The sequence below is a fragment of the Rhipicephalus sanguineus genome, chromosome 1, assembly GCF_013339695.2.
Source record: "Rhipicephalus sanguineus isolate Rsan-2018 chromosome 1, BIME_Rsan_1.4, whole genome shotgun sequence".
In the NCBI taxonomy this organism is placed as follows: Eukaryota; Metazoa; Arthropoda; class Arachnida; order Ixodida; family Ixodidae; genus Rhipicephalus; species Rhipicephalus sanguineus.
Window position 1 is genome coordinate 209,919,036 of NC_051176.1, and position 144,179 is coordinate 210,063,214.

General features: G+C 45.7%; 2 protein-coding genes across 3 annotated transcripts in view; both read left to right on the forward strand.

Moving 5' to 3' along the window:
• Positions 1-14,274: 14,274 nt before the first annotated feature.
• Positions 14,275-116,064, forward strand: LOC119406503 (solute carrier family 23 member 1). Its single transcript, XM_037673250.2, has 13 exons — positions 14,275-14,375; positions 22,043-22,253; positions 25,019-25,120; positions 31,696-31,797; positions 32,538-32,695; positions 49,091-49,277; positions 62,022-62,203; positions 64,190-64,310; positions 99,437-99,578; positions 102,095-102,348; positions 104,417-104,690; positions 106,526-106,621; positions 115,038-116,064. Exons 2-13 carry the CDS (start codon positions 22,077-22,079, stop codon positions 115,283-115,285), a joined length of 2,043 nt encoding a protein of 680 aa, XP_037529178.1. The 5' UTR covers positions 14,275-14,375; positions 22,043-22,076; the 3' UTR covers positions 115,286-116,064.
• Positions 116,065-134,936: 18,872 nt separating this feature from the next.
• Positions 134,937-144,179, forward strand: part of LOC119406516 (cobalamin binding intrinsic factor) — a 111,059-nt gene continuing 101,816 nt past the window's right edge. The window contains exon 1 of one of the 2 annotated variants that reach the window (XM_037673258.2): positions 134,937-135,150. In XM_037673258.2, the coding sequence (XP_037529186.1) occupies positions 135,045-135,150 (106 nt within the window). In that variant the 5' untranslated portion in view covers positions 134,937-135,044. The remainder of the gene's footprint in view (positions 135,151-144,179) is intronic. The other variant, XM_049419006.1, reaches the window with a different exon arrangement.

The window sequence follows — 144,179 nt, forward strand, 5'->3', positions numbered from 1 at the left end:
GAAACGACTTCGGGGGACCATTTCTATCAGCCCATGATGAACTGCAACCATGCCGAAACTGCGTCATCATTACCTTGCGGCGCCCTGACCTAGAAAGCACCCGTTGGTAACACCATCACTCCCCCGCATGTACGCAAGTATTATTCTGTTATTGTCGGGAATATAGCTCACAGCCACCACGCATGCTCATCAGGCTGGGAGGGGTGGGGCACTTGTTCATTTAAGTGCTACCAGTTTATGTTATCAATTACGTCCTTTCGCGGTGGCTGATTGTTCCGCATTCATCCTTTCATCGTTTTAACACCGTTTCTATCCCATAAAACCTTAATGAAATTCATCCGAGATTAACGCCTTATCTACACAAACAACTGGTGGCGTTTTCTATTTCATAGTAGGTGAGAACAGTCCTCTCGCTCACCGCATCAGACACTGGGCTAAACATCGATTGTCTGCCGCACACCTCGCGGCATGGTGTACGCGTATTGCGACAGAAAGCCTCGTTGCAGGCGGTTGGGTCGAGGATATGTTCAGCTCTGGCATCGTTCAGTCTTCAAAGAGTTCACCGTGAGGAGGAGGAGGAGGAGGAATAAACTTTTATTGAGACCAGCAATTTGTTTGGCTGGGCCTAGGCCTCCCACGTGGGGACGTCGAGGTCTTTCCTCTCCGCCGCCTCGCGGGCCAGCTGGGTCGCCCAAAGTAGTGGAGGTGCGGGGCACCGTGAAAAAAAAAATAAAATAATGAGGCGCGCAAACACGTACACAAGGTAAGAGGACAGGACAACACAAACGCCGACGTGGGTAAACACAGACACACGAGAAAAAAACAACACAACAAAAGCGCCAGCGAGCAAACACGTTTACAAGAGAAGCAAAGAGGGAACCAAACAACACAAACGCCGGCGTTTGTGTGTCTGGTTTCCTTCACTTGTGCACGTGTTTACACGCCTATCTTCCATCTAGAATTCCTACCAACTACAGATCAACTTGGTGTAATTTAGAGCTTCGAACAGCTGCTCGCAGCAGGTCTAGTGATACAGAAAGAATGTTCCCATGCCCGTATTATTGTGCTCATATTATACATGCGTTAAAGCACCTAGACAGAATGCTTACAATATTAGTAATGTGCGTTGTTCGGCGAGTTATACAGGGTGTTTCAGCTAACTTGCGCAAATATTAAAAAAAAATAAACATAGGCGCTATGCGTCTCGAATTGGCAGAGTATATTGTTCACAATGACATGGAGCCCCTCAAGATATTTTCACAATCGGCCAAGCTCGATAATTCCCAAAGATAACTTAATGAACTTTTTAAATAGTAACACTAGCAAAATGATGGCAATGCAAAAGCTGCAGCGCTAGTTGAGAAACATGAGATTTTCTCATCGTTGCTAAGATAACTGCCCTGTTTCATTTTTTTTTTCCGAGCCTTTCTTTAAATTGCGCGAAATTTTGGAATATACTACGTGACTGCCACCTAAACCGCGGCGCATTTAGTGCCCTCAACTAAAAGTTAAATGAATTATCACAGGCTGCTCCACGCACAGAGGCCCATTGAACATGCTATCGGTGACTGCGATGGACGTTAAGTGACAAAAGGGACGTACCATTAAAAAAAAAAAAAATATTATTCAACGAAAAAGCGTCAGCCATGGGCAAATGCCATACGGGACGGAGGCAGCATTTGGCACCCCGTAGGCACTTATCTCTTCGGACCAATGAAGAAACATGATGGAGGGGGCGAGTGGGACAATGTGATGAAGGGCGGAGATAAAAGATTCTTGATTGGTCCGAAAAGAAAAAAATAATGTTTGCACTTCGTCAAATGCTGCCTCCGGTACTGTTCCGCATTCGCACATGGCGGCAGCTTTTTTGTCGAAGTCTCTTTTTTCTTGAAGCTGTACGCTCCTCCCACTCCCTCTCCCGCATGAGCGTCTACTTCGGCAGGCGTTTGGTGCGCGAGTTATACAGGGTGTTTCAGCTAACTTGCGCAAATATTAAAAAAAAAAAAACATAGGCGCTATGCGTCTCGAATTGGCAGAGTATATTGTTCACAATGACATGGAGCCCCTCAAGATATTTTCACAATCGGCCAAGCTCGATAATTCCCAAAGATAACTTAATGAACTTTTAAATAGTAACACTAGCAAAATGATGGCAATGCAAAAGCTGCAGCGCTAGTTGAGAAACATGAGATTTTCTCATCGTTGCTAAGATAACTGCCCTGTTTCATTTTTTTTTTTCCGAGCCTTTCTTTAAATTGCGCGAAATTTTGGAATATACTACGTGACTGCCACCTAAACCGCGGCGCATTTAGTGCCCTCAACTAAAAGTTAAATGAATTATCACAGGCTGCTCCACGCACAGAGGCCCATTGAACATGCTATCGGTGACTGCGATGGACGTTAAGTGACAAAAGGGACGTACCATTAAAAAAAAAAAATATTATTCAACGAAAAAGCGTCAGCCATGGGCAAATGCCATACGGGACGGAGGCAGCATTTGGCACCCCGTAGGCACTTATCTCTTCGGACCAATGAAGAAACATGATGGAGGGGGCGAGTGGGACAATGTGATGAAGGGCGGAGATAAAAGATTCTTGATTGGTCCGAAAAGAAAAAAATAATGTTTGCACTTCGTCAAATGCTGCCTCCGGTACTGTTCCGCATTCGCACATGGCGGCAGCTTTTTTGTCGAAGTCTCTTTTTTCTTGAAGCTGTACGCTCCTCCCACTCCCTCTCCCGCATGAGCGTCTACTTCGGCAGGCGTTTGGTGTGTAGCGACCCCACGGACACGAGCTGACGAAGAGGGGGTTTCGACCCCCTCCTACGCCTCGCCGTGCGTGGCTTAGCCTTGTCCGCAGGAAAGAGGATCCTAGGGGTAGAGCCGAGGCCGGGTGATTGAACCTTTAAGGCCCCCCAGCAGAGGCAACACACCCCTTTGGTTTAAACTGGATAAGGCGCGCACACAGACACGGACACTAGAAGAAAAAAAAAGGCGAACAGCACTGGCGCCTACTCGCAACTGCAGTTTATTGGAAAGACAGGCATATACATATATATCATTTCTGTCACATGACCTGGCCAGCGAAACAGCAAAAAGGAAAGAAGAAAAAATATCATCATCATCATCATCAGCCTGTCTACGCCCACTGCAGGGCAAAGGCCTCTCCCATGTTCCGCCAATCAACCCGGTCCTGTGCTTTCTGTTGCCACGTTATACCTACAAACTTCTTAATCTCATCTACCCGCCTAATTTTCTGTCTGAAAAAATATACATGGGGCTAGAAAACACATGCCTCAGATCAGACCCTCAGAGTGCTGGTGAGATATTAAAATTCGTTGTCTGCTAATGTGAGGGAGGGCGCGCTAACGCATTTTCCCCCACATCTTCTGGGAAAAGCCGCTATCAGCTCTCTGGTGGTCTGATCTTGCTTTTAAAAAAAATAGCAGCATCACAAAAAATGGGGGTGCAACCGCTCGAGCTGTGACGAGTCATGTGACAGAAATGATATATATGTATATGTATTTCTTTCCAGTAAAGTGTAGTTGCGAGTAGGCACCAGTGGTGTTCGCGTTTTTTCCTTCTGGCTTCCCTATCTGTGTGCACGCCTTATCCTGTTTAAACATGAATTCAATACCAACTAGCCCAATTTGCCGAGCTACTCCAATACACCCCTTTGGCCCCGGGTTCACGTAGACGGCATCCTCGTATTGACCCGTCCGGGGAAAACCCCAAGTCGCCTTCTCATGTCCTCCTCTTCTAACTTCTCCTTTCTCTCTTACTTTAAGCCTTTCTTGTATTCTCCTCTTTTCCCTTTACTTCCAAATTTCAAAGACATGCCGCACAGCATAGCACTTTGCAGACTCAGAAGAGGACATGCACACACACGCACATCTTATATCCGGTGATGATCCACCCACATGCGATAAATGTGGTGAGTCACTTAGTGTTTACATATCTTGCTGCATTCTAGCGAGGTTGAAGCTCTCCACAAAAAAAAAAAAAAACATGGTTGATCCCCTCGTCATAGGAATCGGTATAACACGAAAGTGAACCGTGTCTTCTCAGGAGTATAGTTGACTGTTTGTTGTACATTGATGAATGAGAGCTTACACAATGTCTATTGGTGTTTGGCAGCTATAGCGCCGTTTGAAGTGGATTCACCCACGTTAACGCTTAGTGGCACATCTTCATCCCGGCGCCTAACGCCAAAGATCATTATTTAACCTTTGTGGTAGCTGAAGTAGTTAACATACACCTGGACATGGCATATGCTGAATCCCGCGCAAATATGGCGTCAATAAGCACATAACACTGGCAGTCGATATGCACTCATTCAAAGCGTCGTCATTTGAGGAGAGAAACGCCAAGGTGTGCGCTCACCAGTAATATATAGGGCAACCCACGCCGGTGCTCATGCGTATACCACACAGCACTTCAGGAACGCGAGAGCCAGAGTTCGTAGCTTAAAGGGCCCCTGAACCACGCAGATGTCGAAATTTAGCTGTGGTGTGAAGTTGTGCACAAGTCTACAACGAACACGTATATAGCCGTGAGCATTTTTCGAAACGGTGCCGTAACAGCGGAGTTACACGCGTTTGATGATCGAAACGCTGCCATCGCTCGTTTCACTCTTTCCTTCACTACCCTCCGCTCGTCTGCTGGTCTCCTCTCCCAAAGCCGCTTTGCCCTCCTCGCCGAGTACCCGTCCCAATCTCACGTGACATACCGTCATCGCTAACGCGCTGTTCGAAACAGCGGGCACTTCCGGTCGCCGCGACTCCCTGAACTCCGTGCTTCTCGGCTGACCTTTGTTGTGGCCGTGCCGGCCCGTGCCCGTACGAATTGTGCCGGTATGGACCCTGTGTTGCGCGCCCGCCTTCGAAGGATCGCCAACATGATGGACCCGTAAGGTGGCACGTGTCGCGTCTTTTCGTTTTTCCAGTCGGCGCCTTCGCAGCCAAGCACTGATACGAGAAAGCCATCGCAAAACACTGTCGGATTCAGTCCGCGCAGCTCATCAGACCACGAGGCGAGACTGTGCTGGTACGCTAGCTATTTGGCAGTTTCGTTGAGGGCCGCAGTTGCCGATTCGCAAGCGCGCACACGCAGGAACATGACGAACACGACGAAGAACAGTAAAGAGCGCGGGCAGCTGCTTGCAGACTAGCCGGAAGTCGTAGGCTCTTGTTCGACCAATCGCAGCATCGCCTGCATACCGCATCACAGATTCAACACGCTGACGTCACATACGTCACTAGGCAGACCGGAAGGGCCCGGAGAGAAGGACCAATTGCTTCTTGGAATTTGTGGCACGCCCGCGGCTTGTAGCGCTGTCACGTGTGGCATCGTTGATCGTGACGTCATTCTGCACACGATGCGCGTGTTTACTTGAAATGTTTGAAAAAATATCGGAGGTGGTTTAGGGGCCCTTTAAGCCATGAACGCGGAAAGGCGTTCCGCTTCCCGCTGGCGTGTCTCTCTCTGCACCGAAAGCTGAAACCAAAGCGTCCCTGTCGGCGCTCGTTAGTTTCATGATGCAGTACTTCATTCACTTCAATGATCCCGGACGGCGACATCGTCCCCCGCCAACCGAGGTCACTGTGAAATGGAGAAGGTGCGACAGATACAAGACGCGTTTGTGAAGACTCATTCATGTTCGTCGGTAGCGCAGAGGGCAGAGCGCCCCGCTCCTATCGTCGCGGACCGAGAGGTCATGTGTTCGACTCCCAGGTCATCGATATCAAAGAAACTTGCTCTTCTGGTTTTAAAGACGATAGTCTTTCTTGGGGAACTTAAACGCCTAAATTTTGGTCTGTCTTTCTGTTTGTCGGCACGTCCCTCGATTGAGCCACCCGGCCAAAGTTGAACCACTTGCCCAAGGGCCAGCCACCTTGAACGGATGACTAGGTTCATACTTGTGTACATTGTTGATCAAAAAAGCAAACATTACGCATATCTGAGGTGCAACATCACTAGGTAAGTATTAGGTGCTGTGTTCCTTTAATAGAAAATACATAGATACGTAATTCTAGAGACCCTAGTTTCTTAAGCTGCGCTGAAAATGCGACTGCGCTGAAACTTGTCTTCCTCCGTGCCCTCTGCACGAGCTCATTGTTGTGTTTCGGTTTCGGTTCCGTATTGCACTGTATGAATGCCATGGGGTGCCGCTCTGGCATTCCTGTTTTACTCAGGCGACGTGTAAATAAAAGAGTGTGTGGAGAGCACTCGTTGAGTGCGGACGTTCCTTCTGCTTCGGCGCTTCCCGCCAAACCGCGTGTTCGGGCTGGCTGGCGTCCCCGCCGGTCTTCGCCTGCTGCCGCGCCGGGACTAGCAGCCCGCAACACAGCACTCATGTTTCCCGACGTATTGCCAGATGCCGTCCATATCTCACGCAGCGCCTCTTCTATCGTCTTTAGACGACATTTGCAGCGACGCACGCAGATACGCGGCCAATTTTTTCTTTGTTATCTCTTCGCGTGCATTTTACTGACATCCCATCCGTGACAAATGATATCAGTGAAGTGTTCGTGGACCCCGGCATCAAACACTTTCGTGTTAAAAGCACTTTCCGTTCCAGATCTGGCAGCATATGCCAGTTCATCCTGTTATGTTCATTGGCAAAGATCATCTTTTTAAATACCAATCAGTACCGTGTGTTTAAACGACATACGGGCTCTTAACAAAGGTGGCTGCTGCGGTAGTTGCATTAAAAGAAAGCACTTTCCTCCAGGCCACTGGAGTCAAGGGTCTCGATGAGTCATTGTGCTATTTTCATAATCTCGCATTTTACTATCGCAGTCACTTGTAAAGTCAACACCCATATACCAATCCGCATGTCACTGTATAATTTTACGCAGACACACACACACACACACACATATATATATATATATATATATATATATATATATATATATATATATATATATATATATATATATATATATATATATATATTATTCTTCGATCTTGTGTTTTTAGGCAACTCTACGTCCCAATGACATACCTGTGTTTCAAGAAATGTGTCCAAAATCCTCAAAAATAGGTAAAACGCGATATTTCCTCGCGGCTTTCACAACTGCTTTTTCTATAGCGGCAGGCATGTTAAGATGGTTAAAGACATCATTTGGGAGAATAATTAAGAAAGTTAAATTAATTAACATTTTAATTAGCGGCGTTAGGCGGTTATGTCAAATGGGGGAATTGAAGTTCTTCATGCGAAGAACCCATCGCAGCTTTGAGATATAGAAAAAGCGGCCTCTAGTATTATTATGGCGTAATGAAATTCGATTAATTTCAACGGCGAAACCGAAACCGAAGCACCGATGAGCGCTACAAGCATACAACTAGAAAGACGTCACTGTTCAAGACCACGATTACAGAGGTGTAGGACGCTCACTTATTCTGGACGTCTCAGAAGAATATGGCAGTAGCACGCTCTTCCGCATTTCGGTTTCAGTTTCGCCGCTGAATTTCGGCGAATTTCATTACTTCGCAAGTATTACTAGAGGCCGCTTTTTCGAAATCTCAAAGCTGCAACGAGTTTCTTCGCATGAAGGACTTTAATTCTCCACTAATTCGAAACTCCACTAATTCGAAAGTTACTTATTGTAACTTTCTTAGTTACTGCCCCAGATGATGTCTTTAACCATATAAATATGCCAGCAGCTGCAGAAAAAGCTACTGTGAAGGCATCGAACAAATATCGCATTTCTCTGATTTTTGAAGATTTTGGACACATTTCTTGAAGCCCCTTGTATTACAATCGTAAATCATTGGTTACAGTTAGCAGCACATCATCAGTCATGGCGTTCTTTGGCCAAACCTCAGTCTTGCGCCACGAAAACCAACATATTATTAGTAAACTGTACGCTCCTACGATCACTTCACGTCCATCGCAGTCACCGATAGCCTGTCCAAACGAATCCTGTGCGAGGAGCAGCCTTTGATAATACGTTCAACTTACATTTGAGGGCACCAAGAGTACCGCGCGTTGGGCGACAGTCACGGGGTGCCGTTAGTTTAAACTTCGTGCACGTTAAAAAAAGGCAAGAAAAGAATGGAGCAGTGCGGTCATTTTAACATTTAAAAATCCGAGTTTCTGATGAAGCCGTGTACTTAGGTTTAGGTGCACGTTAAAGAACCCCAGGTGGTCGAAATTTCCGGAGCCCTCCACTACGGCGTCTCTCATAATCATATTGTGGTTTTGGGACGTTAAACCCCAGATATTATTATTATGAGTTTCTGATGAAGCGCTACAACTTTGGTATTGAGGATTTTTTGCTAAAGTTACTATTTGAAAAGTTTATTAAGTAATCTTTGTTAATTATTGGGCTTGCCGGATTGTTAAAGATATCCAGACGCACTCCATATGGCTCAGAACAATACTCTGTCAATTCGAGGCGCGTAGCGCCTACGTTTGTTTCTTAATACTTGGCGTAAGTTAGCTGAAAGACCCTGTATATGTGTGTGGCAAACGAACACCTATTTAAAGCGGAACGAGGGAAAGTACTGCCTACGATATGTCACAACCTGACAAACAGAGGACTTAAGCTAAACCCTGGGGGACACCACACGAAATTGGAGCCTTGGTACATTTTTCGGATATGAAACTGTCAAATTGTCAGCAGCTAAAACGGAAGCTGTATATCCATGCAATTCTATTTCGTTATCTATAATTTTTCTGACTTTCAACAGAAGTTTACAACCAAGTGGTGTGACAAAAACGTTCGAAAAAAACTACGGTAATCGATCTGACTCGATTGCCTAAATATATAGTTATAAATACATTGCATGTTAGAATTCTCTGAGTTAAGTTAAGGCACTATATCATCATTGAAAGCCACGTCGAATACATAGGTTATGTGCTTCTAGAATTTGAATTGGTATGCAGTTGTATACCAATTTTACGTAGTTATATACCCGAGTATATGCTTGTCACCAAATTTATAGGGAAGCAGAACTTTTGCTGGCTTCGAAGAGGCTGCAATGCGAACTAACGTAGATTTTTTAGTAAACGGTCGATAGATGTAGTCAGCGCAAAGCGAATTTGTACTGTGACGTGAACAATGAAAATTGAAGATGAAGTTTGGTGGTCGGGCGCAGAATGAAAGAAGCCAGTACAAGGCAAGATCTCAGGGGTAGGATGAGCCAAGGGGTCAGATGGCGCGCGTACTAAAGAACATTGAGGCAGATGAGCAAAGACCTGCGACGAGACGAACATGCGCAGGACGGGACCAGGCTGAGTGGCCCTGAAGACGCAGCCCTAGTGTGGGCTGGCCGTGGCCCCGGTGTCGTCGACGTGGTACTTCCAGCTTGAGTGTCCTTCGAGATCCACCCACTGGTGTTGTTGGCCAGATCTTCGCAGCTAGAGTCAACCGGGTGCACATAACAGCCTGCGGGCCTCTCATAGAGATGTGGTTGCGAGGCTGTGACGACTGCGTTGACCATAGACCACATGTGAGCCGCCAACTAAAGGCGACTCGGGATTCGCACCGCCAACGGCTCGGTTCGCTCCCTTCCCCCTTCATGACTTTTCAAACAGACCGTCTCTTGCCACCCGTTTCCGCACCGCTGTCTACATTCGTTCATACTTAGTTCCTTAACTTTAGCTCATGAACCACATGAGACAGGCTCAGGCACGCAAAGACAATGCTGCTAGTGAGCCACAGGACTTGTTCATGCTTCATGCGCACTGCTGCAAATCGTGTCAGGCTCATCTTGCCGTGCTTTTGCTGCATTTCCCTCTTTTGCCGCTTCTTTATTGTGTCATTACCCCAGATTAAAAAAAAACTTCGCGTGTGATGCGCAACTTGACCTCGTCCTCATTTCACATGTTTTCACTTAAGCAAGTGTGACTCAGTTCTAGCCATTAAAGCAAATTCTAATGGGGAACTGCCCGAAGACAGCAAATAGAAAAAAAAGCCCTACTCGGTGACATTGACACAATTTCGAAGCAGATAAATGAAAGCAAGAACGAGTCCTGCTGCTTACTAACATGTATTGTCTTTGTGCACAAAACGGGAACGAATGTCTCACAGTTTGTCGACAGCGGTGTGAAAACGAGTTCGAGATCAACAGACCGCCTCCAGGCTGCCGTGTACCTCTGCTTGGTCCTTGCAGGGAAGATTCGTCCAACGGGCACAGCAGCTGATCGGGATGGGCGCCCGGGCTGCAGGCACGGCGCCGGCCACGCCAAAGCCGCGGCCTAATCATATCTATAGTGCTACGTCTTCCGGGGCCCTTGACCTGGTCACGACCTCCATTTCACAGTTGTGTTGAATATCTCATGAATCACTTGCCGATTATGGAAGATTGGCCAAGAACAGGTAAGGAAATTAGTGAAATACGTAATCTGCTAGAAATAAATTTTTCAGCCGATCAAGAGAAATCTGATGTAGCAGAAATCTTTTAAAAAAATCAGTAAACTGATCACACTGACATAATTTTTTAAAAATTTTTTCTTAAGTAAAGCGATGGTACCGTAATAACCCGAAAATTGATTGCTAGATGGAGGGCGCCGGACTAGCTCAAAGCAGACAAACGTTGAGCGTCAAATAATGAACAGTGCTTCGAATTTTCGAGCCCACCAGGGCTTTTTATACCAAGCTATAGATGGAGGAGTCAGTAACCACTTCGATTTGTTATTAGCATTTAGCAAAATTCCTTAGTAACTGTATGTTCGTCTTCTGAACGTAGCAACACTTGCGAGAGCTGACACAGGGAGTATCGAGGGAGTCGGATCACTAAGAACTGCTCTCGCCAAGCAGACTACTATTTTGTTTATAACTACTGCAGTTTAGACAGGCATACAGAGGAATGAGGGTTAAGTGGGGGGAAACTGTGGAATGGAATATACATGAAATGAGTGAACCAGCATTTTCTATCAGAGCTGAGCGCAAAGGTAAAGAAATAAGTATCGAGATTGATCTATTCCATTTTTGCACAACCAGAAGACCCCTCCAAATTCCAGCTAAAGTTCAGGTAACAAATCAAGCAGCCTTACCGAAAATAACAGCGTAAAAGCGTTACGGAAAACTCACAGGGTCCCTTATACATTCGCCTAAGACGACTCGAAGGCGAAAGCCATCTTCTCAGTCGATGTATTGATCCTCCCACGCCCCACTCCAAAAGCTTTCTACACCTAACATGGTTTTGCACTGCCCCCAAGATCGGAGACATTGCAAGCTTTATGCACCCCACCTGGTTTTGCACTACCTCCGTGATCGCACTGCACTGCATCGTCACAGAATTTGGCGACCTGTGACATCATGATGACGTCACCACGTGATGATTATTTGCATCACTCTTGTTGACGGCTACGCCAGGCTACGCCGCGGGGCGACAGTCGATGTCAACAGTCAATTTTCACGTTTCATGAGGCATCCAAGGCTTTCCCTTTGAAAAAAATCCCACAGACCTCACGCACTGTGGGAATAGATGTTATGCGACGCCGTGAGCGAGCAGCTGCATTCTCCGCATTGTTTGGCTTTGGGACAGGTCATATCATTCACGTCATGTCATTCGTTAGGGCATCTTTGTCATGCATGAAGGAAGGAAAGAAACAGAAGAGAGGGGAAATGCAGGGATGTCAACCAGTTTATTATAACCACTAGGCTGATTTACACTGGGGAGAGTCATGGCGGGGGGGGGGGGGTCTGAATGTTAGAGGTCTAAACAGAGAGAAAATGAGGGGGAACACACCCACAACGTCACAGTTCGTCAGTCTTGTGCGGTATACGACATCACTACATACATGTATATTCTGGTATATACCATGCTAATGAAATGAATGCGATGGCGTCACAACGTTTGAATCATGTCACTTGTGTTATTCATGTTATGATACAGATGGCATGCATGTCATCAAAATTCATGCCACTGTCTTTCGTTCATGTTCGTCATTAAGACACGTCATGTGATGCACATTTTAGTATGCAGCAAAGTAATGAAGCGACCAGCATGGCATCACGATGGCGCCTTCCCATGTATGCCGTGACGTACCTGACATGCATGCCATGCTGTTAATGTCAGGGCCTATAATTCATGCTGGTCATGCACTAACGTCACGCCAAGCCAATTTTGTCATATACCAAGTTAATGACAGGACCGCGAGAGCACCTTGTCATGCGTGTCATGATGTACATTACATGCACATGATATTCATGTCATGACCTGTCATTTATGCTCGCCATACTTTGTCATGTATGTAATGGCATTACATACATGGCATGACATTCGTGTCATAACCTGTCATATGTGTTCGCCATACATTATGCCATGTCTCTAATAACATGACATGCATGACCTGATATTCATGTCATTACCTGTCATTTTCTTTCTTCGTATGCTCATTTCAGGCCAGCACGAAGAGGTAGGCGGCTAGATAGATGGATACTCTCAGAGTGCTTTTGGTTCGCGAAGAAATGCTTCGCATTTAATACCAATACCTTGTTTTTTCGGTTTGCGAGGCCTTTGTTGCGATGATAGCGCTAATTTGCAGCTCCTATAGATTATTTTATAATATATTAAACAAAATAAAAGCTCAAGGGAAAATGGAGGCTTTATGTGACGAGAACTTGTCCAACAAGGGATGTCGCTGGACCTAACGTTTCGACAAGGAAGCAGCAGCTGTCGGAGTTTCTGCCACTTTGACAACGTTGCCGTCTTATGTTCGTCAGGGCAGCAGTTTCCGCCCTATTCAAAACTTGTCGAAACGTCGCTTCAAGCGACACTCCTTTGTACGATGACTTTGCATTTTTTGTAATAGACTGTCTAATATTGTCTAAGAAAAATGCTAAGCCCTGTTCTGATATTCACAATCGAAGATAATTTTATGGTTCCCTCTTGCTGCTAATGAGAGGGACTTCACATTTAATACATATAATGAATCGACAATTACATGCACGCAGGCCACGTAGGCTGCTATTCTCGGGCTGCATGCTGGCTGAGAAATACGAATAATTTCAAGCATTAGATTAATTCGATACTCCTTCAATAAATGACGAATGTTTGACCAGTTTGTAATCGAAATTTACACACGATGGAGGGAAATCATTTTTACATATATATGATACTGCTCGGAGAGAATTTTGGCAACTCAAGGCGCAGGCGTGGAGTCGGTCTGTCTAGAAGTACAAGAGGACGCAATTTTTCATACCGGTGTAGCTGAACACAAACATATCAAAATTTTAAAAGTGGGAATACATAGTCGTTTTTTTTTTTGTAAGTTATCGCACGAGAGCCATTCCGCATCCCCCAGTAAATATTGCACTCCATTTAAGTTATAAGTTCAATGTGTGCACGTGGCAATGAAAGAGATTGTCGTAAACTAGGCCTAGATACTTATAGAAATCCCCTTAGGTATATTCTGAAGGTCGTAGGTAAGCGTTATATTAGCTGTATCATTCAAAGAGACAAGTGAATAGCCTCTAACTCTACTACCAGCCGGCGGATATATGCGTGTACAGACAAAACGACACAAGAAAATTTTCACAGAGAGAGGACATTACGAGGCAAAAAAAAGAAAAAGTTCCCGATCCACTAGCCATTCAACGGAGTGAACCGCTTCAAACAAACCCGCGCTGGTCATTAATGACGGTGATATTACCATTGATATGTTTCGCTTTTATTAAATTTCTTTTTTACGAAAGACCTTTCTAAGAGTTAGGATGGTTTGTCATTGGCTATTACAACATAAACGAAAAGCCTGAGTGAATTCGCCACGCCTGGATTTTCTCACACCGTGAACGCGACCGCTTGAACTAGATACTCGAGTTCCCATTCTCCTTCCAATGAATTATGCCCGTAAATGAGCGATGCACTTGCAACAAATTTTAATGAATTATAGACTAGCCCATTCTAACACCCTTGTAGCTTACAAAGCCTAGAGAGAGGGAAAGTCGAGTTGCAGTGGAAAAGACCCCAGCCGGTGGAAATGGCGCTAACAGTTATCGGGCAACGTGGCTACCAGGGGGCGAAGGCGTGGACGCAGCGTTGCGCAGCTTATCTCAGCACCTTTTCGAGCGTCGCCAGACAGTGATCATAACCGTAAACGTTAAGAGCACCAATTCTGCGTCAACGTTTTTGTAGAGGCATGCTGCTGCCGGTCGAAAGCATTCTCCGCTATCTTCTGCTCCGGGTTTCGTTTGCAGCTCTTGCGATGGTGCGGCACTAATCGGCAGCCACCAATTAGCGGCGCAGGTAGTCGCTGAATTACCCCCCATCCTCCCCCCGCCCCCACCCGTGGATTGACCGCAGTTGAGAGTGATGGCAAATGTCCCACTCCTTCACATTCACGACCTCCAAGCCAACATTTGCACATCAAGAGCTCAGAAACTTCCTCGTCTTGCTCGGCCAGGTTCTAACACCGGAGGTAAGCCTGCCCAATTGAGACGCATATATGCATTCTCTCGACTCAAGCGAAAACAATAGTGAATGTTGTTGCGCATACATCTACCGTGCAGCATTGGTTTCACGCGCTTTCGTGATGTAGCAGAGAAATGTGGTCATGGGGCCATACAATTGCGCCATCCGAAGTCGACACTATCGCCGAACAGATCTTTCACAACATTTTGTGAGAGATCTCTTCCGACACAGCTGGGAAAACTCGTCGATTTCTGCCAAGCATTGATGCCCTTACGACAAACAAGGTTCCGCGTTTCGCCTAAGCATCTTTCCGCGTTTTCACTTAAGCAAGCACAGTCTTTCGTTCCAGTGTGATGTTCATGTCAACCCTCGTATAGGGGATCGCAGGTATGTCACCAGCCTCCCTTTGCATCAACCTTAGTTTCAAAGCTTCTTGCAGGTTAAATGCAATGGACATGAAAACGCATGTTCTTTCTGAGTCCACAGTGTTATGCCGGCTTCAGCAGCCACTGCTCTTTGGTTCTCGTGCGTACAATGTGCGGTCTCGCGAGAGGCATCTTCGAATAAAGCCAATAATCAGTATCAGTGACCCTTTGTCCATGCCATGCGTATTTGTCCTGTCATTCATTTGACTGCCGTTCTGTATTTGAGACAAAAAGCTTACAAAGTTTTTGTAAGTCTATTCTGTTGACCAGACCAAATACGTATCCAATCTGCTTGAAGGCACGAGCTACTCTAGAAAGGTGTAAAATGTACTACACACAAATGTGGTAGATATTCATAGCTCCTGATAGCGTGCGCGACACCTCCTGCATAGCTAAATGTAAGACTACTTCGAGCTTAAGATATCATTCAGCGTACAGCAACTTCAATCTCCTCCTGATCGATGCTGCCAAGGGGTTTCTAAGAAGAGAAACATGATGGCTCCTGGGTGCAGAGCAAAACTGCAGTATTTCGCTTTTGAAGGTTGGACTATTCATTCGTGCAACTACAGAATTTTCGAGGACTTCTAGCGCGAGCCAGTCTTCATATCCCATAACTTTTGACGTTTCTACAGTTCCGCATTTACGGCATCAAACGCGTGCATTTGTTCATCGAAGCTAGGAACGCCATAGTGCTTCTCTCAGCACTTCACAACGATTTCGCAAAGGGCTTTAAAGTAAATTGCTGAACTACATTGTCGTTTCTCTATCGAATATCGTTTTGTACTTCGGGTCTGCAATGGCATGGCAAAACTTTCAGCGAAAGTTTTCCCGCACCATTCAGCGTTTCTAGTTTAACTGAAAGACGCCGCTTTCATTTACGTAAATGATGCAATTTTTTTTTCTGTTCCCCACTTGCATATAGTATGCTCTTTAAGGTTAAGCAACGTAGAAATATGACAACGTATGATGTCCTAGTTATGCTGATGTATTTCACTGATTCGCCTGGATATATTGTACCTGATGTGTTACGATTGCTCCGCTCTGTGAATCAATTCCGGGTTGTCAGCAATAAGAAGATATTGCCTGCCAGGTAAGAGAAGCAGAAATAGTAGAGAAGGAAAGGCAGGGAGGTTAACCAGTTTAGCAAAACCGGCTTGCTACCTTACACATGGGAACAGGGTGGGGGAGATTTAAAGATTGAGAGGAAAGACGGACTGTGGCTGACTCTGTGTGCGCTGTGTCACGTGCTATCTTTCTCTCTCTCTTTCCTGCCAGGTAACTTCTGCGATATCTTAAGGACGTCATGTTGTGTACTCGCAAAAGTGCGAACGAAATAACCTGCGACATCCTTCTCCCCTTGCTATGATATTCGATTGGGGTGTCCTCCTGATAAGGGACCGCGCCTGCTCCATATTAAATGCCTCGCTATGGGACACCAGGGACGATTTGGACGCAGACAAGCTCGGCAGCCGACATCGGTGCCTGTACAGTGCAGAAAAGCCCAGCGTAGCCATGATCACATTTAATACTGCGCCAATTGCACGCGCTCTTGAGCCACTGTATAAGCCATTTCGTGCTCTTCCACAGTTTATCTTATTGCACTAAGATGACCCACCCGTTCCTACATGGAGCACCCGAAAGAAGCCTTGATCAGCCGAGGTCGAAAAACTTTATTGACGTTTGTTTTTCTTTATGAACAGAAAAATATCTTCCTTTATCACAAAACGCACCCAAAGATGACTTCCTTCTCGCAAACGAAAAAAAAAAAGAGAGAAGAGAACTCGCTTTTCTAATTGAAGTCTAGGGCTGCTTTATGTCTCAAGTACTCTGTATAAGTGCCCCTCGGGACGTTACTTTGCGCACTCTACGAGGTCCTTCGCTATACTCTGCGAGCTGGTGTGGATACTTTAGAGCTGCACTGGGCAGCCTTCTTTTCTTATTTAATGGCTTCGCCTAGACCTTACCTCATCTTACCCAAGGCAGTTATGCTATCGCAAAATGATAGCTAATAATGCGGTTTACATTCATTTTCAGTGGATTTTTAAACCATCTTTAGTTTAACCGCATTATTCTATAGTGAAGATAGCGGCAATAATATGCCAATAACGTAAATCTTCTCGCATTACAAATGCCATAAAATACAAAACCCAGCTTAATCCAGCCGTATATACAACAGTCTTGCGTTATCTCTGAGGTTCATCCTAGCTAAAAATTTCGATTGTAGGCTGCCAGAACCGACCACGCTCTCACGGATGCATGGGGAACGAACGCAAGCCGTGCTTACACTCAGCCGATCATAGAAAAAATACGCAATGAGGCGCAGCTTTCCGCCACGGTTCTTGAAGTCATTCCTGCGAACATTCCTCGGGCACATAATCTTTGCGAGTTACGCTCTTCGATTCCGAATACTCATTCCCTGTTTAGCACTGATCGTGACAGCCAAGGTTCAGCGTTGTTTTGCAGGTACATGTTTTAGCCACTTTGCACTCTCAATGGCTGACTTGAGCTCGGATATCGACCAATCAATTAACGCCAATTTTCAGTCCCTCAAGTCGTTGTCGTGATCACTGTAGCGAAGTTCTGGTCCTGGAAGGGCGCTGCTACCAAATGTCGGACCAAGACGAATTTTGAGCCAACTAGGAAGCGTTCTGAGAAATTCGTATGGCTTTCCTCTACAGCTTCGTGCTAAAAACGCTTGGATCACGTTCTCTGACTTTTGCTGCAGTGGTGCATCATATATAGATAATACGTAGCATATCTTATAAACCATGGGCGCAAATATATTCGAAGTTCTTTTCTGTTGTTAGAGCGGAGCTGTTATACGCTAGCCTAGTTTCTAGGAGATCGCTGCGCGGGCGTAGATAGATAGATAGATAGATAGATAGATAGATAGATAGATAGATAGATAGATAGATAGATAGATAGATAGATAGATAGATAGATAGATAGATAGATAGATAGATAGATAGATAGATAGATAGATAGATAGATAGATAGATAGATAGATAGATAGATAGATAGATAGATAGATAGATAGATAGATAGATAGATAGATAGATAGATAGATAGATAGATAGATAGATAGATAGATAGATAGATAGATAGATAGATAGATAGTGTGCCAAGTACCCTTTGCAACGGGTGGACTCAATGAAGTGTCCTAGCCATATTCGTAGACTGAAAACCCCAAGCGCCACCTAGGGAGCAGTGATGTATTTTCAAGCATCAAAATGGAACCTTCTGCGGCCTCTTTGGTGGGGCGAAAGAAACTAGTGCATTGGAAAAAAACGCCGGTGGAATAAATCAATGAATGAATAAAACAAAATGAATTTTATTGGTTAGGCTGTATTTGAACCCGCGCCTCCACGTTCCCAGAGCGAGTGACCTCACCACTGGGCCAAACACCCATCCTTACAGGCAATGAATATTTTTGAACGTGATTACGTCGTAGTACGTGCGGCGCAAAACAAATGTAAAAAGAGAGCCCTTTTCGGGAAGGCTTTGTTGACTTTCGTGGTGGTAGAATATAAGCCCCCAGCAGGACAACTTGCAAAATCGACATGGGTCATTGTGTACATCAAGAAAACTTATCCTTCGCGAAAATGACATGCCAAACAAGCTTTTTTTCTGTGCGCCTTTTAAAGGGCTGCTCAAAATGGTAACGAATGGATAAGGCCGCCATCTATAATGAAACTCTACGCATGCACATCCCTTAGACCAACTACCAAAGGAGATGTCTTGCCCATCAGCCCCGCTGGTCACCTAGCTTCGCAGAGTAGAGTGACACTGAGGGCCCTTTTTTTTTGTCAGCGCTGTAGAAAAGTGAAGTATTCGAAAATTAAGTGTCACGAACTTTATTTTCCTTATACACGACATTCGCGCAGGAGGGCGAGCAGAAATTGATTTTCGGTCAATATGTTTTTGTTGTTTTCTTTAAGAAAGTGGATCGGCGACCGAAATTACCTGGAGACCTCAAGTACATTAAATAGCTTTTGATCAAGAATACCATGTTTCTCCTAATTACATCAACGGGCAGTAATGGTACTCTGCGTGTGTGTGCAGACTATATTTATGGTTCTTAACACGTACCTTGCCAGCCTTTCGTGATTCAATGACGTTCGCCCGAGAACACGTTCGCCGGATGCCCCTCAAAGCAATTGTGACGTTCATCGGTTTTATCACAGCAAATAAGGTGATAAATTGGTGTATGTGTTTCGTAAAAGAATGTGTTTTTCGCCATGAACATTTGTCTTAGAGATCAGGTTTGAGATACTGCCGCGCGAGAAGCACGCGGGCGGAACAAAAACGACGCACGAACCTTGTCGTTTTTGTTCCGTCCGTGTGTTTCTTGCGCTACAGCGACTCAGAATTATGCACCAACACGCCCAACTCAGTTTTCATTATGAGAAACTTACGGTGGGACGAGATCCGCTGTTATACTTGTGCTCTCACACATTTCAGTGTTAATATTCCAGGAGTGGCCATGTCGTGTTGGGAGTACGGCAATTAACAATAGTGTGAAATATGCAGGGGTCATTTACAAAGTGTTTCAGTAGTGGCTGCCAGTGACCTTCAAAAATAGTTAATGACAAACACAATAGTGCTTTTTGCAGACGACCCAAAAGGCAGAAAAATTAAAACTCTGCGTCGAATTATTTGTAATAATAATTAACTAAGCTTCGCTAATGAACCTGCAGTTATTGACGTTAGCCTGCCAGCTTTGATCGAATATTTGAAGCTTCATAACGGAAAGAAAGTGATTATATAAAGCACAATGCCATGAGTATATAAGGGCCAATTTTCATCAACAAACCAAAAACCGACAGCATTAGCGATTAAACTTGAAGCTTTTTGCTCGCAACGACTTTTTGTTATTGACTGGCCTTCGAAAGTCATACATCTAACAGGAGTGGTTTGCATCGGCTCTAAGGAAAAGGTTACGCGTAAGAGCATTTTCGTTATTACGGGTCAAGGATCGCGCGTTACCATGCTTTAATGTTACGTGACAATGGAAATCCGCGCCATAAACTAAAAGCAAGAGAACCTTACGCATTTTTTTTCTTCTGCTTTACCCTAACAAGCGCAAGCCAAGCGCCGGCCTGCAGCCACGATCGGCTTGCCTAGTAAACTTGAGGCTCTGGCAGCGCACGCCACATTTCCCACTCGTCACCACGTGATGGAAACTGAAGGTGTGGTTCCGCGCGGTCTGTAGAGATTAGAAGGGTGGCGGCTTGAGCTAGTTGGTATGTCATGATGACTGCTATAGTGCGAACTCAGGACAAGGACAAAGAGGCCCACGGAGACGCTCCAGCAATAATCTATAGAGATGTCTTTTTCCGGTGTTATGTCGTTCAGTGTTTCTCGTTCGCTTCGGCAGTGGTCAAAGAGAAGCTTCGGCCACATTCTCAATTCTATCAACCAGCCTTGAATGGTTCCTGCAAAATCTCAACCCATGAGCTCGATTTCATGCTGACATATTCAGTCGGAATTTTTCCTTTCAGCAAACTTTCAATGAAACTATTCTGATAGCTGATTAACTGTAAGCTCACTATATGCTACAAAGTTTCCATTGAAATTCGTGACCTAGCGTCGGTATATAAGAAAGGCGGATCTTAATCTGTCCGTTGAATGTCGCGATGAGAAGTTTTCTTTCGCCTGCTCTAGTTGTGGACCTTATGGTACAACAAGCATTTATGCTTTAATTTCATTAGTTAGAGACAATTTTTGTCAAAACAACCGGCGCGTGTGGCACAGAAATCTTAAAACCCATACCGAACAGAAATGGCAGACCACGAGAGGAGGACACCATGACCTTGAACCTATCTATAGGATAGCTCATACGTGGTCTTGAGAATCTCCTAGGCACATTCCTATGATTTGGGGACACCTGTACGTGGCGCCATCTCTCGGTGGCAGCAACGTCATCCTGCCATTACTGAATGGGAAATAGGCGAAAAAAAGTATCTGAGAAAAAATAAAGCTAGTTACCAAAAACGACTCCCGCTTATATGCAGCAGAAACCCATTGGGAACATTTTGCTAAAATTGCAGTATCGCACTACAAAGCGTGTGGCTTCCCAGGACAATTGAACACCGCCCATTAGAAACACATGAGGCCCCGTTGTAAAATATATCAACGCGATAGCGTTAAGAGCTCGTTTCGCAGAAATTGCGGTATCGTTGTCGTTGGTTGTGAGCGAAAAGTCAGTGTTGGCCGTGACCGTAAAATCAAGCAATATGCAAATAAAACAAAGAATAAAAATCTATGGTTAGAGTGAAAATCGAACCCAGGCATTCCGCGTGGCAAGCAGGTGTTCTTCCACAGATCTACGCCATTGCTTGAAGCAGCTTCGAAATAAACACTATATGAATGTCTTGTAGTAAGAGGAGGCTCCTTAACGCATGTAATATTGCGTGGCAGAAGCGTAGAATCGCGCCAGGCGTCAAAACATCTGAATTGCACAACGATTGGGTGTTGTAAAGGCCCACCAATTACAAAACGCTCGGACATATTTTTGATCATCATCAGCAGCAAAAACATCAAGAAAGTGAGCAGCTGCGTAGGCTCGCGTGTTACCTTACGGACGCGTAGTGGACCCTTCACTGATTCGCAAAAGGAAGAGTTATGGCGTAGTGGGCACTGCGCAACTGTACTTGCCGTAGGCAAGTACCTTGAAACGGCCAATGTTACGCGCACATTCATTAGTTTCCTTGCGGCACGGTTGAGTCATGCACCGAGAACCGAAGCCAGGCTAGCAGTTGAGAAGGCGATGCGCACGGGGTCCGATTACGCTGTCGCGTTCCACTCTTGAAGGCGAAGCTCAAGCGTCCACCAAGTTTTTAACCACTCTTAGAAGCCATGCGGTTTGTCGTGCGACACTGTAATTTTACCAGATTGTTCCAATGGGTACCTGCTGCATATAACCGGGAGTCGTGCTGCCTATTTCCCATTCAGTTACTGCAAGCCACCGCTGTCACTGGCGAGAGATGGCGCTACGGGCACATTTCCACAAATCCTGGTCATGGCCCAATAGAAGATTTCTTACATTTGTCATTGCCCATGTTCATCTCCTTTTCTAAAATACGGCATCTTCGTGAGCACGAATGATGAAAAAAACACCTTTTCTTACCGACGTTAAAAAGAAAAATAAATGAAGGAAAAAAGAGAGCGAAATACTCAGGCGAAGAAAACATACACTTTAATTAAAGTCCCCGCCTTTTCATTTGTTCGCGTTGTATTCTTTCTTAAGGTTCTTTGCAGGGCGCCGCTGTCAGCACGTCAGAATGGATCCAGAAAGAGGATCCATTGCCCACGCCAAGGAGGATCCATCGCACAACCACGATGGACCCCCTCGGGAAGAGAGCCACGCACACCACAACGGCCAGCCGAACAGGGTCCCTGAGGAGGTTCTGAATGAAGGCACCGAGCCGTCTGAGAAGGAGCCCCTGTTCGCCCACAAGGTGAGGGTAAAGCCGGATCGAAGGATACAAGCGGTACTTCAGTGCATCATAACGCCTCGGAGAAGGGCCATCTCGAGGCATCACGCACCGTTCGACCTCTTCCATCAGCAATCCGCTTCCATTCCGCTCCTCACACAATTTGTGCCTGTCTGCGCGCTCCTTAGCGTCATCCGCACGTAAGGAGCGTCAAGTGCCCGTTCTTGGACGAAGCGTTCTTGAAAACGTCCTCGAGCGATATGCGCGCCGAACATTGCTTCAGCTATCTTACAACGAACCGTTACAAATCATCACTCCCAAATTATTTCCGTTCATAAACGCGGATAAATGACGTGCGTTAGGATTAAACAAACATTAGTCAACTTATGAAGAACAACGCAGTTTCCTGGATTTAAAGAGCATTCCTCTTCCAGTTTCTGTAACGCTATACGTTTTCTACAGTAATATTAACGCCATAGCGTTAAAGAGCTCGTTTCGCAGAAATTTCGGTGTCGGCGTCTTTGGCTGTCTGCGAAAAATCAGCGTTGTCTGTGAGCGAAAATTCGAGATAGATGCAAATAAAGAAATAATAGAAGATCATCGGTTCGAGTGATACTGCGGATTCGAACCTGCGAACCCTTGCTCTGTGGCGCGATGCGTTCAGCCGCTCAGCCACCACGCATACATACTAACGGCGAGCTATTTATACACACCATTTAGTGTTGGTGGCGCGCATATCTCGGAGGTTCTTCAGCTGCTTGACTATCACCCGCGAAATGGCACACATGGCCCACGGGCGTGCTCTCAAACGGCATTGCCCCGCCGAGTGGCTGTGTTTCGTCGCGCCGCATGCATGGCTATTGGAGTCGGAGAGCGTCCACATTTTAGCTTTCCTAGCGGCACGGTTTAGGTCTTCACCGGGAAGCGAAGCGAGGCTAGCGATTGGGAACGTGATGCGAACACGGTCCGATTACGCTATCGCGTTCTACTCTTGAAAGCGAAGCTCAAGCGTCCTCCAAGTTTTTTAGTCATCACTGCGAGTATTGATCGCGTGCGGTTTCTCGGTGCTTTCGGAATATATTATGTGAATTTATATTCGCAGTCGAACAATACACACAACTGCAGTTACGCTATAATTCGTTTAATCAAAATTAAGAGCATTTCAGGAGAGAAACCTGAGGGGGCTTAATGATATAATGAGACTGATGCGAAGTCTACGTTGGTGGGAGGACGGAACCCACCAAAGTGGCCAAGTGGTTATGGTGCTCGACTGCTGACCCGCAGGTCGCGGGATCGAATCCCGGTCGCGGCGGCCGCATTTTCGATGGAGGCAAAAATGCTAGAGGCCCGTGTACTTAGATTGAGGTGCAGGTTAAATGACTCCAGGTCGTCGAAATTTCTGGAGCCCTCCACTGCGGCGCCTCTCATAATCATATCGTGATTTTAGCACGTAAAACCCGCACAATTATATTATAACTATTAGAAGGAAGACGCGATGATTTCCTGCGGCGAGAAGAGCAACTGAGGTTGGTCTATGAAGGTGGAAAAACGTGGATAGAAACACGACATTCAGGAACAGTTTGAGATTAAATGGTTAAGTAAAAGTTGATCGATAAAGTCTACTGCACACAGAACAGTGATGTCAACGTGGCACGTGTAAGTAGAAGCATTAGTAAAAAAAATACAGTAATAATCAGCATGTCCTGCGTGGTGTTATGTAAAGTGTCACATCTCATACAGTAGAAAGACAAGCAGTTATCAATGCCTGATCATTGTAAGATTGCAAAAAACAGACCACGGCATTTGAATCGGACGAAAACACACATATCCGCTATATCATGCCGCATAGAAGTCTTCCTGTTTTCGAGCATTGTGACATTTGTCACATCATAAACATTCTCATAATAGTGACATGCGTAGGTGCGTCTAGTAGTACTAGTAGTAGTGTTGAGTAGGTGTAATGCCAGTTGCATTTCCAAATGGCCAGTTCCATTACAGTGTGTGTGCATGTGTGTTTCTTAATATGAAGTTAAGGCTGTAGGTGGCTAGGGCAAGCGGATGTTTCGTAGCTTGACAAAAACTTCAATATTTTCACTCACAATTGTGCAGTAACTGGCACTCACGTTGGTCATTTGTCCGTTGGCAATGTGGAGGCAAGTCCTGCGTCTGTTGCTTCAACTTATACGAAAAACGGAATAATAAAATACAAAGGGGGGGGGGGGTATGTTAATTTATTTGTGCCCTGAAAAGACAAGTTCAAGCGAAGCGAAGCAGACCTGCTGGCCTAGACTGCCAGGCTAGTCCAATCAAAGCAGAACAGCGAATCTTCCGCCTTCCTTAATTATATGTTTCATTATCAAAACAGAGCTTCAAGACGCCAAAACTGCACTTCCTCGCCACACGCGAGGGAATTTCACTACAAACGTTGCAACTTTTGTCCAACCAGGTTTTGGCAACACGCAGTAAGAATTAAGCACCGCTACATATAGTGGGCTTTTATTCTTATGCCCATTTATACATCACTAATAATAACGAGTAAACGAGTATTCTTAATAATTTTGTAATGCATGTCCACATCCGGCATGTTAAATGATGCAAATAACTCGTCACATTATTATGTTAGCCTCTACAACTATCGCTGTTATGAGCTATCCAGCAGCACTGATTCGCTCGCTGCTTGTGTACATATGCATGTAGTGTACATCGAGTTAATTCCGCAACAATTTCGCCATGTTTATACTACCGTAGGAAACAGCCATAATTCCTCGCTTCATATTTGTGTCTCACAGGAATTAGTGACTGGCGAAGATGTGTTCGACTTCAGCAAAGCGGCGATGGAAGCCCAGAGTCCTGGGAACGAGGATACTCACCTGACCTTCGAAAAAGAACCGGTAGGCCTGGCGTGAAATTATTTGCCATGCACTTGTGCCCGTATTCACGTACGTCCCTGCACTTATTGACACTCTGCGGAAACTAAATGGAAACCCCGCCTCTCGAATGGGGATACGTTTTTCCCCCTGCACTTCAGCAACACGACAGGGTTTTTCAGCGAGAACGTTAACTGCAACGACGAGCAGCCTGCTCAGCCTATCACCTTTTGTGGATATCACTATCGTTTGACGCTGAATAGCTAACGCGCCAGAAATTCTCATCACGTGAGAAATTCTCATCAGAGGTAATGAGCCTGTTTTCTTTGCTTCGAAGTTCAGTAGTCGTCATGGTAAACATGTTGAGGCCAACTGGTTCCAGCCGAATATAGCCACTCAGACAAAGAACTGGCCTTGCGGTACCGGCATCACAAATAGCAGTGGCGGTGAGATCGGCGCCGTAGACGCTCCTTTTCTGAGCGAATTTTGATTTCGGTGAGCCTGAGTAGGCGAAATACATATTTGCGTCGCACTCACAAAAGCTCATTTATTGAACATTTCATTGCTTGCCGAAGCAACGTTGGTGACGGGCTTCGAGAGAAGAGAGAGAAGAAATAGTAGAGAAGGAAAGGCAGGGAGGTTAACCAGTATAGGACAACCGGTTTGCTACCCTACACATGGGGACAGGGTGGGGGAGATTTAAAGATGGAGAGAGAGAGAAAGATAGAAAGATAGCACGACACAGCACACATAGAATCAGTCGGTCACTCTTGCGTGGTAGCATAGCACACATAGAAACAGTCGGTCACTCTTGCGTGGTAGTTGGTCACTTCTGCGTGGTACGCGACATTTCTGTCACAGGCGCTTGGCCAAGTTCGTCGCTCTCAAAAACCTCAGCAGTGCCTTCGTCGCCTTCAGTTGTGATGTCTTCTGTTGACAACATGCAAGTATTGTTTGAACAGACATTGGTCTACTATCAAGGCGCGCTAGAACGGACGCCAATGACTGTCTCTGAGCATTATATACCGGACAGTCGCACAGGACGTGGTGTAGCGTCTCCTCGCAACGACAGGCATCGCAGAGAGCGTTGTCGGCCATTCCAATTCGAAAGGAATAGGATTTCGTAAATGCCACCCCTAGCCACAAGCGATAAAGCAGTGTGGCCTCTCTTCGGCGGAGTCCAGTTGGCATACAGATATGCATCAAAGAGGACAGGTGGCGTTGACGATTAGTCCGGTTGGTTTGGCTGCTTGGTGGGCACCATAGAGCGAGCGTGATCTCCTGTGCAAGGTTTCGAAGACTGCTGGCAGCGTCAGACCTTGAAAGTGGGATGGTATCTTCCTGTGTGCTTTCATGAGCTGTCCGAGCGGCATTATCGGCCTGTTCGTTCCCTGTGACGCCGCAGTGACTTGGCAGCCATTGAAACGTCACGTGGTGCCCTTTCTCATATGAAGTGTGGAGAAGACCTTGAATTTCAAATACGAGCTGTTCATATGGCCCGCGACGCAGAGCAGATAGCACAGATTGTAGGGCTGCCTTTGAGTCGCTGAAGATAGACCAATGTTGAGGTGGTTCCCGATTAACCAAACAAAGTGCAGCGCGCAGAGCAGCTAGTTCCGCAGCTGTCGACGTCGTGGAGTGGTCGGTCCTAAAGCTGATGGTAATAGCTCTTGCTGGGACAACCACCGCACCGGACGAACACTGGATGTTTGTGGAACCATCTGTATATATATGTTTACTGTCCGCATACTTCTCGTACAAAAGAAGCAGAGACAGTTGTTTCAACACAGGTGACGACAGCTCAGATTTTTTCCGGATCCCTGGTACACTGAGTTGAACTGTGTGTCGAATAAAACACCAAGGGGGCATCGGTGGTTTAGATGCAGTGGTGAAGCCCGAGGGAAGTTTGTCGTTGTACTTGACGATAGTTTTAGAAAATGATGCGTGGCGCCTCTCTGAAGGCAGTGTTGCAAGGTGATGACAGGGAGCATGTGCAAAATGTCTGATGTGCGTTCTCAGGACTTCCACCGTAATGTGAGTTTGCATTGGATGGTCACGAGCAATCGCAATAGTTGCCTCTATTGACGTACATCTGGGCAAACCAAGGCACGCTCTGAGTGCTTGAGCTTGTACTGCCTGCAGAACACGAATATTGGTCTTACAAGTATTACTCAGCACGGGCAGGCTATATCTAAGAAAACCGAGAAAGAGCACTCTGTAGAGTTCCAGCATTGCGTCTACTGACATCCCCCACGTCTTTCCTGCCAAGAACTTGAATAACTGGGAAATTGCTGTCAGGCGCTGCTTCAGGCAGGCTACGTGCGGGCTCCAACATAGGTCCCTGTCGATGATTACGCCAAGAAACCTGTGAGTTCTGGCATAAGGAATGGGCCGCCCGTTGATTGAGATGACATAAGGTTTCATTAGTTCCCGAGTGAATGCCACCAGTGCGCATTTTTCTGGTGATATGCTGAGACCTTGTTTACACAAGTAGCTAGCTGTCAAAGTTGCTGCTCTTTGAAGCCGCGCACGTATCTGAGGACGTGTGACTGCCGAAGTCCAGACACAGATGTCGTCTGCGTATATTGAAACCTTGATGGTACTTCGCGTATTACTCCTTTTGAGGCAGTGCCCACTAGAACTTTGGCACAGCTACAAAAAACAAAATAAAACCACACACCATATTGTCATCTCCTTCATCCCAAGGTTCGATTTCATCGGGAGTGGGCACTGTAACCTGCGAAGCAGTAGGTACCTACCAAATGCCCTTGCAAAACCTAAAGGCCTCGTCACGAAGTGCAGTCGTGTTACGATGAGACCAGTGCAGCAGACGCGTAGTCGCCCCTCGCCGTGGGTGCTGTCAGAGTTGACACTCGCGAAACCGCTTCGTTTCCTCCGTTTCAGGGACTCAGTGACGGAGATAAATCGCAGTCAACACGAGCTCTTGCCAAAAAATATCCCGGCATCAGTTTCGTGCTCCTCGAACGCCTGGCGTAGATCCTTGAATCGATCTATCTTCGGGAACACCCGGGCGACGACGCCACGCTCCAGTGGGCCAATCAGATCATGAGCGAGTCGGGTTCGATCATTTTCGCGTGCTTGCCCTGGCTCGCGATAGATTTTTGCGCCTTTCCTTTTGACAGTACCTGCAATATGTACAGAAAGCCATGCGACGACAAAGGACGTCGCGGAGTAAAGTCAAATACTTCGAGATCAACGTCCAGTGCCGTCGCACAGTACACACACAAAAAAAGAAGCCATTGAATTTTAAGACACTGACGCTTCTTTTGTGTGTTAGTAGATGGATTGGTGGGTTTGCCTTAAGCAAACACAGGCTTGTTAAGCGAACTGATGACAACTGCCCTGGGTCTTGGGTGAAGTGAGGCCCAACGTAGATATCTATCACGAAATATATGGCGTCATGATCGCACGTAGCTTTTTTTACGACCTTCTTTCAATAGTTTCTTAGCCTAAAAGGCATATTTATCTATTTCTTCATTCATTTATTCATTGATAGCATGCTCAATCTCCTATCACGCTCAGCAAAATGTGGGCTGGAGAAAAATAAATTCTCGAGCCATTTCGGATTAAGTGCCACCGAACATTATACGTGCTAAATTTTACGTCGACTGTACTTTCAAGCTCCATCTCCATCATCCTTGTTGCACCCGTTCCAGAAGGACGCCATCACCAACTATGCCGAACAAGTTAAATTTGAAGTTTGACCCTGCAATCTACGCATGTGAGATTCTTTAAGATATAGTTTTCTACATTGTAACAGAGGGGGGGGGGGGGGGGGGGAGAGGTGATGGCTCACAGCAATGGTTTTAGCTCTTCTGATTCCCAAATTTATTTTTGGAAGTGAATGACATAACTGAAGTATACCATGGGGTCTGGTAGAAGCCTGCTTTAATATAAATTTTTGTCTGCAGGGAGCGTTTATCATAAAATATTTTTTTTTTTTCTAATTTGCATTCTTAGAGGAGATAGCAGAAAGTAAAATGAAAGTGTATGTTGGAACCTGGTGAGCTTGACTACCAAGCTCTAAGACACACACTCTCGTCTCGCATCGTCTAGTATCTGCAAGCGTCTTGTTCGTCCTGTCTTCTTCTAGTCCTTTCTATTCGTTCTAGCGCTGCCTTGTACATCATTATGAACCCAAACCAACTTGCTCACCTATCTGTTATTCTGCAAGCGACATCTCTTCCCTTCCTTATCTTAACACGTACGCTGTATCCTCTCAATTGTCTCAGACTCTGCACACGTAACATTTTCCAGTGTTGAATAACTGAAGTCAAGTGCCTTGATGTTCAAGGCAATGTACCTGACGAACAGTCGTGAACGCGTGTGACCTTCTGCGGCAGGAAATTCGGTTCCATCACGAGGAACAGAGCACAGGTTCTCGTTCGAAAATATGGGTTCCTTTCGTGCCGCGCAGCGGCTTCGTACTTTGCAGACATAATCATCAGTATGGGGTATACGCACAACGTTCGTCCGTTTGCAACGTCCAAACTTTATGGCGGACGTTTAGCTATAATTCCGCCACAATATCCTCTGAAATAATGCTGAGTCATGGCTGGAGCACGCAGAGTAAAGTACAGAGTAATGCACTCACGAAGAGTACATTCCAGTTTTTTTTTTTCCGCTCACTGATAGTTAAAATAAAAACTGTTCACTGAAACAGCTGGCCTTGCCCCGGTTACATTCAGGTGCCGTATTTTTATATTTTTTTTTGTTTGCACGCTGTACATGCTACTGCAGCATATAAAGGCTCGAAAAGTGAAAGAAATAATCATATAAATATCACTCTTAAGTATCATATGACATTCGTGAACTAGATCCGCCGCGGGGTCGGGCTCTCCTAACGCAATAAGAAGGCTTTCACCAAAATTATTTGTTCGAGCAACTTTACGGGCAGCGCATCACCAGCGTTACAGGGAAGGGTACGCCTGTAGGAGCGGCGGGAGTTGCTGGCCGTCGCGTGGGCAACGGCGACGATCGGACTATGGGACGCAGTCTTCGTCCTTCAACCGATTCTCCGACAAAAAAGGGTAAACGACCACTGCCCAGCGCTGAAAGAGACGCGAGGGACGTTACGCTAAAATGTGTCATGGCACGGGACAAAATCCGCCCTCGTACGAGAATATTCTGGTTGAACTCGAGGACAGACCGAGGCCGCTAAACAAACAACTGTTAAACAAACGGAAAGACGAACGCATGCGAAGTTTCTTGCTGCGGCACTATGCATTGTAAGTATTTGGGATCTACCTCGAAGGTTTCGTAATATAAGACCCGGGTTCTGAAGATGTACTCATTCACGGAGAGACGAAGCGACGTTCAGACGAAGCCTATATTACTAAAGGACAGCGAAGTAAAAATACGAAGTGATACAATCTCGTGCGTCCCCCCCCCCCCGCCTTCCAGACCGAATTGCCGCTGAAGATGCAGATAATTTTAACTAAAAAAACAGTTATCTATATATTGGTTATGTATACTACAGTCAGTGAACTAGATTTAATGTTGGAGGTCTACAAGGTGACCCAGCTAATTTTAGTCAAGGTTTAAAAATATGTTGAATCACTCTATGAGCACACGACTAGATGTATCCTTCGGGCTTCTCTATGAATTAATTCATAATATCCTTTCTGTTCGGCTTAATAAGTGGCCAAGAATAAGCAACCAACTTCGCATGTTGAACAAAACTTCCTTTGGGAAAGTCTTAGAGCGTTCTGAAAAGCGTCTAATTCCGAAGCTTCTAACTTTATGCTTGTTACGTATCACCGAAACGTGTATTTGATCGTTTTATTATTATCTCAAAAATGCTCGCCTTTTTCAATAACACGTCAGTTTGCACGTCAGTTTGCATAATGCCACGATCGTCAGTACAACGTGAAGTTCCTTCTTTTTATCAACTTGTTGTCTAAGTAGATGGCAAAGAAAGAAATCGATGCAGATGTTTTTGTAAGGATTGGCATGTCAAAAAAAAAACTTGCATTCCAAATTTTTGCGCAGCCAGCATTGTTGTACCCATCTTGAAGTTTCGTATGCAACACCAAGGTATACAAAACAATCCAGTCACCTACTCACAACGCTTCTCAGGACCCAGCACTTTCTCATCGGCCGGCGTTCGAACAGCCGCTACTCACGACGGTGAATAACGTTATAATGAGTCCTTGTCAGAAACGATGTCGAATCGGAGATTATACGTGCATAAGATATGCTTTCCGAATGCGTACCCTGAAGCTTTAAGCTTACATTGTTATACAGTATTCATGAAGCAATAATGCACATCGATGCCCTTGCGGATATGGCTGTTATTAAAGCCGGGAAGGCCCGCGGAGCGGCCGGCAGGCTTGGTCTGACGGTCCCGACGTGGGAGTCGCCCGCTGCGCGCTGACGCGCGCCTTGCAGGACCCAAATAAAGTTTTTTCAACCAACCAACTGCCATAATAGCATATACTTAATAATAATATCTGGGGTTTGACGTCCCATTAACGTCTGAATAATTTGTTGGGCGAAGGTCTTTTCATTACTATAGGAGTTGAATATGGAAAGTCCCATCTACCCAACATAACCGAGGGTTTCCGCTAATCTTTCAGGAAGTCAAGACGCTTGTGTCGCAGAAGTCCTCGGACAAGGCCATGTTCTACGGTGTCGATGACAGACCGGCGTGGTACTTCAGCGCTGTACTCGGTCTTCAGGTATTGGCTTATTCCTCGTGATGCCCAAGTTCGTAGCAATAGATCTGCTATACTCTATCCGTCGCTTAAGAAAGAGCCAGCAAGGGCTTTTCAGATGAGCCGCGGTACCACTGACAAGCTACCTGTACAACTGATTTCTACGCAGTAGCGAGTTCTTGCGAGTTACGTAGCACTTGTTTTATAACAGTGAGCCCTCATACCGAACAACATCCGTACCCTCATAATAGGCTCTGTAGGACCGGTCAGTGTAGTTCTTGAGGGCTAGCCATCATATCATTACAATTCGCAGCTTTCTAGTTTACGACAACTTGGGTCTTCAGGAGAATTCTGGGAACGGGAAACATTGCATTGTTCCCAACAGTTCCTGAACTTAGATGCACACTGCCACGATCGATAAAAGGAAGGCACAGGAGTGACAGGAAAATGCGCTCTTTCCTGTCACTTCCTAGTCTTCCTTTTGTCGATCGTCTAATCTAAGACGCATAGTTTCAACATTCAATGTCTCTTCCCTCTTCTTTCTTCGCAATCATCCCAAGCGCTTCTTGGATACCTAGCTCGTACATAAGAAGTTCGATACACAACAATAAAAGCCTGCGTGTTTATCTGCTACTCTCTTCTGCAAACAAGCGAATTAACAATACGCCCTTGGTTTGACTGTTAGAAATGGTGCGCCTTTTTTCAATATTGCATCTGGCCTCTCGACTCTGGCTAATGCACACTCTGCCATATATATTTCGCAGCACTACCTCATAGTCACATCTGGTGCGCTGAGTTATCCTTTCGCCCTGGCTCCGGCTCTGTGCATGCGCGAGGAAGACCCGGCACGTGGATATCTCATCTCCACAATTTTCTTCATCTCCGGCATAGGCACAATCATCCAGACAACGCTTGGCATCAGGTGCGAATAAACGTATTTTTTCTTTCTTTTCTTCCCTCAACGAAACACTAAAGAGGGACGTTTTAAACCTGTGACAACTTGGCATGAGAAACTCTTCGTTCATAAATAATTCAATGTAAACTTCTTTTTTATATATGTAAATAATTAACTAGTACACCAAGTTAACGATCCCAAACTTCGTGATGAAGAGTTCGTGCTGGTCCATCAGAGCCTTCAGAGTGCTCCGATGAATGCCTTCTGGTATTTGCGTCGTTTCAGGGTTATGAATTATATGCTGTCGGAAATATTAGGGACTGGTTCGCTCTTCTAGAAGATCAGTTTAATAGTGCAGCTGAAATTGTTATTCAATGTCCATTTAATTACAATAATTCGTAGGATTTTGCTCATTCAAATGAACTGCTAACATGATCCCGCAACGCTAGTATCGTATAGTTCTTGGTAAACTTAATATCTCTAATTTACAGCAAAAGTAAGTAAACGGGAGTTTATATTCGATTCTGCCTTGCCCCAGAATAGAAATGACCGCCGTGTTTACGCTTCAAATTTTCACTTAAGTTTTTATAATGTTTCCACTAAGTCGCGCAAAGCTTGGGACAGCGAAGCACGAGCCCGTCGGCGCTCATGCGTGGCTTCCTCCTCGGCAGTGCGCACTTTCTTAGGACGCCCCATGACTCTCTGGAGACGATTGGGCGCAGCCAGGCTATGCCCTACGCAGTGGAGGTTGCGCGCGATGTCTCCGCCGGTGGGCGTGAAGAATTTTCTCGTGAAGAATTTCTTTCGGCAAGAATTTTTCTCTTTCTTCCTATCTTTTTTCTCTCTCTTGACTTCTTTCTCTCCCTTTCATTGATGTTCTCTCTGTCTCTCTTTCTTCTTCTTTGCGCATTTCTCTCTCTCTCCTTTTTTACTCCTCACGCTCACTTCCATTTCCCCCCACCTTGCTACACTGTACTAACAAGGCTATGCTATGCGCTGCTAGCGTGCCTGGACAGCCGAGTGGTTAGGGCGCCCGCCTTCGGATCGAGGGTACGCGGGTTCGAATCCCGCCTCGTGAAGAATTTACCTTCGGCAAGAATTTTTCTCTTTCCCTTTATATCCTTCTTTCCGTCTCTCTGTTTGCTTCTTTCTTTCTTTCTCTCTCGCTCTCTGTTTTCGTTCTCCCACCCATCCCCCGGGTTACTACTGGCCACGCCGTAGCGGTGAGTAGCGGGATTCGCCCAATTTCTGTGGCACATACCCGTTCATGATGATGATAGTTTTGCGGCAGGGTCCACACTTTACGGCCAGTTAAACAGCTTCGCTGTTAAAAACCAACGGTCCGCATTTCTGAGAACCCCTCCGATTGTAGCGAATCGCTGTGCGCAGCAATTGCGCGCTCTGAAATCGACTGTCATGCATCAATCATTGCAGTATTTCCCTCCTCGTGTGTTTTTTTACGTTTGCATGTGTGCGAGAAAAGCTGGGCCAGAGCTGAGCACCACTGCCTTTTGAGATGAGCGATGGCATACATAAAATATGACCAGTTTGACGTCTCAACATTTTTGTGAGCCATGGGGAACCTTGTACGGTCTTTATCACCAATGTGACGTTTCTGTACCACGTATTCCTTCTAAACTTATGATTTCGCGCACAGTCTGGTGCGTTCGCGTACGTTCAACACACCTCAACTTTTCTGTTCAATATTTGTCATGTGCGTGAAGCCAGTATATGTATGACTATTATAAAGAAATTCGTAAGTTACAGGGTATTCGAAGCTCTTAGCAGCTCAATGCTCCGACCCTTAGAGTAGGATCGCACGCATGCATCTTTCGTTCAGAAGTCGCTCTTTAAAATGCCTTGCGCGTTGAGTCACGTGCCTTCTTCCCACATTCTTCTCTCGTTATATTTATAGCGCTTCAGCGTTAGGTTCACAGGCATGCAGTCTAAGTGAACACTCACTCATACTTACTCACCGTTTACATTTTCTGTCTTGATACTCACTCACGTTTATTATCAGGTCTATTTTTTCACCGACGCCCACTCAAATTAGTCACATGAATAGTCACACCAGGAATAACTTATTCACGTTCCCACTCACGTCCACTTGCACTGATCGACGTTCACTCATGCCTCACTGGCCCTCACTCCCGTTAATACGCACGACTACTTCCGAAACCTGCCCCTCACTGATACTCACGCTTTTGAAATAGATGTGAGTGAGTATATTCATGAGCGAGTGTGCCGACATATAATTAGACGATCGCATTAAAACGATTATTAATTTGTATTCTCCGCCGCCCCATCCTATCCTCGGAATGCAGCGATTCCTGCAATAGGTCTCGAAATAAACTTTTGCCTTTCTGGTATCGTTTTATTCCCGTTTGAATACTTGTAGTGCAGAGGTCATTTCATACACGTAAACCACCGCTTGAATAACGCTGTTATATTTCGATTTCACTGTCACCTTACCTGCCTGAAACTCTACAAATGCAATATTCTTAGCCCTTCCAGCTTCTGCGATGACTCATAAAGTTGCGTTAGTAAAGAGCGTACGACCTGCTTCCTGAGAACAGCGCACTTCGCAGATTGCAGATATTATACAAGCGCACTTTTCTAAGTGAAACTTGTGCAACATTTCTGCGAAGCACAACTATACTAGGCTCTAAAATGTTTATAGTGAAATACAGAGGACCTGCACTCACATGTAGTAAATATCTCTGCAGAATTTCGCTTTTTAACTTTCTCTAACATAACTACACTGAAGGTTAAAATCTTGCACAACCCACGAGCGACCTAAACAAACAAGCGAGAGCAATGGAGTTCTTGCGTCAACTTACATGCGTGAGCTATTTACACACCGACGTAACTGCTCTATATGAACTCAAAGTGAGTTTCTCGGTCTATTCCACGAGAGGCGAAAGTAACTATGCATCCGCCCGCATCTAATAACACTACGGCGCCGTATTAAAACAAAAGTATGTTTATCGCATAAAAGAGACATGAGGAATGTCTGTTACAGGAATAAGCTGTTCTAAAGCCATTGAACGAATAAGTCAGCTGCTTTAGAATGCATGTAGATGGTTGCAGAGGAGCCTCAAACGTCTCAACATGTGTTTGCGACTTGTACGTTTCCGCTTAGGTGCTAAATCAATGTTTCGATAGCTGTAGCTGAAGTAGTTGGGATTCTTGTTGCTGCTGTCGTTTTTTTTTTTGCACTATGCCGAATAAGTTATTATCATGGTGCAACGCAAAAGATTTTAAGAATCTATCAATTGCTTTTTTTTTCTCATAATTCCCCAAAATTCCTTATGTCAGTGTTTTTCACTCTCCAACTTGACACATTGTCGCTGCAACGCGTCGCCGCCGAGCTTAAGGCGGTTCAACAAAGCTCGTATATTTTAAGCCTACAGAAAAGTTTCTCCCACAAATGCAAAACGTGACCTAGAGGATGCCCGCAGCTCCTTTCATTTGTTGTGAGCATGATCGAATGCCCGGCCAAGCGGGGTGTCTGGCAGGCAAACAGGGACAGAGAAAACAATCATAAAGTAGGAAAAATAAGAAGACAATGGAAGAATAAATGCGCGGCTGGTTTTGAATGCAGTAAGCAAAAAGTACAGCCGAACGGGGTGACAGGTATGTCATTGCTCGAAGGTAATGCACGGATTGGAAGACAGGTGAGCAGAAGAAAAGGCAAAATGTTTGCAGAAACGGAGGCGGGAAATTTTGCAATAAGCCCTACAGTTTGTCAAACGGATAACGGACTCAAACGTTGCTTTGCGAAAGCAGATCGCAAAGGAAAAAGAACGGAGATAGCGGAACGGATTGCGGTTCTAAAACATATGGCCTGATAGCACGTGTAAAGCGACGTCCAACGCATCTAGAAAGATAACAGGCACTGAGTGCAGAAACTACATGAATAGATAACTTCGCAACTTATTTTGGGCGCACTTATCGACATACCGGTTCCACAGATAACCGTTATGCGCATAGTACGCAAGTACTACTACACAAGGGAGAAGTCCAGGGGAAGTTCTTGAACGCGGGGTGTCGGTGGAGCCAACGTTTCGACAAGCCGTCTTGTGTTCTTCGAGACATCGTCCTTGAAGAACACAAGACGGCTTGTCGATGCGTTAACTCAGCGACATTTTGCTAGTACTACATGTAATGGCAAAATTCTTGCGAGTACTACAATTATTGGAACGAAAAATGTTAGGAGTAAAATAGCATCAAGTGAATGAAATGGACCTGGGCTGACCATGTAATACGTAGGACAGACAGCAGGTGGACACTAAGAACAGCAGAATGGCTACGAAGGGATGAGAAATGCAGTCGAGGAAGGCGGATAGTTAGATGCACGGACGAAATTAAGAAGTTCGCGGGGATAAAATGGAATCAGCTCGCACAGGATAGGGAGATCATTGGGAGAGGCCTTCGTCCTGCAGTGGTCAAAAACAGCCTGAGAATCATGCTGATGATGCCATGTAAATAACACAACACATTGTTTAAATATGAGAAACAGTGGGAAATTAATCTCAGTTCGAGCACAAAAATTCTCAATAACACCCTATTTAGCACTATAATAGACAAACTTGCAGTTTACACTGGCCATACGTGTCTTAGCGGATGCGTTACGAAAGCTTTCAATGAGACTTTCAGTCGTATGCAACAGCGACAGACACCCTGATTCAACAACAATGATAATTCCACGATTATGTATCGGAGGCTCTTGAGATATTTCAACTTAACAGATCCCGAAGTAATGCATGATGTCTAAAGCGGAAAGACAAGTTTCGCTAACGGAGCCTGTTCTTGTAAGGTTCGCATGATCCGATGTCAGACATTAAGCGACTCGTACATGAGCATCCCTTGTATGAGTATTCAAGAAAAAGACTGCCAAAGGGCACTGAGGCACGCTTTCGTATTTCAGACAGTTCAAAGTTATAAGCACCGAAGCAAATATCGATATAAGCTAGGGACAGCACTCAAATGCACTGCGTTATGCCCAGTTGGAAATGCCGCGGCATGTCCATGACACGGAATGTTGATACCCACGGTCTCTTGCGATCATAAAAAAAGCTAACGGTCGGACAATGCGCGGAAAGGTGGCTGGGTGTAAACAGCGTGTCGGTACTGCCACATCCTTTGGGGCAACTGGAAGTATCCCACAAGGTCAAAAGCCTTTATATTGCTCAGCTTTGTCGTCTAAACAATACAACACGAATGACCGCTTCCGTAAAAAGCAGGTATACGGCCGCTGATAACCAGCCAAGGGCCGGCGGAGCGAGCGTGTTCCGCATACTCGCCCGGCCAGACAACTGGCAATGGTAATGCCTACGAGCCACTCTAGGAAACTTTTGGGGTAATAAACTTCAGCAGCATTCAAACAAAAAAAATGTACGGCGAAGTGCATTCCTGTTTCGGTCATTACGCTGCCGGATTTCGCAAAAGAAAGCGGCAAGAAAAACTGTTGAATGGAATAGCAGAGCGTATTCTGTGGAAAATTTTGCCCCCCCCGCTACATCCCTTTTCGCCCGGCTACATTCGTCATCTATCTTGCGCGCATCTTCTTTAACGATGCCGCTCACGGCACTTTCACGTTGGAAACGGAACGTGCGTATCAGTCGGACGTCTACAGGAAGGGCGAGAGCGCCACACGTCAACTAAAAGGAATGCGCACAAGATTGATGATGATTGCCGCACAGAGACAAATATAAACCCCAAATGAGCACAATTTGTTTAACAGCGAAGCCGTTAAAGCTGGCAGTAAGACGTTCGTTAACAAAAACCCCCTACTGCACCGTTGTCATAGCACCCGCCGCAGCTGCGCACCGCCTGTGCTAAAAATAGCCAAGCCGCCGCCGGCCGAGGAGCAGCCGCCGCCGAGCCGTCGCCATAGCAACCACCACAGTTTCTTACACCGTGGCTCAGGGACATCGGTTTCAAAACATTCAGAGTGCCAAGCTTTGCGCGTATTCCGGTTCCGCCCGTCGCCGGCTCTTGGCTGCCGCTGGATCCAATGGCCGCCATTCTGGAGAACGACGAGTTGAGGATCAACCAACTTCGGTGTGCCAAGATTTGCGCAACTTCCCGCTTTTTTTAAAGAATGGATATCATGGCGCATTTAGTGCCAGTATTTCTTGAAAGTCGTGTCATACAGAGTGGAATTCGTGTTTTCTGTATTCACTCACTTCGATTCTACAATTATAAAATATGCTACCAAAAATAATAAAATGATAAGTAGCGAATTTTTCCATATTTATTGGTTGTGATTATACCACCTACAACGCAGAATCTGTTGTGATGCCTGTTATGCGATATTTGTCAAAGTATCTTGAAGTTCCTACCCAATGTGTGGTAGCTTAGCAGGTAAGGTGTTGCGCTGCTGTAGGTTTGAGGACGCGGGTTCCTGCTGTAGTTTATTACATTTCTTACTCATATACCACCCTCTCAATCTTCTCCAGCAACGAAGCTAATAGACAGTTATAGTTTAGCGGGTTTAGCGGGATAGCGGGCTTAGCGGAATACCGGGATCGAAATGCGCATGCGCAGTACGCTAAACGACCCGTAGCGTTTACCGCACGCATGCTATTTTTCAGATTTAGCATTACCGTGTTTGCGTGGTTAACGTAGTCTACGTAAAACATGGCGGCGGTTTTGGACGCCCGCTTCGAAGTGAATTTAGCGTTGATGTGGACGGATCCACTTCTTTTGTAGCAAACAACTGTGTAAAATGGGTTCGCTTGCCTTCAGGTCGCTTCGATGCCCGAGTATTACGGATAACTTGGCATGGTTTTTGAGATTGCTTCTTATTTCGAACGTCCCTAGGCCTAACTAAAAGATCGGTGTAAACAAATCTGCAACATAAGAATTCTCGCTTTTATTGCGTGGTTCATATCTATTTACTTTTATTGTTACTAAAAAAAGTAGTAATATTGCGGCGTGTGGGGATACAGGCGAGCATCCTTTTTTTTTCACTTTTTATCACACATTCACCCTCCGCTAGGTGACGCCACCGTCACAGCTTGATCACGTAAACGCTATCGCGCTAAACTGAAACGCGCTGTCCGCAACAAACGTTTGCGGCACGGTAATGATATTCCCTTAACCCCCTGTCACACTAACGCTAAACAATAACTGTCTAATATTGACGGCTCCTAGGCCTTTCCGTTACCGTTAGTGAGCGTAATTAGACAGTCATAGTTTAGCGGAATAGCGGGACCGAAATGCGGATGCGCAGTACGCTAAATGATACCATAGCGTTTACCGTACGCACGCTATTTTTCAGATATAGCGTTACCGTGTTTGCGTGGTTAACGTGGCGTACGTAAAATATGGCGGCGGTTTTGGACGACCGCTTCGAACTGCATTTAGCGTTGATGTGGACGGATTCACTTCTTTCGCAGCAAACGACTGCGTAGAATGGCTTCGCTTGCCTTCAGGTAGCTTCGATGCCCGAGTATTACGGATAACTTAGCGTAGTTTTTTAGATCGCTTCCCCTTTGGATCATCCCTAGGCCTAACTAGAAGATCGGTGTGAAAAAATCTGCAACATGAAAATTTTTCCTTTTGGTGCGCGGTTCATATTTATTTACTTTTATTGTTACTAAAAAAAGTTGTAATACTGCTGCGTGCGGGGATACAGGCGAGCATCCTTAGTTTTTTTTTTCTTCTCACTTTTTTAATGCATTGACCCTCCGCCAGATGACGCCACCGTCACAGCTTGGGCACGTAAACGCTATCCCGCTAAACTTAAACGCGCTGTCCGCAACGAAAGTTTGCGGCACGGTAACGCTATTCCCTTAACCCCCGCTATCCCGCTAACGCTAAACTATATATATTATCTGACGTAAAAGGAAGCGTTTGCAAAAAAAAAAAAAAAAAAAGACCACCGCATCTGTGAGCGAATGCTGCGGACAAATAAAGCTATTGCAGTCCGAGGATTGGTGCTTGTTCATATGTGGTCTTTTTTTGTTGTTCCTGATGCTGTTTGTCTATGCCTTGGCTAATTAACAGTCTATCGTCTCACAGAGAGCGAAATTATGCTGCGAAAGGGGATTCAGTTTCTAGGCCCCTGAGCACACACTGCTAGCGACGCGCAAAGTAAGTTTTTTTTTACGATCTGATGCGCAAAGATACGCCCCAAGAAATTGACCGAACTGGTACTTCGCCACTTTGAGCCGTACTGCCCCTCTTTCTTTGAACGAGTTTCGTACAAGACGGCAACGGCACTTTGCTCATCGCACTTGATATAAGAACATCATAAAGAAATACACTTAGTAGGACAAAAGAATATGTAATTCATCTCAAAGTATTTCACAGGGCGGATGCGATGCCACAGTGGAACATCTGAAAGCAGTTGAAAACGCGCGCGCTCCTCGAAATGAACTGCCCTTTACCGGTTCATGAAGGCGGATATTCGTGCCTGAGTAGGTTAGGGAAATTGGCTCATTTCAGTGCTTCCTCGACGTCATCGTGGGGTGGCAGTCGATGACGCCCTCCTTCTTTAGGGCGTCATTAATCTTTGATGCGTCTGAGCTCACCATCACCTTTACCGCCTCTCTTACAAACGATAACCAACGGGAATCGCCAAGTCAATCGGGCTGCTCACATTCTGGACAGATACCCACTCGTTATCTGCGTCTAAGCTCGTTACGCTGCATTTACAGTATAGAGGCAGAGGAACTTGTTGCGCTGCTTGAAAACATGTTTTGTGTACAGCACTAATCATATATACAATATAAGAAATGTTTCAGCGTAAGATTTGTGTGCGTGTGTGTGAATTTGGAAGCTGTTGACATTTGCGTGTATAGTGAAACACTAACGAAGGGAACAGACCTTTAAAATTTTAGAAGCAATGGCACGACTAAACGAAGCGAACCCCAAATGCGCAGAGGAAAGACTAGACTTTATTTTATGGCGCTTGTGTTATTTTTGCGCAGTTTTCCTTCCCTTTTCAGCAAACCTGCCGCCTTGTACAACTTTCGTTTCTTTCGCGCAGAACAACCGCATATTTAGGTAAAAAAAATTACACTCGAATATCTCTTGCAGTAAGAGGAATACCCTCAGAGGCTTGCAGTCACTGGCGAGTATAAATAACTCGAGTTTCCATGGATTCAGCTGTTCCTTCGAACAAGGCGTATTTTTTCCATCTTTACAGCTATTTGCGCTCCATTTTGTTAAGGTCAGGTACTGTCCTCGAAGCCACTAAGTGCACTAAGGCTGTTAGAACCTGGGACAGAATTCTCCAAACTCTTTGTTCGCACAAGTACTTTCTGCCATGCTCGAGCCTCAAATACAGACGCTCACCTAGGCACTGTGGGTAAAATCGTGCGCATCAAGACAATGCAACAATCGCAAAAAACATTTATGAGAACATTGATATTTGATAAACGTGAAATACATCTTTAAACACTTTGGTTAGGTCGGAGATCCATGCTTGAAGAATGTGTGTGCGTGTATGCGCGCGCGTGCGTGCGTGCGTGCGTGCGCGCACGCGCGCGCGCGCGTGTGTGTGTGTGTGTGTGTGTGTGTGTGTGTGTGTGTGTGTGTGTGTGTGTGTGTGTGTGTGTGTGTGTGTGTGTGTGTGTGTGTGTGTGTGTGTGTGTGTGTGTGTGTGTGTGTGTGTGTGTGTGTGTAGTATCTCATTAAAATGAGTTGAGAGAGTATACCCGCCTGAATTAAAGGATGTTGTTCGGAAGAACAATTCTAGCGTATACGAGTGCTTCACTTGAACACGGCCTCCGCACTTTGTCCCCCCGTTATAGACTGAATTTCACAGAAATGCTTTGCATTTGTTAACGACCAGGTCTGGCCTAAAGCTGCGCGCATACGAATTCCCCTTTGGTATGTAGTTCTCGAAAATTCGCAGTCCAGAAGATATGTGCGACGCCAACGTACAAAAAAAGTTGAATATTGCGAGGCGCCTTCCTGGGCTTGCATTCACGAAAATCCACTTCAGAAACCTTTCAAGTAAGGGCTCTTTGCCGTTGGCTTTGCCGGCTCCTCTAATGATAGGTCCCGCCTCACGATATTCAGAAACTTTCTCTTACGAATAATTTTATTGTAAAAAGATTTTGTGAATACTGGCCCTGCGCCCGCTTTATGAAAAGCGTCTTTCTATAGAACGCTCGGAAGAGAAAATTTTAGCCAATACCAACGCTAGACATTTCATTAGCGAAGGCGTCATGCCAATGGCAAAGAGTTCTTACGAAAAAAGGCTTGTGAATTTGGCCCTTGATAAACATCTTGCTTTCCCACTCTGACTGTTCGCTGGCGCTGCTATCCAATGCACACTATAAGCTAGTGCGCGCTAAATATGTCTGAGAGTCAGCCGGTGTGCGACGATGCGGTGCTTCTTATTTTACGTTATTTATTTGCCGCAAAAGACAAACCGGCGATGCCCACCCTGCTAAAAACAATTTACTTTTACATATCTTGCAATTCCCTAAATTTCTTAGCTGACATTTTGGCAATAAGAACAGTTTAAAAAACAGCTATTTGCTCTTATTTGCTAATAAACTTCCGCGACCAAAAATTACTGGGACTGGTTCAACACGACTTTAAACAATATGAACTTGGTTTACGCGTGTAGAATAATGCATTTTTTTCTCGATGCATAATAGCCAGGACACCATATATAACAGTGAGAAAAACACCATAGAGGCGCTGATATTTGAGGTACATCAATAGAATTTCATTCACGTTATGATGTACTTCTTTTCTGTAGAGGATACCTTGAGCAAATCAATTGTTTGTGTGTGGGGGCAAGACGGGAGGGGGGGGGGGGTTGAATAGACAACACCCCTATTTTGCATTTTAGATGTAAAGAGAACAGAAGAAAATCAAGAACACATATACAGTCATGTGCGGCAGTTGCTGTATTTTAAAACATGCATATGGTAGCAGTCAGTTGCAATCATCATCTCTGTGCTGGAAACTTGCTATTGGATCGCATTTTTGTTCGCAAATACTCTTCCCGTCTATTTTATGAATTGCACTGTAAGCTACTGCAAGGCTAGTTCCGCAAGCGTGACGAAGATGACGCCAACAGCACAAGCAGAACAGCACTGCTTTCCTTTCAAGGAGGAAGCGTGTAACGCACTCATGCTTCTCGGTACGAAGCCCAACTGATCCTAACAAAAGCCTCATTTTACTTTACATATAAGAAAACGAGCCAATTCTGGGCCGTACAAAAGCTACACGTCTATTTTTTGCCATAAGATCAATCATTCTAGCTTTTCTAAAAGACACAGATGCAGTTTCATGTGTTTCTTTTTTCAAACTGTTTCAGTCTCACTGTTACTTCTTTCTTTAAGAATCGGCCTGAGTTAGCTTCAGAACTCTTGTCTTGTATGAAGTATGCCATTCTAGTTAAGGAAACGATTCCTCTGAATTTGCGCCACGACAAGCGTACAAGTAACACCGCAATAACGCGACTGAAATATTACACATCGTTAACGACTGCTGACACCCGAGAGTTGACATCAGAAGTAAGTTGACTACTGAAGCAGAGGTAAACAGTTGCCGCACTACGGCAAGTACAACTTGTAGAAAATAAGGGCGCAATAAAACGCTGTCCCGTTAATCACACTCTTTTGCTCGCTTCCATGCGAGTTGCCCCTTTGCCTAAGATAACTTGCGCAGAAAGCGCTTGCGAATTTCTCATTCTTCTCACGTACTTACACGCGAAATAAGAAGCTAAAATATAGACATCAACAGCGTTAGAAATGGCACCAAAAAATTAAAAATAACTCATGCAGGATAGACTAGAACGGCAAAAAAAAAGGGGTCGTATTTTCTGCCATCATCTCACATTGAGCGAAATTTGAACTGGTTCCGGCTTCAAAAGTAAAATGACACATAATCTATATTGCATATTCCTCAGATTACAGTGGATGCATGCTGAGCTGCAAGTGAACAGATATGATGCCTATGTTCGACATCAACAGCATGTTCTGCACCTGCATACTCGCAAAAACGTCTAACGCCTATGCGCAGATAGTCTATATAAAATTAATACAGGTGCCTGTTCTTCGTATAGGAAAAACAGGCACTGTATGTGAGAATGAGCAACTGGGCGTGTTGGTATTGCACGATTGGAAATAGTAGGCGCAATGAAGGCGACGGACGGAAAGGGAGACACACACACACAGGCACTGTAGTACGTATGCATACAGTTTACCGCAAGACGAAGACACCGTACGCAACGTTGACTGTGCACAGTACAAAGGCAACCTTCAGCTTAATGCTGCTTTCTTGTGGTTCAGGTCAATCATTATACAACGCTTAATTAAGTTACTATGCATTTCATTAAAAAAATTTAAGTCGTGCTTTTCATTTCTAAAATCGTTTATATCTATCTTCACCGGAAACCTAGCGTTCTGATGGGAGTCGAAAATTGAGGAAATGACCTCGTAAAATACGGTGTGGGTAGCCGTAGAATGTACACATTGACAGAAACGAAGCAATATAGAAAGTAAATGAAAAGGCAAAAAAAAGGGACAAAAAGGGCTGAAAAAAAATTGGAGTAGCTACGCAGTAGTGGTGCGAAGACTGAGGAAACAGCGGTGCTGGTGGCGTTCCCCTCCTCCTCACCCTGACTTCCCTTTCCCACTCCTTGCTATACTATACAAGGCTATGCTATGCTTTACCCTCTGCCCTCCTCCTTTCTCTCGTTCCCGCGCTCACATCGCACTTCCTCACCCTTACTTCCCTTTCCCACCCCCCTTGCTATGCCATGCTATACATTGCTACGCTATGTTTCACCCTTTACTCTCCTCTTCTCTCTCCTCCCATTGCTATACTATACTATGTAAGGCTATACAAAGTGTTACCCTCACCTCTCCTCCTTTCCTTCCTCCTCACCCTCACTTCCCTTTCTCACCCCTTCCAGTTGCGCAAAGCTATGCGAGGCTCGGCGCGGTGTTGCGAAGCTAGGCGCAGCTGCGCCAGTAGTTGCTAGGCGCGCGCAGTGACGTCATAGCGAGGCGCAGCGTTTCTGGTCCACGCTACGCGGACATACCTAGAGCTTAAACATCTCCGCTCTTAAAAGAAAAAAAAAAGAAATGACGAAATAAATAACTAAGCAAACCAACAAACAAAAGGCACTCTTTCACTGTCCCAAAAAGAGGTGTCCACCAGGCGGAGGCTACAAGCCACGTGAGTTTACCTATACCGCCGAATTTGAACGCGATAGCGTTAAAAAGCTAGTTCCGCAAAAAAGAAAAAAAAACGGTTGTCAGCGTCGGTGACTTTGGTTGCGATAGAAAAAACAGCGTTGTCCGTGAGCGAAAATTCGGGATAGATGCAAATAAAGAAATAAAAAGCTGCGGTTCGAGTGGGAATCGAACCCACGACTTCTGCGTGACAAGCATGTGTTCTACCACAGAGCCCCGAACGTGCTCGAAATTATTAGTGTCCTCCAAGTTTTTAATACCTCGGTTGCATTTCATATAGCGCGCCTGAAATTCCGGGTTTTTCCAGCAGATTGGCATTCTTGCCGAAGACGAGAGTCAGCCAACAATAACTGGCATTAACAGTCGATAACCGAGAGTATTTTTTGCCAGCTAATGGAAGACCATTGTTAGTAACTAATCTTGTGCAGCACCAGCCAGTCAGTCGAGAACTGCTCCTGTATACCGGGGCGCGTTCAGCGTCGTCGTTAGCAGCCGATCGAGAACCGCTGGTTGGTGAGACTGATTCCCCCCCCCCCTCCAAACTTTAGCTCCATCTTCCGCAACGCTGCACACATCTAGCGATAAAAACAGTGTATGCAACGGGGCTGCCCTTTTCGATTCGAGGAAGATGGATCGTTTCTTCTTCAAGTTTTCATAAAGACATGAAGCAGCCAACTGTAGTACATTCTCTGTGGTCACAAGGTCGTTTGAATGAGTCTGGATAAACGTTGAGTGTCCCGCTTTACTTTTTTTTTTCCCACTAAAACCCAGTTGAACGAAAACTTTGTATGGGATGAGCTTGTGCACATTTTGTGGGCAATTTAACCGGTGATTGCAGAAGAAATATAGAGAAGAAAAAAAGCCTTGCGCCTTTCTCGGTTCGTTCTTTCGTCCCCGCTTGCATGTAGTAAGTGCATGCACTCTAAATAATCAACGTTTCGCTGTAGATTCAAAATGTTGTTTACTCTCAGAACACTCACACACAAAAAAAAAACATGCGTTATCTGGGTGTTTTTTTTCCTAACGCAGTTTATGCGGTTTTAAGATAAATTACTCCATTACACATGTAACTCCTTGTGTAATATTATCCGTAGGAGAATAAATGACGGCCAGAATATAACCACGTGCCTGACCTGCAGTGATTCTCCGTGCAAATCTTCAATGAGCGCTACAGAGAAAGATAATTTTAGCGATATTACTAAATTCTGCTTCCGTACAATACCGCAAAATGTCGCTCTTACCATGTGGGGTGGTTTAACAGGCGAGGATAGACGTGCAGACAGATGACGGATGGCCACGCCACCTTGAGGTTTCTGCATAAACTCGCCATGGCGTCATAGCTTTCAACGGCGTCTGATCATTTCTCAATTAATTTTTCATCGGTAAATATGCTGTATTTTGGCGAAGAGAAGTAGTTGAATTCGCAACTGCAGGAAAACTTCACTGAGGCACGAATGCGTGGCACGAATGCGTGAAAATAGTTTAAAATACGTGACGTCACATTGAGATAAAGGCGCGCGGTTTCGCCACTAAATTCAGGAATGTGACATTGATCTTTTGATAATCAACAAATTGACATGAGAATACAGCAATCCAGTTTTTTAAATACTTAACTGCTTTAGTGTTTCTGATTAATGTTCCTTTAACCATGGAGACAACAAGGCACAAAACAGAAGATTAAATAAAATCAACGCTTAGGAGTAATGAATATAAAAGGACTTTCGAAAGGCGCCGCCCATTTATATTCTTTCTGTCTTCTGACAAGAAAACGTCAAGGGTCAGAAAGAGTTTCCACGCGCTGTTACTTTCTTAAAAGCATCACTTTGTTAAACGTATTTCGGCTTACGTGCGTTCAGTTCACAGTCGAAGCCCGCCGCGCCACCATTATTCAATTGAACTGTTGTGACGCGCCAAAAGATACATTGCCTTTCTTTCTACAAAGCAGGTTTGCGAAACCGCACTAGCTTCTTCACTAATATTTCACAGTCAGTCGAGAAGCTTTCATCAGCAAAATCTGGCAAGCTTCGTGATACATTCGAATGAAGATTGCATTTTACTTCAGAAACAGCGCTTCCGCAAACCCATTTTCATACCTGCCACCGCGGCAAAGCTACATCCATCACAGGCGCTGGCAACACGCGCATGAAGCAGATATGCGCAATCCTATTTTTAAATGTTCTGGCAAACGTAGCTTGTGACTTCGTCGTAGTGAGAAGATAACACGCGGTGTATTTTATTTCTTAAGTTTACTCATTCCTGGGCATGATATATTCTAGGGGGGGGGGGGGTACGTTTTATTTCTTCACGCATTCAACGCGGTAAGGTAATGGACCTCAGCATAGACGACTAAGGCAGCGATATAAAACTAACCGCCAAACGGTGGTTGATGAGGAGGATGACTCGCTGCTTCTTATCAAGGTGCATGCTGCTAGCGCGCTTCTGGTCTCCTTGAACGAGAACGAGAACGAAAACGAAAGTGGCATTTCTGATGAAATGAGACAGCCGGGCGAAAACGACAAACTCGAGCCTTATTACGGCAGTGGCAGCGGAGTCGCAATTGTCCTTTTGAATTTGATGCGGTTGATGTTCGCAATGTTGAGAGAGCCAGTGCTGTAATTTTGGTACCTTGACGCGACGTGTATCTTGATTGTCTCTTTTACGAGTTGGTTGACAAACGCGCCTTGTCGACGTAAGTTAAATTGGGCAAGTTGAAAACAGCCCTAACACCTTTGTGCCTTTTCATGTTCACATGTTCACCCGTGAGAAACATGTTATGGTCATACAAGTTGGCAGATTGTACGCATGTTACCCTAGTGATCTATTAGATAGCAGTGCCCGTGATTACTGTTATGGACCTGGTCATGTATATTACGCTTTCCTTTTGTTCTTGTAGAGTTCCAATTTTACGTTATTGGAAAGATTATTGCGACCGAATTACTCCTTCAGACTTGTTAGTCTGTGTATTTGTTGCGCAATAGCAGCTATATTTTGTCTAGTATCTGACGCGTAATTTACTAGTTTTTGTTCTCGGTGTTTCCAAATCAAAGGATGTTCTCGCTCATAGAGCCATCTTGTCTAATAATGTGTCTAACATCAAGATGTGCTGGTATGTGCTCTTCCAAAAAATTGCAGCGTAAGAATATTTCTTTTTAAAATACGCGCTCTTCTGTAGAAGATCGCTTTGTTGCCAATGTTACTGTCTCGTATCGCGGCCGACTCATGAGGGTGGCTGCGTGCGCCGCAGGCTTCCTATCATCCAGGGTTGCAGCGTGACGTTCCTGGTGCCCATCCTCGCCACCATGGCGCTGCCAGAGTGGCGCTGTCCGACCGAGGAGGAACTCATTGCCGCGCGGGGCGATCCGGATTCGGGCATCACGGGCCCCGCCACTGACCAGGAGTGGACGGCCGTCTGGCAGATACGCATGAGCGAGGTATACACAGCGCCCTGACCGTGACCCGCCTTGCAGTGGCCGTTGATAAACACGCTGGCAATTCTTCAGCGAGAGGCGTACTTCACGGCTAAGAACGCGGACAAGATTTTGACCAAATAACAACAAAACGCCCAAAGGCAAACAGGGTGATGCGCAAATGTCTTCGTACGCTATTTTCTGGGGTTTAGTCGGAATTTTCGCAGCGTGTTTATCTATGAAGTCACGCAAACTAGCTGTCATTGCAGCTATACTCATGGCTCTACCAACGATGGTGGTTTCAGCAGCACGGTTCGCACCTGCAGCAATCTTTTTTTGTATACCTTGCGCTATAGGGCTCCCGCGATAGACGCCAACGGCAGCCTCACGAAGAAGCTTTGGGCTTTGTGCGAGGCGCTGGTATACCTCAGCGATGCTCCGTGGCAGGCCACGCGCTATTTTGTACTCTCGATTCTTGGGCCTCGTTAAATCAGTTTGAAAAGTGGTGTGCTAGTGGTAAATTCAGTCCTTCTAGATGTCGCCTATATCTTCAGGGATCTTGTTTACGCAGTGTTCTTGCGGTAGAATTGTTCGTAACAGAAATCTGTAGCCAATCTTGATGTTTGACATTCTGCTCGCGAGTGTAGGCGGCCTGTGGGAAAGAGTGCGATCACCAAGATCCGTGAATTCGGCCTGATTACAACACTTTATTGCAGTAAAACTGACAACGGTTGAAATGATTGACATTGAAGTTTTGACGCAAGAGTTTTAAAAGCACGAAGTCCTAGCAGGGTCACTATGTGAATGTGCGTACGGTCAGTTGTTTCTTCCATGCCAGTTCATCGCTGATAAAAATCATGCCACCATCCCAACACGGCAATAAAACCAATCCAGCTCAATTTAGTTTCGACTTAAAAGCGTGCGATGGCTTTGAGAGTGCAAAAAAAAAACGACAACAGTTTTTTTCTCAGTAATTATTCACGGGATCTACGAATTTCATGGCAACTTAGTAACAAATCCCAGGAACCATCTGTATATACTAATACGGTACGAAGAACTTTATTAAAAGATCCGGAGAAGTGCCACCCCTTAGGGTGACACCGCGGGCCGCTCCCACGTGGGGACAGTTAGACCTAGCCTGCATAATGAAAATACGCGACAAAGATAAAGTGAAATATCTGGTGTCAGCACTGCAAAGAGATAAAGAGATAGATAAATTATGGTATTTGTGATACTGTAGGTGGTGGTCATAGCACTACACAAGGCATGTTTAGCAGGAGAGAAAAATTATAAATGTGCACAACAACGTTAAAGAATTAACAGCCTCAAACGCCCATTGTCAGGCGACAGGTAGAAAACCTCTAATGAAAGGACTTATTCGCACTGCAAATCAAATCAGTTTTCATTATTTGACAAAACACTTTGCAGATCAAACTATACAGAAACAAGTGCCATAGTAAAAAGTTAACTCGGACCTCCTTTGCGCGATAAACATAAAAAATTTCATTGGTAACAACAGCAGCTACATCACTACAATTTCAAAATAATTGCAATATAATAATTAATGAGACACACATATTCAAACGAAAACACCAGTGTACAACAACGTGTCATTAATATCGCGAAACTAAGTAAAAGTAACACAGAAAAGGGGAACAAGGCAAAAAATTTAAAAAGTACTTAAGAAATGACATCAAGTGGACAAGACCACCAGTCCAAAACAAAAAAAAAACGAATAAGTATCGTGTTATACAGTACATGGTATCACATGGGTATTGCACAACAACAACAACAACAAAGAAAAACAATTTTCAAGTGACTGAAAAATTTGTGGGATTTTTTGAATTTTATAAGAAATAGTAATGTGTTCCAGAATGATATGGCAGCAAACTGTCTGTTTGCCATAATTAGTGCGGAATTCGTGCAAAATGAAACTAAATATTACGTAGCGCAAAACCTGTTGTTAGGGATGATTTAAGAATTGGGAAAATGAGATTTTGTTGTTCCCTAGTTTGAAAAGTAAAGTAGCAAGGCTATGAGAGAGAGAGAGAGAGAAGGAATGTAGGAAAGGCAGGGAGGTTAACTAGACTATGCGTCCAGTTTGATACCCTACACATTGGGAGGGGGAAAAGAGGAGTAAAAGAGAGAGAGAGAGAGGAGGAGGATAGACACATGTCACATCACACACACACACACACAGTGCCGAGTTTCACAGGCGGTCGCTCAATAGGGTTCTTTTCAAGTACCGCAGGAGGGCTCGTGTGGCTTTCTGGGCTGATATGCTACGCGACCAGGCTCCTAAGATCATTGCTTCGTTAAAGGGCCGGTCATCCAGTCTATTCAAGGCACACTGGCTATACTTAACATGGCGTCAACGTCCTGAATGGTATTTGCCTGTAGTAACTGCTAAGCATTGACGGTGCACATGTGCTCAATTCACGTGATTATTTGAAGCGTCCGGTTCTCGATAGTTTATATTGCGGTTCTAGATCAGTAATATGCATCTTACCACAGGAAGTTATGCACTAGTTAATGTGAAAGCTAATGAACGGCAAATAGTGACAGCAGCACATGCTATATGAAAAGAATAAACGTGGCTTAATGAGACCGCGTATTCCATGTGATAACTTATTTTTGTACGAGTTATATGGCGTTGAAATTGTAGGCTACAAACAATTTTTGCACCTATGTATGTGCACTCTCCACTTGCCGGTAATAAACGCTTGCAAGTGGAAATGCACGGCTGGATAATGTACACGCATGGTACTGAAGGACAATTACCGAAAAAAAATCGTATATCGGCGGATGGCTCCAAGCACAGAACTTCGATATTTGTGTCTCCTACGCACGGCGAATTTCCTGTGCGAGTTTTCGGGGTTAGTTAACTACGTAAGTGTATCTACCTTTTCCTTTTTTTCTACCTTTTTAGTGTGCTGAGTAAAAGCAAAAAAGTGTGGCGTATTCGCACCTAGCTATAACTTTATTTAAAGCCACTTCTCTTCGTTAAACTCGATAAAGATTAAAATCATGTAAAAAACAAACTAAAGCACACGTTCCATGTCCTCGTTAATTCTGGTATTGCTCGGCGATGGAAAAAAGAAGGGAGTAGAAATTGCGCACAATTAAAAATCTTCGCTCCGCGTTGTGAGCTAAGCTTATTGTGCCAGTCACAGCGAGCATGTAATTAGTGCTGAAACAGATGTGTCTTCCCTGTTCCAATACCTCTGCTCGACACTTCCCTGCAATATCACAAAATAAAACGCCGCCGTGGATATTATGCGCGCCAAAGTCGACATCCAGCCGGTGTAAGCCGTGACGATTGTTTACATACTAATAAGGTGTACTGCGCAGCTATCATACACGACGCACGCGAAGCGCCGGAGCGTAATCTGCCGTTTGCAATTTTTTACAATGGGGCCCGTAAAGCCTTACTTGAAGCGACAGAGCGTCAGTGTGCGACTGGCGCCAGCTGGTTGCATATGAGCCTGAGACGACGTTCGTGAATTAAGTAAAGAAAAACGCGGAAACTCGAACAAAGCATTGCGAGCAGCGCACAAGAACGTTGCCATAGTTATGCGCTGTTTGACGGCTGTTTCGAGTGCACTCGTTTTGGTCCTTGCTTCAGACAAAAACGCGTACCGTCGCGTGATGCCGTAATCGGTTAAAGCCGCTATACTGAAATTTCGCCTCGTTTGATTGTGATTCCTCCAGATGCAGCTCACTTTCACTATTCATGATCGCGAGCAAACATGGTGAAATTAAAAAAAAAAGAAAAAAGAAAGCGAACTTGGTGCTTTCTAGGAACCTAGAGAACATCTGTAGAAAAAAAATAATAGCGTAATGTACAAATATTTTACCGCTGAAATTGCCTGAAAAGATGTGGAAATTCGTTGTTGTGAGAGCACATGTGTCTGTACTAGACGAAGTGTCTGCAATTAAAAAATAATCAGTCCAGTAGAGACAGTTTTTGTCGTGGTTGTAGTTTTTATGTCGTCGTCGCCGTCATTGCTGTTTTCGCTCTTGTTATTGCTGCAGCTGTTGTTGCACTACCTTCTCTTTTGTGCGTGTGTGTTCAGTTCGCACTCCACTTGGTCTGATTACTTAATGCGTGGCTCTTTTGCTACGAGATTTTTTTTCCTTCATTTTTCCTGACCCTCCATTTATTCTTCTTATGACATCTCTTTCAACTACATAATGTTTTCCATTCGAAAGTTCGCTCTGCGACATTAAAGGTGCTAAGCATGCATGTTATGTTCACTGCGTTACGTTCAAAGAAGTCCAACAGGGTTCTGTGGTTCAGGTCAGAGATCGAGAGATAGTTAGATATGTAGCTTTGGCTTTTGGTCCATCCCCCGTTGTGAGCAGGTACTTGAAATGTTTGAAGTTGATCACTATTATCATCATAGGTATACATGGCAAAAGTGGCAGACACGTACTGTGGAGTATCATTAATCTATGCATCATCAAGGCTTTGAGGGAAGAATGCCCTATTGCAATGCAGCGCATTAACGAATAGAGCAACAGGCTCATCGCTTCATGGACTCTTGTTGCCCACATCGGCTACTTCCAGTGAAGGCAGATAGGCTGCTTGAAGATTCTGGGTGATTCTGGGTGTTCCTCCTCCTCGATCAGGGTTGAGGTTGGGCCGCAAATAGCTGAAACAAAAATGTATCTGTAATCTTAGTGGATGGTGCGTAAGGACTCTATCAGTTACACTTTCACTGAATAGCTGAGACAGTGTACCTTTCTGGACCCTGGATATTTTGCGGTGTTAATTAATAAAGCTGTTATACTAAAGCTGCTGTTGTAATAATAAAGCCCCTCTCACTCTTCCCTGCCCTTTCCCTAAGTTACTTCTGTCTGTCATTTTCCCAAGTCAATTCTGAGCTGTTCACACCACCATCATGTACCACAACTAACTATCCCGGACTATTGTAAGGACAGTGAGCATCTCATCGCATATCCACGCTATATCAAATTGGCGTCAGAGCACTTCATTGTCACAGCACATCGTGTGCCTCACATTTATAATATTTCAGTGTTGGCGTAAATATTTCAGCATGAACAGCCAAGGTCAAAGCATCCTTGAAGGAACAAAACGGCCTTTTAAAACAGAAAAAGTACGTTTACCTTATCCAGACAGGATTAAATATAACCTGACGAAATTTGCATGGAGGCGAAAATGTTTGAGGCCCGTGTACTTTAGATTTAGGTGCACGTTAAAGAGCCCCAGGTGGTCGAAATTTCCGGAGCCCTCCACTACGGCGTCTCTCATAATCATATCGTGGTTTTGGGACGTTAAACCCCAGATATTATTATTATTATTATTGACGAAATTTGCGTCGTCCTTCACTGACCTGTTATGAGGAGGGGCTCCCTGCCCCAGTGCGCACCTACCATTATGCATGATCACATAGGCAGGTACGTGCAGAGTCCACTGTACTCCATGCTGAATCTGATTTCATTTAGTCAGAAGCCACCGCAATGAGCAGTATCTTAGATTCCACGATCATCGCAGTCATATCAATGGACGCGACCTATATTTCAGTATCTCGAAAGCCACAGAAAAGTTGAGCTGGAATTAAAACGCCGATGAAACTTCCCGAGCTGTTCATGAGAATGGTTGATGTGTTTTGATTCCGTTCTCGCTAACTTAAGCAGCAGATGGACTGCACTCGATGCCCCGTTAAGTTACATTGCCCCTGTGAGACTTGAACGTTTACACCACGTGCCTTCTACGTTCCTTTGTACCCAGAGCTACAGCTGTACCTTCCGTCGAGATTATCACAACGTTAAAAGACCATATTCTACCGCTTATGGCGCCTCACTGCATCCGTGTCTCTTATTGGAATGACCGACAGCTCCATGCGCGATGTATGTCACTGTGACGAGAAACGAACAGTATACCTTTGTCTGCCGAGTGCGGTTCACAGCACAGCGCCGACTAGAAAATGGACTTTAAAATGCCACCCGTACCCACTTTAAAGTGCACATTTTTACATCGTTCCGCTTTTTCCGCTTGCGCTCAATTTCCTTTTTTTTTTATCCCCTCCTCCTTACTCCCGTACAACGTAATGAACTCGAATTACCTCCGGTTAACCGCCCTGCCTTGCTATGCATCATTTCTATCTCTATCAGAGAATAGCAACAATTGGTAAAGTGCCAGAACACGGAGGCTTAGAAGGCTGGGCTGAAAAGCGAATCGCTGTGAGGTACCAAAGTAACACAAAAGCAATATCTACGTGAGACAATACTGACAGAGCGGCATGACTGCCTGATAACTTGGGTTAAATTTTTTTTAAAACAAGGATTGGCTCTCAACAAGCAATACGTTAGTTTATAATTCTTGTGCAATATACGCATAAAATGAACATTGCCATTTCGGATTAGCGCAACTAAAAATTAGTGTTGAAAAACAACAGCGCAGTTTCACGAACCTGAACTCAAGGTGCTACGTTCAGCGAAATCTGGCGCTCCAGGCGAACTATATAATATCATAATCGGGAACAAGAAATCAGTCCAGAGTAGAAAATTCATAACAGTGAATATTGGAAGCTCGGTAGCCACAGCGAATAAAGTTACGTAGAGAGACGGAAGCAGTTAGGTGGACCCGAAGTCCCCGAATAAGCAGCAGCGTATAACGTAAAGAAACCCTCGTGACCGGCAGGCCTCAGAAATGGAAAGAATGAATAGAAAGTCATTACTATGTACGAGTCACCAGGGGAAGTAAGCGACGAGCACATTGACAATGAGTAGGTAGCCATTTCAAGTGTTTCATTAACGCGAGGCTACAACGATCGCAGAGAATTTCGAAAGATAGATCCGAATATGGCCGGGGGGTAAAAAGGAGGACGACATCAGAGATGAGAAAAGCTTTCCGGCAGCTGCCTATTCATTTTGCGAGGCGTCGGTCGCCGTTTCCTGCCCTTAGGCATAAATTAAATTATTTCGAATAAATTAAAAGATCGTGCGACTGCGGTACCAAGCGACACCATGGCTACACACAGGGGGCTTGCCACTTGAATTTATACGTTGCAGTATTCAAAATAAACTTATACCAAAAAGCAATACAGTACGCGTGTTGTATTTTGTACATTTTATGGGTGGTCGTTTTATTGCTTGATTTTTGCATTTTGAAAAATGCGGCAAACGTGACCCGTGCTCACCTTTATCTTTTCAGATGAGGCATTTAGCAGGCGCTGTTCCACAACAACAAAATAGAATCACTTCCAGGACTACTTTTCGCTGATAAAGAATAGATGGCTGCAACAGGAATGTACATACAGCTAACCGACCTCAAAAGGCCATCCCCCTCTTTCTTTTTTTTTTCAGGCGCACTTTTACGAAGGACAGGCGCGGGATGGGCAGGACCCTTCCGGTTCGTGGCTGCTACTGTGATCACTGTTTGACAGGGGGAAAGATAATGCCGGGTTTTCTACGTGCCAGAACTACGAGATGACCATGAGGCCCGCCGCAGTGAAGGGTGGAGCCCGGATTAATTTTCACCGCATGGGGTTTGTAGACGTGCACCTAAATCTAAGCAGACGGGCGTTCTTCTATTTCGCATCCACCGAAATGCGGGCGTCGAGGCCGCGAATCGAACCCGCATCCTCGAGATTCGCAGCGCGACACCCTACCTGCTATGCTATACCATGGCAGGTGCGTTCGAAAGGAAGGAAGCTATTCCATCAGGGTTGCGCTCTGTTTTGCAGAATTTAGCGGAACCTCGCATCGTTATCTTTCACATTTAAATATGCCACGAAATCCTGCGTGTCGGTCTTTATCAATAATTGTTAGAGCATGTTACAATCCACGACCAACGCTCGTACTGCCATCATATATCACATAGATAGGTGACTCCAGCGCTCAGCGGAGGTACAAAAATCACCGGCGGACTGGAGTTCTGGTTATCACGCTTCTTTTATCGAACGCGGCTTATTTCTGCTGCGCACCTACTTCAGCATCCGTCCCTAGACTTGCTTTGTTGCTCCTTCTGCGTTGTTTTCCATGCGTATAAGCATAATCAAAGATTTGTTTTTAATATTTGTTCTTCCTGCGTGCCGATTGTCTCTCTGCAGCTTTCCCCCCTTTTTTTTAAATATATTAATAATCAGCGCTTCACTCTGTGATCGGCTGTATATTTTGTTTTTCTTTGTTTTTTGTTATAGTAAATTCATGAAATCGTATACTGTGGGAAAAGGTTTCTCCGATGCAGCACGCCTCATTTACTGTGGCCTATTTATTTGTGCTCATGAGCCACGACTTCATTCCCCTACCCAGTATTTTTTTAATATACAAAGGAGGCTTTACGAATATTTCTTATGGGCCGTCAATCGCTTGCGAATTGCTGTTGTCATTTCAATTCGCAGAAGTGAAAGAGCACGTGAAACTGAGCAGAAAAGAATGCAGGAAGGGGGTACTCACATCAAGCAACTTCACATTTTTTATTGTTTATGGCGGCCTTCGCGTCTTCAGGGAAGAGCATCTGGAAGTATATTCTCGTACGTACTAGCAGTAAAAATGAGAAATGATTACAAATTTCCGAATCTCTACAAACGCTCCCAGGAAGGGAGGCGGGCCTCTATGTTGGCCTGAGTGAGTTATAAATCTGCTGGGGTTGTGGACCTCGCGGCGCCTTAAATGCGCAAGGATTCGGCCATAAAAGCTCACAAGATGCAGAAAGAAAATTCATTCATGCATGAAATCACCGCTTCAGTCTCACATGTGAAAGAAAAATGAACCCTAAGGAGAGCATTCTGCCATCTTCAAGACAGCACGGGTGGAAGCCATCAAAGTAGAAGAGTTCCTTTTTTTTTCTGAAAGAAAGGGCGAAGTAGTTGGTAGAGGGAATCATTCGACTTGGTACGAGACTGGGTGCATCGATATCTATGCTTTTGGCACTGTCATGTTTTCCCGTTTCGTAAATTTAGGGAAAGTATTCACGCTCTCTGCTTCACTAAATTTAGAGTGCACTGGCTCTTTCAGCGTAATGCATCGTATAACTGGTTACGTACGACTTTTCCGTGGCTCTATGGCCGAACCAATCGAAACAATCTAGCCTGCCCCTCACTTATTGTCCTTAGCTGATGACCGAGTACATTCCGATTTTAAACCGTGCTGTCTCCTCAGCCTTGTGTGTCTCTGTGGTTCATGCTACTGACCTGACAGAAATTGCTGCGCATATAAATTTTGTTTTTTCTTGTTTTCTGGCTAGGAACCCATTGTCCTATATGACGGGATTTTTTTTTACTTCTGAAGCCTAACATATAGGGAAACACACTCGCAATTTTATTGAAGAAAGACAAAGTAAATTGCATAGATAATGTTGCCTGCGAGCGAGACGTCTGGCTTGACAGTCAACATGGAGGAACTGATGAGGAGAGAAAGCAGAAATGAAAATAGTAGACGCATAGGTGTGCGCACGAGGGGAGCCCCCCTCCATAATCATCTGAAGGGGGGCGCCAATTCTACCCCTTAGCTTTACTCACTCGGACCTTTCACGCCATTTTTTAATGCGCGGGGTTACGGCTACGCGTGCTTTTTGACAATTTGTGGCGACCGAGGGTACCCTTGATGGTGAATTAAAAGAACCGTTTACTTCCTACCTTTACTCCCGGAAAGGCGGGGGCCTATGACAGGCCGTTTTCAGAAGCACGCCATCGCTTCATTTCTCTTTTTGCATCTATGGTGAAGCTTGTTTTTTTTTTTCGGACTAGACAAATTGGGGGGTGCCGCGGTGAAACTTGGCCCCCCTGATGGAGAACCCTGCGCACGCCGCCTATGAGTAAACAGAAAGCGCACTTATAAAAAAAATATCTACAAAGCGGGAATTTCATAGTCATTTTCGTAGGTCACTTGAGCATAGGAAATTCGATATCAACTTCATCGCCTTTTGGGATAACGAGGGTTCAGGGCGACACTCCGGGCTCGTTATCGCCGAAAGCATTTGGTGGTTGAGACAGGCAGGCCCGCTCGCGATCAACGGCCTATGGCACTATATATAGCGATGACCGCAGCATATATGGTATTCGAGAGTTCCCTCGAAGTCAAGAGTACACAGGGAGCCCTCGTAGTATGGTCGGCACGAAACCTGAACGAAGAAGACAAACACCGACCACAAAGAAAATAAGAATACTTAGCCCTTTGGTCCCCACACTTTGGTTCACAATAGCACTAGACACTGTATAAAACCCGCTGCTAACGCGATAGCATTAAGAGCTCGTTTCGCAGAAATTCCCGTGTCGGCATCGGCGTCGTGGGTTGTGAGCGAAAAATTTGCGTTGTCCGTTAGCGAAACTTCGAGATAGATTAAAATAAAAATCTTTGGCTCGAGCGGGAATCGAACGCAGTACTTTTACGTGGCAAGCAGGCGTTCCACCACAGAGCCACGTCCGTGCTTGAAACTGTTTCGGGGAAATAAAAACCTCTATGCAAATGTCATGTAGTGCGAGTAGTGTTCTTAACACGTGTAATATCGCGTGGCAGAAGCGTAGAATCGCGTAGAAACGATCCAGGCGTCAAAACATGTAAATTGCGCAACAAGTGGTTCGTTTAAAGGACCACCAGTCACAAAGCGCACAGGCATAATTAAACATCCTTATCTGGAACAGCATCAGCAAACTGTGGAGCTGCGCAGGTGCGCTTGTTTCCTTACGGACGCGTAGTGGACACTTCGCCAATTCGCAAAAGGACGAATTATGGAGTGTCGGACACTTTGCAACTGTACTTGCAGTAGGCGTTCTAGGATAGTTCGAAACAGACAATTTTACGCGCACAGACGTTCCTTTCCATGCGACATGGTTGAGGTGTCTACCGAGAAGCGAAGGCAGGGTCGAGGCCCGATACACGCTATTACGCTCTACTCTTGAAGGCGAAGTTCAAGCGCCCTCCGAGTTTTTTATCGAGATTATGGAGTACCGCCTAATTTTCTATTTGGTCATGTAGTATACGTAGCGCAAATGGCGGACAGAAAACACTGTCCAGCTCTCTTGTTATCACTGAGCGCGCTCAGTTTCAGAGGTTGTTGCTCAGGAACCAAAGAAAGCGTGCTACCAAGAGCGGCAAGCTATATGGCTCTCCAGCGTGCCTGGAAGAAGGCCCTAAACTCTATGATGATGGCTTCCGCACGGAACATCACCAGTGTGCATCTGATGATGGCATTTATATGTTCCAGTAGCAGTAGTGGAGATAACTGCGGGAAAGTAGGCACTGTGAATCTTAGCTTCGTTCAAATTCGTTCAACTTCTAGCTGAGCCAAGCAGCAATCGGTAACCGGCAGTGTCGCAGGAGCCGTATAAACTTGAGGAATGCAGACGGGGATGACAACGATATCGCTTGGCAGAACGTAGTCGCTTTTCCAAAAACGAGGCGAGGTGACGAGAAATGGCCCGAGCAAAGTGCCTGGCTGACCTGTGCGCTAATTGCTTCATACACGGTAAACCACATTACATCCTTAAGGGGCTTTTGCCGTGTCTATAACTAACACCCTTACACCCTAGGAAAACGGTGTTTTCACGTATCAAAACACCCATACCATGGGGGGTTGCCACTGGCCTAAAACGCTTATCATGCGGGTGTTTCCAATGGCCGAAACACCCTTATTACTAAAAAAAAACGTGAAAAATAAAGTCTACCAGTCAGGGAACAGAAAATGCACGCACGTGTCAAACTGAACACACAGCAGAGCGTATTGTGATCTACCCCATGGACGGAGCGCTCGCGCTACACAGCCTTACACTGATTATCTGGTATACCTATATAGCTATAGTATCTTAAGCTGCCGTTCAGTGGGCATATTCCTGTTCCGTATAAATGAACATTAAACATTAAGAGAATAGGCGTAAATATGTGGTTTGCTTGTAGATAGCCCTCAAAGAGACATATTTTAATCTAAACTCTGCCAAGATCCAACGACTTTTTAATCAGTGAGTGCCAGTTATCATCTGGCATGCTTTGGTATGGGCCATGGGTGTTTCAATAACCCATAACACCCTTAACTACTAAAGGGTGTTTTAGTTAGAACATCGCCCCTTAAAGGCTATTTATGGAAGGAAAACACCCTTACACTCTAATTTTTGCAAATTTTGGTTAGATAAAAGGGTGTTTTGCTTGCCTGAAACCGCCTTCCTGGTGCAAAGTGGTTTACAGTGCATTTATATAGTATGAGTGGCGACTTTCCAGTGGGGTTGCCGTTTGTCGCGAAGTGATCCGGGCTAGGCAGGCAGGTGTTGTACTAACCGTCCTATGTTATGCACATATTTCGGGAGGTGCATCACCCCAAGGCTACACCGCTGGTCGCCAGCAATCGCTATACATGAAATATGACTATATACATGAAATAACAGGCCATTGCATGGCAGTACTTTCCTGCTGCGCGGTAATGCTTCTCACCATTAATTGAATAAACAGTACAGTGGTAAATGCAAGCGCCAGGCGGCAATTTTCTTTTTTTTTTTGTACAAGACGGAAAAATAAGCTTAGATTCCCCGATATGGGACGTGGTATACTTTGTCCCCCTTGCTTCCCCAGGCCCAGTGGTCATCCCCGTGAATAAGCATATTTTCACCGCCAGCTTCCTTTTCTTCCGTTTACTCTTTTCGCCCAAAAGTGCCTTGTCCTGCGAAACGTGTAAGCCCCAGTACGCATCTGATTTTTCTTCCCCCCTTATTTACTGATTTACCCTTTACGGGTTTGGATTAATAATATTTTACGGCGGACGTTCATCGCCTATCTACGCTGTTGCTCAGGCGCTACGCTGTTCTACTGCAGATCTCCGGCGCCATCATAGCGTCGGCGGCGTTCGAGGTGCTGCTGGGCTTCACGGGCATCGTGGGCTTCCTGCTCCGATGGGTGACTCCGCTGGGCATCGCACCCTGCATCGCGCTGGTTGGCCTGTCACTCTTCGAGGAAGCCGCTCGGCTCAGCTCCGGCAACTGGGGCGCATCGTTAATGTTGAGTACCCGCTCGATCTCCTGTCTCTGGCAATAACGAACATGCATGCTGCTGCGACTGTACAGTACCCACCACACCATCTAAAGAGGTTACAGGCGAGGATCACGCACAGCAAGCATTACGTAATATAAGACCTCGCTTTGAAGCAACACTCGCTTATTCAAGCCTAAAATTGTGCAGTTGCCAGACAGTGGCATTTTCTGCCGGCCTTACCTTTAAAACGTGCTCAATACTTTGCATTAATCGAGATGCGGCGACTGGACTTCAATTCACTCAACGACTTGGACGCTATGACGTAGTTAATAAGGCAATCAGTCACTGATGCACGACAATCTTATTGTTACTTGTGTGCTGATGAACGCATTGGGCTAGAACTGTTTGTCTCAGTTGTCCCAAGTGCGTTTCTTTTTAAAGACGTCTAATAAAATGTGGAGACCATGCATGGTGCCTGTCCGGCTCGCAAAATTTGCATGGCCATGTCGTCTCGACAATTGAAAAAATGTGGTACAGGAGCCGAACCAGGTGTCATTACGCAATCTATCGGATGGCAAGGACTCGGTACAGCCCAGCAGGATGCGAATCAATATTCAAATAGAAATAAATCTATCCGCGAAACGTAAACTAATTAGGACTTGTATGAGAAAGACCCAACAAGACACACTTCGGCCAATTTCTGCTTTGGCACTAAAACGTTGGGCTCCTGGGCAATGCGGTTAGTTAAATGGCTAGCAAGCGAAACTATGTTCAGCCGACATATATATTTGTGCGCGTGAATGAAAATTAACGAATTTCTAACATCAAGAAAAATAAGTGAGTACTCAAAGGCATATTTGTCTCTCTTTTTGTGACCTCCATGGGTTTGCTATCGTCCATCATCTTTCATTTGTAACTCGGTCGAAGAAAAGCTCGAAGCACACCAAACGACCGCGAAAGCTGAATTGAAATAGCTGTGTAAGATGGCGCTACGAAATATTGGCGTAACGTCGCAGCCTGTAGGAAGGCGCAAAATCTCGGCCTATAGCACGCAAGCAAGAGAAATATACGATTTATCCGAGCATGCCTTGCATGACTGGTTATGAAAATGGCTCCCATGTGATATGATATCGATGTACATTCACGGCATCAATTCCGAGCAGTGTAACAGCAGCAGAGTCATTCAAGCGCGTACGACTACATTTATAGTACATCGTACAGCTATTTATATACGGCTGTTGAACGAGGAAAAAAAAACGCCCTCAGCAATTCTTCAAGTTATAGATTCCAGGAGCTCGTCTCGCAGGCTGAGGTGTATCGCTACTAAGCTCGAAGTCGCAGGTTCGATTCCCGGGCATGCGGCAACTCCATTTTGATGGAGGCGAAACGCAATAACACCTGTGTAGTTAGGTTTAGAACACCAGGTAGTCAGGATCAACCCGCAGTACCCCACTACGGCGTGCCTCATAATCATATCGTGGAAACCAGTGTACGGGGTCATCGAGTCATATGTCTCTGTGCTAGCCTGTGCGCGCAGACACCATGATCATTAATCACTAGAACGCGAATGTTTGCAGCATACACAGGGACAAAAAAGCAATAGACCTTATTATCGGCGTAATCTGCAATGCTATCGCCATCAGTGCTTCGCCTTTTGGGCAATACTGACTTTTTACTTCAAGCAGCAGCAAGAACTACGCACACGCAGGAATTGGTTATTTTCTGACAAATATGGTGGTTCAGGACACCATCTGTCAAATTTGATGTTAAAATAACGCATATTTAGGAATAACCGCATTTGTTAGAAAAATACTTCCAAACTTTATCTCTGAATCTGCACCCCAATATTTTTTCTATTTTTTCCTGCCTTAAAACACTCACTGGTTCGAGCAACGTCAGACGTGAAGATAAGAAATATTGTATTCAACCTCTTAGATAAACAAATATTGAAAAGCCGAAATTCTTTGGTTTTAAGACCTAACAGAGAATATCTTTATTTCTTTTCTTAACAGGAGCATCATACTCATGACGATCTTCTCGCAATATTTCCAAAACGTAACTATTCCTGTTCCTGGCTGGCAGCGTGGAAAAGGCTTCATTGTGAGGCATTTCGCCATCTTCAAGCTCTTCCCGGTAGGCTGAACTTCCTAATTTTGGTGTTTCAATGCATGAAAAAGCGAACGAAGACTTTAAAAGACAAAGTGCGCTCTTGTTTCCCCGTGTGCTTCAACCACCGCACGATTTACAAGATAACATTTTGTCTCATCTTGTCCCAAAAGAAGCCACGGCTGCTGGACGGCAGCGATTGTTGCATCATTTGGTATCTGGATTGCAACTGAAGATATGAAGGAACAATTTTGAAATTGAGTCATCTGAGTGTCCAATAACGTCCGTTAGTTTGCAACTGTAGGCTGCTACGGCGTTGTGCTGCTAATCTTGCGGAACCGGGTTCGACTCCCGGCCATGCTGGCCGCATTTAGAGGCGACAAATAAAAACACCCTTGGACATAGATTTAGGTGCGCGTTAAAGCACCTCAGGTGATGAAAATTAAACCGGCGTCCCTCATTACAGCTTACACGCCTCATAGCCACATCGTAGTTTCGGCAACTAATATCCCGGAAGTTATTATATTTTTTAACACGAAAGTGTTTTATGCCGGGGTCCACCACGGCTCCACTGACGTATTTACGTCACGGATATGACGTTGTAAGATATGAAGACTAACAGAGGGCAAAGAAAAAGTTCCGTCACTGGGAGTCGCACTTACTACCCCCCGCTACGCAGCGCGCGGCGCGAAACGATTAGGCCACAGACGGCATGTTCTTCGCTATGCTAACGGCGAGCTATTTATATACACCATTTGCCGGTGGCGGTACTCAGAGATCGGTGGTACATCGGCGTGTTTTCGTTATCACTAGCGAGATGGCGCGAAGTGCTCGAAGAGCGCGCTTTAAAGGTCGTCGCCCCACGCGTTCAGTTGAGCGCACGCCTCTACAGGGCGTGGTCGCTCGTACGCGCGCTTATCTCGTGATGGCGGTGGTTTGTGCGCCTTGTGCTCTCAACGCAAACTTTCTTTGAGAGCGCGAAGGTCACTTCGCTCACTGCAGCAGCAGCTTTTGCGAAAGGAGCGCGCTGTTCAACCAGAAATAAGTTAGAACTGTGACAGTTCGCGCTCATCCTGTGTATGTTCGTTCCGTACGTCCTTCCTGCTTCAGCAGCGCGTTGCAAGTTTCGAGTTGCTTGCCGTTCTTCACGTGACATCACAATTTGTTGCAATAGCATTCATTTCTTCGCCTTTGGGGCGAAAGAATTGGCATCAAGCGCTAAACTACGTCTGTGAAGACACGTTTCACTTTCGTGTTACACCGATTCCTATGACAGAGGGATCAGTGGTGTTTTTTTATTATTTTTTAACAGCGAAGCTGTATACCTCACGTTAGTCTGAAAATTTTGTTGCGCCGGCACAAAATTCCTATAGCGCGCATGTGCCACAGAAATTGGCAACTCCCACTACTCACCACAGACGCTCGCGTGTTCCTCTGCTAGCAGATGCGCGCCCTCCATGCGTTTTCACCTCGGACGCTGAGGAAGGGCATTCGGAGAGGTGGACAGACGAGCCGACCAACGCAGCGTAGCGAAGGAAAGAGCGAAGCAGGCAAACGCGTGTAACTCCGCTAGCGTTCGCTGTAGACTCGTGTACAACTGCAACGCCACAACTAAATTTCGACATTTGGGTGGTCTAGGGCCCCTTTAACAATTGAAGACAAACGGCATGTCTTTCTTTGCAATCAGGCATACAGCATAGAGCTCAGCATTCATTTCACTAAAGAAAAGCACAAAACAAGCATCAAAACCGCATGAGGGATGATCAGCCACCTGTGAACAATGGAAACACCCTCCCACGCGCTCCCGATAAAGATTAGGTTGCAGCTGCTTTGCACTTCACATGGGGGTTTCGAATGACGTTAAGCGGTCCTTTCTTCTCCGCGTGTGTGTTTCCCGCTTTCATATATAAAAGGGAGACCCGTCTAGCAACTCATTCAGTTCATTCTAAGACTGCCAGGGTTAGACCCCGGAAATTAGACACCAGAAGAACAGCGTGAATACAATGCTCGACGAAAGGAACAAATTCGTCTTGCTGAAAATGGTCGCGGAACCAATCACGGTCTACCACAGCGGCCACAAAGCGATTATCATTACCATTACTCTAAAGTAATACTAAAAATTACACCCTTTCCCGCTAAAGGGGACCGTGAGGCGATGCGAAGCCGGAGCACTTGCACGATCGCGTTCCGTTGGCGTTCTTTGGGCGTGCTACCGACCTCACGTCGTGGAACGCGAAGAGGAACGCTACGCGCGTCTTGTCTTCCCTCTAGCCTGGCCGTTAATTCTCACAGGGCGAGCGGGGAACGCAGTCGGCAGGCGTGCGAGAGGGGGGCAGCGTAGGAGAGGAGAGAGAGGGGGAGGGGACGCGCATGCGCTGATGCTCATCGCGGCGTTGCGCAGGAGAGAATTTCGGCATGTCTAGCCCGCGTTTCAGAGGAAGAGTGGAGAGGGGGAGGGAAAGTGTAGAGGGGGAAAGGGGAGATGGGAAGTAGAGAAGGGCAGGGGAGAGGGGGAGGGGAGAGGGTGAGTGGAGTGGCTATGCACATGCGCAGTAAGGGTGGTCACGCCGCACACCACCACCACCACCACCACCGGATTGAACTCCGCCATAAGATACTTCGCATCTAAAATATTACCCCCCCCCCCCCCCATCAGCATGGGTGGTGTTTGAGACAGCTTCGCTCGACATTCCCGTTCGCAGGGCGGGATGGCGGCCATCCTTTTTCTCTTATGTTTGTGGGACCCCCCACGGTGTTCTAATGCTTATGGTGCTCGACTGCAGACCCGAGGTAGCGGGATCGAATGCCGGTCACGGCGGTCACATTTTGATTAAGGCGAAAATGTTTGAGACCCGTGTGCTTAGATTTAGGTGCACATTAAAAAACCCCAGGTGTTCGTAGTTTCCTGAGTCTTCCACTACGGCGTCCCTCATAATAATATCGTGCTTTTGGGACGTAAAACCCTAACGAATTATTATTATTATTATTATATTGATGTTTGTTTGTCTGTCCCTCTTGCTTCCGCTTGGTTTGGAATGTCCGGGAGACCTTTCAAGTGCGGAAATCTATTGTTAATCTATGCGCACAAGAGGTTTCGTAATGCTCCTGCGGAAAATTCTAATTACACGAATTAATCTGGTGCTACCAATATAGCGAATCATGCCGCAGTATTTGTTATACGTGCACGTCACGCAGTAATAAGCGTTCGGTAAATATGAAACTTGTGCGTAAGCCGCTCGCGGACATGATCCGCACCTGACCGATGAGGACATCAACGCAAGATCGTCCTTTGCTTACAACCTTATGTGTTCAAACGTTTGCGGTCTTATTTCAAGAATAGTGTGCGGAAAATGAGAACAAACATAATTGAAACAAAGCTATACAGAATCTCCTCAGGAGTTTTCTTAGTGGGCGTAAGCAGCGGCGGGCCGTCCGAGGCAGCATCCCCGCACGTGGGCGACGATGCATGTGGCGCCATGTGTGGCGCGACCGCACGTCTGCACAGCGTCGGGTGATGGAGTGACGTGCGGTATGAATTGTGGTGCGACTTTTTTGACGTGTACAGCTGTGGTGTATCCGCGATGCGCAGCGCCTATAGGGGCGCCACTGAAAGCCGCGTCGCAGCGGCCGTTAGAACCTCAGGTCGGTCGCGTAGCAGACGCTTCATTTGCGCGCGTGCGATTTGCCGCTTGTGCGCGTCCCAGATAATTACTTTTGCGGCGATAGTATGCGCAAAGGAGCCGCACTTTATAATAGTGGACATGTGTCCGATGTCAAAGCTGTGTGGGACGACAATGTACAGCGGTGAGCACTGCTAGGGTGAACACGCGAGCGCGTGGCCGACGGCACTATCAGCGCCGCGTAACAGCCATCGTTGGAAACATCGCACATGCCCAGCATGTGCTTTGCGATACACTCTTTCCACCACGCGCACTGCGTCACAGATATGCTTGTCGGGGATACGCTTGCGTGCGCGCGGTGGAAAGAGTATTTCGTAGAACGCATGATGCGCATGCGCAATGTTTCCACCGATGACCGTTACGCGGCGCCGACAGAGCCGTCGGCCACGCGCTCGCGTGTTCACCCTAAGAGTGCTCACCGCTGTACGTCACCATACGCGCCAAGTGTTTGCCAGAGACAACTTAAGCGTCAACGAGCTTCCCTACGAAGTGGAGCTCATCATAAGTACACCGCCTTCGTTATAACGTCGCGATCAATAATGCCTGCATGCGTTGACGCGTGAACCAACGTTTTTTCTCGACACAGTAGCTTCGTTTACGTGCCATGTGTTTATATAGTAGATTTTGAGGGAGTGCTGTCGCACCGACGTATAGATTTCACAGGTGCGGCCACGCGTAGGGTCAGCGTTGGTAAATATTTGAAACCAGCACGATAAACTTGTGAAAAAAAATAAATAAACGATACACTTGTTACCATCGGTGCAGAAGCGCACAGCGAACATTCTGCAGCGATGATCGCATTGCAGTGCCATCAATAGGTAGAATGCAGCCGATTTCGTCCAGCACACGTGTGATTCCACGGCGCTTTTGTAAAGGAGCCGTCACCTCCCCCCCTTCTCTGGCACTGTGCTTCGCGCCATTCGTTTTTCAAGAGAGCCTAGGCATCGCGTCTTATCACTAATAACAACCTCATGTGCATTGTAGCGTCTACAATGCAGGCGAGGCGACCAAGTGTAAACGTAGTAGCGTTCGCTGAATACGTAGCGACATAAATGGAGAAATAAAAACACGGTAATCGTTCTAACACTGCCGTAAACAAGGCGCGATTGCTTACTTTCTACGTCGTACAGCCGCAATCTACCGCCGCCGTCGCTCTCGCTCATGAAATAGCACCGGAAACCTGTAGAAGTGCGTTCCTGCGATTTTTTGTGTGTGTTTGACCAGCCGACAACGCAGCAGTTATTTTTCGACATCGCTGAGGCCCGACAGTCGTTAAATCACGACGAAAACACATCCACCCGTGCACTCGCGTAGACGTTCGCGGGAACATGCACTGCTCGCCGGGACCCGTCAGCGCTTCCGAGCCGTGGCGGCAGATGGCGTCGTCGGCGCTTTGCGCATCGCCTATAGGTAGCGAATTCCCACCAACCTTTTGAAACCGAAAATGCTTACCCACCCCTCATGATCTATCGATCTAACTACATCGGACCTTTATGGAAGCTTATCGGAAGAGATCGAACGCGATTGATTCAGATCGAACATCATCGGACGCATTCGAACCTTATCGGACTCGTCAGACTTGTTGCAACCGTTATCGGAACTTGTAAACAGTCACGAGCCCCATACGTGCCCATACGACCACACGTGCCCCATGTGTATTTGTAGGACGCCTTCATTGGCTTCGGTCCACTATCGATCGTAATCGGACCAATATAACCCCTCGTCACCATTGATCTTCATTGTAAAATTTTTGAAGCATATCTGTCTGATACTTGAAAGGTCAAGGACGGGGTTCGAATACCGACTCACTTGTTAAGTGGTAGTTTCGAGTCGTTATTTACTATAGTGTACTACTACATGCATGCTGTGTGTGTCCTATGAAGCCCTATGTATGCCTATGGGATTTTTAGGAGCTCCTCAAAGTTCCCAATCTTTTACATTCCCAATGTCCTAACTATCCGATGTCAGAAAGTGTCCATTCATGACATTCAGATACCGCAATATGTTTCCTGTGTATTTCTTATGGAACCCTACGTATTCCTATGTGGAGGTTTCTTTCTTTCCTCATTCTAATGTTCTAATTTTATGTACATTTTAGTGACCACCAACAGTTGCCCTTAAACTACATTTGCCGCGCTCGTTCGATGTCATAAATTCTCCAATTATCAAAAACAATTATCGACAGGACACAAGACGTCTTGTGTCCTGTCTAAATTTTGCGCTGTTTTTTGCCAAGTTTAACCATGAACCAACTAGCCCAAGCCTCGACCATAGTAAGCTACGTCATGAACACGAATTTCTCGGGGTACTCGCCAAAGAATGCTTGCACATTAAAAACTAACCTAGCAATTAAAAAAAAAAGGGGGGGGGCTGAATTGACTTCAAGCCGAATTCATTCGACGCAAGAATTGCCACGCTTTTGAAGCTTGAGGCAGCAGAATCGGCGCCTTTGATCCTTGGTGAAGCCGAAATGGCACCGATAGGAGCATCACGAGTTAAGCACCAGCCTCATTTGATTGCGTGATGAAACACCGCCGCGACAGCGTAGAAACGCTTAACTAGCTTGGCCCACTTGCTTGTACCACATTTGCAGCTGCTCTCATCGACAGAACGCAAACTGTGCAGATTATGCAAAGCACTCGCTGTCGCCGTGAATTCTTTTGGCTTGGTACACTTGCTTGGCGCGTTAGTTCGGAGGCGTCACTTGGCAAAGGCAAGACCTGCGTCCAGCATTTGACAGTGAGAGAGGCCTTCACGCGTAAACCTCTACTCCAACGCGAGACAGTCATTCTGTAAGCGTAAAACTGCTGTAATCTCTGGCACAACAGTAGCACTATCAAGTGATTCCTCGCTGCGTGATAAAGATAAGAATACTGCGAAGTCTATTTTTTCTTTCGTGTTCTTTCACATTCTTTCTTTTTCATGGGGGAGAGGGGAGGGAGTGACATGACTCCAAGCAGCTTGCGTCATGCAGTAATGTAGAGCTATTTCGAAAATTTTGAAAGCCCTTAAAGCAAGGTATGAAAGTGCATGTGCAAAAATAAATAATAATAAAGCTAAAACAACTACGCTTACTAGTTTGAACGGAAGCGATAAGCGCAGCGGAAGAGCAGCTTACGGCCACTAGTAAGCCGCTACTGCATGCCGAGTGCCAAGCGTTTTTAGTACTTCCGCACAGATTCTTTGCGCGGCATCATCGGTGCTTCAGCAACGTATAATCAACAAAGCGCGTATCACGGGGCTGTCGGTCGCAGAGTGCTTCTATTTTTGTCACGCACTTTCATACAAGACGGAATTGGTGAATCAACGCCGTTTTCTACAAGTACGATGGCGTTTGTTTACGCACCACTTTTAAGACAGGGCCTTTCTTTTTTAAATTCAGGCACCCCTTACGATATTCCCTCCTGCAACACGCTAAAAAAGAGGTGACTGAATAGGCAATCCTCTATGGGCACGTTGGAACGGCCAGAGGGTGTGATAACGGTCTCATTGGTTACCCCAAGAGTAGCGGACACAGGCTGCTATATATAACACTGAACCAATATATTGAGGCAAACAAGATGAAAAAATGAAAACGACGAACACTTAACGCTTTATCGTTCGTTTGTGTGTCGCCGAATGAGCTTTGTGGAAATTAAGCACGACACTCTCGAGCTTCAATTCTGCAAATCTCACTGGTGTGTTTTCGCGCTTCCAATCTTGATCGCCAGCGTAGCGGGTCACGGTGAACATACGAACAAGGAGACACGTTGATGGCGTGACTGGGACACGTTGCGATATTTATTTCCCGCCTGTTCACATTGGACCGAAAGAAATTCAAATAACGCTTGCTTAATTTTCTGCTAGGGTTTCTGAAATCGCATCAAAAGTAGTGCCTAAAACGCATTTCGATTAACGTCACAAGCAATGGAAGCTAGTGCCATGGCTGTGACCATGAATACAAACAACTTTGAACGAATTGAAAACGTAGCTGCTCTAAACAAAATCATAAAAAAAAACTGACAAAAATGTTCTTGTGTGAAGACGATGGTCACCGCTTTCGTCCGTCTTTTACAGCGAAAGCTGTTATGAGATCATTTCACCGGCCGTTTTTGGCGCCGTAGTTGTCCGCCGCCGCCGCCGCCGCCGCCGCCGCCGCCGCCGGTGTCCGTAACCAGTATCGCTCGAAATAAGAAAAAAAAACTAAATAAGAAAAAAATTCCAGGATGGAACGAGGTTCGAACCTGGGTCCTCTGCGTGGGAGCCCAGTATTCAACCTCTGAGCCATACCGGTGCTTGAAACTGCTTTGCTAAAAGGTCCTATACAGGCTTCATGTCGGGAAGGAACCACATTAGCATATGCAATATAGCGTGGTAGAAGAGTAAAATAAGCACCAAGCGTAGCACAACGCGAATTCTGTAACCAGGCGTCACACAATGCGAATTGCGCAACGAGCAGGTTGTTGAATGCTTCCAACCCATTACAAAGGACCCTGCCATAATTCTTCATCATCAGGCACAGCATCAACAAAGTGCGCATAATGCCTTACATGGGTTTAGCAGGTACCAACGCTCTCCGTAGAATGACAAAAAATGGCAGAGTGCCTGCTGGCCTACTTCTCAAAAATTACAATTATTTATAGCGTAGTGGGTTCCTCGCAAGTGCACTTGGATTGGTTGCCAAGGAAGCCCATAAGCGCATGATACACTTCCTCTGGGTCTCAGTAAAATTACAATGATTTATAGCGTAGTGGGTTCCTCGCAAGGGCACTTGTATTGGTTGCCAAGGAAGCCCATAAGCGTATGATCCATTTCCTCGGGGTCTCAGTAAAGTTCTTCGCTCCCCCCCCCCCCCCCCCGTCTCTTTCCCGCGTCAACGTATGTTATACAGCATGACGGGAGAGGGAAATAGCGACCGGGCGTCACCCAATGCAAATTACATAACTGGTGGGCCGTTTAAAGATTCCAACCCATTACAAAGGGCTGAGCCATAATTCTTCATCGTCATCAGTCGTCGCGTGAACAAAGTGCACATAATGCCTTACAGACGTGTAGCTGGTGCCTCGCTTCTCCGCAGAATGACGAATAATGGCTTAGTAGGTGCTTCCAAACTTCACAAAAATTGTGATTTATGGCGTAGTGGGTACCTTTCTAGTGTACTTGTATTGTAGCCCCAAGAGAGCTTAACGGGCTCTAGAAACGCCGCTCTTCCAGCTTTCGCTGTGACTGTGCTGCGGTTTTAGCGCAGGCCTGGCGTTTTTTTTTTTCTTCCTTTTTTTTTGCGAGATCATATCTAAGCGAGGGCAAATTAGCGCTCAGATTTCAAAGTGTTCTGGGCGAACTTACAATGCCCGTAAAAATAATTCCGGCAGATGCCGCGCTTTGTCGGAATCCATTTCATGCGAAGCAGCCAGCAGAAGCTGCTTATACCGCACTTTGAGCCAAGTCTTACAAAGTGGATCGACGTCCTTGCGTAGTTCTGCGCACATCGTAAGCTTACTAGCCACCTTGACTCACTGTCGAGAAGATATTAGGACCATGGCGCTGCCCATCACAGTTCCGAAAGGCAACGAAAGTGCTGTTGCGTTTTCTCAAGGACACCGGACTGATTTGCCGTTTGTGATGTCAAACGCGGAACTGTCACGTCGGCTGAAAGAGTGACTTTTCTCTCCTCCGTACTAACTTCCCTCTGCCCCCTTTCCCAGTGCAGGGTAGCCTACCGGGCTCAGCCCTGGTTACCCTCCCCGCATTTCTCTTATTCTTATTCTCTCTCTCTTGACTACACTGGCGCCTAAAGGTTAGCTCATTGTATGATGTAACCCCGGCACTACGTTGCATATACATACGTCACATTTATCGAAACGAATTGTAAGAAGAGCTCGTTGGCGTATTCCTGTGGGGACGAGTAACGCTACACTATAACTTGTTGAGTCATTGGAGTACAAATGTAAGCGTTTGTGTGCTACATTAAGATCGCCAGCTGTAACAACCGGTATGCATTTTTCTTTTTTCATAAGCGCAAAGTGTGTATAAAGTTTCCAATGTGTATTTTTCGCCGTCCTGCATTTGATATACAGGGTGTTTCAGCTAAAAAGCACCAAGTATTAAAAAATTAAGCATATGCGCTACGCGTCTCCAATTAGCGCAATATTGTTCAGAGCCATACAGAGCACGTCAGAATATTTTTTTTCCAATCCGCCAAACTCGGCAATTAACAAAAATTGCTTAATGAACTTTTTGAATAGCAACTTTAGAGAAATGCTTTCAATAGAAAAGTTGTAGCGCTTGATCCGAAACGTCGAATTTTTCAATCTGTGTTAAGATAACTTCCTTGCTTAATTTTTTTCCGGCCTTTCTTTAAAGCGCGCGAATTTTAAGAAATACCACGTGACTGCCGCCAAACGCGCGGCGCTTTTAGTGCCCTCAAATGTAAGTTCAACGAATTATCAAAGGCTGCTTGGCGCACGAAGGTCGATTGAGTAGGCTACCGGCGACTGCGATGGACGTCAAGCGACAAAATGAGGATATCGTTGCAACAACGAAAAAATTCTTCAACGAAAGAACGGCAGCCAATGAGCAAATGCTACATGAGATCGTAGCAGCATTTGGTGCAGTGTAGGTGTTTTTTCTTTTGTTTTCGCACCAATGAAGAAACATATTGGCAGGGGTGAGGGTGACAGCGTGATGAAGGACCGAAATAAAAGATGCACTCACACGGGACGGCCGCTCTTTCGTAGATCTTTTGTTGTTGTTCTTTAGATGGTACGCCTCTTTTATCATTTAGCGTCCATCGCAGTCACCGATAGCCTGCTCAATCGACCTTCGTGCGCAGAGCAGCATTTGATAATTCGTTTAACTTACATTTGAGGGCACTAGAAACTGCGCGCTTTCAATAAAGGCTGGAAAAAAATTAAGCAGGGGAGTTATCTTAGCATAGATTTAAAAATTCGATGTTTCTGAACAAGCGCTACAACTTTTGTACTGAAAACTTTTCTCTAGAGTTACTATTTAAAAAGTTCATTAAGTAATCTTTGTTAATTACCGAGCTTGGCGGATTGGGAAAAATATTCTCACGTGCTCTATATGTCTAAGAACAATAGTGCACTAATTGGAGATGCGTAGCACCTATGTTTAATTTTTTAATACTTGGTGCTTTTTAGCTGAAACACCCTGTAGACTGTGAATCACCTGTGGCGCATACCCCCGTGGGCCTTGGTATGCAGGTATGCGCAGCACGTGACTGTGGGAAAAGGTTTCATGACCTACGCGACAGGCATGTCGTGTTATTCATAGCATGTTAGTCATGCTAGTGGCAGAATAGATAGATAGATAGATAGATAGATAGATAGATAGATAGATAGATAGATAGATAGATAGATAGATAGATAGATAGATAGATAGATAGATAGATAGATAGATAGATAGATAGATAGATAGATAGATAGATAGATAGATAGATAGATAGATAGATAGATAGATAGATAGATAGATAGATAGATAGATAGATACGCTTAAAGTACCTTGGGTTCGCTAAGAAATGCTTCGCATTTAATAAAAAGAGAGAGAGCGAAATAGATGATAAGGAAGAGGCAGGGAGTTTAACCTGGCGCGAGCGACCGGTTTGCTACCCTGCACAGGGGTGGGGATATAGGGGTCGGAAAGAGGAAAGAGAGAGAGTGAGATAAAATAAAAACAAAACAAAAAATGCACACATGCACACACATGCAGGACGTCCTATCAGAGCCGTTCTGATAGACCGGTTGAACGCAGAAAGCGCATTAGCGCCTGCACAGCCTTCTTCTGTGACGTTAAGTCCTGTCGGTGGCGCAGGATTCTTTCTTCCGAAAGAATTCGGTCGTCCAATTTGTCAAGCGCGTTGCAAAGCGACTGTCTCTGCGAACAGTACTGTGGACAGACGCATAGAATATGCTTAATTGTTTCATCACTTCCGCAGTGGTCACAAGCTGCGGTGCCGGCCATTCCTACGCGGGACGCGTACGCATAGGTAAATGCGACACCCAGCCATAACCTGCACAGAAGGGTAGCGTCACCTCGGCGAAGTCCTGGGGGAATTCGAAGGCTGAGAGTTGGGTCGAGGGCATATAGTCATGCGTGCTGGAAGTGTGGCTCGTTCCGCTGCGACGTGGTGAGTTAGCGAGCAAGCACGCGGAGCTTCCGTGCAGCGTCAGTTCTGGAGAGCGGTATTAAGAGTTGATTGTTTACAGTATGGGCGGAACGGGCAGCTTGATCGGCCCGTTCATTGCCAATAATCCCTCAGTGACTTGGAAGCCACTGAAAAGTTATTTCATGCCCTTTCTCAGTTAAATGGTGCGTCTCTTCTGCAATCTCAAATACAAGTTCCTCGTGTGGGCCGCGTCGTAAAGGTGACAGAAGAGACTTAAGTGCCACCTTGGAGTCACTGAACATAGTCATTTTTGTGCCCGTTCATCACTAATGAAATGTAATGCGACACGAAGCGCTGCGAGCTCTGCTGCCGTCGATGTGGTAAGGTGGGAGGTCTTGAATTTGATTGTTGTGGCTTTGATCGGTATCACAACTGCTGCAGTTGAGCTGTTTGGAAAAACGGAGCCGTCAGTGTATATGTGTACATAGCCTTGGTACTTGTCATATAGCAGGAGTAAAGCGAGCTGTTTAAGGGCAGGTGACGACATATCCGCTTTTTTCCGGATGCCAGGTATTGTGAGGCTGATGTTGGTATGAGTCAGGCACCACGGAGGAATCGAAGGTCTCGCGGTGGGCATGAAGCATGTTGGTAAGGGCTCGCGATACGCGGTTACCGTTCGGCAAAAAGATGCGCGTGGTCTGTCTGCTGGTAAAGAGGCTATGTGGTGGCGGGGAGTCCGAGCCAGATGCCTTATATGTGTCCTGAGTGTTTCAACGTCAATGTGTGTCTTTGAGATGGTCTCCGGTGATTAATAAAAAGAAAATTACATCTTGCTTCAAAGCCCGTTTTCTCGGATTTTCTGTGCGAATACGGCACGCTGTACAAACCTACGGACAAACTGCGAAAATGGTTAAAGCGTTCATTTTCCTGGCTGCATTTCGTTACTGCGCTACGTAGATTACATTTATTTATTTCCTTGTGCGGGATTAATTTATGAATTAATAATGTCGGGCCCAGAGTTTCTGTCAAAGATTGCCAGACTAAGGCTACCAAAGAAAAAATAACCGTCGTCCAAACACACGACACGGTCCCTCTTCCGACGACTGTGATAAATTAGTTACTCCTCTGCAAATTACCACCAGGAAAGAAGACTTGTAAGCTAGGTATATTGGTGTTGTTTATGGTGTCAGCGGAGGAAAGAGGGACGAAGGAAGCTAATATATAGTATACTCGTTTCGTATGTTTGCACTGTGCGCACTTTACCCGGCATTGCAAACCCCGGGGGTTTCCCGGTCAGTATATTAGATATACGTGCTTGCATAAAGGCCGTTGCAGCTAAATAGTGTCGTGCCTTAAAAATTGGGTACACGTTACAAAAGTGAAAAAGCCTTAACAATATTCGCTGTCCAGTGACTCAGAGTATCCTTCAATATCAAGTTCGCGAAGATAATTACTTAGCCAACCTTAAAACAATGCTTCAAGCAAACTTCAATTAAGTAGTTTTAGACCAAAATGGCAAAGTGTTCAGGTAATTTTTTTTTTCGTGCAGATGGATACTGTGCAGGCTGTAAAAGAAATGCGCGAGCTTTGAAACAGCTGCAGGCACTTGTGCGCAGCTACATTTGTGCTCTCAAACATGATAGAGGAACTAATCATCGGCGTTGCACGCGAACTGAAGGCATGAATAGGCCACAAGCATAGATGATAAGGGATGAATCAATTCAAAACTCCCTCGCTCTTAATACTGTCTGCAAACAGCAAGAACGCAGAGCAGCATCAATGACTGCATGTCGCATTACTCGCCCACATCGAAATGAGGCCACCATGTTCGGGAATCGAAGACGCGTCCTTGTGCTCAGCATCGCAACGCCGTAAAAGTTAAACCGCATGGCGAAGATGCTAGCCTTTAGTTAGTCGGCATTTCTCGCGTCCTCCTCATCACGGAATAGAAATCCTTAAGTAATTGAAATGAAACGTGCATATATTCTTTCGTATCACGCATATATGCAACATGCAGCGCAGCATTCCCTTCAATAACGAACAAGCACAAAACAAGCATTCAAAGCACATAATTGATGATAAGGCGTAATAAACACGTAGCACTCTCCGCATACATTTCCCGGTTACGATTACTGTTGCGCAAGCTGCCGCAACGATTGCTGCGATAGCAGCTTATATATGAAAACACCCGTGGTTATCTTCGGCGACCTTAATGCTGACATTGCGAAACCCGACAATGAATGGTTCTTGCCGTTTGTCCACGGCAACTTTGGACTTCATGGTACAACGATCCCAATCAACCAACAGCGGTACAGGTCGCGTGTGTCTGTGCTGTTGGCCACTAATGTAGCGGAAGTGGTCTCTGAAACCATCAGGGCGACCACAGCAGCGACCACAACACCAAACCGTAGCGACCACAACGCGATTGTCGATGCTGTTACTCTTAGGCAATAAAGCACTGCATGCCACCCTTAGCATTTGCAGTGGTGGTCTTCAACATCTTCGCTGCACAACCAATTTTGGAGGGCGATGATGGCGAGTCAACTGGCCCAGAAAAGTTTAACGCAGAGCGGCTAGCTATCATCCAGGAAAGAACGATGTTAAATATTTCTCATTGAAAAGGCTCCACAACAACTGTATCGAGAATATCAATGATTGATTAACTAACCTCATAATTAACCGTGGTTTGAGCGTCTAAACATTTCATACAACTAAAATACGCTTCGTGCGTTTTCGTGTTCAGATATTGCCACACACGTTCCTTTTTGTATTTTTATGTAACCGGTCCGTTACACGCGTATAACCACTGGCTTGGGCAAACCACAACCGAATATCTGGGAACCTTCCAGATTATTTTAGAATCTTCTAATAAGCTTGAGCGCGCAACGCGAACAGGGGGGTTTATTCTGGAACTAACCCGGCCACTAACGATAACGCTAGAATCTTAGATTCCGCAGGTATAAAATGCCGATACGCTTTACTGACGACCACATTACTCGACGGCCGACGACAGTTCTCACTATCAGTGTACACCGTGAGTTGCTCGCACTTTGACTGTTCATTTTCCGGGCATGCACAAGTTTGCCCGAATAAAGAGTTCCGTACTCCCGAGTCTTGCTGGAGCCTTCTTCATCGTCACGACCGCGTGGCAATACCATTGCTTCTAAAATATTGGGGTACCGAGAATAATGCGATTTACGAAAAATAAACTTCGATAAACGCCGAATTTCCGCCAAAAAAATAAAATAAACTCCGAAAAACACCCTCCGAATTTCAAGAAAAATAAACTCCGAAAACGCGGATCCCTAGCCATGTACTACGGCGGGCTCAACCACACGTTTTGTCGACTAACTCTCCAAATCAGCTTTTTGTCACATTTTTTCCCTGCAAAACGTACGCTACGCTTGCATTATACGAGCACAGTGTATTAAGTGTAGTCCATTAACGACGTTAGTTTAATTATGTCACGCCAAACGAGCATAACGCATACGATGGGGACACAGGCAGAAACACACACATGGTAGTTACTTTCCGCATTGTGTACTGGTGAAGCAAAGATCACAAATACATATATTCATGTACAGGGAGAGAAGGATATCAGCGAAAGTGTATCACGATGTATCACTTACCACGGGTTGTCGATTTACATGACGCGAGTGAAACGTTTAGAATTTGCTCAGGCACGTGCTCCCATTTGGTGTCATCGCAAATGATGCAGAACTAGCGCATATATACTATCATAATCTAATGTATAGTATTAGTTGCGCTTAGTGAAAACCTCCAACAGGGGCGCGCTGCATTGTTGAGAGGGACGTAGAACTTTGTTGGAAAAATTCGTACTGCTGCGGTCGTACTGCAGAGCCAAGTTACTAGAAAAAACCTCGTGCACTGTCTTCTATACATTGGCGCTTTCTCAACGCTTAGGTGAGTGTCACCGCTTTAAGGTATATTTAGTCGGCAGACTCATAGTAATTGTAAAGAAAGCTTAAAGGTTTTCTTTTTTTTTTTCAATGGTGCCCGCAATACATGTACCCATCACCACTGCGCTTTTTACTCTTCTCTTCCTTCATCGTATGTGCACTTTAGCCCATGGTGCGCTAGAATAGAAGCAAACCCAAACATAACAACGCCATTCACTGAATCATTTGCCTACTTGAAGAGTTGCGCCCTTAGCGGCGGCGGTTAAGGAAACAGACGCTGTTCCTGCGGAAACACGCTGTCGCTTGCGAATAACTGATTATTCAGGCCACCATTGCAAAATGGCCAGCAGAATGTACGCGCTCGCAGCCTGCTACGTGATCGGTACTGTTTTCTGCGATCGCGAGCCCATACGGGCCGACTTCGAGATAAAGGAATCCAAATAAACCGTCCGAATTTACGAAACAATTTTTGAAGAAAGTATACGCATGTCGTCGACGGGTCCGTTGCAGAGATGCGAAAAAAGTTCAAAGGCCGCGATTTGAGATCGTGCGCGAATATCGAAGCGGCGTATCTCAATGCGACCGGCAGACACGCGAAATAATGTGCTGCAGGCGCGTGGGTGTTCATTCGCGCGTGCGGTCGGATGATTGCGAGTGGAAATCACACTCCTTGATAAGAGCAACGTGGATGCGCTGGCTTGATCCCGGTGCGCCGCGCAATATCTTTCCCCGTAACACGGCTCAGTTCACTCATGGTATGTTCCATTCATCTGCACTTTCCGCGAGTTCTCTGCGCATTTTCAAACTTGTGCCTGCTTGTGCAACGCCAACTTTGAAGTGCAGCCGAAGCAAGACACCCTCTGGAAACGAATGTGAAAGTGCCGATGGGGTGCATGTGTTCCGCTTTTATGCTCCTATCTCGCGCATTTCGTTGCTGGAGTTGCCTAGAGTTTTCTGTGTTCGTATAGCATATGCGCATTTTTGTCACATTCACACCGCCGTCCCATAAGAAAAATGATGCACGCGAGTGGCTCTTTGCCAGTATGCCGACTGAGCAGTGTAACAGTGTACTCGTACTGCTGCAAGCTGGTGAGGCAAACAAAAAGATTCCTCGATATTTTGCAGGGCTCTTAAGAGACAGCTTTCAATGCAGGCGCATTTTTCGCCTATCTCGTGACTTGTTAGAGGACATGCATTGCTCGGATGCTCGGTTCTGTCGCGTTTATGGGTGCCATCGTTGCCCTTTATTGCACCATGGAATGAATCTTGTGCACGGTCAGTATTTGTTCGTGTTCACGAACGTTCGGTTTCAGCTCGCGTGATTTGCTAGAAGTCAATTTTTCTACGACGACAGCTGACTTCTGACCGAGTGCTAGAGCGCAAACCGGCAATTCGAAAACAGAAAAACTACCAAACGCGTTCGATACTCTGCCCAATGTTTCCTGAAGCGTCGTCTACATGCCGTGGAGTCTGAAAAATGGCCGGCTGTTCATCATTGCCCGGCAGTGCGCCATCACTGTATTGACGATCACAACACTGCCCAAAATCCAGGAACTGGACCTGAACTTTTCCTGGCTCTTTTTGTGACTAACGGCGCCGTGCATATCGTGTCAAGTTTACACCGTTGAAACAAACTGATGTGCTGCCACGTCTGAATTAGCTCACGAAATGCAGATTATTTTCACGGTCATGTGTTTTTCCGCCGCCGCGTTCTTGTCGGCCAGCCGCCTCCCGTCCAGCGTTCCAAATTATTCTGTGAGCGCCTGTACGTACATATCCCGCTTGCAAACGGAGGAGCGCTGCGATTAACGCGTGTCTGATTTGGGATGCTTATTCAAATTGCAAGAGAGTTGTAATTGACGTAAAAGATGCTGCATCTTTTTCTTTGGCAGCAGCTGTCGCTAAAAGCGTTTAAGAGTACAGGAACGTTCTCATGATCACGTGGCATTCGCTTAACGGATCGACGTGTGTCTGTTCCTACTTAGTGAAGCATAGCTTCTTCAAACTTCAAACGTGTACAAACTTTCAGCTGCTGCCCGTGTACATGTAAGCGTATAAGTGAGATAGTTACACATGCATAGGAATGGTATGTCGTTTCTTTCTCTCAGTTTTAAATGGTTTAGATAGACCTGAAAGCAAAAACAGTTCCGAACTTCCACAAAGTGGTCTTCAGTTGTTAGGTTTTTGTTGCCTATAGCAAATAAATATCTGTTCACTTGCACTCGGGCTCAACAAGACATAATATCGGTATGATCACTTTTTAATATTGATACGCCCAATGCTGCTCTGGCTCTGATTAAGCGCTCAGTCATTCTTTGTACAAAAAAAAAACGAGAGCAGTGAACGAATGGATAGCACAAAAAAGCACCAAGGAAGGAAATATACTTGAAGCGAAGAATGGCAGCAGTGAAAAGGAATAACCGAAAATGAATCAAAATCAAGAAACGACACACTAATAATGATAAGAATAAACGTCCCAATACCCCGACATGATTAGGAGAGACGCCGCAGTGGGGGGTTCCGGAAATTTGGAAAACCTGGGGTTCTTTAACGTGCTCCTAAATCTAAGTACACGGGCGTTCTTTGCATTTTGCCCCCATCAAAATGTGGTCGCCGTGGCCGGGAATCGAACCCGCACCCTCGAGCTTAGCAGCGCGACACGTTACGTGCAAAGCTGCCACGGCGGGTAAGAAAGGACACAAATCACGAAACAGAAAACTCATGATGAGCTAAACATGAATAAAAAATAAAGGAGAAATAAATGAATGAGTAGAAAGAGAAATAAACTAAGCCAAAGGAAGGAAAGCAGGAGAAAGGAAGAAAGCCACCTTTAGTTCCTGGAAAGAAATAAAGGTGCCTTTCTTTCTTTCTTTCTTTCTTTCTTTCTTTCTTTCTTTCTTTCTTTCTTCCTTTCTTTCTTTCTTTCTTTCCTTCTTTCTTTCTTTCTTTCTTTCTTTCTTTCTTTCTTTCTTTCCTTGTTTCTTTCCTTCTTTCTTTCTTTCTTTCTTTCTTTCTTTCTTTCTTTCATTCATTCATTTCCCGGGAACTAAAGGCGGGTGATTTCAGCCTAGACGATGTTGTCTACTCGGGTGCCCTTATTCCTTTTGGCGCGGGGAAAACAGCGAGTTTTCCCTGTATTGGTGACGAGGCAGGCAAATTGCACAGAATGATCTTAAGCGTGATTGAAAAGGAAAGCAATATCTCTATAATACGCAGAGAAGTTCGGATTGCATGAAAGTAAAACGACAGGGCATGGTCTCTAAGCTTTGTAAACATCCTCGACGCTGCTTCTGAAGGCAAATGCATTATAAGAGCATTATAAAACATTTATTAGTTCTCCTAAAGCTTATTTTGTAGAACCTACAACACTATGACCGCACAGTTGAAATGTTTCTAACGAAAGTTCGGTATGACATGCCATAGTGTGTCATGCCCTACAAAAAAAGATCTGCGGCTCGGAAAGAGTCAGGCAAATGAGAAATAAAAAAGAACGAGAATAGAATGCATCAGTCAGTAGGCTATAACCCAGGAATCACAATATCTATGAATTCTTGTGCCACTGTTCTGAACCCCGCGCCAGAAGAGTGAAAGAAAATCACAGCGGAGCCCATATAGGAAAAGCACAGAAACCCACGCAACGTTAAAGCAGCCGCACAGGCTGGAAACCAGAGCAGCAGGTCCATATATACGCTAACAGTTGTTTCTGCCACGCGTGAGGAGTTGCCAGAGCCGAATCGGGAATTTCAAAGTTATAAAGCATGATTTATGCCAGGAATGACGCTACAAAAACGACTAATAAAGAAACGTCGTGTTTGTAGAGCGGATATTAAAAATCGGCGCCGCCACCGGCGAACCCTCGCCGCACCTTAAAGACATTCTTTCCTCGCTTGTTGTTCCCTTTGTTCGAAGAAATGTGGCAGTCCCGGCTATAACATCACGTCCAGTGGGCGTTGGAACAATTTCCCTGCAAGTGGTTTTTCGCCAGGGAACGAGGACGACGAAAATGTTTGAGACTCTGAAGCGTGTCAGAAGCCTTCCTTTTTATTCTGCTCAATTTTTTTCCTGCGTACGAAAGACCGCCTGCAGAGCAGTATTTTCTCCGTGTAGTGGATATAGCCTGCTCGGTTTCTTGGAAAGCACAAAACGCCGAAACAACAACAACAACAACAACAACAACAACAACGTTATAAATCTTGTATGTATGCTGAGTTCAACCAGATCTCCTTCTTCGTATCCTTCCCTCTCTCCCTCCGTCTCTCCTTCTCCTGTCGATTTTCGCTTCCTTGTTTTTGTTTTAAGTCATCACTTCCGAATTTTTTTTTTTGTCTGTTACTCTTTGAAGAGTGAAAATGTATTTTGTCATATCGAGAAGAGCCTTTCAGGCTTCCCGGGACCAGCAGGTCGATTGCTGCGTCACTTCCGAACGAGACATCCGCGCTTAAAATGACAGCGTCAGAGTGGCATTCATAAGCCTCTTCGCGTTCCTCGTAAAATCGCGTGTCACTCATATTGCCCCGTCCATGAAAAGGAAGCAAGAATCGGACTGCAAAACAGGACGAAAGAATAACCCGCTCAAAGAACGCATCTATATATCTATGCATCGACCTAACCAAAACGGACGTTCCTGCACTAGAAATTTAAGCAATTCGGCAACCCGTAAAATGGACTTTTGAATGACAGATGTCGCCAAGACCAATATCACGGCCTAAGCAGAAGAAAATTTGCAAATATTGGAAGCCGCGAGGCGGGCTAAGCTTGCCCTTTGTGGCTAGTTTCGCATATTTTACCCATTGCGCGGTAGTCGACCGCGTGGGAAGTAAACGGCTCCACCTTTTAAATAACTGATCTCGTTCTTACCAAATATATATATATATATATATATATATATATATATATATATATATATATATATATATATATATATATAGTTAAAAAAAATCAAGCACGTAGGAAAAATTGTTCAGTAAAGGACTGAGGTTTCGGCCGCGGGACCGGCCTTCGTCGGAGTGATGCGAACATGCGACGGTACCGCAATATAAAATGCGCAGTAACGTATCATAGCGCTGTTAATGGCTGACAAGCGCTTCTTAAAAGCACGTGGGGAAACAGTGCGCGTGATAGGACAAGAAAAAACGAGAATACGCGCGTGCGCACTTGCGCAAGACAAAACAAATAAAAGAGTAAAAAATGATTAACAATGAGTAAAAAATGATGAAGCCACATAACGCGTGTGTCACCGGCACAAACGTCAATAGCACGTCATAGGTGCAACTGCGAGCAAGTTATCGATAAACATAAACGCGGGTGTAACATCTTGTCATGATGCAGCAAAGCTCAAACAGGGAACTAATCTATCTGCGTGAAAGTATAGCGGCAATAATAGCGGGGGTAGTCAAGAGTGTTTAGGAAACTAAATGGGTAAAAATGAAAGTTTGCCAGCGCTTTCATTCATACCACAAGTGACGGCTGTAAACTTATAGATTAAATACGATTCTCGAAGCTCTCTTTCGTGGTGGGAACGGAAACCAGATTGAAGGATTGTAGCTGTAATATTATCAAAAGAGTGGCCCGGAATGTGCACGTGTTTTGATAGCGGAAGGTTAGGAATGGTGGCAGCATGACACTTGTGGTTGTTGAACCGATATCTGAAGGGCGTTTCGGTTTGTCCAATGCACTGTAATTTGCAGACGGAAAATTCGAGCAAATAGATGCAATTGTCAGTGTCACACGCAAAATTTCCTTTAATTTTGTAGAAGAAATCAGAAGCAGTGCTTTTAGCAATGTGTGACGTCGTCATATGCGCGCAAACCTTGCATCGTGGTTTTTTGCAAGGTCGGCAACCAACATTATCGGGAACCCTTGTTTTAGATGAAGTTAGGATGTCATGCAGATTGCGAGACCGTCTGAAGACTAGCCGAGGTGGCAATGGAAAGATTACTTTAAGATGAGCACTCTGCGCTAGTATGTTGAAATGTTTTTTGAGAATTGAGGAGCCGACCTTTTGCGATTTGAGCTTCTCAAAAACGATGGTCCAGAGATGCTTGCATATTATTACAGGCGGCTCAACAAAACAGTTGTGGGCCCGTTACAGGCAGTTCACCTATGTTCATCCCTAGTTTCGGCCGAGTACACGTAATGAAGGACACAACTCGGATTGTTTTTGTTCGAGGTGTGGATTAAAGCTTTGATCTTACCGAGCGGAACTTGCAAAGGTGTGTTCAGTACATACACGAATAACAGGAAGAGGAATGCGAAGAAAATAAAAAAGAAACTGGCAGATCACACGCTTTGTGGGAATCGATTTCATGCGAAGCAGTCAGCGAGTGTCAGTCTAAGCCGGATTTTTTAGCTTTGAGCCAAACTTTACAAGGTGGATCGACGTCATTGTGTTGGCTTCCCAGGCATGCCGACTACACTTGCGTGGGAAGGGTATCTCATCGTGCAAAGTAACGCCGGCACTCGCGATAGGCAAAGGCCTCATCGCAGCGTCATCGCAGTCTTATCACAGCGAAGCGACGCCTGTGATGATGTGCATATCATAGGTGTCGGTCATCGACGTTTATTCGAGCAACGCTTTACTATTGTTAAAAAAGCGGATAAACACAACTGCAAACACAACTGGCGGTGCTCCGACTCGAAGCTCTCGTACGGTCTTTTCCCAAGCAATTTGAAACACTTGCGGGACTCCGTGGTAAAACACTTGACTGCCATGCAGAATTCCTGGGTTCGATTCCAGCTTCAGCCGAGACTTTTATTCGTTGATTCCATCGGAATTTTTCGCTCATCGACAACGCCGCCGACGCCGGCACCGCATTACATCTGCGACACGGGCTCCTTAGCGCTGTCACGTTAACATTTAGAAAGTGTATTCTCGCTGTTTCTTTTGTTGAGATAGAGAGAAATGTTTACTGTGGCAGAAAAGCTGAGAGGTCGACCTGAATCAATTTTCTGGCCTGTTATACTCCGCGTTAGGAAACGAGAGGGGGTGGGAAAGAGACTGTGAATCAACTGTGGCGCATACCCGCATATTACGGGCCGCAGTATGCGGGTATGTGCCACACATGACTAATGAAAAGGGTTTCATGATGCACGCGACAGAGAAGTCACGTTATTCATCTAATAACCTGTGAATCGTGTTTGTAATACTCATGTCCTCATATGCCAATTTTAGTATATACAAACTTAAGGAGAGGACCACGAGAGCGTCCAGACGCACGCAGATAGATAGATAGATAGATAGATAGATAGATAGATAGATAGATAGATAGATAGATAGATAGATAGATAGATAGATAGATAGATAGATAGATAGATAGATAGATAGATAGATAGATAGATAGATAGATAGATAGATAGATAGATAGATAGATAGATAGATAGATAGATAGATAGATAGATAGATAGATAGATAGATACGGTCAAAGTGCCTTTGGTTTGGTAAGATATGCTTCGCATTAAAAAAAACGTCGTCGAGAAACTCGACCTACCGTAGGAAAAGCTCGCACCTGTCTAAACAGATGAGCCCCTGCTCTAGTAGAAAAGAGAAACGGAGCCTTCGCGTTAAGACGTACAGAGAAGCAGAATATAAGGAGTACCACTGGTGCGGCTCCAGGAAACGCTCTGTGCCAAGGCTGCGAAATTCAAGCATGTTACGCGGTTTGTGACATCAGTTATGAACTTCACACGTTCTTACGGGTTGAATCGTAGAAGATTTCAAGAGTTTATAAGGTAGAAAGAGGCCACGCGAGTGTCCCGTATTACACTGGAGTCCATTGGTTAAGCCATGGGAATCTTTTGAATCATTCTGTGACGCTAAACGACGACATCACCAGTTTCTAAAAGACGAACGAAGACGCATTGCGGAGCTACAGTAGAGGTTGTTATGGGACCTAGCATACGTCACGGATATAACTGGTCATCTTAGTGCGTTAGACAAAGCCCGCCATGCACCTAATAATAATAATATTAACAATAAATGAGACTACTATAATAATAATTTCTGGGATTTTACGTGCCAAAACCACGATATCATTATAAGGCGAGCCGAATATAGTGGGAGGCTCTGGATTAACTTCGACCTCCTGGGGTTCCTTAACGTGCATCTAAGTCTAAGCACACAGGTGTTCCTTTTCATTTTGCCGCCATCAAAATGCGACTGCGGTGGCTGCGAATCGAACACGTGCCCTGGAGCTTGAGCCTTGCATAGAGAGAGAGAGAGAGAGAAAACTGTTATTTGTGAAGGCCTCAAGGATTATCCTCGTTGGGTGGAGCCCTTAATTCAGGGCCCCATTGGCTCGCGCCACACAACGTGCCCGCTGGATCAGCCGACGCTGCTCCTGCGGCTCTGAGCTGGTCAGCGCAGTCTCCCAAGAGGATTGTGAGGGTGAAGGAATAGAGCGGCAGCCCGGTGGCTGTGGACATTCCCACGTGCAGTGATACACCGTGGGCTTCGCTCCACAATAGGGACAGTATGAGGGATATTGTGTGGGGTGGAAGAGATGAAGGATGTAAAGGCAGGGGAATGAATTAGTCTGAAGCTGCCGCCAGGCAACAGCGTCTTCTCGGTTGAGTGATTTGTGTGGTGGTGGGAAGTACATGCGGCTTTGTCGGTAGTGTTGTAGCGTTTCAGTGTAGTTGAGTGGTGCTGTTGGTGCATCGTCTGCGTTGGACAGCTCTTCCGATGGCGCCCGATTTGTGAGCTCTCGAGCTACCGCATTAGCGCGTTCATTGCCATGGAGAGAGGCGTGTCCAGGTGTCCAGACGATACGCACCCTGTGTAACAAAGTGGGGTGTATTGATGTCAGGATACGGTGTGTGTAGGGTGTGACCATTCCTTTCGCTATGTTCCGACAGGCAGTTTGTGAATCGGTAACCACGGTAATTGGTTCGTCCGGTGCTGGTAATTGTGAAGCGTGTATAATAGCCAGGGCGATAGCAGCCTCCTCTGCCGTGCCGCTGTCCAGGGTTTTAAGCGTAGCCGATACCGTTACAGAATCGGTGTTGTCCACTACGACAAGACACATGGCCCGTTTTTGTGGATATCGGGCCACATCAGTGTAAAGGACTGGTGCGTTAGATGTGCCGTCACCTACGAGTCGCATTAGAGTTTTTACTCTTGCTCGTCTCCGGCCTTTATGTCGATCAGGGTGCATATTGCGGGGTATACGGGGGCTACTTGAAGTTTCCTCCTGATATCTAGTGAAATGACCTGGTGGTCATTAAGGGTAACTGACTGGATTCCAAGAGATGGCAAACGCGTGAGGGGGAGACAGAAAATTAGGTGGGTAGATGAGATTAAGAAGTTTGCAGGTATAACGTGGCAGCAGAAAGCACAGGACCGGGTTGATTGGCGGAACATGGGAGAGGCCTTTGCCCTGCAGTGGGCGTAGACAGGCTGATGATGATGATGATGATGATCTAGTGAAAGATGTTTGGGCTCTTGTTGCGGTTTGTTTGGCACGCTGTATCCCAATCGAGAGAGAATGAGACAACCCTGTCTTGTCCGCTGCAGACGTTCAATTTGGCTGTTAAAATGTGCTTCAATTAGTTCACGTACGGTGTTGTGAAGCCCAAGTGGTAGAAGGAGCTGCGTGGACGCGTGATTGGGCAGAGCAGCCTTTAGTGCCGTGCGGAGAAGGGCGTCCATCCGGCTTGTCTCGGTTTGAGTAAGGTTGTGGTAGGGGAGGTCAATCTGCTTATGATGAGGGCTTGCACCAATCGGAGAGTATCTTTTTCGAGAAGTCCATGTCGGTGGTTGGTAATGCGCTTAATCATATGAGTCACTTGGGCGATTTGTTTGCGCAGTAGTTGGAGGGTATATGTGGCCTTGCCGTTCTGTTGTATATGAAGTCCTAATATGCGGAGTCTATCTACCCTTGGAATAAGGTTTCCATTCAGATGCACGATAACGTCTGGTGATATGTTGGTTTTTTTTTCGGCGTTTAAACACCAGCAGTAGTTCCGACTTCTCAGCAGCGCAAGTGAGTCCTCCGGCTAAGGCATACCCTTGAACCACATTGACAGCGTCCTGCAGTGCGTCTTGAATGGCGCCGTCTCACCCTTTGCTTACCGAGATTGTGACGTCATCGGCGTAGAGCGCATGCTGCACATTTTGAATTTTGTCTAGGAGTGGTGGTAGTTTTGCCATGGCCACGTTGAACAGGGTAGGTGATAAAACTGAACCTTGCGTAGTGCCTCTGCCGGAAAGCCTTATAGTGCCCGACCGAAGTTCCCCAAGACCAATGGTTGCCGTGCGGTCAGATAAAAACGCTCGTACATAATCGTAGGTGCGTTTGCCACATTTCATTACGAATGGTGAGCGGCATACTTCCGCACCACGAGGAACTTGCGATTGTTCACGCCGGAGCTTATGTCGGGAAACGTAGCGTACTTTCCTGCTCTTCCGAAGCTTTCTTCTTTTCTGTTATCGTGAAGCAGAGGTTAGCAAGCGTCACCTACGCGCAGTATGTCGAAACCCGTCTGGAAGAATTTGAACAGCGGTTTAGGTCATTCGACAAAGAGAATCAGAAATACCGCATATTTAGCGAACCCATTCACGGTGCCGCCGAAAGACTGCGACTCCACATTCAAGAGGTTATCGAATGGGAGTGTCCACCGAAGTTCAAAGCCCCGCACTGGGAGCAACCCCTCTTTCGGTTTCATTAGTGCCTCGATAAGAACAAATAGATAAGCAAGCCGCTCTTCGCGCGGTTGTGGTATACATGACGCTTATGAAGTGCTGGCGCATTTAAATTGCTACACGCTTTCACAGAGAAATTCTAAATAATACAAACCACAAATATAAAAAACTCACATAAAACCACACTGCGCTTACGGCCAGCTCAAATACGTATATCATACAAGCAGGCGGTTTAAAACTTATGCCACGAGTACGTAACACAAAGAAACACGGAGTCCAGTCGCACTGCACTGAAGTCGGGGCATATTAGAAAATATGCAATACGTCCACTCGACGGCCCACGAAGCCGCTGCTGTAATGAGACAAGGTCCGGTGAATATCAAGACATGCAGGAAGTTTGCACAACATAGAGGACGAATACTGTTATCTGATATCTTTCGAGAATATGGCTCAATTGCAGAAGTCCCTGGATTGTGATTAATGCCCTTCTGGAGCGCCACTACTGCCCACGACAAGGTGCATATGCATAGATATTTCTTAGGCATCTCTTAGAAAAAGAATACACGATTGAATGCAACAAAAACAGCTGCATACCTTCTTTTTTCTTTCTGAAATTACATAAGCTTGTGCATAACGGCGAATTCGTATTGTGATCAGCACATTTGGCCGTCTTTGACGACCCAACGTTTTCCCAAGTTATAAAGAAGCACACTGTTGGCCACTGAGAGATCCGAAACGCTCATAAAATGTTCAAGGCTAGCAAGCTCTCCTCAATTCGGCGCGCTACTTACAAAACATTTGCTTCGGAAAAGCGGTTTCGTGTTTTCACTGTCGTACAAAGAACATACTGCCAGACATACGGGCGGAAATGCAGTGTAAGGAGATAGCAACCGGCTGGAGAACGATATTTTCATCAAAAGCTAGAGACGTTGATGACGAGAAACTGTAGTTACGCGTATGGATAATTACCAGTCTGCCCTTACAAAAATGGATTTAGACAGCCTATAGAGTGTCTGTAGACTTCTTGTAGTCGAGTTCGCCTTTATGTAGATTTAGTATTTTGCCTAAAGAAAATCTTTTGACAATCTATAGACAAAAGTTTATAAATGCGTGTCATCTTTTGTGTAATTGAGTTCTATAGATTGTCTATAAACAAAAGTTTTAAAAAGCGTATGGTTCTTTTTTTTCTATTGTTAGTCTATATACAATCTATAGACAAAAGTTAAGTTGATGAAGTTTGTGTTTTGTCTAATCCCAGTGTATAGATTGTCTATATACAAAGGTTGATAAATTGGTGTTATTTCCTATTGTCAAATCCCAGTCTATAGACTGTCTAAAGACACAAGCTAAAGTAGAGTTATTTAATTTTTTTTGCTGAAAATAAGGTTTTTCATTGAAATTTTATCAGACGTGTGTACTTTATGCAATTTTTCTACCTTTTGTTTATATAACATCTAAGCATGCACTCCTTATTGGCCCATTGGGCCCCAGCTGTAAGGTATGTTAAAAAAGAACTAAGGGGGCTCATTAATTAATTGAACCACAATGTGAAATTGAGCAGGAATGCGTTTTTGTATATCTCATTAACACATTCTGGCGCACGTGGCACATATATATTTCCCCTCGTAACTCGCATGCTCACATGAGAACTAAAGATGTTTCCAGTAAGTATGTCGCACTCTATGGCTCACCGACTGGATGTACTGCAAGGACTGTGTGGTTCTTTCCGCCTTCGTTGCTACAATGCAAAGGGCAATGTATTTCGTGGAACACTGGAAATCGCAGCTTTGAAGCGGGACGATGGGCACACAGTGAACAGAGTACAACAGCTCTTTTTCAAGACACAAATAGCAGGGCCCACTGCAGTGCTTTCATTTTTGTTACTATTCAATACACAGTATTTCGCCACTCTTTTCATATACGAAGCACTGTGCCCAGAAACCAATTTTGTTAAAAATATTTTGCGAATTAGCTGTGGCCCTTTCGTTAGCTCATTATATTTGTTCATTTTCACGACATTTTCAGAAGGTAATATGTTAATTAAGATGTTCTTCAACAAATATGCATTTTTCTGTTTTCATTACGACTACGTGCAATGTAATATTAAATCGTGTTTCAGTAAGCGATTTCAAATTGATAGTGTGTGTATGCACTTGCTTACATCTCCCGCTTAGAATATATTAATTTAAATTAACAGGGAACATCAATAAGAAAGAACTTCCAACTGAATCGCCCTAAGGGCGAGGCATCGATGGTGACACTGGCTCGGTGCAAATTTCAAAGAGATATCACTCGGCACTGCGGACACTCGCTGTCAAAGGCTCAAGTTTTCCACATGCTTGTGATCATACACACAGACACGGCCGTGAGGGCAACAGCTGTTACAGATAGTAGTAACAACGGACCGTTCGTTACATATCCTGTACACGAATGGTCCACGAACGGTATGTTTAAACAGCAAGCACTGGAAATACAATTGAAGAATCGCTCAGAAGCGGCCTCCCCACTAAGAAGTTGCTTTTTCGTTCAGGCACTGCCGTGAAGGCCAAACCCCATATACGCGAAAATGCACGCGACAGCGACTAGCGACGCGACGTAGATCGTCTTCGCGCAAGCGGTCGCTTGGATGGGCAAACCCCATTCACGCGACGCCCTCGGCGAGCGATCTCCACTGTTGCTGGCATGAGGGCGTTCACTCGTACCAAAAGTGGCCCATTCTCAGCGGTATGCAATGTAAAATACGATGTTTTGTCGCATAATGGTACATAAAATGTTTATCATTGTCTTGCAGCATTTTTTTTTCGATTCCATCACTGCTGCTAGGTGCTGCCAAGCCGCGTCACAGACGGCGCGGGTCCCAGCGTTCGCGTTCAACAACGTCAACATTGCGCTCGTCGCCGTTGGTAATGTTGATGAACGTTGTTGTTGATGTGCGTCGATAAGAAAGTGGCGGCAATCAGCAATACGTCACTGATGCATCTTATTCTGGTGTTTTGCTATTGGCTGCTTGAGCACAGCACTTCCGGGCGACGAGCGACGGACATGCGACGGATTCCAAATCTGAAAAAGCGAGCGATCGCGCGAAATCGACCACGCAACACGTCGCGCGAACGGCTCGTTTCGTCGCTCATAGCATCGCTCGTCGCTGTCGCGTGAATTTTTGCGCATATGGGGTTTCGCCTTGAATAGTGAAGGCGCGCGAGCGAACACGATAAAGAAGGGGAGAAAAGCGACAACCGGTGCGGCAAACGAACGGAAGAGGGCGCGCAGCTGCAACTCAGTTTCAAATCGCTCGCTGAGCGAGAGCCAATCAGTTCAGACCAGGGGGCGCGCAGGCGCACTGACGTTTAACCGTTTAACCGTTTAACTGCGTTTAAGCCGTTCAGGCAGTTGACGCATTTGAGGGTCGTTGTAAAGGAAGTTCTTGCAGCGCAGTGTGTAGCGCCGAAATAAGTTTGTTGCGCGCATGTATTTTTACCACGTTGATTAATATTACGTGCCGGTATCGTCGCTGGAAGTCGTGGAGTGGACACGTACTTACACCGCGTGTCGGGACGGACGCATCGTTGTTTGACATGGAATCGTTGACGGCCATGTGTTGTCGTAGACCCAACGAGCGCGAAGCTTTGAACAAGATCACAAGCGCGCGCCTTTTGACGAGACTGTCGCCACAGCGAATATCGCTCTTCGGTGAGTTCAAGAACGTTGCCAAATCGCGTGACTGTGCATGACGACTTTGTGTAGGTAAGATTACCCGAGCGGCGAGCTGCCATAATAGAGATGATGTGCAAGAGGAAGTGCTTGATACGAAAGTATGCCTTGTACTAGTGTACTGCCTTCTGTGGTGTTCGTTATACGCTTCCGCGGAGCCGTTGCTGTGTGCGTCGATTAGAGCTAAAAACAGCCTGAAGAATACGCGTTGCATTGCGCGATGCTATGTTGTGTTATGCAGGCCTTGTGTTGTTTCGCCCTTCTTCCTTGACTGTATGCAATGCGGCATCCTTGCATGAAATGACGTGCACATGCCTTGTCACTATAAAATTTAGTCTGCTTTTAAACATTACTGGTCGCCCCGTACCCTTTCTGTGGTGGAAATGCAACAGACGTTATCGTTCAATAAGCATAGTTACCCGCCACGGTGGTCTAAATATTGCTGACCCACAGGTCGCGGAGATCGAATCCCGGCCGCGGCGGTCGCTTTGCTTGAGGGCTCGCGAAGTGCTTGAGGCCCGTGTTCTTAGATTTAGGTGCACGTATAAAGAACCCCGGGTGGTCAAAATTTCTGGAGCCCTCCACTACGGCGTCGCTCATAATCGTGGTTTTTGGATGTTAAACCCCAACAATTATTGTTATAAGCATGGTTATAGTTAACTAACGTGCAAATCAACTTTATAAAAGTAGACGGGTGTGCAGATAGAGAGAGACATGTACACACACGGCGCGGTCATGCATACGCCATGCTGCTCAGAGGCTATGTGTTTGTAGCTGCGTCGCCGTCTACGGTGCCGCGCTCGTTTTTGCAAAGAATGGACGTAGTTGTTCTATATTAAAGATTTTAGTCTGTCTGTCGCGGATCGTAGCTCTTGGGTGTGTACAGACACAACCAAATCAATCGATTAGCCAAGGGAAAGCATAGCGGACTTTAGTTGTTGGCTTTAACTGTAGTGTAGTAATAATGGCCTAAATTGAAATGGAATAAAGTGAACGGAAAATCGCCCTTTTGCGTTGATGGTATCTAAACGCCCGATGCTCAGCCGATTGAGCTACGACGGAAAGCGCTTCGCCGTACGCTTTGCTGGGCATTTATGTATGTGTAGTCCCTTGGAGTGTTAGCCAGTGCCACTCGTACTCAAGGCGGTGAGTGTGGAACACTCTTCTTTGCCAGAGTTTGTCACGTGACACGCGATCTTTCCATGAGGCGGCAGCTAACCGATAAAACGTCGCATGCGAACTTGAGGCATAAGTCAGCCGGGGCAAGGACTTCGCGGTGAATGAAAGAAAAAAAGGGGATTTTTGGAGGGCCTTGTTTCTTTTTTATACACAACCAAAACGATCGAAAAGATCCCCTTCTTTCGTAGATTCAGCGAGGGCGTCGCCCCGGTAGGCTTAAAGCATCAAGTTAGCATGCGAGGGTTTATTGGTCAGCTGTATGTGGTGCTAAGACCCCGCCGCGGTGGTCTAGTGGTTATGGCGCTCGACTGCTGATCCGAAGGTCGCGGGATCGAATCTCGGCCGCGGCGGCTGCATTTTCGATGGAGGTGAAAATGTTTGAGGCCCGTGTACTTAGATTTAGGTGCACGTTAAAGAATCCCAGGTGGTCCAAATTTCCGGAGCCCTCCAGTACGGCGTCTCTCATAATCATATCGTGGTTATGGGACGTTAAACCCCAGATATTATTATTATTACGTGGTGCTAAGATCAAGTGCCACGTGATGCCCTCTGTCAAAAATGAATGTTCCAAACTCGCCACCTGAGCTGCGTGCGGTGTTGGCTGAGACTCCTACGGATAACAAATACATAAGTACCCAAGGAAGTAAACGGGGAAGTGCCAGACGTGTAACTAGAAGGTTGTGGATTCAGATCCCATCGACGGAAAGGGTGAGTTTTCGTCCACTGTAATCAATTTCAACGTACGCCATTATTACTACACTACAATTAAAGGGGCACTAAAGAGAAACAATGAATCGGTTTAGATCGATAAATTGGGCTCTGAGAACTCTAATGTCGTTAATTTCGCCACCATAGGTTTATTAATAGAGGAGAAAACCAACGTCAAAGTTTCATTTTTAAATTTCGCGCCGAAATCTTCCCGCGTGACGTCACTGATTTCAAAGTCTATTTATCTTATTTTGGCGTCATTTGCTCAATAAAATTACCCCAAACTTGGTATGTCAAGTCTCTGGCCCCCTCAGAGGACAATGTACTTCATTTTTACCGATTAGGAACTACGTAGTCCCTAGTAGGCGCCGTCAAAACATGTAACGTCACGGCGAATGGTGTGGAAACTTCAAGGTGGCGTCGCCACCCACATTTTGTTTTTGCGTATTTTCGTGCTTACTAAGCATCTTCTCGCAGCAAGCGTGGTGGTTTTGGTATCGTGAAAGAGTAATTTACTAATATGAGAAAAATCGTTTTGCTCTTCAGTGCCCCTTTAAAGACGACAATTAATGTCCGTTATGCTTTCCCTGGCTTAATTGTCTGTTCGAATAATTTGGTTGTGTCTAACAAAGAAACGAGGCCCTCGAAAAAATTCCCATTCACTCGTTCATTAGGTTTGTACACGAGGCTCACTGTAAGGCAATTCATTTGTCTGAAACACGTTTTGAACTGGTAGTAACAGTAAGTACACAGATACAACTACAAACTTAATTCATTCGAAGTAGCACACCACGTATATGTAAATTATCGTTGGTGGATGTGAGCTTCAGTTCAATTAAACTTGTTAAGCGAGTGCATGCTCTCCTTGTTGCTGTATCTGTGTGAGAAAAATTGGGGCAAATATTGGTCCTCCATATTTTCTTTGTTTGATGAACCATAAATTGTCTGTCTAGTAAAAGTTCTATTAACGGAGAAGTAGCTTCGTTACATTGTATGCAAAAATGGGTCTTCATTTGTTTTTCGCGCATGCTTTGTCGTAAGTTTTTATATTTTTGTATCTTTTTCTGATTAAAGCTCTGTTGTAAGTCAGCGCTTGTGCTTGTCATTCTTTTCTGTGTGCTTTGCTTCGTTTTCTTTTCCAGAATTTATTGGGATAAATTTATACATCACTAATCTACAGGAACTGCCTCTAGGCAATCTGTAGACCACAGTATATTTGTGAGGTAATAAGTCCGTAGACACTCTATATACTGGGTCATAGGAATAGCCTATGGATAATCTACAGACATTTGTCTGTGGATATTTTATAGACAAAAGTAAACCAAAGTAGATTTATATGAGCCTATAGACTTTTGTTTATAGACATTCTGCAGACATCGGTTTAAACGCATGAATTTTTATTAATCTACACACCTTCTATAGCCAATCTATAGACTTAGACTTTCTTGTAGACTGGTCTACAAAAACGAGTGCGGCCACTATTCCATAGACTGTCTATAGACCAGTCTAAAGAACTCAGCTATAGAACGTCAATTGATTTTATAGACAGATGTCTACAAACTTTATATGGACTATCTAAACATATTTTTGTAAGGGTGAGCTGTGTGAGGCGCAATCACACAATTTCGCTTACCCTTCGCTTAAAAACGAGCGGCTCGAGAAGCGTGAGCACTTTTATAGCAAAAATTTCTTAATTCTTCTCGCAGAAAAATAAGCTTCCCTTAATTCTACACACGGCCTGAGAGAACTCGATGGAATAATAGCAGTCACATAGTTAATGAGCCATCGTCGTATAGAAATGCTGCAGTGATATACATTTCACAGTGCACCGGAGCCGCATGTGTCTGAAACTTTTTCGTTCTTGTAGATGAAAATGTGGAATGAAGTTGCATTTATATGCGCCACCTTTATGACTCACGAGTAAAGGTTTGGAGACCAAGTGGTGCCTCAAATAAGAACTTTTTTTCTTTGCAACCCGAGTATCTTCGTTGAAATCGAGCTGCCCAGGCTAATAGAGCATGTCCGACGAATGGTATGTAATTTATACGCTGTGGAGTTGCGCTATAGAATAAGTTTTTATTCTTGGCTGGTGCCGTGGCCCCCAGAATCTTGTTAGCGACTGTACGTCTCCGTTAAAGTGCGCATAAGCAACATTTTTACGCAATGTTCAATCTTGGATGCAATTGCTGAACGTGCTTTTCGTTTTGTTCCTTTAAAAAGCTGTGCAAGAGTTTTTTAGTAAAGATCTCGAATGTGTGTAGTACTCAATGAGATTCTCATCGCAAATATTTTCCAACGAGTGCCTTTTTGGCTGCAATGTGAACAATATTAACTGCAATATGGCTGGAATACGAACACTTATAAAAGAAGGGAAGGCGAGAAGACACGCCCAGAAACATTCCTTTCTTTTATGATTAATCCCTGTCAACCAGCTCAAGTTTCTATCGCGCCTTTAACAAATCGGTGCAGCCGCAGCCACATACTATGTCGATGTTCCTCTATTATTCGTGGTTCTTACTGCACTCACCACTTTTCGCCGCATCCATGCCGGCACATAGTACGCCGTGCTCAAAACCATCATTGGGCTAAGCTTTTCCATTCAATGTCCTCAATGCATGGCCAGGCGCAAGAATATGTGCTCGCTCGCAAAGACTCCGGTACTGACTTGATTTTGGTCATGTTGCACGACACCCTTCATTCATAATCGGCCATAACCCCCCACATCCGCCATGCTTCATGCCGGTGACGTGTAAGGAAGGTGTGTCTACATTGGCTGTCGGATTACAGGTGCGTTCAGTTCGATCGCTCAGTACATTAATGAAGCACGTAATTCGTTTCATCCGACTCATTAAGGATCGCGGACATTCTACACGACTTATGGTGAGAGTTGGGCCAGTTGGTACATGATTGAAGACAAAGGCTTTTGTCGCTTTCTTTTTCTGCGTCCGTTGTGTTTATAGCTGGCTTTCATCTTCAGTCATACACCACGCGGGTATTGTGCAAAATACGCTAGCCTTAATACATTTTATTTACCGTTGCTCATGGCTCCAACATCATGGTTCATGTCAGCTGCTAAAAAGTAGCCACGCGTTCACATACGCATCGGTGGGTGCAGGGATTACTTTTTTTTTTTCCTTTTAATAGCCAGCCTCCAGAAAAGCGCTATTGCAAGTAACATGGTCTCGGTGCCTGAGCGTAGTGCTTCCTTTCAGATTCTGCTAGCAATCCTTATCTCCTGGGGAGCCTGCTACCTGATGACCGAAACGGAGTACCTGCCTGCCGGTGATCCCGCTCGGACTGACCTCCGCTCCAGTATCATCGAGAAAAGCCCATGGATAAGAGTGCCATACCCAGGTGAGCAAGGCTTCCACACTTTCCGTACTTCCCGTTATATTATGTATATAGGTTTACGCACACATCCCTTTGGGAACCAGTGAAGAAGAAGAAGACACAATTTGCCCAGATGGTATTGATTCATTTTGAAAATGACGCCACAGAAAAGAAACAACAGACATGAAAAAAGTTATCGTCTACTCGATTCGCTCTCTTCGGCTGTCTTACTTTACATTCTGTCCGAGTCCATTTCAATTTTGCATGACAGAAATCTGAAAAGAAATTATACACCTTTACTCGAAAGAGAGGGAGGGAGGAGTAATTTACCCGCGCTTTTTTTTTCTAGTAAGAAGAACTGCCTGAAAGTGAGAAGAGAAGAAGTATAAATGACAGCCAGGGAGGTGAACCAGTGATGAGCACGGTTGGCTGCCTCTTTTTGTCTAAAATGCGCATTCCGCTACAAAATCATAATAACGCAGGGAGCACATATATGTACTCTACATGCTGACGTCAATTACGTGCACGCATGTGTTATTGTACGTCAACATATATGTAAATGCATCCTGCGCAGCAGAAGTCGTTGCATTTGGATGAACGCGCGCACAAACGACGCCACTCTTTCAAAACTCGCTTTCAGAACTACGCTCGCCGACGTCTCCAAAGCTTTGACCTTCTAGCGGCGCAGTGAACAGGTAACGCTTGCATGAAATAGAGAATGTAAACGTCACTCTAAGTCGAGTGGAAAATGTCGGCAAAAGAGTATCGGGCGTGCTTTTGCCATTGCTGGCAAATGCTTGGGCCGCGTGTGGCCCAAGCACGATGTCGACAAGTTCATCGGTCACAAATGTTCGACGCTGCTGGTCGACCAGATGCCTATAGTCAGTCAACAGCTCGGCCACTTGCAAAAAACGATGTTGACGCTCTACCTAAACTTCCGAGATCTGGCCGTGCAATTTAAAAATGGCCGCGGTCGTCGGGCCTACCTTCTGCCGAGTTCGCTTTGTCTTTTGGGTAGTGATTGTCCTTGCACTTTTTTTTTCCCTGGCACTACTCATATTGCAAGTGCTATTCCACACAACCGAGTTGTACTACAGCACAGAACGAGAAACGGTTGTACATTATTAGAAACTATTTGGAGGGTGTATTCATAATGGAAGAAATCTACAGCGGATCCACAGCCACTATAGTCCTCCATAAAGAAAGCGGCAGAATCCCAATAAAGAAGGGCGTACGGCAGGGAGACACGATCTCTCCAATGTTATTCACCGCGTGTTTACAGGAGGTTTTCAGGGCCCTAGATTGGGAAGAGCTAGGGATAAGAGTCAATGGAGAGTATCTCAGTAACCTACGATTCGCTGATGACATTGCATTGATGAGTAACGCGGGAGACGAATTGCAGCTCATGATTACTGAACTGGATACGGAAAGTAGAAGAGTAGGTCTGAAAATTAATATGCATAAAACTAAAGTAATGTGGAACAATCTTGGTAGAGAACAGCGCTTTGCGATAGGTGGCGAGACACTGGAAGTCGTAAAGGAGTACGTCTACTTAGGACAGGTAGTAACCGCGGAGCCGAACCATGAGAGTGAAATAACTAGAAGAATAAGGATGGGTTGGGGCTCATTCGGCAAGCATTATCAAATCATGAAAGGTAATCTACCACTATCCCTCAAGAGGAAGGTATATAACAGCTGCATCTTACCGGTACTTACCTACGGAGCAGAAACCTGGAGACTTACAAAGAGGGTTCAACTTAAATTGAGGACGACGCAGCGAGCGATGGAAAGGAAAATGATAGGTGTAACCTTAAGAGACAGGAAGAGAGCAGAGTGGGTCAGGGAACAAACGGGGGTTAATGACATCATAGTTGAAATCAAGAAGAAGAAATGGATATGGGCCGGGCACGTAGCACGTCGGCAGGATAACCGGTGGTCATTAAGGGTAACTGACTGGATTCCAAGAGATGGCAAACGCGTGAGGGGGAGACAGAAAATTAGGTGGGTAGATGAGATTAAGAAGTTTGCAGGTATTACGTGGCAGCAGAAAGCACAGGACCGGGTTGATTGGCGGAACATGGGAGAGGCCTTTGCCCTGCAGTGGGCGTAGACAGGCTGATGATGATGATGATGATGATGATTTGGAGGGTTTCGAAATCTCTGAACAGCGGACAAATTGCGCGTGGGCATCTCAAACCTGATTGTGTGGGAGCGTGTGTTTGTGGAGCGAACACGACAGCAGCTTAAACAAGGACGGAAATGACACGTAACTCAGCTTTTTGCATTGAAGGAAAGCTGAGAAATTGGCTTCGGAAAAGTGTTACACTCTTTATACCTTGACTGAACTTTGCTTCTGTGGCCCCTCTTCCGTCGAAGTTAGTATGCTTACGCGATGCAGCAGAACATGATGCCACAGCTGTGGCAGCCTATTTTGGGTGGAATTATTTTCTATGCTCCCCTGTAGTGTCCCAAGATCTTGTGCAGCACTACAGCGGTGGTTGCACCGTGCCCATAGCAAGCGAACGCGTTGTACCTCGCAGGCCAATTCGGTATGCCCCGGGTGTCGGTGGGAGTGGTACTCGGCATGCTGTCGGCTATCCTGTCCTCAGTGGTGGAGTCCGTGGGCGACTACTACGCATGCGCAAGGCTCTCACAAGTTCCAACTCCACCGACGCATGCCATCAATCGCGGCATCTGGATGGAAGGACTGGGCTGCATCGTGGCCGGCATCTGGGGTGGAGGATGCGGACTCACCTCGTACTCCACGAACATCAGCATCATTGCCGTCACGAAGGTGGGCTCCGAGTCCAACGCACTTTTGGAGATACTCTTCATCAATGATTGTAAAAAGAAGTATTAGGCTCATAACTTTTGGTTTACCTAACGCTTTTTAGAATGTGTGCGTCAAGAATATGATTGCTGCCGTTTCATCTCGCCATGAACGAATGGATCCTTGATTCCTCACTTTCTTCACTGCTTGCGCAAATGTGTGCGTGTGCGCGCTGTTTTTGGTCCTCTCGCACTTATGCACATTTAGTTTTGATGTCACCACTGGACTACTGCGGAATACAAGGCAACGTCCAGGCTGATGACGCTGCCAAAGCTGAACATGACGCCTCGAGGGAAATGGTTGAAATACCTTTCTCGAGAAAAGACGCGGCGACACTCGTATCGGCACATGCTTTGCGCTTCCAGCGATCCCTATGGACAGATGCCAGTGACCAGTATGGGCCTCTTTACAAAATTGGTCCATCGTGCGCCTTCGATGTGACGCGAGACCTCAACAGACAGGAGGAAACATGCTTGCACCGCATCAGATTAAACGTCGCCTACACTCATTACTTCAAGAGCAAAATCAAACTGTCGGACTCGCCATTGTGCGTTCAATGTAACGTCCTAGAAGACCTGTAACACGTTCTGTGTGAACGCAGGCGATACACATCAGAAAGACGATTTCTGAAGGCGGCCTTGCACCTTCAACGGGACTCGTGTTTAGAACTGCGGCACATTCTGGGCCCATGGCAAAGCAGCACCTGTGCGTTACGCGCCACGAAAGCGCTGCTGACTTTATTGCGGGCCACAAGCCTGACCGAAACTTTGTAAACAGTGTAATCTATGTAGTATGTGTGAGTGGTTATCAGTGTATATATATCATAATCATCACCCAGCACCTGGAGTAGCATGTCAGGCGAATAGCCAGGCCAACATCTCCAGCTTCTCAATAAAACCTTTCTCACTCACTCACTACTGGAGTGTCAAAAAACGGACATCCTCAAAGCCATTTAGTGATATTGAGGCTAGTCGTATACATGGAAATTATGGTGGTGGTAACAACATTAATCAAGAACTCCGGCAAATTCGTGACCCGGGCCTAGGCCGCCCCAAAGATACTGTGATATTACAAAATTTTATCGAAACTCGAGGCGCGTTTATCCACCCGAAGCCCTTTTTAGGCTTATTTTGTGCATGTAATTTGACCTGACCGTGTCATTTCATGTGTGAACTCATTCGGTGTCTGTATGACTGGACTTTGCCAATTTCAGTGCTGTTACATGACTGTACGTTGTGTAGTATTATTTACAGCATATAGTGTTCGTGTGACTTTTTTATGTGAACTGTAGTGTTATGTGACGGGACTGTGTCTTTTGTTGTTATTTTTTTCGTGCTGCTATGTGAATAGACCTATATGAACTCTGCCTAGGTACTCTTTTATGTTTTTTTTTTCTTTTCGTTGCTGTGATTATCACGTATCCTGTTATCTGTGAAAAGGAGTAGCTGGCGCCATACAAAAGCGCTAACATCTCCTACACATCACATAATAAAAAGAGAAGTCATGGTGAAATTGTAGCGCGCACAGTAGACACGGACACAGTGAAGTGGACAAACGAGCGCTTATCACTGAACTGTTTATTTTTGGAAAAGACAATATATAAGCACCAACTATCTACATTGGGCATGTACAAAACAAGTATTGAAAACAAGACTTCATGGCGAATTCTTTTTTATAGTCTTAAAATTCAATACTTGTTTTGCACATGTTTAATGCATACAGCTGGTACTTATATGTTATGTATTTTCCGAAAATAAACAGTCGATAGGCGCTCGTTTGTCCGTATCACTGCGTCTCTTGCGTGCGCTGCAATTTCACCATGAAATGTAACCAACTCGGTCAAACGCTCATTTCTACAGCCATGCATTTTACACCATCACTTCTTCAGTGGAGCTTACTTAGCGCGTGCTCAGAAGTAAAAAATTTAATCTTCCATTGCCGTGAGAACATAGCTGTGCCGGCCGCATCCTACCAGGGTCCTCATGGATCGAACAAGTGAAGCTGAAGAACCTTTTCGCCTGTGTTGTTCCAGGTGGCCTGTCGATCGGTGGTACAGTGGGCGGCCGTCTTCATGATCGGCTTCGGCGTTGTGGGAAAGGTAGGCGCTCTGTTCGCCACCATCCCGGACCCCATCATTGGTGGCGTGTTCTGCGTCATGTTCGCCATGATTGCGGCCGTCGGGCTGTCGAGCGCGCAGTGCGTTGACCTCAACTCGTCCAGGAACCTCTTCGTGCTAGGATCATCGCTATTCTTCGGCCTTATGGTGTCGCACTGGACGAGTCGCAATCCTGATGCCATCAAGACAGGTACTAGTCGATATATTTCTGATGCCTCATCACAGCGGTGTGCCTCACGTGTTGTTGTTCCTACTGTTCGTTTCATTTTTTTTTATTGCGTATCAAGGAGCCGTAATGCCCGTTGATACACACTAAACAATCGCGTTGCCGTATATCTTAGTGTATAGCCCGAGGCCGAGGAGTAGTAGGAGGACAAAATAAATGCAGGGGGTTAACCAGTGCTGAGAGCGGTTGGTTACCCTGTACTGTGGAAGGGAAGTGTGGCCCTAAATGTTGCCGCCACCTACAGGGTGAAAGGGCAAGACATCTGGAGCTTTTCTATTGCAACACCTGATAACTTAACTGCGCTTTGATTTATTAGCTAGCATGATGTACCACAGGTAGTCGTTATGAATGGCTTAGAAATTTCACACCGGCTCGCCATCACATTATTGACTTTGACAAAGTATTCTAGGACCTGGTCATTTTTTGCTCGGGAAGCACTGCACTTTCTTTAAAAACAAGCCTAAAATTAAAGTTAGGAATCTCTTGATAGCATTATCAGCGGCAAAAAGTCCAAGATAAAACAGACTACTTTCATACCCGCGACGTCACCCTCATCTACTTCCTTAATAGCACTAGTTTAAACGCAAATTAATTTAACAAGTACTTCGGCTCGTATATCTGTAAGCTTTCTTGTATTTAATTGTGCACATGAATTGCGCAATGAGTAATAGTCACCAGTGGCTACATTAGGCTGGAATTTCTGTCACTAATCTTAAACTAACCTTATACAAAACGCTGCGTCATGATTCAAACTAGAGCACGCAGGAGGTACCTGAGGCCAAATATTAGCAAGCACATTTTCACCTACAAGCCACTGTAAACCTTAAGACGCTCGCTTTAGCTTACGCAATTATTTTCGCGCTTATAGCTTTAGTCAAATGAAAGCACATCTTAGCCTGCCTAACTTTTCACAGCACCGTAAATTTTCCCTTTAGCCCAAGATTGTATGAGTGTTTCTTTTTCTGTCCCCACCGTTTATTTTATTCGACGGTGACCATCAGTCCAAGATTTATGTGCCAACGGGTCACAACACCATCAACTTAAATACGGTTGTCTCAAAAACAAGCACAGTCTGGAATGACCTGCCGGCCTCTGTTGTCTCTAAGTTAAAACTCGATCTAAGAAAACCCGATTGTACAAAGTTCCCGATCTAATGAGAATATTTCCATTCCCCCTCAGGTACCCACAAGACTTTATCTTGTCATCAACCCATATTAACGAAACTAACCTGGCACCAAACCAGATTTAACGAAGTTTTTTCTGCAATAAATCAGTAAAAAGCAGTGATTTCCTTTTAATTTGTCACAGACGGGACTCTCTTCAAGCGTGCGCTCTAACGATATCTCGTTAAACATCTAGGCGCCCTGGTTACGGCCCTAGCTTGATTTGACGAGGCTGCACGCCGCGCCCATGCACGGAACAATGGACTCAACAGCAGCGCTCTTACGTACCTGGTGGAGCTATGGGCAGTGGTTTATTGTCCCCGTGAATGTTCCTACAGGTTCACTACGGTGGCTGCTTTCGTTATTTCATGGTTTGTGCGACAGATATTACTGATCACCTCCTGGCAACTTTCTTGCCCGATTTAAGGAAATAATTGTAGCGTGGTCACCACGTCGTTAAATTGAGTTTCAACTCTATAACCAAGACAACAGGTTGGGGACGTTTAATCTTCATTGCGTTGTGCAGCAGCGTTAAACGTTTGTTTCTCTCGGATTCCACTGATGCCGTTTTTGTATCTAAAAGAATACAGTTACCGTTTGTGCATCTACTCAAATGTTTGTTTCCGCACGTTGCAGGCTATGACGTGCTGGACCAGACAATCGTGATTCTTCTCAGTACGAGCATGTTTGTTGGTGGATTCTTAGGAATATTTCTCGACAACACAATACCAGGTGAGCACAATTTTTTTTACACTTTGGTATTCCTACGCAGCATTATATTAAGCCTGTTATGCCATATACGGGGTTCTTAGCGTAAACATCGCTTCATGCGACCACATTACGCATATGCATACAGTGATTCTACGTGTGCTTTGACCGTTAACGAATCCCTCAAGTGTGGGACTTTACGCTCCAAAGAAACAGCTGGCATGATCTGCGGAGACGTTTGAACTTGTTTTCGAGCACCAGTAGTGTTCTGCGCAGAATAAACAATTTTACGGCGCCTTCATTTTGTTACCGCTCAGCTGCGGATGCCAGAAAGCAAGCCCGGGATACTGTGGGCTCTTGTGAGGGCACACATATCGGAACAACTACCACTGCATTCGAGTTGACATTTCTCTTCTCTTTTTTTTTTATTCTAAGTTTCCAACTCGCTGAATGTTCTAACACACAGCGCTGTAGTATGTTTCATCCCTACTTATCCATAAAAACCGGTAATCACCAAGCACCAGCGTCTCCTATTATGTATTAAACAAGAAAAAAAGGACGGTCTGCGGTGAACTTAATCTGTCAAGCCATCTCGGATCGAATTTCGATGTAATGCTGCATATTCTTATGTCATCCTTGAAGGAGCCATCAATATTGTTTTCTCCCAAGACACAAATCCAGATTGTCAGACTCTTTGGAAACCTCGCAATTCTCATAAATTTTTGCCGCTGCAATGTTTTGCGAAAGAGTATAGTGCACGGCGGCGAAATGCTAAAATAATGACTGCGATTTCGCAAGAAAACGTGTTGAAACTGATTGCATTTCCTTTTTCCTTGGGTGCTGTCAGGCAAACGTAATGGGAGCCACCCGAACTAGACGCAGCGCTTCGCCTGGTGATAACAGCGACGAATCGATTTGGCGCTTGCGTGAAATCAGAGTGAGCTTTCCTTCACGAGGCGAAACGAAAGGAGTGCTCAGAGGAAATGGTTTCTCTCCTGGACCAGGCCGACAGTAAAATCAACAGCTTCAAAGTGCGGCTCCTTCGGCGCGCCGCTGTGCTAAAGCACAGTGTACCATTAACATGTCGCCCCCCCTACGTCACATGCAGGCCCGCATTGGTTTCGAATTTATTTGGACGAAACAGCGTAATGAATCTTAGCCGATTCTGCACGTCTTTGTCTGTCTACACGCGGCTCGTCAATGTTCTGCACCCTGTCTTTACGCTACCCCTTTTTATTGTGCCGTTTAGACAACCGGACTCGCCTATGTTTTCACCTATGCAACAAGCACAACTCCTATATTTTTTTGTTCTGGCTTTCTACATGTTTATCTCAAAATTCTTTCAATAAAGTCCTTGTTGTGGCGCCTTTCCGAGGATACACGGCAGTTAAGAAATAGACGGTTCTTACTCTGGCGCCCTACGGCTGCATTTCCGTAAACATCACTTTCAAACTTCATTCCAAGAAACGCACGGAGAAGCATGTAACATGGCGTTGAGCCAAAAATATAAACAGCTGTTTCATACTTTGACGTCTCGTGGCCTATTCGAAAAGGAGCCCGCGATTTCAGCGACGTGCAGATGTGTTTCGGCACGAAGGTAGGCGTAAGAAAACGATCTCTCCTCTCCTTCTCTCTCAGTGAATAAAACGTGCGCGGCGACGATAGGGGGTTGGGGGATAAAAATCTCGTTTCAGAAAGGCCGGTCCTTTGAGCCCGACTGTCGACAATCTCGCCCCTATGTGCTGTGTGAAGACTCTTTTATACAAAAACGTAGCGCCGATGCAGCAATCTTTTTGAAATGTTTACTTCGCTTCAACGGTGGCGTAAGAATAAACACGCATGCGTTCCTATACATGGCCAATTTAGAGTGAGCGCAGAAGTCAGCCTTTTTCGTGCAGCTCATGCGTTCAAACACGGTATTTATCATAAAGATAAATTCAAGCAAGCTTTCGATAAATCATAGTCTCTGTGTTCATTCTCGATGTAGTGGAAAAACCAAAACCGTGTCATCTAAGAATTCGCTTCGACCAATTCGATTCACTCCTCATCATTCGTCCTCCTGCGTTGCTGATCTCGGCACTAGCGGGGTTCCGAGCGAAGCTTTCGTTGAGGAAGGTGAATAATAATGGGAAAGGAAAAGAGTCTTTGCATCACACTTCAAATTTCTTTGACATCGACAATATTAAGGAATAACGAAGTTTCATGAAAGTGCCAGGCCGCGTAAACTGCAAACTATGTACATATGCGTTCACATGCTTCCGCAGATACATTAGACTAAGCGAAACGACGCGCCTTGCAAAACTGCGCTGGGGGTAATTTAAAAGCACACACCTATTCTAAACTTTTTACTAAAAAAATCTGAACTCAGTTGCCACTTAGCGAATAATTAAATGTGTATCCACTGCTCTTGGAAACATACGCTGTCACAGAGAGACTGTTAACCTGTACATGTGATCCCGTTGGAGTGGCTTTGAAGCAAACGTACCACCATGTTGCAGTTTAATGACTGTCGTTAAAAGGGAACGTTCGTAATTTTGGTAAACTGTACGCACATCCTGCACTGCATGCTTAGCAGTTGCGTAGTCCGATTACTTTCAGTTTGTGTCATGGACACAGAATATGGCAAATTATTTCCGCCGCAAAACCTGCAAGAACAGCGCGGTCAAACGAAAAATAATTGTCCTCTATACGCGATAGTAGCATAATGCTGCATGATAACGAAACCGTAAGAATGCAGCCAGTGCGTTCAAGTTGAGTCTGCCCCGCCCTGCCATTTGTGAATCGGCCCCATTAGTTCAAATGGTGTGGCGACCGTCCCGGTAATACATCGGTCTCGGGTTCGAAATGGGGACCACCAATAATTTTTTCTTAAACTGCGAAGCTCAATTCTAAAAAAACTGCGATTTCTTCCTTTTTGTAATTTAGTGCTATACCATCATGTGGTTGCCACTTTTTCTGTTTCATATCCTGGACGAATCAATGGTTACGTGCGGCGAGTATCTTTTAGAAAATTACGTGGAATTATGTCGTCCTTCTCGAGTAAACGACGGCGCGAGTTGTGCACGAACAGAAAAACGGCACGCAGGTAGGAGGCCTTCTTGCAGCTCATCGCACACGGACGATGTTGCCAGTGGAACTGCCCGCACAGTGACACGCTCCGTAGACACACTGCGCTTCACTTCGCACGAGAGGACGAACCATTTCTCGAATTGAATGGGTGTGCGCCTCTGACATTGTGTTCACTTGCCGCTCGAATAGAGCAGGTCGCGGGTGAAGGGCCTTCAGTATCACGATGACCTCAAGTACTCGGCGACAGTTTCTTGAGAATCCCGCATAAGACTAGCAAGAAAGTCGACACATCAAGTGACGCGGCTTTTTCTCCTCTGTCATGGCAAGTTCCACTTGTTTAAAAAAGCATACCATATATTCCCTGTACGTGGTTAAAGTCTCATTCGGCATCTGAATACGCGAACAGAGAGTGCGTTTGGCTCGTTCTTTGCGATTGGCGCTAGTTCAGCTTTTAAGCTTCCAGCGGCCGAATTCGCTCCAAAACGCCAAGAAGTTTACTTTGTTTTCATGTCACGAGTGGGCGCCGACCACCAAAATGCACGTTCCTTACCTTCGTGGTGTCATCCCAGTGAAAGAATTCGGCAACACAATCAAATGGGACCAGACAGTTGTCCACGTCTTCGAATAAATTTCCATGGAAACTATCTGGCACCGAGGGTTCTGAAGACTGCAATAGCTTACCGCTGCACATACGGACTTTCCATTTCGACATGACGTGCTTGCACTTCCTCTGTTGGCGTTTATTCCAGCCCACGTGGCAGGCCTCGCATCCGTCGTTTTGCCTTGTTAACTGGGTGGCCATAAGCTCACCACGGACATCCAGGCTGCTGGATTTGATTCGGACGTCGGTACATGTGCTTCTATGCTAGGATGATACACAGCACCTTTACCAATCTTGCCACATAGCCAGACGACAAAACACATCAAGAAAATGCAAAATGTTTGTTATTGTATGGTGCAACATAGTTGGCGAGAGCGTGTAGGAATCACGAAGCCGATGCGTAGATCCTCCTTTTATATTCCCTCGTCTTCCATGAGGCGGATTTCCACACCAGGCGGCAATATCAAGATTGTGCAAGAGTTTAGCAGAAAAAGAGCTTCTCATATGCATACGTTAGCTTTGTTGTCCTGGCCTCCGTATTCGAAACAATTCCTTATTCAAGGACTCTTCGTAAGAATAAATTACAAACGATCTTGTTCTCCTGCACAATATTAGCAAAGAGGCCAACCAATACCTTGGAACGTTTAAGAGAGGAAAGCACCGTGAATTGCTTCTCCAAGAGTGGCTCTGTAGAAGCCGAACTAAGAGATATTTAATGGTGTGAGTGAACTTTTTGGCCATCTATAGTGTAACACGATATTATTTCACTGACGTTGATGGCCTTCGTGTGCTGTTAACTCCTCAGATAACATTGAATATCGCGACAGAGTGGTCAATCACTTTCTCTTTTCTTCTCACATGTTATTACACTCGTGATGCCCTTCGTGCATGATTGTGCACGCAAAGATACTACAACAAAAGTAAAATCAATAGCTACTCTGATAATGTAGAGAACATGTCGCATACATATTGGAAAACCTTTAATTTGGCCAGCACTGCGAAGCTTTAACACTGTTTTTAAAAAGTTATAGTAAAACGAGTTGCGAAGTAGCTGGCAGGGCGTTTGCTCTCAGTGTAAGTTTGCTGTCATGTACACCCGTGAGCAAAAGTACACGGTCCACGGGAAAGCGTGCCGAAATAGCTGTCTGCTCCGTCTAGTGCATGTTGAGTAGCCAGCTGTCAAGAGCACTGCTCTGGCTGCGCATTCGACAGCGCAATGCTCTCGACTGCAGACAGCTCGCCACTAGACAGCGCAGACGGCAATTTCAACGCGCGCTCCCGTGGTCCGTATACTTTTGCTCACGGGTGTACTATTCGCAAGTCCAAAATACGCTGCTTGTGCTGGCAACACTGCTCAAATACAGAACGATGGCTACGATATCCAGGGTCACGCCAGAACTTTCGCTTAGCGCTGTGCTGAATTTTGTTGACTGCGGCGTTGAATCGCAGTGTTTCGTCGAAGGCAAAGGGGTGCTTGGTGCCAGTCACCTTATATTATTAGGTCCGAAGGATTTCAATGACGAAAGAGTGGAAATAGTAGCGCTGTACATGCCGACGTCCAGCCTGTTTGGGGAGCCACATCAGGTATTCCTTTTTTATTTTAAAGAGCGTTTCAAGTGACCCGGCGGTTTAAGAATGCAAGTGTTCATGCGTAGTAGGTCTCTCCGAAAGGTGCAAGCATTTATATGCGGCAGAAGAGTCAGAGTTAGGACAGCAGTCAAGTACACTCACTGCAAGTCCGAAATTTTCGTGTTGTACTACCTAGTTTTCATTTCACGGAGAAAAACAAAAACAATAAAAGCTCGCCGTTTACATGCGAGTGAGATGTGCATTGGCATTTTTTTTAATTAACCGCGTTAACTCTCCAGATATTCATGATGGCTTATATTGAGAAAATTGAGTTGTACAAGTACAAATGCATCACTTAATTGTAAACGATCTATGGCAAAAGAATTTAGCGATGTGCGCAGTGTCGTAACGCCACCTCGCGGTGCGGAAAGCAGGTTCCAAAGCTGGAACAAGCGCTACTTGCAGTAGCTCCTAAATTTCTTGCGATCCAAAGCGCTGCGTTGAATGAAAACACAGTACTGTCTGCGTACACAGCAGAACAAAAGCAGGCGTATAACGTTCGTGTGTTCATCATAAATCCACTTCCCGCTTCACTACTATAATGCATGCGGAAAAAAGTGCGTCAGCGAGAATATTCCTGCCACTTAATTTTAGAATTAGTGACACAAGGGTGCTGCAAAAAAACAAACGTGGCCAAACTTCGCATACGTCGCTAATTTACTAAAACGCTTGCCTAAATGAAACTACACTCCACTTTTTTTGAAAAAAACCCGCATGATAGTAAAAATAAGACACACACGCGCGAATTAATGGTCTGCTCACCGGGGAGAAAGACGTCGTCACGAGGGAACTGTTTCGAACTAACCAACATAGTGCGACTATTCTTTTTTTCCCTATGCGCGAGTTTCTATTCACGTCGCTCTCCGTTGCGCGACGTCTGCTTTTTCGGGAAACGATGAAACGATTCGTTGCTGCCTTTCATGCCGAGATGACATGCACTTCGGCCCACGACGAAATTCTTTCGATATCACATTTTTTTTTCGGGCTTATGCGCGGCGGCATGACAAGAATTTGAAAACTAGACAGAACCGTCTCGGCGAACGTCGTAATGTGAGCGCTTGTTTCTCTAGTCTGTATATGCTGCTTCCAGGCGCGCCCGCTAGGTGGTGAGCGCTCAGGCGGAATCGCCAATAGGATTCACTTCTTTCATTAATTGTTTTTCGTAATGTTTACATCAGAAATATTGTCTATTCATATCTATAGCAGGTGCTCTATTGACTTGAAAGAAGTGATGGTCTCATATCTAGCATACAGAGTCCACATTCTATACTGTTAACAAAACTCTCTGTACAACTGAAGCGTATTCATTGGTTCAGAATCAGCGTGCCGTTCACGCTTCTGAATACAATAGTATTTAATGAAACCTAATTTCTGCCTGACAGGTTAGCTTGGGCTTTTTTTTTTTTTGCTCGTCAGCAGAATGCACAGAAATGCACAAACATCACACAAATTCAAAATTAAAAGTATTCATTCGTCATTATCGCATTACAAATTAAAAAGGAAAGAAAGAAAGGAAAACGATGAGGCACATAAAAATTTCGTACACAGTTCTGTGACCTTGCCATGTCAAACACCAAATTTCAGTAAAGTAGACATCAAGAGAAGTTAACAATGGCACCCGAAGTAGTCGTTCTTATAACATCTGAGCTCTTTCCCGGCAAAGAGGTAGGTCTTTCCGGATCCTGCGAGACTTGGCAGCGTTCGTGCGTTCCCCTCATCGCCTACAACCACACGCCGACCCCCAGCTGCTCTGTCGTTGTCGATGGCGTTGAACGTTCGACTGTTTTTACAATTGGCATTATCGCATAAGTGCCTTCTGAAGTACAAAAAGAAATTGGCTTCAGTAGTTCATCTCAAACTTCGGCCTCCCACATGTGCAAGTTATCAAACAGAAAAAGTGACCTCTTTACTTGCAGCAGCAAATGTACAGTTTATCTTATTACTGGTTTATTTTTATTGCTGGAGCGAATGAGCGTTTTCAACACCCGCACCACAAAAAAAGCAATTTCCAACTCCGTTTCCAATATAACACCGACTTTTAAATTTCTGTGTGCCTTCTTCCCCTCGCACACCTTATTCCTGCAATGTTTATTACATTGAACATTCGGAAACGGCATCGCTTTTTTCCTCTCACTGAAAGCATGGATCCAGAAGAAACCTCCGTCCTACAATTCGATATTCCCTGCGGCGCGCCTAACATGCGCAATTGAAATTTCCCGTGCGCAAGTGACATTTCTTCTTGCTTCGCCTGAAACATGCGTTACTTCTGGTTACTTTCAACTTGATACAGTCGGGAGAGTCTCAACGACGTAGAGGTGAATGTCATAAAACTTAAAACCTTATATTATAAATTTAGTTAGTTGCCCCAACTATTTAATTGTCCCACAAACCTGTCACATTACCCACGCTTCTATAACAGTCCTTTGTTGCCTTGATACATTTGTAGGTGACAGTTGCAGTGGGCGTTTGCAACGTACAATTCGCAGAAGACATTTTCTGTCACCATTATAGTAACTTCGCTGAAAATAAAAAAAAAAAGATATATGAGGCAAGAAGCGCAGTACTACACCACTATTATCCGCAAGCAGAATACAGAAACCTATGACTGTCTGTCAGGTCATTTGAGAATCCTACTACACTACAAGGTAAATTAGTGTCTGGGATGTCCGGATGTACAGGTCGTGCGACTAACTATATCCGGTGTGACCGACAATGCTTACAGGCTAAAATTATATCTCGTTTAGCTTCTCTACGTCAGTAGTGCATTACCCCTTCAATGCTTAAAAACAGGATTTCATTGTTTCTCTTCGAATAACGTTTATGCTCAGAGGAATAAAATTTGGAGGTACCTGCCGAAAGCATCTCGAGCCATCCTGTATATGCAGCTTTCGCAACCAAATGGACATGAGTGACTCAATTGTCCCCAGATGCCAGTTATCCCGATATTAGTGCTGCCCCTCATAGAGCACGTCAAACACTCTTCCACGCGGAACGCCGAAGAGCGCCTGTGTCCGTTAAATATTTCTTTGTTTTTCTCTCTTTCCCTCGATATCACTTTTCAGCCGAACGGGCATTGTTTCGTTAGCATGCAGAGAGATATCTGTGGATGCGCCCTTTACCCCGAGGTTTCCTCATTTGCAGGCACACCCGAAGAGCGGGGCCTGGCCGCCGGAGGCCATCACGGCAACGTCGGAGGCAGTGGCGGTGCCACGGACTCCACCAAGGACTGCTACGACTTGCCCTTCCTTCGGGCGCGTCTGGCGAACGCCGCTTTCTCGTACCTGCCCATCAGCCCGACCTACAGCAATGCCGCCCTGTTGCAGCGGATCACACCTAAGTTTGTGCGCTCCCTCTCGCGGAGATCCAATAAGGCAGCCAGCGAGGCCTGATACACCGGCGTCAACGTAGCCAGGCTCAAGAAGCGCCGTCGTTCTCACCCTCCAGTGCTTGCACCCTCGTTACGCGCCTTGTGCAACCGGAGCGCGCACACCTGGCCTCGGCCCCTAGCTGCTATCAGGCGTGCCTCCCAATACACGGGCCTTCGAGATCAAATCGGCGCGCCACGAACCTCGCTTGCAACTACTGACGAGTACTTGCGCACAACCGCCGCGGAGAGGGTGATGAACGCTGCAAAGATACAAATGCGAAGGACAAAATTCCAGCAAAGTGCCACATGATCAAGTGAAAGAACGGCCAGTGAACGGCATTCGCACATCGCAATAAGTGTGTATATAAATGCATTTATGAAATCGGGAAATATTTTTCGCCGGCAGTTTAGTGCAATTCTGACGTTGGGACTGTCTTTCAGATGCTTCGAAGGGGGGCTTCGTGAGCAGTCAAACAATGACGCGCCTGGTAAATCCAATTTGATGTGCACACATACAGCGAGACCCGCGGTACGGTACATGCGTAGAAGCCGCGCAATTCTTCACAATATTGCGTACTTGGCAATCTTATGTATTGCAGTCACAGCGCCGTTTGCCATTCTTCAACCATACACGTCTTGATCTTTGACCCATGCATTATTGGGAAACTCCCATAGCTGAAATCTTCCCGGCTGGCAGCGTTACCACACCACACTGCCAGTCCGGCTTTCGTTTCTGTTTGACGACTTGTACACAATATTGAAGTCATTGACTCCGGCAAAAATCTCGTTATTTTACCAATACCAGTGCACGGTTTATATAGACTTTGCCGAGTTGGTGCATTACTCACAGCCTCACACAACGCATGTTATTTCCTTTCGTGCCTACCATTCTGTGTTAGATCTCGTTTGGTGTTTTAACACTGTCGCATAATGAGATGAGAATAAGCATGAAGATGATTTTAAAAAAGAGCCTTGCAAACGTCGAATCAAGCTAGTTACACCTAAGGTCAAATGGCGTGATCTATACCACCTTTATCTACTTGCTTTGGGCATGTAACAATTTCTTTTTTTCAATTTGGAACTACAGGACCCTCTGCAAATGAAAGCTTAATCTAGTTCAGACTTCAAGCATTCGTTGTCATCTGTCTAAAAGAGAGCAAGGAGCAGTAAAATAAATGTGACATTTTCAATGAAAGTAGCCCTGCATCTTCATGTTTCTCTTAGGTTTGTTAACCTGAAAGAAAGAAAGTAAGAAAGAAAGAAAGAAAGAAAGAAAGAAAGAAAGAAAGAAAGAAAGAAAGAAAGAAAGAAAGAAAGAACGAACACTTCTGATCTTTCTGCTTTTTTTCTAGCTGTTTTTTTTTCTCTCACTTTTTCTCTGCAGACAGCGCATGACGCTAAATGGAGTTTTGCAGCGTAAGCTGTTATGCGCTAGCAACAACATCCAATTTTGGTGGCGATGTCCGTCGCCGCCGGTGTGCGTCGCAGCTATCGCGCGCAATGACAAAAAAAATAACGACAAAAAACTGGTTTCAAGCCGGAATCAAACCCAGGCCTTCACCACGGCAGTCAAGTACTCTACCAGAGCCACGCCAGACCCCATACAGTCGCCATGTCGCGTGAGGAGTTACGTTTAGAGATATAATATTGCGTGTCAGTAACGTGGGATGGCACCATGGACGTGACACCACGTGGTTCACGTTTGGAGTGGGTGGTTTAAAGCTGCCCACCAATTACAAGAGGCTCAATCATAATTCATCATCATCAGACACAGCATCAACAAAGTGTGCAGCTGCGTATGCGCACACATTTCCTTACTCACGCACTGTGGTTGTTTCGCTACCTCGAAAGATGATGGGGATTTATGGCGTAGTGGGTACTTCGCAATCCGCCTTTTTTACGATGCCCCGGCGCATGCGCCCTTCTTCTAGCAAAAGAGTCGCGAAACGTATCTTTATCTCGGAGGCTTTGCTTCTGGCAATACCGGTTGTCCCGGTCCCTATCAAAGCCCTACAAGAACGGCAGAGGGCAGCACAGGAAAATGAAAGAGGCGGATTGTACTTGTAACACAGTTGCGAAAGGAGTTTACCCTAAGTGAGTTTACAACGTGCTCCAAAGCCGCTCCACCAGCTTCTGCTGCGACTGTGCGGCGTGTTCCGCGCAGGCCTGGCGCCCTATTAAGAAAATTACTCAGAAGGATAGTAATTAAGTAATGTTTTATTTTTACGAAACTATAGTAGCCGATGTGTTTTGTTAATGTATATATACCCTAGTTAAGTGAATGTATGTTTGTAGCAAAAGCAAGTCATGCCGATACCTATCCAAACGTTACCCTAAAAGGGTTGAAAAGGAGTTGTTAGTAAGGTTAATGAAGTCGGGTATCTTCACGTTCTGGTATCTCCAGACAGAGGCGTTGGATTAGATTTCGTTTCCCACTCTGAATGTTTTGTTGGCAAGTATCGCTTAGTACGTCCCTAACCAACTACGGTTACAAAAACTTCGCGAAGCTCAAGCGTCCCCCTTCAAGAGTAGAACGCGATAGCGTAATCGGGCCCCGTGCGCATCGCCTTCTCAATTGGTAGCCTGGTTTCGGTTCAGGGTGCAGGCCTTAATCGTGCCGTAAGGAAACGAACGACTGTGCGCGTAACATTGGCCGTTTCAAACTATCCTAGAATGCCTACTGCAAGTACGGTTGTTGAGTGCCCACTGCGCCATAATTCTTCCTTTTGTGAATCACTGCACGTCCGTTAGGCGACACGCGAACCTTCGCAGCCGCTGACTTTGTTGATGTTTTTGCAGCTGATGATGATTAAATATGTCTCAACGCTTTGTAATGGGTGGGCCTTTAAAACACCCACTCGTTGCGCAATTCACATGTTTTGACGCCTGGCGCGATTCTACGCTTCTGCCACGCAATATTACATGCGTTAGGGAGACTCCTTCCATTACATGACATTCATATACTGTTCTTTTTTTCTTCTGAAGCAGTTTCAAGCAACGGCGTAGCTCTGTGACAGAACAAATGCTTGCCACGCAGACGGCCTGGCTTCGATTCCCACTCGAGCCCAAGATTTTTATTATTTATTTTATTTGCGTCTTTCTCAATATTTCGGTCATGGACAACATTATGATTTTTCGATCACAACCAATGACGCCGACACCGACGCCGAAATTTCTGCGACACGAGCTCTTTAACGCTATCGCGTTTTAAAATATATCTGCGGTATATACAATATTATTAAGGTAAGTTAACGCCAGAGCAATGGAGCGCAACTTGAAACCACTAATTATAGCTTATGACATGCTACAAAATATAGTTACAAATGTGCAGGGATGCATTTGAAGTTAAAGAGCACCAGACGGTTCCAATATCCGGAGCCCTCCACTACGGCATACCCCATAATCATATCGTGGTCTTGACACGTAAATATTATTATTATTATTATTATTATTATTATTATTATTATTATTATTATTATTATTATTATTCGAGCCGTTTTTACTACAGGCTGTTTCATATAAAAAGCACCAAGTATTAAAAAATTAAGCATAAGCGCTACGCGCCTCTAATTAGCCCAGTATTGTTCTGAGCCGTATAGAGCATGTCAGAATATTTTTCCAATCCGCAAAGCTCGGCAATTAACAAAGATTGCTTAATGAACTTTTTAAATAGTAACTCTAGAGAAAAATCTTGAATACAAAAGTTGTAGCGTTTGTTCAGAAACATCGAATTTTTCAATCTATGGTAAGATAACTCCACTGCTCAATTTTTTTCCGGCCTTTCCTTAAAGCGCGCAATTTTTTTTTAAATACCACGTGACTGCCGTCTAATGCGGGGCGCTTTTAGTGCCCTCAAATGTAAGTTGAACGAATTATCAACGGCTGCTCCGCACACGAAGGTCGATTGAGCAGGTGACTTATGGACGCTGAATGATGGTAGGGGGGTACCGTTTAAGGAAAAAAAAAGAATCTACGAAAGAGCGGCCGCCACGTGTGAGTGAATCTTTTATCTCGGCCCTTCATCAGTTGTCACCCTCGCCCCTTCCATTGTGTTTCTTCACTGGTGCGAAAGAAAAGAAAAAACATGGCTGATCCCTCTGTCATAGGAATCGGTCTAACACAAAAGTGAAACGTGTCTTCACAGACGTAGTTGAGCGTTTGTTGTGCATTCTTTCACCCCAGGGGCGAAGGAATGAATGCTACAGCAACAAATTGTAATGTCACGCGAAGAACGGCAAGCAGCTCGAAACTTGCAACACGCTGCTCAAGCAGAAAGGACGCACGGAACGAACATACTCAGGATGAGAGCGAACTGTCACATTTGTAACTTATTTCTACGTGAGCACCGTGCTCCTTTCGCAAAAGCGGTGGCTGCAGTGAGCCAAGTGACCTTCGTGCTCTCAACGCAAGACGTACGAACCACCGCGATCCCGAGATAAGCGCACGCACGAGCGACCAAGAGGCGGGCGCTTGTCGCAACGGCGGCGAGTTTTAAAGTGCGCTCTTCGAGCCCTTCGCGCCATCTCGCTAGTGATAACGAAAACACGCTTAACGCCGATCTCTGAGTACCGCCACCGGCAAATGGTGTATATAAATAGCTCGCCGGCATTGCGAAGAGCGTGCCGTCCATGGCCAAATCGTTTCCCGCTGCGCGCTGCGGAGCAAGGGGTCGTAAGTTCGATTCCCGGTGACGAACCTTTTGTAGCGTTAGCTACACTTGCCTAGCCGGAGCTAGTTTCGCGTGGGTCATCATGAGCCGTGCTGCGCATGCGCGAGGATGAGTGCGGAGCCGGCATCTCACGCGCTCTCAGCCACCGCCGCTGCTGGTGGCGGAGAGCGAGAGGAGTGGCGTCGGCCGGGCAGACAGACGGCGCCGGCGCGTGCGACTCGCCGCTGCTGCTCTGCGCATCGTGAGGGGTGACGTCGTAGCTATGGCGCGCGCAGCTATTCGCCTTCGCTGTGCAGTCGCCGTCTGACAATGCGCTGGTGCCGCTTGATAGCGCCTCTGACTGGCGTTTGCAGGTGGGTAACGCCATGGAGAAGGAGAGCGCAAATGCTGCTCAACGGCGCAGAAGAGCCGAGAAGCTTATGTCATCGGATCCCGAAGTAGTTGCCTGGCAATTAGCGGTTCAGCGTACGAAGAATGAACAGAGGAAGGCTAAACGTTCCGCGGAGACACTGGAGGAAAAGAAGGAACGTCTAGCAAAGCGGCATCGCCAGGATGCTGAGCGACGTGCCCGACCATCTCTGCAGCAGCAACAACAAGACGCTGTGGATGACGTCAAGGCTCGCCGATCGACTGCCTATACTGTGAAACTTAGCGAAAGCGCCAGTGCGACTCGGACCTTCGACACGGACTTCATAAACACTCCGTTTGGATACGTGTGCGACGTGTGGGAAAGATTATGGCACATGAAAGACTTGACGCCGCTAAGTAATGCCATGCGTGAAACGTTGAGTTTAGTGGCGGCGCCTGAGTGGGGTGAAACCGTGGCGCGGGTTTGTACAACGTGCAAGAACTTTCTCGTTAAGCAGAACATTCCGCTCTTTAGCGTTACCAATGGGTATCGTTACCCGGCCATGCCGCCAGGTCTACCGGTTCTGAACGATGTCGCCGAATGTGTGTCATTGGAGCAGCAGTAAGCATGACAATCAAGCTAATCCTAGACAATCTGGAAAGCTCAGAATAATCAGCTGAACCTTTGCTAACGCTACGTATATCCTGGCCACTGCAATTTTTTCTTCTGGTTTTTTTCTTTGCCCACTGTTATTCTTTATATTTTACAACGTCATATCCGTGACGGAAATACGTCAGTGGAGCCGTGGTGGACTCCGGCATAAAACACTTTCGTGTTAAAAAATGCCTACGCTGCATCAAGTGCTCCCTACGGTCTCATGTGGCATTTGCTCCGTGGCTGCCGCTTTTTGAATTTTTTGTTGTTGAAGCGGTATGCTCCTTTTGTCCCTTAACGTCCATCGCAGTCACCGATAGCCTGTTCAATCGATGTGCGTGCATGAAGCAACCTTTGATAATTCATTCAGCTTAAAATTGAAGGGCACTAAAAGCGCCACGCGTTAGGCCGCAGTCAGGTGTTCTTTTTTTTTTTTAATTCCCGCGCTTTAAAGAAAGGTCGAGAAAAAATTAAGCAGGGGAGTTATCCTACCATAGATTGAACAATTCGATGCTTCTGAACAAGAGCTACAAGTTTTGTACTGAACTAGAGTTACTATTTAAAAAGTTCATTAAGCAATCTTTGTTAATTGCCGAGCTTGGCAGATTGTAAAACATATTCTGACGTGCTCTATAAGGCTCAGAACCATACTGCGCTAATTGGACACGCGTAGCACCTATGCTTATTTTTTTAATACTTGGTGCTTTTTATCTGAAACACCCTGTATACACACATGTATTTGCTTAGGTTTTCGTCATTAGTGCGCACACTCTGATTTCTGTTTATCATCCTAAGTTTAGAGAATGTCTTGTTAATGTTCACACTCGAAAAAGGAAAGCTAAGGAGACGAAGTGCCGCGGTAACTAATGTTGGCTAGTCAATCAGATGCGGCCACCAACTGACTACCGATACCACGTTTTCGAGGAGAGCGTGCTGCACAGCTCTTGCTACGGTGATTCACTCGCGTCAGCGTCATTAACAAGTTTGGAGATCCCCTCGTAGATCTAGAAGTCACAGGCATTTCAGATTTCTAACGAAGAAAACGAAACGAGCACGGTGCTTGTCTCAGTTCTGCTGCCTGTGCAAACGCATAGCTTGTACGATCTACAGCAATTTGTTGTCGGCGCTGTGCTTTACATGCGCAATAGGCCTCCTGGTCCGATACGCATTCCACAAAGAAAGCATGAATGACGCTCGATTTTTGCACTCGGGAGTTTCGGGCATGGGCTTTCGAAGTGGACGTATGTCGACGTCAACGGGTTGGCCTCGCAGACACAATTCTTCCCGCGAACGCCATTTTTTAGTATTCCACGAGTGGTGAAATTGAAGGCGATCATAAATTTACATCGCAGTTTGTACTTTTGAAAACGACCACACACCGCAACCAAACTTCAGGGAGAGGCCATTTCTGCCGCAGCCCGCAAGACTCGTACACTTTAGAAACAGTTTAGCCCTTTGGGTAATATTTTTGTCACGCAACAATATTCGTCTTCCAGCTGGCATACTTGCATTTCCTTTCTTGAAAATTCGGCGCTCGCCCTTTTCCTATTCAGAATTGCGTGTCAAGCTGATAGCGCGTATGGTGGTCGCGAGCTAAAAGTATCGAATAATAATATGTGGGGTTTAACGTCCCAAAATCACGGTGTGATTATGAGAGACGCCGTAGTGGAGGGCTCCGGAAATTTCGACCACCTGGGGTTCTTTAGTGTGCACCTAAATCTAAGTACAGGGGACTCAAACATTTTCGCCTCCATCGAAAATGCAGCCGCCGCGGCCGGGATTCGACCCCGCGACCTTCGGGTCAGCAGTCGAGCGCCATAACCACTAAACCACCGCGGCGGGGCCTAAAAGTATCGAGTGCGCGTCGTTAAAGAAAGCAAAGCATGCAGGGTACAAGACGATTATTGAGTGACAAGAAGACTACGCAAGTGATTAAGCTGTGTTTAGAGAGTAGCTTCGCGATTTAATGTCAAATAGTGCACGCTTAACACGTTCTATGTGTGCTCTCCGGGTTACACGTGAGTGGAAAACGCACCTCCGATGTTTGGAAAATGCGACAATATGCACTTTCGAAGAGAACAGTATCTGCGTAGTCTCGGCAGTCTCCGATGCAGAGATCCGCAGGAAAGGGCTCATACGAAGGGACTCTGTCTGAGGTGTCGTGGCGAATTTAGGGCGGACGAGAATGCAGGACGACTGATTCAAACAGAGAATCGGTTCCGAGACCAAAACGAGATAAACAAATTTGCCTGGTTGTGCCGGGCCGACATTCAGTTGTCAGTCGTTTACACAGCGACTCGTTGTTTAAACGGCTGGTCACGTTCACGCACTGCTTAAACGCGACCGGGCATGTTCGCGCGTGATTGGCAGCTCTAGTAGGCTTGCGCTTGCACGGTATACATGCTTCAGCTCATATGCATCAAACTCTGTTTGCTTACACGTTCCGCCAATTTCCACCTCACCCTGGAAAAAGAAGTCTCACGGTCTCTTATGCACGTGCTTGAGAGGACTGGAAGGCGAAAGTCACCTCTTTCTTAATCGATTGTATTGATCCTGCCCTAAAGCTTTTCGCACTTTACGCGGTTTTGCAGCGCCTCCGTGATCGGCCAACATTTCATCAGGCGACGACGTCGTGTGATGACGTCATAAGGACGTTACAATAACGTCATGATGGCATCACTAATATTGACGACCTGTGACGTCATGAGACGTTATGAGGTGACGTCTCACATGAGCGATCACATGATGAACGCTGGTATAGCTTGACATGAAAAGCTGTCGCGATAGAAACTAAACATGCAAACCTGTAGCACCTGCTCATTGAAATAAAAAAAAATACGCGTACCAGCAAGGAAGAATTTTAAGACAGAACAGGAAAGGGCGTACGCGTCTTTTTATGGTACGCGTCTTTTTTGTATTTCAGTAAGCATGTACTAACTAGCCATACAACAAGTTTTACTTTAACATTCGTTTGCAACATTTTGAATATCCGTTGCGCCGCCATTTTTTGCCTAAATTAAGTGCGATCAGACTGTGTCCCTATAGTGCGGTATGCTCTGGATGCTAAGTAAATCGCGGGAGCGGCAGCCGAGGTGGCGCCCTGATGCGAGTCGCCCGGCGTTTGGCTCCTCAGGAGAGGAGCCAGGTGAGCGCACATCACCGCCTCTGGTGGCGCATGGGAGCCCGCGCGGCGAGCGCATCTGCGGCGGACATGGCGTCTGCACATCTGCAAAGGGTGGAGCCGCCATGGCTCGTGGCCTGAGGCGCAGTCTTCCAGCGGGCATATGGCGCTGAAGATTTCATCATCCGAAGTTTCCGAGGAGCACTGGACCGAGAAGCAGCAAGAAGCCGTTAGTTCAACGCCGCCGACACTTTCCATCGCGTCAGCATTGTTGGAGTCCTCGCGCAAATATTCATCACGCGGATATTCTCGGGGTCATCGAGTGATTCCTGCACATGTTTGTCCGGTGCATGTGGTGCAAACGTGACGCCACGTTTGTTAACTTTAATACCAACATTTAAGCTAAAAACCTCATATGCGGTAGTTGTGTAGTACCTTGCTATCGTTATCAATGCGTTCCTTTCCGGGGGGTAATGTCTTTTCGACATTGAGCTGTTTCTTTCCATTTCATTATACGAAAATATTCTTTCAATGTCATCGTTTCACGTTTCTTGAATTTGCCACATATGAATGTCGTTTTTCAAATACCTATATAATTCGGTACTTTGCACTTAAACTGCTACAGGAATTTTGTACAGTTACATTTCCCTGCTAGGAAAGGTTTACACATTTCGAACAAAATCAGTGTAGGAATCGCCTGGCGTGGTAGATTACCAGGCTGAGGTGCGGCGCTGATAAGCTCACGGCCGCAGGTTCTATTCCCGGCCACAGCGGCCTCATTACAAAGAAGGCAAAATGCAATAAAAACCTTGCACTTAGATTTAGATGCACGTTAGAGAACCCCAGGTTGTTAAAATTGATCCGTAGTTCCCCCTCTAAGGCGTGCCTCATAAGCGCATCGTGGTTTTGGCACGTAAAACACCAGCAATTATTACACTGCTGTAAGAAATCAGCTTCGGGAAGCTTGTAATTCATCCTCGTCCGCCACAACCTTCTTGGGAAAAGCACTTACGAGAAGGATTGCTATCTTAAACGTTGAAAAAGTAGAAGGGGTGCCTTGCTAAGACCGGCTAGTTCGAGAGGTAAAAATAAAACAAATGGGAAAGGCGGCGTTCGTAGATTTGATTGACAAAAAGATATACCAACAGTAGATTTGGTGGTCCGCTGTTGGTGCATCACAAAGTGAAGTATATAGGCTACCATGGAAACATGGAGGCTCTTTACAATGCCTAGCGCTCGGCCTCCTTGGGCTCTCAGGTCTAATTTTACGTAAAGGTGATCACGTTTGCACGAGGTGCAAGTGAACTTGCTTGCGTACTTCCGTTGATGACGACGTCGACGCCGAATCTTTGTCGGACGTCTCTTTGTATGGGATGAGCTGTAGCTAATAATTTGGTTGAGGACGTCAATATTTTTTCTGTGATCCGTGGGCCGTCATTAGATGTGGTTTAGTGTGAATCATTGCAACTTCCACACCTAAAACTATATGCGCGGCAGTCGCCCGCGCTGTGCCCTCCATTACCTGAAGGCACACTGCGAACGACATGTGGCGAGAATACGACATTGGCATTGAAAGCGATGGAATCGCCCCTGAACACTTTAATGCAGTGGCTGTTAATCATGATTGTTGGGGTTTAACGTCCCACAACCACGATATGATTACGAGGGACGCCGCAGTGGACGGCTCCGGAAGTTTGGACCACCTAAGGTTCTTAAACGTGCACCTAAATCTAAGTACACGGGCCTCACGCCTTTTCGCCTCCATCGAAAATGCGGCCGCCGCGGCCGAGATTCGATCCCGCGACCTTCAGGTCAGCAGTCGAGCACCAGAACCATTAGACCACCGTGACGGGTAATGAAGTGGCTGTTATGGTGCCAAGCAGAGCATCGATTATGCGAGATATTGGTGCTCAAGAGCATTGACACCATGGTCGAAAAAGCTGTAATTCTACGCTAACGCACTCGTGAGTAGACTCACTCAGACTCACTCAAATTCAAATCGAGCTGTGAGTCTGAGTGAGTCCGATGAGCAATATTTTGATGAGATTGAGTCCGAGTGAATCCGGTTGAGAAAACTTTTATTGTGCCTGAGCCCGAGTGAGACCGGCTGAGGAAAATAGTGATGAATCTGAGTCGGAGTGAGCACGAAGGGAAAAATGTATTTTATGTGTGAGTCTGAGTGAGCTCCACGTTTTTTGCCGACCTATATGCCGAGGTGACATGCATACGTGATGACTCCACTTTTGCACGCCGGTCTAATCAGCCATGAACAGTTCCGAGTCCACAATTTCCAGGAAAGTGTCGTAGAGTGCACCCGCATTACAGACTGCGCCTATCGATATATAATCGGTCGCACCAAATTGTCTCATCCGTCCAAGCTTGCCAAGCATTTCCGACAACAGCTAAAAGATCCCTCCGCATGCTCAGTCGCAGTTGCTTAATTTCGTTGGGCAGGTACTTCCACGGAACTCTTAACGCATGTGATATGTCCCTCAACATTTAGTACCGGAGCTTGCAAATTCGGCAATTCGCCTAAACACCCTCTACTATATGTTCTATAACTACAACAAGAATCCGCCGACAACGCCCAACCTAGCTTTAAACGGAGCGCAGTGGGAGGCCTAGCTAACAACCAAGTCCGGTGTACCACCTACAGCTGACGAAAAGGGCTGGGTTGTCAGCACAACGCGGCAGGAATATAGTGGCCGCCTACGTCACGTCCATGCACTAACAGCTTCGTCGCTAAGATATACTCTATTCTCGTTCTCTCGTCCTGGCTCCTTTTTTATCACGCCTTTGCATGTATGCATTCTGTTGTTCGCGTATTCCAAGCACTGCACTATTCAGTTTTTAACTCAAACGGTAAGTTCAAAAACGTAAAGTGATAGCCGCAATAATTGTTTTCCGTGTTACAGAAAACGGCTCGCCGAGCACGCGGTAAAGATGCAGATAAGAACGCAGATAATATACTGCTAGTAATAACCCACTGCTTGTGCACGGAATTTTGTCATCACCTTCGTAATGCAGGAGGACCTTCCCTTGTATACGCGGCGTCGCAGGAATGCTTGTGCTGCGTTACATGACGTATTCAGCATTACTGCGAAATCCCGACTGTCACCATCAGAAGCAGCTAATTTTTGTTTCCACTGCAAGGCGAAGGCCTCTACCAACGATACTCCTATTTATACCCTTGTCTTGCGTGACCTTTTTCCAATCTACGAAAAAATAAAGCTTCTTGTTTACAATACACTATTTTTTTTCTTCCTTATATTATTGTTTTTTTGGTATGGGGTACGACGACATATACCAATCTTAAAAGAATTCATATACTGCAGAAAAAGTTTGTACGAGCACTATTCAATGTACCCTATAATTCCCATACTTCAGATTTATTTTTGAAAGGAAATATCATCCGCGTGTTTAACCTTTACAATTATAAGTTAAGTCTAGCGTTTAAACGAGAGATAAAAGAAAACAAAGTTTTTCCATGACTTGTCTAATCTTGCTAAAAACACTCATTCATATGGCGCTCGTTACGTAAAACAGTGGAAGGTGGTCACTGCGCGGGCAAACTATTCTATGCAGAGAATATCATACACGCTACCAACCCTTTTAAATTCATTGCATAAACTACACATTGAATTACAGATAACTTCCGCACGAACACTGCGCGAACATTTGATGAATCCATTCTCGCATAGTAAATAAGAGTAAAACATTGCTTCCTTCATTCTTTCTTACTGATCTGGCTGTTTTTTTTTGTATGAAATTGTCTAAATTGTTTGGATATATTTGTATTGTGACAATGTGAGCTCAACAGTTTGCTCACAGATCCACACTACTGTCTTCATTTCTTTAAATTTAAAGCTAATATTGTGTGTGCCCAGTACATAAGTTATCTGGCTTCTAGATGCCATGGCTGTGTGATTTTCCTTTTTTTTTCGCTGCCTGCATTGTAGAGGTGGCTGCGGGCCTGTGTCAAGTTGCTTGTGTTTCAAGCAACTTTTACCCGCAGTCTCCTCCATCGCTGATGGAAATAAAGAAGTTGTTATTATTATTATTTTTCAGCAAACTTCCTATTTCCATCACAACGCATCACATCACAGTCCTCTGAGCTTCCAATCTCTTAATCGGCACCCATTCGGTCACGCTAATAGATTAGCGGTTACCTATCCGAAGCATTACATGACCTGCCGAGCTCTATTTTCTCATGTTAACGTCAACTAGGATACCAGCTCAACAGTTTGCTCACAGATCCACACTACCGTCTTCATTTCTTTAAATTTAAAGCTAATATTGTGTGTGCCCAGTACATAAGTTATCTGGCTTCTAGATGCCATGGCTGGGTTTAGACGCGGTCGCTCGTCAATAGACAAAGTGGTTGACTTGGTGACATACGTCCAACACCAGAAGGCCTGCAAACGATTATCTGCTGCTTTGTTTCTAGACGTTAAAGGGGCTTACGACAATGTCACCCACGAAGCCATCCTAAGCGCGTTAGAAGCAGTAGGACTTGGTGGCAAGATCTATATGTGGGTGCACAGCTACTTGCAAAAGCGATCATTTCACGTGCAGACAGAGAATGGACCGACACCCGATTATTATGGCAGCCGTGGTGTCCCTCAAGGAGGAGGAGTGCTAAGCCCGACCTTGTTCAACCTGACGCTCATTAAACTAGTCGACAACCAGCCAAGCAGCGTACGACTTTCCATTTATGCTGACGACATCTGTATATGGACGTCAGCTGTGACGTGGCTTCAACTTCGCGCTCGACTTCAGAAGGCAGCTACAGTGACATCTCGCTACCTGCGTAATCAAGGACTCGAAATCGCAAATGAAAAGTGTGCAGTCGTGGCATTCACCAGAAAGCCAACGTCCGCTTACGGCATATCAATTAACGGCCAATGTGTATCATCCAGCAGGAGTCACAGATTCTTGGGAGTCATAATCGACAGAGACCTGTCTTGGACTCCTCACGTAAACTATGTGAAAAAGCGGCTGAACGCTATCTGTCACTTGTTCAGGTTCCTCGCAGGAAAAACTTGGGGAGTGTCCATACATTCTATGTTACAGCTGTACCGGGTATTATTTATCGGGTTCCTGCGATACAGCCTACCTGCAATAGCCAGTACCTGCAAAACTAACCTTCGTACGATACAAGGCATTCAAGCTCAGGCTCTTAGGATATGCCTTGGTTTACCACGCTGCACTTCAACGGCTGAAACCATTGCCATTGCTCAGGACTACTCGATCACGACGCACATCACCATTGAGACCATGCGCACTTACCTCAGGCAATATGCCAGGAATCCTTCCCACCACCTGGCAAGCCTCGCTGCGGAAAGGCCCCGTACGACATTTAGTGCAACTGTCTACGCCCATCGCGCATCGTTCACATCGGGGTATGCGCCTGCGGAGAAGCCGGTGTTTCCTCCGTGGTGCATGTACCTTCCACAAGTACGCGTAACAATTCCAGGACTGCAGAAGAAATCAGCTTTATCCACCCCAGCACTAAAACAACTGAGCCTATTTTTCCTGCACGAAACCTACAGTAACCACGTACACATCTACACCGATGGGTCGTCCACGGCGTCCAGTTCCGGCGGTGCGGTGGTGATACCAGCACGAGAAATAACCCAACGACTCAAAATATCCCGTGTAACTGCATCTACGGCGGCAGAACTTACGGCTCTGCGTTGTGCCCTAGAGTACATCGATTCGGAGAAACCGAGCAAATGGGCTGTTTTCTCCGACTCGAAACCGGTGTTACAGTGCCTGCGGTCACCTCTCCGACGCGGATGCCATGAACAGCTTACGTACGAAACTCTCAAAATTCATCACCGCGTCAAAGAAAAAGGCCACGAGGTTGACTTTCAGTGGCTACCTGGTCATTGCGGGATCAGTGGCAATGTTTCCGCAGACAATGCTGCTCGCACATCCCATCAAGAAGAGACCACCGTTCCGATTCCTCTTTCCAGGACAGACGCTGCGAGGCAGCTTCGTCACCTGGCACGTAGTCTCTGTTTGGCGGAATGGAACATGCCAAGTATACGACGTACGAGACTCCACCAAATAAACCCTACGCTGGAACTCCGACCTCCATCCGGACTTCGTCGACGTGAAGCTTCACTTCTTTGTCGGCTTTGGTTGGGAGTTACCTTCACGAAGGCATACACAACGTTAATTGGAATCACCGACAGTGCGGCATGCGAGGTATGCAGTACTGAGGAAGACATTGATCATCTGCTATGCCGCTGCCCTCGATTTGCCTCCGAAAGACGAACTCTTTCTGATGCGATGCGACGATTGGACGATCGGCCGCTCTCCGTGCAGATGCTTCTGGAGCACCGTCCCCATCGCTCGTCGGCCCCCAAGGCAGTTAAAGCACTTTTGTGCTTTTTAAGGACTACGGGCCTGTGTGAACGCTTGTGAGCGCTTGTGACTATTTTTACAGTGCCACCGCCACATACGTGTCAGTGCATTTATTGATCATTTCCTTTTTTCTTTTTTTCGCTCCCCCCTCTCTCTCTGTCTCTCCCATCTTTCCACTCCCCTTCCCTTTCCCCCAGCGTAGGGTAGCCAACCGGACTGCTGTCTGGTTAACCTCCCTGCCTTCTCCTTTTCGTATTCCTTCCTTCCTGTTGACGTCCAATTTCTGCTCTATGTGACAGTACCAGTAGAATGCAATTATTCTGATGAAATAAAGGGCATAAAAGATTACATGGAGTTGCTGTAATGAAGCGAATGCAAAACTGTGCAAAAATGAATACAATCTCGAGCTGATCGCTTTCAATATAAATTACGCTTTCGTTTGCATCGAAATAAAAGCTGAATAGCAATTTAATTCTGTCGCGGATGACCCAACACACAAACGCTTTGTTTTCAGTCAATGCTTTTCCATCTAGACTCGATTTCTCTTACGCTTCAGAGCTAGAATAGAATTGTTGCGTCACATGGAGGTGGCGGTACTGTATTACCGTCTTATATTTCACTTCTCATGCCATTCACTAGAATAGCACCTAGAGTGAATGACGTTTTCGTTCCCAGAACGGCAAGCTTATATTGCAGCCCTCGTTTTTTTCTAAATCGGCTCTTTGGCTCTACGTATATATGATATGACCTTGATAAGACGCACCACTTGGGGCATGCGATAGCGACCGCATTACATCAGCCTAAGAATCGATCTTGAAGTTTCCTCCTGAGATCTATGACAAGTTTACAGGCTATTCTTTGTTTGTTCGTTTTTAGACAGTACACATTCTTTATGAAAATGCCATGAAAGTCAGGCACCTGCCATCTTTGTACACGAACCCTACGTCGAGGCGGAAATACTTTGTCACTTCTTTGTCGCGAGTAGTTCCGGTCTGTCGTAACACAGCGGCCGAATTTATTGTGCGCTTGGCTTCGATATCGCCAATAAAATTCGAGGATGCATATTTGAAATTGCGTGCCAGTTTTTTTTTTTTTATATACGCAAAACATGAGAAGGTAGGCTACGTTCGAACAGGCTATTCCATCACCGTGATATTAATGTTCAAAAAACATAGAAAAGACCGAAAAACAAGAAATAATAAAAGAATAAGAGAATAAATAATCATAAGTACTACCTGCTAATACGATCTGCAATTTCTAAAAAATGGGCGTGACATAAGTAGTGACGGCCTACAACTGTTCCATATATAAACAACTGCCCTCAAGCTGATAATTAAAAAATTAATGAACCAGTGTTCGCGAATTAGTTAGGGCTTTTGTTGTGGCAAAGTATTTCCGCCTACATGCTTGTGATGCGCTTCACGTGGACACGGACCAGAAAAAAACGAGGAAACAGCACAGGGTTCATTCTAAAAAGACAGGGCTCGCAAACACGGACACAAGAAAGAAGTCAGGACACCACAAACGCCGCCTGACTTCTTTCTTGTGTCCGTGTTTGCACGCCCTGTCTTTTTAGAATGAATACTTACCAACTAGCTCAGCTCTCTGTTATTCTAAGAAACAGGGTGATGCGCAAACTCACAACTACTTTGTTTCGATCATGTACAGCCTTATGTATACGTACGAGAAAGAAAGGAACACGAAAAGAGGGGGGGGGGGTATTCAGTGATAACACAGTAGAACACAAAAATAAGAAAAATAAACATATCAGGCCTTCAAACAATGCAATCGAAACGTGTCAACAAATTACGTATGCGGACGTACCAACTAGTCCCTATTGCCGCCTTATATCCGCCTAGGCGTACAGTTCATGTGCGAAGACAACAAGGGCCTGACTTTCACAGCATTTAAAAAAAATTTCTCGTTTTATAAAAAAGAAACACCCTGTGTAAAGCTCAGAGGCCGAAATCGCGCGCGTGTGTGTGTGTGTGTGTGTGTGTGTGTGTGTGTGTGTGTGTGTGTGTGTGTGTGTGTGTGTGTGTGTGTGTGTGTGTGTGTGTGTGTGTGTGTGTGTGTGTGTGTGTGTGTGTGTGTGTGTGTGTGTGTGTGTGTGTGTGTGTGTGTGTGTGTGTGATTACGGGCTATATTGCAATTGTCTGGCAGCTTCGCACCAGTGGTGATACGCCTGAAGGAACAGCAGAGCTGGGCGGCCCTCCTAGTTTCACTTTATTTTTCTCCTTCTTTTTCATGTCTGAGGCCCGTGTATACTTAGATTTAGGTGCACGTTAAAGAACCCCAGGTGGTCGAAATTTCCGGAGCTCTCCACTACGGCGTCTCTCATAATCGTATCGTGGTTTTGGGACGTTAAACCCCAGACATGGGACGGTCGTAGCAACGGCGCGTTGCCGGAGCTAGCGGATTTATTTGGTTTTTTTTTTTTTCGAGCCGGGTAGCAGACATGTCACTGCCCCGTTATAAAGGGGACGCTCATAGCATCCACCCATCCAAAAGCACTGTGAGAGGAAAGCGTGAAAGGTAAAAGGCGCGTTCATGTAGCCTCCGTTATGTCTTCATGTAGCCTCCGCCGTTCATGTAGATTCCGCCAGCCAGCCATCGTCGCGGACCGAGAGGTCGTGGGTTCGACTCCTGTCAACGAAACCTTTTCTTAGTTTTTTTTTTTCTTTGCCATCTGATGGCGTTCATTTTGCTGACGTATTTCCGTGACGAAAATACGTCATGAAAGTCTTGGTGGACCCCGGCATAAAACACTTTCGTGTTTAAAAAAAACGAAATATTAACACACGGCTATTATTACTATTTGTTTTCTCTTATTGAGCATGTAAATGAACGAGTGTTGTCACGCTCCAAATTATTGGTGCTTACTGGCGCCAGCACCAACTATTGCAGGCAGCGCCCAAGTGCGTCTCGTATGCGACTAAGTTAGTGTAACAGGGCGCAGCTTTGAATAACACGTGCGTTAGCAGCAACGAGTTTCTTCAGCGAAGGCTTGTCTCATTGTGCACTAACAGAGAAAACTAAGTCAGTGCGCTGCATCGAGTGCGGGCCCTTGCGCTCCACGTCACCGTATTTCATATGCAAGCTTTATTAGGACAAGTTGCACCACTCATTTCAAGGGATCAAAGTGCCTACACCTCCATGGCTTCCTGTCTCTACAGAAGAGTCGGTATGTCTCGGTAAGTACGGTGGCGCGAAATTTTTTCTCAGGCGCGAAACCTTAAATAAATCATGCGAGGCCCCAGTGCGACTTGCGAATCCCTTATAATCGTGCCGCTTGGATCCTACCGGCCGGATTTTTAATCCCGTACCTCGCAGTCCGACCAAACTCTGCCCCCCCCCCCCCCCCCCCCCCCCCCCATAACCAGCTTCTCGCCCCCGCTTGTTTATGCCTTCTAAATAATGTTCACGAAACACTATAATCACCCGTAACCTGCTGGCGAGAAAACAACCGTCTAAGACAGCCTTACAAATATCCCCTGCAGTAATTCTTGGCGCGTGCGAAACTCAAACCTCGTACGCCACGGCTATGGTTTCAGCAGACCGGGACGAGCAGAAAGAGGAAATTATACGCGAAATGGCAGACCCGGTGGCTTTCTCATCTGCCGCCTGTGGCTATGAGATTTTATAGATGAAGTAACTCTCTACTCTCTCTCAGACAGCGTTCGGAATAAATGTTGTTTTGTCAAGTAACATTACCACCGGCAAATAGCATCAGCAGGCAGATTTTTAGAAAGTCTAATTTGCCATATGGATTAAGATCGTGCATCATTATCCTGACTACGCCCACTGCAAGGTAAAGGCCTCTCCCATGTTTGCTAGCTAACCCGGTCCTGCGCTTACTGCGGCCACATTTTATCCCCGCAAACTTCTTTATCTCGTCTGCCCACCTAATTTTTTGTCTCCCACTGGAGCACTGGCATTTTCTTGGACTTCAGTCGGTTACTAATGACCAGCGGTTATCTTGCCTAAGCGCTACATGCTTTATGCGTGCCCACTTATTCTCGATTTTGACTATGTCCTTAACACAAGTTTGATCTCTGACCCACTCAAGATAATGCAATTATACATACATACATACATACATACATACATACATACATACATACATACATACATACATACATACATACATACATACATACATACATACATACATACATACATACATACATACATACATACATACATACATACATACATACATACATACATACATACGAATGTGTGCGTGCGTGCGTGTGCTCGTGTAGTGTGTGCATGGCACTATTTGTTTGGACGGGCAACAACATCTCGCGTTGGAGCAAGGTTTCCTGACGCCAGGGCGACGACACTGCTGTTAGCACATCTACGCAGAATTGCGCGCCTTCTAAGGGGCACAAAACAAGGCGTAATAAAGAAACCAAGAAAAGAAGATGCAGAGAGACACTCCAGGCAGTGAGAGCATCTCCCCTATCGCGCGCGCGACGGGTTCCGCTTCTCAGTTCGCAGCAGCGATCTGATAAGAGGACGACTGTCGCTGGCCCTCGAAGCGACGTTCACTTGACGGCGGAGGAGCTGGCTCAATCCGTGGAGATCCACTGGGCGCACAGAGGGACATCATGAAAGGAAGCGTCCACGATCCCGCTGGTGCCCTGGCTCGGCGATCCCTACTACTGGCCCTTCTCTGCATTGTTCCGCCGCTGGCTGTGAATGGCTTTCAGCTCGGTGAGTGGCGTCGCCGTGACATTCGCACTTTCTTCTCTCATGCCAGCGGCTAGCCGGAGCCCCAATTTCCGTCCGAAGCGCGCTTTTCCCCTTCCCCGTGGCTCAAACGGGATTAGGTTTTGGCTCGATGAGTTCCCAACCTCACACATCACCTTTTTTTTTCGTTGTTGTCTCCGGCCGCAAGCGCAGGAGCACGCGCTTAAGCGACGGCGCCTCGCGGTCTGACGCGCCACTCGAGCGCCAATTACCGCCGCGGACGGGGCCGACAGCGCTTCGGGCGCTGTTGCTCGGCGCTACGCCAAATGCAGTGGACGCATAAGGAAGTGCTTGACGGCACATTACGGCCCCAAAGAATGGCCGAGATTGCTTGGGTTGCGGCCACAAGAATAGACGAAATTGGTTGGGGAATGATGTCGATATTGGAGCTTCTCGGCGGGCTGACTCTCGCTTTTTATTTCAATATTCGCAGCTTAAACTGACGCTCGGCAATCCGCAGGTGTCATTATGCAAGAATAAAAAACACCTGAGCGAGGCTATGAAACAAAGCGCAGAAAGTAAGCGCAGCTTTATTAAGTAGCAACACGAGCGCGCGCTTCAACATGTGTGTGCCCGTATACAGTAAGCGGGCATGTTTGTACTGAAAAATTAGAGGAAGTAGTGTTGCTGCACAGTTCCACGTCTAGCACGTCCGCGCTACGAGATATTCGGCTGCAAAGTTTAATTGCCATTCGCACGATCACGCGCGCAAGGCAGTGAGAATCGGCGCAAAGCTCCTCGCTTATGTGACGCGGGCGAAGGCGTAGGCAAATACGATTAGTGTTCGCCTTGCACTCTCGGCAAGCGGAATCGAAGAATAACTGCGAGGTGTGGCATACGCATTATCCTGTGAAGGGTGATTCCGGAAGATAATTTTTTTTTCGGCATGTTTTTGTGCTACTCTATAGTCACCACTACGAATGCGCGTTGCTCGACGGCTTCTCCGCTGGCCCCCTTATCTCGGCATGGCAGCTGCCGCCATCGTTACGTTACATCCTGCGCGGTTGCGTGTTTCGATAGCTCTTCCGGCTTCTCCGATTTTCGATTTAGAGAGCGAAAGGGCAACATATTTACTCCTGCCTTCGCCCCCTTTAAGACTATAGTGCCGCGCGCAACAACCGCGTCACATCAGGGAGGAGCTTCGCGCCGATCCTCACTGCCTTGCACGCGTAATCGTCAGATTACGCGTGCAAGGCAGGGAGGATCGGGATTAAACGTTGCAGCCTAACATCTCGGAGCGCGGACAGCCGAGAAGAATTCCGCCATAATTAACAGTTCTCGGGGTTTTACGTCCCAGACCACGATATGATTATGAGCGACACCGTATTGGAGGGCTCCGGAAATTTTTACCATCTGGTGTTATTTAACGTGCACCGAAATCTAAGTACACGGGCTTCTATCATTTCGCCTCCATCAAAATGCGGCCGCCACTGCCGGAACTCGATCCTGCGACCTTCGGCTCAGCAGTCGAGCACCATAACTAATACAACACCGTGGCGGGTAAGAATTCTGCCAAGTTGAACTGTGTAGGAACACGACTGCGTCTAACTTTTAAATACAAACATACCCGCTTACGGCAGTCACTACTATGTTGATTATTCAACCTTAGTTGATGGGGCGGCTGACCGCGATAATTATTTCACTTTGTCTCCCCCTAGTTTCGTGAAGGTGGTCTTCACGAAACTTCGAGCCCCTAATTTCAAGAAACCCACTAAACCTAACTCTGACTGCCATTTCTATTCGCCGCGAGATCGGGCTACAGGTGGCAGCACTGTCGTCGCGTTTGTGTGGATAGGCGGTCGGCGGCGCGTATACAAATGCACGCAGCGGCGCTTCGCCGTAGGCGGTTTGAGTCGATTGTCGGCGAATAAAGCGCGTTGACTGCAGCCTAATGGTTATGTATACGCCCTCCATTGCCACGTTAATGCACGAAACCGGCCTAACGTGTCTATTACGTGTGAGAGAAGCGCAATCTGCCAACCAATGCGGTACTGGCCTTCGGTCACATTAGTGTTTTGCACTGTGCTCGATGTTTTTTCTTGCTTTATTTGCACGTGTTTCAATTGTGTTTTGCCTGTACCACTATAGAAGTAGTGTTGCTCGACTGAGCAAATGAGGTATTTACTTCTTGCTATAGCGGCTACAAAAAAAAGAGAGCCTGCATTTCTGCGTAATTAGGTGAAGTAGAACTTTGCACACTCTGCTTTTCTGTTTGCATGAATACGCGTGCTGCTGTAGAAATGCGTGGCTTCAGGTCTTTTTTGCCGCTAACCATCCTCTGCAGACGCTAGTTCATGCTTTGCGGTATCACAAAGATTTCCAAATTGCCAACACCTCACGAGATGGTGTCGTTAAAGTCTGCATTCATACCTCGACATTTAGTACTTTTTTTTTGTTTAGGACGACGCCAAATGCACTATGTGATGTGCTTGAACGACAAAGTGGTACCCACATTGAAATGATTTGGCGAATGGACGGTACGATGGTTAGACCTAGCGCCATACCGACACGTACATGCACTCACTTATTGGAGTGCATACAAGTCTCGTAAGGCAAAATGATTAGGTATATCGTCTAGGCATACGTACAAGCATTTGCTACTGAGCTAGCAGAACGGAATAAGCTGTAATCTGAGGTCGTGCATGACGTACGCACACATTCGAACACGGTGTGGCTAGCAGACGACGCAAGGAGCCATCCACACCGCGGGGTTTCGTCCGTTCGCCGCTAGGTGCCGACTCTGCTCGATCTCACGGCCAATAATAAAATCAATCATGACTGATTTCTCATGTACAGTCTATATGTTAAGAAAAATATAACATTCGCTTTAATTCGTCGAACATTTTGTACATTGAAAATGGTTTTTAACACCGCAATCCATCTTTATTTGAGCTACAGTATTGGCCCTTGTCCAAGTATTCTTGTCACAGCAAAAGGTTGACGCTCTAAAAGCATTAAATCGGCTTTTCGTTTCTGCCCTGCCGTAACGTGTCGCGGGCACTCAAGAAGGAACTGTTTTACATTCTCCATTTTTCCTTCATCAAGAACAACAGAAAAAAGACGGTGGTCTGAGCCGATGTGACGCAACGATTAATTTCGCTTTTTTCGGTACCTTGCTCGTTCAGCACTCGCGGCCAATCGATCATAGTAACAGCACAGGCGGAAACGTTAACTGGAATAGAATCGCTTCATTACCCCCGTGCTGTTGCCGTATTCATAATGCTTTTCTAAGTCAAATTCACTGACTGAATTAACTATTTCTCTTACGTACGCGATTCTTCCCTACGGCTTCTCATGCTGGGGAATATTAACAAGAAAGCCAACGGAACGACAAGCAAGGAAAGTAGCGTGGTCACGTGACACCATAGAATGGAAAGCGTCTGGCGTCTAGCGTTTGGCTTACTGTTCAGAGCGTCTGCTATGAAAGCTGACGCACTTTATCAGAGGACCTGGGTTTCCGTGCGGCTACGTGCTGACGTTTATTGAATGGATATATATTACAGCGCTAGCGACGTTAAGCAACAATCGCGGTAATGTTTCGCAAAGTGTATGCGAACAACAATTAGTAGACGTCTAAATGGTCCAACAAAAATTGTGTTCAGGTGCCCAACTGTCTCGATCCTCCCTCCGTTTATCGTTTAAGATTTATTTCGTGAAGTACGCTGTGTCTCAAATATTTCCGCAAGTTTGGTAGACTTACTGCTACAACATTTTTCAATGGGCATAAATGGTTGCGTCTCGTGTCAAATTCTTAGTACGAGACATCGGTACGAAACAGTATGAAACACTGAGGTTATACAACTTGAGCCGTTTGAAGCTGTACAGTTTCAAACGGCTCAAGTTACAAAAGAGGCAGCTTCAATTCCCTGTCGCATTTCGATGAAGCTGAAATGCGAAAATGGTCGGGTACTGATGGGCGCACGTTAAAAAATCACAAATAAAAAGTAATATGCAGGTGCCTGTACTACGTCTTATGTTAACCCGCTGTGTGGTTTCGGCACGTTAAACACACTAATTTACGTTTTTAACGTCGCATGATGTGATGGTTTTTCAAAGGTGCGTGTAAAAATCTAGCCTAACCCGTCTACCCCGATTGTCTAAGGTATGCAGAACCATTCGCACAGCATACATACCTTAAAGGGACTGTCTACCGTCCTTCATCGCTTCTCTGTTTTGTACCGCAATCGAAAGCATACAGCCTGAAGTGACCAACTCTACAGCGGTTTCTCCGGAGAGTGAGCAGAAATTTTTAAAACATAATTTTCCGATCTGCGTTTGGTCTTCTTCTATTGGCGTGAGACATGTCCACAACACTGGTTGGCGGAGGCGATGACAATTGTAGCGGCGGTAAAAATTAAAAGCGAAAGTGCATGTGGTTTCTGCAGGATTATTTTCGATGAACACTAATGTAATGAATGTAACAGTCGTTTTCAGCGCACTTGCGGTTAAATGAAGCCTTATTATACGATTACAGAACACTTATCTAGCTGTAATCACAGTTGATGCGTTTATTTTAGCACTGCTGCTGCAATCCAAGCCAAGTTGATTCATCAAAAGGAGACTATAAATGCACGCCTTCACAGCGCAGCACACGTGAGACATCCTAACAGCAATACAGCGGCACGGTACGACCAGCGCGGAGGGCCGCATGGCATGGCGCATGAGTTGAAGCAGACGAAATCGAAGGCGGCGCCGCAAGCAGCGCCACCGGGCGCCTTTTGAGACGCGTGAGGAAAAAAAAAAAAGGGCAAAAAATTACTCAAGCGAAAGCTGCCTCAAGTGCGTAAAATACAATTTTAAGTTATACATGTTTGTTTTTAAGCAAGATGAGTCTACCTGCGAGGATTTCTTGTCCTACCAGTAGACTGAACCACATCGCCGTTGGGTGATGCTAGCGGCCATACTTTCACGATTTTCAACATCAAATTAAAAATATAATTCCTTTCTTATGAGGCAAAAGCATGCTCGTTGCCGCCAATATGACGAATGATCTCATTTTCACCACAATCAGAAATCTTTTTCTGATTGGCAGACAGTCCCTTTAAGTAACGAGCCGCGACACGTCCCGCACACCGGCACTTGCCCGGGGCAGTCTGATGACACACACTGCCGGATCGTCGCCGCCACACAGACCCGCTGCAGTTGGTGACGCACGCCGGAGATGATGCAAAGGTGTCTGGTGAACCACAGACGATTACACACGCCGCACCGGCACCCATACGGATTCCGCCTAAACCCCGCTGAAATCTTGCCGAGGCTCCCGGGAAGCACTCGTCTGAGCATTAACCAACTCGCCGACGGGCATTTTCGGCTTCGCCAAACTGAGGATCCTGGCGGGCAATGTGTTAGCGCTCAGCATCGCTGGCCCCATCTTCGTCAGTCATTTTAACAGCGGAGATGTTTAGGCTCGCCGCATTTTGTCTGTCGGCAACAGAAATCATCATCATCATGAACCGGCACGCGCTCTCTTCTTCGCCGCCGTCGTCTTCTTCATCTTCTGCTTCGCTCCCAGAACACGTGCGCCGATTTCTCCGGCGCAGGATACAGTAACCTGATGGGCGAGAGAACGAGTACAGAGAGAGAGAGAGAGAAAGAAACAGAGAAATGTTTGGCAAGAAAAAGTTTCTTGGCGAGCCGGGATTCGAACCCGCGTTCCCACGATCCGAAGGCCAGCATCGTAACCACTCGGCCATCCAGGCACGCTAGCAGAGCATACTATAGCCTAGTATAGTATAGGTTATCAAGGGGAAGGAAAAGGAATTGAGGGTGAGGAGAAGAGATGTAAGGGTGAAGAGGAGGCAAGGGAGTAGGCATAGCTTAGAAAGAATGAGAAAGAGAGAAATAAATAGAAAGACAGAGACAAAGATAGAAATAAAGAGAAAGTTAGCGAGAGAGAGAGAGAGAAAAAAAAATGAAGAAAAAGAAATAAAAATAGATAGAGCAAGAAAGAGAGAGTGAGGGTGACGACCAAAGAAGAGAGTGAGAAACGGAAATGAGGGTGAATAGGAGAAAAAAAAGGACGGGAGAGAGTAAAGCATAGCATAGACAGAATGCGCAAAAGAAATAGAGAGAAACAAATGTAGAAAGAGAAAGAGAGAGAATCAAAGAAAGACAGAGGAAGGAATAGAGAAAACAAAAAGATAGAAAGAAAAAGGAACCAAGCGAGAATTAGAGAGAGAGAAAGAAAAGGAACAAATAGGCACACAAATAGAAAGAGCAAGAAAGGGAAAGAAATAAATGAAAGTAAATAAGAGAAAATAACAGAAAAAAAAAGAGGAAGAAAGAAAGAGAACACTGAAGAGAAACAAAGAAGGCCGCCCATCTCCGTACTTCTATCAGGCTTGGCGCTACTAGCGCGAAGCTGCCTTAATTTTTCAGCCCAGCAGCGTCGATTGCACTCCCGTTTCTGCGTCGCTGGCGCTCTAGACGGGCACGTTCTTGATCGGCAAAGGGGCGGTCACTCGAAGTCGACGGGAAAGCGTGACTCCATGCACTGTTGCGTGCGCGCGAATGACGAAACTCCTCCTGCCGTCAACGAAAGGGCGGCCAGGTGACTTTCGCGCCGCCTCCGAGAGATGACGTGACCACGCCGCGCGGATGCCGTGTTTTTGTCAACCTCTCGGACACATTTTTTTCCAGATCCTAGCCATAGGCAGTTCCGCTGTAAAAAGTAAAGCGGTGCGGTTGGTTGGTTTATGGGGCTTAACGTTCTAAAGCGACCCAGGCTGTGAGAGACGCCGTACTGGAAACGGCATTGTCTCGTTACATTAGTCAACACAACATCTTATTTCTTCAAGCGTTTACCCTGGCAAACAGACACCGCACTGACATCTTCAGGTAACAATGTGTACTAAGAGACATAAACGAACCATAAACGACGACACGCACGTACACGCACAAGCAGAATATCAAGGCTTCTACGCGACATAGGCTTAACAGCACCTTCAAAGGAGTTCTAAACCCCTACTTTGGGCGGTAGCACACGTTGTACCGGTGATCGGCCATGAACGTAGACATAGTCGATGTTCTGGACCCAGCCTCTTAAACTTTACTACTTGCGTATACGTGCGCCATGACTGTTATTCCAAGTAATCAAAGAAACTATAGTTTGCCTAAATTTTGCATAAAATCGTCACAATTACAGCATAACTACGGCCAGTAGAGGTAGTAATAACGTAACACGTAACCCGCCATGTACGCATTTAGTATCCTTTACAAACCCTGATACGATGAGTAGTGATGACAGCGTTTGCTACCTGTCATATATTTAAATAACAGTAAAACGTTAGCTACACGTAGTAAAATTGACATGGTTGCAGTAAATGCAATAATAATAATATCTAGGGTTTAACGTCCCAAAACCACGATATGATTATGAGAGACGCCGTAGTGGAAGGCTCCGGAAATTTCGACCACCTGGGGTTCTTTAACGTGCACCTAAATCTAAGTACACAGGCCTCAGACATTTTCGCCTCCATCGAAAATGCAGCCGCCGCGGCCGGGATTCGATCCCGCGACGTTGCAGTAAATGCAGCAGTCACTAACTTTTTACTGCCTTCTTTTGAGAGTCTAGAGTAAATCGCTTTCTGGGATTGGTTATTGTGCTGGACTGCTGACCCGAAGGTAACGGGATCGAATCCCGGCTGCGGCGGCCGCATTGTCGCTGGAGGCGAAAATGCTTGAGGCCCCTGTTCTTAGATTTAGGTGCACGTTAAAGAACACCAGATGGTGAAAATTTCCCGAGCCCTCCACTACGGCGTCTCTCATAATTAAATCGTGGCTTTGGGACATTAAACCCCAACAATTATTATTATTATTATTATTATTATTATTATTATTATTATTATTATTATTATTATTATTATTATATTATTATTTCTGTGATTTCCCGTCTGCGAGTGGAGTTCACTCTCGTGAGAAAAAAAATTGTCAGTAGTACTGTACAGCCGTGGGACAAATTTTGAAGCGTCTGTAGAGGACTGGACACTGAGTTGTCAGGTGCCACCGAGCAAATAAGCAAATAATCGTCACAAAAGAAGCCCCAAAAAAGCGGCGTGGCTTTTTCGCGAAGAAGCCCAATAGAAGCGGAAATTTAATGAAGTTTCCCATTCTTGAAAATATTTTTAATTAGAAAAAAGTCACTCAAATACGAAGGGGAGTTGAAAAAAACTTTAATTATTTTGTACAGCGAAAATATGCGCAAGTACGAAGGAAAGTACATATTTACTTTTAACATTGTCTCCAGAGAATACCCTCCATTCTGTTGAATGCACGTTTGTCAGTGCATGATTAACTTCACTTCTTGATTCGCCCAACGTATGTTAGAATTCAACACTCAACTACACAATGTAATCGACAAACGAGTTGTTGGTGCCCGTGATGATCACCAAAATAACCGTATTTGCTGGGAAAATGCGAATAAGCCCAAAAAACGCGACAAGCAACAGGAACATTCTACAAGCAACTCGGCCAAAAATGAAGCCCAAATCCACTTATTATAAGTGGAACGACTCTAACTGGACAGCAGCATCGAGTTCACGAACAGAATGTGAGAAGAAATTTATATTACAACCAGAGGCAATTCGCAAATAATTTGAGCCAATACGCCACCTAGCGGAGAGAGCGCGAAACAGGTTATTGAGGTCCGTGCAGCGGACGACTTTCACTTTCGTACTTGCGGTAGCGATTCTGGCGGATGGATTCGTCGTCAGCAGAGAAAAAAATGCGTTGCGAAGCAGTTTTTCTGCGTTTCGATACGCACATCAGCGAGGCGGAAAGGCGGGATAGTATCTTTTGACGAGTTTCCGTTCTTTGAGTGAACCGTGAAGAACGGCGTAAATAACCAACCTCCGCATCAGCAAAGTTACTCCGAAGACGGTTGTTTATTCTCGGCACTTCAGCAACAAGTATTACGCCACTGTGCTAAAAATTTGCTGCACGCTTCGAACGGCATCAACGAATCCTAAGAATGACACAGTTGGAATGAATCAGAA

Excerpts from the sequence above, each read along its gene's own strand:
- LOC119406503 (XM_037673250.2), top strand. The coding sequence starts at position 22,077 with ATGGATCCAGAAAGAGGATCCATTGCCCACGCCAAGGAGGATCCATCG. Across the intron at positions 25,121-31,695 it reads TGACCTTCGAAAAAGAACCG|GAAGTCAAGACGCTTGTGTC; the intron begins GTAGGCCTGGCG and ends CTAATCTTTCAG. Across the intron at positions 104,691-106,525 it reads TCCTGATGCCATCAAGACAG|GCTATGACGTGCTGGACCAG; the intron begins GTACTAGTCGAT and ends CGCACGTTGCAG.